General features: G+C 44.0%; 5 protein-coding genes and 1 long non-coding RNA gene across 18 annotated transcripts in view; 4 read left to right on the forward strand and 2 right to left on the reverse strand.

Annotated features, from left to right (window-relative positions):
* Positions 1-6,694: 6,694 nt before the first annotated feature.
* Positions 6,695-31,418, reverse strand: MOGAT1 (monoacylglycerol O-acyltransferase 1). 4 transcript variants are annotated; one of them, XM_082056160.1, is made up of 8 exons: positions 31,117-31,418; positions 21,040-21,144; positions 20,625-20,803; positions 20,013-20,214; positions 17,149-17,323; positions 13,301-13,500; positions 10,059-10,256; positions 6,695-7,495 (listed from the first exon to the last, which is right to left on the reverse strand). In XM_082056160.1, the coding sequence occupies exons 1-7, from the start codon at positions 31,208-31,210 to the stop codon at positions 10,102-10,104; spliced, it is 1,110 nt and encodes a 369-aa protein (XP_081912286.1). In that variant the 5' UTR covers positions 31,211-31,418; the 3' UTR covers positions 6,695-7,495; positions 10,059-10,101. The 4 variants fall into 4 exon arrangements, with proteins under 4 accessions (XP_081912286.1, XP_081912285.1, XP_081912288.1 ...); XM_082056159.1 differs by lacking the exon at positions 6,695-7,495 and having other exon boundaries at positions 9,929-10,256; XM_082056162.1 differs by lacking the exons at positions 6,695-7,495; positions 21,040-21,144 and having other exon boundaries at positions 9,929-10,256; positions 20,625-20,800.
* An 800-nt stretch (positions 31,419-32,218) lies between these two features.
* On the forward strand, positions 32,219-68,718 carry FARSB (phenylalanyl-tRNA synthetase subunit beta). Of its 2 annotated transcripts, XM_082056157.1 has the most exons (17): positions 32,222-32,368; positions 33,463-33,518; positions 34,676-34,830; positions 35,359-35,431; positions 35,916-36,031; positions 36,471-36,621; positions 37,703-37,811; positions 40,155-40,225; positions 41,507-41,568; positions 41,655-41,706; positions 43,216-43,277; positions 43,705-43,912; positions 44,339-44,419; positions 47,356-47,448; positions 49,340-49,457; positions 53,824-53,976; positions 68,440-68,718. In XM_082056157.1, the coding sequence occupies exons 1-17, from the start codon at positions 32,311-32,313 to the stop codon at positions 68,589-68,591; spliced, it is 1,770 nt and encodes a 589-aa protein (XP_081912283.1). In that variant the 5' UTR covers positions 32,222-32,310; the 3' UTR covers positions 68,592-68,718. The 2 variants fall into 2 exon arrangements, with proteins under 2 accessions (XP_081912284.1, XP_081912283.1); XM_082056158.1 differs by lacking the exon at positions 44,339-44,419 and having other exon boundaries at positions 32,219-32,368.
* Positions 68,719-70,215: 1,497 nt separating this feature from the next.
* Positions 70,216-81,001, forward strand: LOC309441477. 5 transcript variants are annotated; one of them, XR_014184387.1, is made up of 4 exons: positions 70,216-70,368; positions 78,284-78,405; positions 78,989-79,086; positions 79,198-80,362. It is a non-coding gene; the product is annotated as an uncharacterized lncRNA (long non-coding RNA). The 5 variants fall into 5 exon arrangements; XR_014184389.1 differs by having other exon boundaries at positions 78,284-78,401; XR_014184386.1 differs by lacking the exons at positions 78,989-79,086; positions 79,198-80,362 and adding an exon at positions 80,408-81,001 and having other exon boundaries at positions 78,284-78,401.
* On the reverse strand, positions 75,653-108,612 carry SGPP2 (sphingosine-1-phosphate phosphatase 2; the record flags this gene model as incomplete). Its single annotated transcript, XM_082056163.1, has 5 exons — positions 75,653-76,198; positions 82,650-82,739; positions 84,811-84,990; positions 96,540-96,698; positions 108,403-108,612. 5 exons carry the CDS (start codon positions 108,610-108,612, stop codon positions 75,653-75,655), a joined length of 1,185 nt encoding a protein of 394 aa, XP_081912289.1.
* Positions 108,613-125,477: 16,865 nt separating this feature from the next.
* On the forward strand, positions 125,478-128,911 carry RNF228 (ring finger protein 228). Its single transcript, XM_082056136.1, has one exon. It carries the CDS (start codon positions 125,662-125,664, stop codon positions 126,499-126,501), a length of 840 nt encoding a protein of 279 aa, XP_081912262.1. The 5' UTR covers positions 125,478-125,661; the 3' UTR covers positions 126,502-128,911.
* Positions 128,912-140,486: 11,575 nt separating this feature from the next.
* The window catches only part of PAX3 (paired box 3), a 76,493-nt gene continuing 73,509 nt past the window's right edge, over positions 140,487-143,470 (forward strand). For 2 of the 5 annotated variants that reach the window (XM_082055898.1, XM_082055900.1), the window contains exons 1-3: positions 140,487-140,818; positions 141,751-141,986; positions 143,361-143,470. The exon at positions 143,361-143,470 is cut by the window's right edge and continues 20 nt beyond it. In XM_082055898.1, coding sequence (XP_081912024.1) covers positions 140,734-140,818; positions 141,751-141,986; positions 143,361-143,470 — 431 coding nt within the window. In that variant the 5' untranslated portion in view covers positions 140,487-140,733. The remainder of the gene's footprint in view (positions 140,819-141,750; positions 141,987-143,360) is intronic. The other 3 variants (XM_082055899.1, XM_082055901.1, XM_082055902.1) reach the window with 2 other exon arrangements.

Here is a 143,470-nt window from a genome sequence, read left to right on the forward strand (position 1 = left end):
TTTTCTCAACAGTTCCTAAAACATCTGGAGCGGTCTGGGACTATCTGGGTGATGAGAAATCTTCAAGTGCTTTGCTCTGAAATGTCCAGTCTCTGAAGACAACACCTCCTGAAAGGCAAAAAGGCCTTGAGAACATGTTCCTGTCGGGCTTGCGAGAGGACCCTGAGTCTGAAAGCCAAACAAACAAGAACCCCACACGAGCCCTGAGGCAGGCGGGATCTGCCCTTTTTCCTCCAGCCCTACAAATTTCAGCCGACGTGCTGGTGACTCCTCGCTTCTGCCTGGCGGAAAACCGAAACGAGTTTCACATGTAAGACCCAGGATAACACACTGTGTACTGGGGGAGCAAAATCTTCTCAAGTTTTCCTGCTGACTTCAAGACCTTTCCCCTGGCACCATGTGTTTTCAAAGAAAGAGAAAATGCTGCAGACAAATGCATCTCAGCCTTTCCTGCTGTTAGTCTGATTCAAAGCAGATCTGAATTAGCTGCAACAGATATATTTAAAAGTTGCCGTACACCAGTAAAAAGACACGTTGCTTTGGACTTATTTCTGTAGCGATTCTCGGGATGGACGCCTTAAAAGCTACAGATGCTTTGCTACTGAGCAGAATCCAGAACCTAAGGAGAGTGGCTGGGAGAAATTATTCACAAATCTGTGTTTTACTCCAGCTTAGGGAAGCAAATGCAAACTGAATCTCCCAAGCATAGCAGTAAGAATTAGTTAAGGTATTACTTTTGATGAGTAAACACAACAAAACTGCAGGAGTAAATTCCTAGGTACGGCCTCACTTCTCACCTGGGAAAAACACGTAACATAGGGCTGGAAACAGAGCCATTTCTTCCGTAGTTGTTTGGATTCAGTGAGAGCTGAGGATACCAGTGCCCATAGTGCCTTCTCAACACACCTGTGAGATACTCAGCATACCCTGACTCCTCAGAAAATGACAACGGTTATTTCGGCTTGGCTGTGTGTGCTTTCTCGTTCCCTCTCACTGTTTGCAGACAAAATTCCAGCTTCATTTTCTTCTCCTCAACTTCCCCCCCGTGCTGTCCCCACCTGTCAGAGCCCCTGCACCACAACACACAGGACACGCTGCAGTTCAAAGGCCAAAAGTTGCTAAAGCGCTTATGCAAGTTAATTACTGTGCCTGTTTAATCCCACGTAATGCAGATTAGCACTGTCAGCCGCCGCTGGGAGAGCGGCTGATGTGACAGGCTGGCCCGCCAGCAGGGAAACCACTCTCCAGGAGCAGCGGAGGGAACAGAAACTGTTCCCCGTTGCTGTCAGGGTGTAGGAGGCGGACACGAAAGGCAGGTATGGCAAACAGGCATGTTTAAAGAAGGTATCACACCCCTTGTTTCAAGAGAAAATTGTCAGCTTTGACCCTGTGCCCCACTTTAGCACGCTTAGATGAAAAACTTCAGCGTTTCAGAGAGTCCCACAAAAGATGTCCTTATGTCAAGACATCAGCCACAGTGCAGTCAAGCCACTAGCCGCTATTTTCATATCAAACTAAAAAACCTAATACACGTTTCCATGAAAATGAACACTGACAGGCCAAAGAAAGCCGTGCAGTTTGAAGGGCCAGCATCGCTCTGGGCAGGAGGAGGTGGAAGCTGCCTGGGAACTGCAGCTTTTCGCAGCGCGAGTCCAATCTAATTGGATTAATTTACAATCGCTCCTTGCGTAAAATGCCCTTTGGCAGCATTGTGTTTTTACATAGCACCTGCTTATTCCCCAAAAGAGTGCACATACAGTGGGTTCAGATGGCTCACTCCAGAAATTAGTGGCATGTAATCTTTCAGGATTTCCAACAATGCTTTTCTTGTTCTGGAGGGGTAAATAACACTGATTATCTTAATTTGTAAGTAGTATCCAGGACTATGGCATTTCATACGACATGATTGGTAACTGAGCTACAGTAATAACACCCATTTCCTCCACCCATGCATTATATGACAGTTAAGAAAATACTTTTCAGCTCAGCAAATTTTATGGTCAAATTATAGACTTTTCTCTCTCTGGTTCACAGCTGACAAAACTTTGTTTGATCAAGGTAATGACAGAATATATGATAAGGCTATCTAATCCTGGCTGAGAGTCAAGGCATGGGACACTACCATGTTTTATAATAAAAGCCTTTCTTATTCCACGTGACTTATAGATGCAGTAAAATTGAATCATTAGTTTTTTAAAAAGAATGATTAAATGTAAATCACATCAATTTTTTTTTACATTAGAAATCTGTATTTTATGTTCTAAAAACCAAGATTTTGCAAGCAAAAGAGACATGAGATTAAAAGATGAGCAAACATTTATAAATGTTTAACTTCACACTCAGCATGCTTCGGCTGTTCACCCCAATGCCTGAGGATGGACCAAAGTTTCTCTTAAACCTGCAGCCAGCTACCTGAAGCTGAAGCTGGTTCCCTGAAAACCCACCTGCCAGCAGCCCCCCGTGCAGCGCTGCAGCGATGCTCTCCCGGATGATGCTCTCCCGGGATGATGCTCTCAGGTGAGCACACACGGGGCAGCAGCCAGCAATATCCCTGCCCACACCTGCCTCTTCCTCCACCTCTGCCCGGTGCTGCCAGCCTGGGTTTCAATGAAGGCTGGAGCCACGATGCCAGGCTGAGATGTGGACACGCATCTTGTCCCAACAGCTCTGCCGAGGGAGTGCTGACCTCCCTCAGGGAGATGGAGCCGGCAGCAGAGGGTGACATCTCAATCAGCACGGCAAGACTTGCAGCAGCTCAGGTACCAGACACGTCAGTTCTCTCTGCTTGTCCCCAAAGACAGCATGAGAGAGGGAGGTTACCTCTGACTTCATGGGAAGAGAAAGAAGACATATGTATTGATCAATCACTAGTCAGGTCCCTCACTTCACACAGCACGGGAACAGAAAGTTGCAAGCGAGGAAGGCAAAAGCATCCCACAGAGGCAACGTAGCAAGTACAGGACAGCAGAGCAGAGCTTAGGAGAGACGCTCAAAAGGATAAACCCTGCTATAACGTAAACAAATTTCCAATTTGAGAATATTGAATTTTTTTTTCACAGGGTCTTTTCGTCCTTTTGCTAAAGACAGAAAAAGTGATGATACATTTCAAATAGCTTCTAGAGCAGCAACAGTTGCGTTACAGCGAAATTTTTCAGGCAAAACAGCGAACCAGAAGGGAAAAATATGAAAGAAGATGAGATACGTGAGAGGGAATGAAGGTGTTTGAGCAGGAGCGCTTTCCTCAGCACAGGAACATAAAAATGCCAAGTCCTGAGCACTCAGGAAGCAAAGAGCAAATGCATTTAACTCTGCAAAGCTTGAGTAAGCATCAGCCCCACAGCTCCCCAAGCAGGAGCAGCAAGACAAAACTGCTGCTTCCACTCACCCCACCTGCCTTGGCTTCCTGCTCTGGAAGTGAGAACAGGGGGTCACCCCACAGCCACACGCACGTGGCGCGTCAGGGAACCCTGCCTGGGCACCGCTCCGTCCCACTGCAGAAGCATGAGCGAGTACCTGCCTAAATTCTGGCACCCAGGGACAGAAGTGCAAGAATATCCCACCCTCTCCTGTCCCTGATTTGTGACTGTAGTGACCAGGTTAAAAACAAAATTCAGCACCATTTGGAAAATTTGTTCACTGATGCTGGAAAAAACACAAAGCTGGGCTCTTGAGAAAAGCCTGACTTGTATGTCTTCATTTTCACAGATTCTGAGGAGCCACAGTTTATATTGGTTTCACGCGGTGCCTTTTGCAGTGAGCGCTTCCGAAAACCTTCCTGGCACACACCCCTAAAAACGGATGCTGGTGAAAGCCCGCAGAGCTCTCTGCAAGGCCGGGTGAGGGCAGCGCCTCCATCCTCCCGCGGAGCCTCAGCCTTGTGTTTCTGCCAAAGCACCCGCCTCCCAGCCACCTCCCGAGCGCCTGAAACGGGACGCGCACCTACAGGGAACTGTCCGGAATGCTCACACGGCTCAGAGCCCCACGGCTCCGGTGCACGCTGCAGGGTGTTCCACGCGTGGGCGTGCGAACCTTCCGCCTTCCCGTGGTGCACCCGGCCGGGAGAGTCGGGACCCCGCGACTGCGGCTCCTCGCTGTCACCTGCCGCCCGCGGAAAGGGCCAGCGCTGCCCGCACCCCCACGGCCCCCGGAGCGGGGAACAAACCGCGCCACCCCCGCCGCTCCCCCGCCCTTGCAACGGGCCGCGGCGCGGCGGCGCCCCCTGGCGGCGCGCCCAGGCGAGGCCCGCGGTGCGCACCGTCCTCCCTCCGGTGCCGCTCCCGCTCCTGCCGCAGCAACCGTGGGCCCACCCGGAGCCCCAGGGCAGCCCCTCCCGCGCTGCCAAGGGTTTCCTGCCTTTATTGGAACTGCTGTAAAAGCCAGTACTACGTGACTTACAAAACAAAAAAAAAAAGGCGCCTTTCAAGCGGTAGAGCCTTCTGCCTCCGTGTGTCAGCACACGCACCGGTTAGCCCGAGCACGCGTGTGCTGCTGTGGCGAGGTGGCCGGGTGCGGTCCGCGGTGTGCGCGCTGGGGCTGAGCCCTCTCCTGCTGCCCGAGCCCGGCCGGCACCCAGCTGCTCTGCTCCGGCCACCGGCTGCCCCTCGGGTCCAGCCCCGGGGGTGAGTAACATCCTCACCTGAAACGTGTTTTTCCAGCGCTGAGCCGAGGTCGCGTGTCAGTAACTACCAGTGGTGAGCGATGCTCTGCGCAATAAAACCGCCGTAGTTCAGCCCAGCCTGGCTCATCTTCCGCATGAGCCAGGTGGTGCAGGCTACACGGGCTGCCCTGTTTTAACTGGACTCTTTATTCAAATCGGTCTCTACCAGGCAGGAGTAATTTGGGGAAAATTGTGAATAAAATGCCTGCCTTAAACACCAAAATTAAGTTTTACTTTGTATGCATGCGGCAAACAAATTTAGAGAAACAGCACAAATTTTAGCAACAAACACCTAGGTTCTGTTTTAATGTGGAATTCAATACATTTTAAAGCACATATATGTCCATATTATTGTCTAAGAATTAGTGCTGAGCAATTTCCCCAGGAAAACACTATGATCCATGCCTCTATAGGACAGTCTCAGCTCTACAAACAGTGAGAATGCCAGTTTTCCAGGCAACAAACCTGTTCTCAATACTTGGATACTGGTTGTTGACTGCAGGAGGAAAAGATGAGAGCGCTGTTGATTCATCTTAGCCAATAAAAGCTCACAGCCAATGTGCTGGGCTCGCTCTTGTTTTATTAAATTTCATTGTAGCCATTCAAAAAGCAATGGGGCTCCCTTCACGTCAGCAGGAAATTAAATATAAACTGCATGAAGAGATGGCGTCGTTTGGCTAACAGTTGTAATGGTTACTACTGACTGAGATGGACAAGAACCCAGGGCAGATGTTGGCCAAAATGAGCGTACAAAGGCAACAAGTACTGCCAGGTCCCAGCAGGCTGTAAGGGACCCTGTCTCTCTGTGCACTGCAAGCTTCACCAAGCTTCTGCTATTTGTGGAACTGGCTGTGAGGGTCTGGAAGGCGACCATAAATTACATGGTTCCTCACCTTCTTTTAGTTACTTTTTTAGAGGGATGTATTTATCCAGCATATGAATACATTGAGTAAACCAATTTCCTCCTGTTTCTCTTATTCTCCTTCCTTTTCTACAGCTCTAAAGGTCTGCAATACAACCAGTGCTCCTGCAACCCTACAACCTGAAATGGATGCCAACATGAAGAAATGTCAGCGGAAAAATCATCTACATCCTTCAGGTCCACCAAGTTCCCTTCAGAGTCAAGTACTTGGGTACATAGGTAACATCACTTACCTATCACGAGCAGTTGTGCCCAGGATTCATGTTGCTGCAGCACTTTGAGAAGCATGAAGATTTAGTTGCTCTCCATTCCTCATTTTTCTCCATTTCTTGCTTTACAGGTATAACTTGCTTCTTTTTAGTGTTTCAGCAAAAACAGGATGTGATGTTGATCCATTCATTGATAAACCATGACACACCTCCCATTTACACACACATGGGTATAATGAGACTACTTCAAAGCAATCTGAGGCCACTTTTCATGCATTTTTTTTCCCTTCATAGCATACTGAGATGCAAAGTGGGATCATTCCATATATAAAGTATTAAAAGAGTAATAAAACACAATTAGCCTTTCCCAGGCTTGGGAATTCATACTTGTCACTGCAGCTGCTATTCTAAATATTGCCATACTTTTAAAAAACCCTAAAATAAATCACTGTTTTAAGGTTGCTGCTTTTCATCTTCCCAACAGGCAAAAGCAATACTTTTTTACCCCAAGTGGCTATTTAGTTCCCTGCTTCCTAGAGTTATGCAGAGCCTCTGCAGGTTTGTTCTCCTTTCTAGGGTACAGATACCAAGACTTGGACTCCCTGATGCAAGTTTCACTTGAAATTCAAATTTATCCTTAAACTCAAGTTGAATTCAGCTCCAAAGGCTGTTAGTTCACCAGTTCCTCAGAGGAGACACCCACTCTCCAGCAGTCCCTGGGTGCTGCTGCAGCCCATCCATCCATCTGTCCATCCATCTGTCCATCTTCACTGTCCCCTGGTTTCTCAGCATTCAATCTGACCTCTTGAGCTCAGTCAGACTCCCACGGTCCACAGGATGGTGCCCTTACCCAATAGCAAGGATGCATATTTGAATTCCAGTCAACACAAGCACACTTTGGTACAAACCTTTATTATCTCACACCTCCCAGCCACAGCTGTCACTGAAACAACTGACATTCGTATTTTACAAGTACCATAAAAAGTTAAAGTGTAAAATATGCTTTGTAGTTCACAAAGCCAAAATTATTGAGGATCAACTTTCTGTAAACAACAGTTGGCAGAGAGATGTTTGCCCACAAGGGAGCAGGCAGGCATCATCAGCTGGAGCGCCCTGGGGAGGCAGTGTTTGCATGGTACACAGGCACAGCGTCTCGCTGACAGATGACCAGCTTCCTTGGGATTACCTGTGATATTAAAAGGCACAAGGAGAAGCACACCACAAAGCAGGCCCAGTAAGTGTGGATGTCCCACCAGAAATCTGAGCACTACCCGATTCTTCTCACTGCAGCTGGGGAAGGAGGTTGTCACCTTTCCTGCGAGCTGCTTGCTCTTGCTTTGTGAAGCATGAACCACAACAGAACACTCTGGTGACACTTCAGCTCCTCGTGGCTGCAGCAGCGGCAGCATTGGTGCAGGCACCAGCCACATCAGCTCTGCAGCTTCCAGGGCTCAGGCCTTTAAGGTCAGTGTTGCAGGGCTGTTTTACAAACCCACATGCTAACACAGAGGTAAATATTCTAGATGACACCAAGCCTATCAGGTTGAGAAACTGATATTCCATTTTAGAATAATCCTTGATACACTAGACAATTTGTTAATAGTAGTAGTTTGGAAGGACCATCAATAAGCAATATGCAGCAGTTACTGAGCAACAATATATATTTAAATAGCTTGGAGATTTTGTTTTCTTTTTTCCTCCATCTTCCTGTGTTACAAAGCAAAGAAAATTTCAGTAGTCAGAGGGACACAATCCCTACTTGTTCTAACTGTGCCAGTTATGGATGGTACTCAGAGCCCATAAGTAATATTCTCATGGAATTCAGAGGTAAGCCTGTTTGTAGGGTACCCTCTGGACCAGATACTGCTCCCAAATCAGTATTCATGTATTCCCTCGAAGTTTTGGCTGGTTTGATCAACAACAAGCCATTGTTACTTCCTATCCTCAGCTGAACGCTAATGCTTGTAAATTTACATCCTGAGCTTCTATATCATTAAGGCAATGGGAAAAGAGCAGACTGAAAATGAGAGGAAATATCTCATTATAGTAAATGATCTAGGACAGAACCATCTGACACAGACACAAATTCTTCCATCATGAATAATCAGCACTACTCATCAAGGCAAGCAGCAAAAACCCAAATCCAAGCAAAATTTCTCACAACTGGCTAAGAAAAAAAAGACTTTTCAGGGCTCATCAGTTACTACAGTCCTTGGGACCCTGGAGACATCTTCCCAGGTATCAAACCTGCCATGTTCGACCTCCCTAGACACTGTCCTTCCAAGAGCTGAAACAATCCTGATCTTAAACTTGTGTGAAACACACAGTCAGTGCTTCCTCTTCTCAAGCCCTGCTCCTCAAACCTGTTTCTGCTGAACAGTAAGGCACCACTCAATATTTTGTATGCATACATAGTCCTTCAGAGATCTAAACACAGATCTAAAACCAGGGATAGATGAGGAAGTAAAACATCCACACGCATGGCACCAAGAAAGCTCGAGTAGAGGTGAACTGTGGGCACACTGATGGCAGTCTCTCAGGGAAGAGGGGGCATCTTGAATTTGAGCCCCGGCTCCCAGAGAGATATCTGTCATCCTAGAGAAGTGAGAGCAGGATTCAGTGGCTCAGTGCTGGTCACACCTGGATGACAGGCACTTGGAGGAACAGCCCTCCTATGGAAACCAGCTTGTTGCTGGAGCACATCAGATCAACATTGATCTACTCTGTATAGCGAATATTTATTCGGCTTTAGTTCATTAGGGGTCCGCTCCATAGGAGTCAAGATATTTCCACTTTTTAAGCATCTTCATCTTGCAAAGATCTTTTTTTTTTCCCAGAGTTTTAATTTTTTTCCCCAAAATTCCATCTGCATGTCTTTCAAGGAGGCTCAAGCCCAGCAAGCACACAATGTGTCCAGTGCCTATGTCCATCCAGTGCTACCATTCCTGGCAGCCCCTGAGGCTGAACTGACCCAGCTGCAGATGCCCCGGGCTGCCTGGCAAGGCTGTTCACCTAACTGATGTAATATTCAAGCACCAAAACTGCTTAAAGCAAATAAAATACTCCAATAAAACCAGATCTGCAAAGTCCATGTGCAGATAAAAAACATTTACTAATGGAAGGATTTATCTTGTAAAAGTTCAATAATATACTATAATTCTCTTCACACACCATCTCCAAGACCTAGGCATTTTAACTGAAAACGAGTTTCGCTAAAATTTTTCTTTTCTTAAATGGATATCCACATTTAGGATAAACCTTCTCTCAAATTTAGGCACCTGGTTTATACAAAAGGCATCCCCTTACCCTGCTGCCCCCTAGAGCTGTGCTCTTGCTGCCCTGGCAGTTCCAGCTGTGTCACACTGCAGCACAGCTTTCCACACACTTCCCCACATCTGTCAGTGGGGAAGGAAAAGGTGTTTATCAAGCACACTTTCCTTGGTGATGTTTCTGAACCAGACTGAACAAACTGTGTTCTCCTTCCTTCTGTGGAAGAGCATATGATCATAATAAATTTGCACAAGGTGTAAAGATCGTGATCGCCTCACTTGCTTCCTCAATACACTTCTCCCGTCCTGTGCCTGACATCTCCTCTGAGGCTGGCACTACCAAACAAAGCTGCATCATCTTCCAAACTGGTGATCCAAAGCACAGCTTGTCAAAAAAAGTCACAATGTTCAGTGTTTCCCACCACCCAGTGTATACATGCACACAGAAAACTCAGCACACTTCTCCAATCACAGGGTTTGTTCTGCTCCATATCTTGAACAACCCCCTTTTGCTGATATCTTGTTCAAGGCAGAAAGCTCCTTTTTATTTTTCAATTCACATGTAAATGGCTTATAACAGCCATCTGCTGAAAACACAGACCTTCATTTCTATGGAAGAGCAGCAAGGTTTTCTGAGTCAGAGAATCATCTGATGTCATGTTTGATACATGCTGGCAAGTCTCTCAACTTCTAATCAAACACTTCTCAGGTTTATACTTTCCTGCTCATAATCTCATGCTGGGGCAATTTCCTCTGCTCAAGCCACGGTTTGGTACCATGGTGGTAAGAACATCTGTGTGGAGTCTCTCACTAGTATTTCTGGTACGGAAGAACCTAAAAGGACAACTCAAAACAGCACTGGCTTCAAGGCTCACACCCTAAGGATTTATTTTTCCCCAAGAGTAAGATAAAAATCAATAAATCATCTAACAATCCCTTCTTAAAGTTATTCCTTACACAAGGATAATTACAGATTGCAAGAAAGACATCTTTCAGCATACACTGTTTTCTTCCACGAGATTTGGAATTCCAAGTGGTAATTTGCTACTCGAAGATGAGGGATTTATGCTCAGGGATCCCATAATTTCTTTTGTGTTCTTCAAATAATTGTCTTAGTTTCTGCAGATACAATGCATGTAGCTGTTCAATCTCTTCAGTGGTGGGGTTCAAGTTCTGTTTCACATGGATGGGGCTTCCCACTGTAAATCAAACACAACAGCAGCATTAACTTAACTGATGCCCCTTTTAAGTAGAACCACACTCCCTCATGTACCAGCTCCACCACAGCTTCCAGCAAGGTGGCAGAATCACAGCACAATTCTCTGGCCTTGAGGCCTGATCCTGCCTCACACAAACCTGAGCTCTGGGTCTGGTTCTCCACTTCTTCTTTGCTCAAGTTCAGATAAAATGAATTTTAAAACCCCATCATTTCAGTCTGGCAACAAAAGAGCAAATGAGAAGGGAGTTGAGCTCTAACTCGAAGGAGTATTTTACACTTCAGAGTACAATCCCAGAGGTCATGTGCTGTCTTGTCATCCCAGTAGCACTCCACAAATTCAAAACTGCATTTAAAAAAATGTACCTTCTCACTGTCTTCTGTTCTGATCCAAATACTAAACATATCCCATGTGAGAGACATGCCTGAGAGGACAATGGTACCTTCAACTGCACAGCCACATGAGCAGGACTGATGGAAATACAGATATCTTCCAATTTATTCAAAATGAATATCGGTGCACCAGCACCAGAAACGTTGTTAGCTACCTCAGCCTAGGGAGTGGTAGCTCATAAAGCCCTCAAAGCCTGTAAGATGCCTCTGAACCATCCACTGCCCGCAAACACCATTCCAACCAAAATGTTCTCCAGGCATTGCACAAAGCCTGCTACCTGCTCTGTCAGACCGAGAGCGAGCACAGGAGGCAATTCCACGGAGGTCCAGGGAGCAGCCTCCTCCTCTGCCAAAAGCTATGGCTAAAAAGCCTGTGATACGCTATGAGAAGCTTTCCATGATCTCAGTCGTCTTTGTGTGGTTCAATCACTACAGACTTTGACAGCTGTTCTTGCACTAGAAGCGCTGAGAGCTTAATAAATTCAACCAAGATTACACGTGAGCTCTGTAGAAATGCAGAAAGTTAAAAGCACCCCCAGGAGCTTTTACAACGGCACCTGAAAATCCCTTTCAACAGATGTTGCCACTTCAAATTGCATGGTGTTGACTAAAGGGAAGTCTAGTCAGAGCCACAAAGAGGCTGATTCTGCATTTTTCCTGCTGCAGCTTCAGCTGCCAACAGCTCCTGCCACTACATGGGGCTGAAATTCAGACTTTATGTGGCAAGGGGTGGGAACCCAGCCCTGGATTAAGCAATATCTTAGGGGGTGTGAAATCAATATACATCAATACAAGATTTCCAGAAGCATGAGTGGGAACACCAAACAACCCTCAAGCCCTTCTGGAGCAGTCTCTTCTAACAGTGGGTATTTCTTGTGGTATTGGAAACTACACTCATCTCTCTGATTTCCTGTGCAACTTTAAGCAACCTGCTCAATTTGGTGGTTTAGAGTTGGTTCTATTTCTGAAAAGCAGTAATAATTTTCAGGATAAACAAAAGTACTTGTCAAGCCCAAGCACTCAGACTTCACAGACATTGGTTTTGCTGAACTGCATCTCCTTAACCACAACTTCTGAACCAGGAGGAAACTCGCTGATACTCACGTTGTCACCACAGCTACCCGGCTCAGCTGGAGCTCAGTGCGACTCTGCAGCTCTCAGCACCTGAGTTAACACCCTCAAAGCCGTGTTGAGCCATACCCAGATCCCCCCTAGAATGCAGGGACATGGTGATAGTTTTCAAACAGGACGAAACAGAGACACCAAAGGTAAGGGGTTTCTGGAGCTCATACAACAAATCCTGTTGCAAGACTCTGGTCTTGCTGATTTGAAGCACTCCCATGCTTTAGCCATGGATCACCTCTGTCTTGCAGTAAATATTACAATGATGAAGATTTGCCTCAAAGTGAAAGACATTTTAAGCTTCAGAACAGTTCGATGTGTTTTCTGCAGTTTTTCTTTGGGCTGATGACATTGCTGTGATTTCAATGCTTAGAAAACATTTTGGCTTCAAAATAAGTGACATTTTTTGCCTGCCTGTGCATAATATGGGCTTTAAAAGTTAAATCTTTTATAAAACATTTATCTACATGCACTGCTAAGATACGGAGCTGCATGAAATTTAACATAAAAAGAGCTGTATTTTTGTCTTAAACATTTTTATTTGATCCATACTAAAATCAAATCATCCCTTCATCAAAGGAAGAGCCTTCTTAAACATCCCCTGTGGAACACCAGAAAAGCTCAATTTATTTATACTTTTCTGTAGAAACAGGCTTCAGTAGTTCACTCAGCTCATAACCTAAAAATTATTTATCCAAAAATATATAGATGGCTAGCTATTCTCTTTGCATGAAGCCCAGCACAACTTTTTTAAAAGGTGTGGTTGTCAAGAGCACTAGTTAAACGCACTAAAAATCAAAAGACATTCAGCCCTACACTCCAGTGAGTATAGGTGACCAGGGCTGAAAGGTCTGGGGGAAAAAACTCTCTTCCAAACTGTCTGTCGACATGGTATGCATGCTCTCGATTAAACACGAACGGATCTTTCCATGGGGACAAAAGCCAAAAGGGAAGCTGCAGTGCCATGTGTGCAGCAACAGTGTGCAGCAGTGCTGCCGCAAGGCTCCCTCTCCCTTCCTCCTCCATCTGTCCCAACAAGCGCGGGGTCGGGACTGGTCCAACTGGAACACCCAACTGCTGCTCCTCTGCAGGGCTGAGAAATGAAGGTGCTGGGCATCTTACAAAGTCACTGCAGCATCCAGAACGTGCAGTCACAGCTGCAAAGCTGTGGCAGCCCTCTGGTACCAACTGCACAACCCCTTGGTTTTGCTTAAGGACTGCTGAGGATAGAAGCCTGTGAATAACTGCAAATGAAGAACAAGATTTGGCCTGGAACAGAAAAGGGAAAAGAAGAAAAGAATCCCCTCCTTTAATTGAAGTTGGACAGGAATTTAAAAAAAAAAAAAATAGAAAAAGAAAAAAAATACATATTTTAAACCTCATATACTTGCTTTAGATGCACAGTGACCAATTGTCTCTGTTAGAACAGATTTATATATTTACAGATATTAGTAGTACACTTATGCATTTTAAACATTTGCAAAAGCGTTAGAGAAGGTGCAGGGAACTTACCAACAGTATGAATAGGTTGCCTGTAAGGTATTAAGCCAAAACTGTATTGAAATATCCCTCTAGCATGAAATAGTGGTAAAGCAAAGCCCATTTTCTTTTGCAGCTTCTCCTGTACATTTCTGAGCCATGAACCTTTGGGGTTTGCAACTTGCTTGAATAGTTCATTTTCACCAAAGGAAAACACTGGGACCAGATGAGCCCTGTAAAACAATGAACACTCAGAATCCCACATCAGCCTGCACTTGCACTGCAGTTCACATCAGCAGCGTGGAAATGGTTTCACAATAACCAGCAGAAAGCTTTGGCAGCTCAAGACCTCATCAGCAACAGGCATTCAACTCTTCGGATCTGCAGCTGCTTTGGTTTTTTTGTTGTTGGTTGGTTTTTGGGGTATTTTTAAGTGCTAGCATATAGCTAGCAACTAGCTTGTGGGCAGTATTTAGCTGGTTGCTACCCATACAACTTTTTATGACTGTTCATAATAATAAAAATGAATAATTGTATATATCATAATTATGACTGTGATCTTGTCCAGCACTATTTCAGCAAGTCCACCCTTGTTCCACTGCATTTTCTCCCTTGGCAACACAGAAGCCTCATTGCTAACCTAATAATGCTCCCAGCTGGGCAGCGTCAAAACCAGACCTTGGCTTTCCTCTGCCTTTTGACCGGAGCAATGCACGCACATGATTTCAGCACAAAAAACGTGATAAAAACCAGACATCCTTACAGACATAAGTGCACTGCCAAATTCCTCTGCTGACCAATTGCGAGTGAAATCCTGCTTCCTACAGACTTCTTCGAAAACAGCCTTAATCCATTATTACCAGAGGTCAAATCCTACCCATAGAAATTATACTCACTCACTTTGGCTCCTCCACAGCCTAATGAATTCTCTTTCAGTCCATGAACTGGCTTGGAAGGAAAGGCACTGATTAGCTCCTGGACAAACTACTTAGGCTGATGGAATCAGTGCAGTTGCCTCCAACAGTCAAAACCACCACTATATTTAAAACCTTGACTGCAGCATGCTTTTTGATGAATGCTTAGTTTCATTAAATAGTATTCTACACAGTTTAAACAAAAAAGAGCACGGTAATCCTAAGCAGCCTCTGAAGGATACAGAGGTGTTTTATTTGCTTTCCTTAAGTCTTAACTTCTATATCCTAGCTCCATTCAGCCCACACTACCTTTGAGAAAAACCTTACAGTAAAATAGCAGCACTGCTATAATATTGTCAGGATAAATTACTGCAGAGCTCTGAATACCTGAGGAGGAGGCACTAAGGACAGAGCTGGCTGGAAAGTACTGTGGACAATCAAAACGCACCTGTATGGAAAAACAACTGCTTCTACAGCTTCTCAAGCCTGAGGACCCCAAAAGACTATAATTCCCACTCACTGACTCGTGTCTGCTCAAATGTTCTTTCTCAAACAGAGCATATATCACCCAGCCACCTGTAAAGGAAATATCGGAAAGCCTGGTACATACTGTGGCTGTGTAAATACTCCACTTTTTACTACAACACTAAGACAAACAGGAACATCTTATGGTGCAACAGTAACCTGAGCCTGTGGGATTTGTTTTAATCTGGTAAAGGCTTTTGCAAGATGCTCTGTAGGAGGTTGAGACAGAGAAATAAGTAATTTACGATTGTGAAACAAATGATAAGTTAGCTGATTCATCATTTGTTTCATTGCTATAGGATTTCTTCACTTCATATCTGATATCTGTACTACCTTGGACCAAAATGTCTTTTCCAGATGTGCAGAAGACTTTTGTTGACATATTCAGAACAGATTTGACAAGTTCCTAGCTGAGCAACCACAGCTTCTCTGGCCAGGGCCAGAAAGCACAGGTCTCCACATTGCCCCTGGTCTCCACATTGCCCCTTCCTCTCTTGGTATTTGATGCTGCAGATCAAAAGCACCAGAAACACATGCAGGCATTGACAGCAGGTGATTCTTCTCATCTGCCTCCCTCAAGCATTCCTCATCCTTTCCACTCGAGTTGGAAACTTGTTTCCCGTTTTGTTAATTGTTAGAAATAAAATGTTAAAACCAGAAGCAATTACTGCATGTCTTTGAACTCAGGACTGCTGACAATACTGCAAGAGCTGTAATGGCGAGAGTCATTCTATCCTACCGTCCCACAGCCCTACTGTAGAGAAATAAAGTCAGGACTCCTGTGCTCCACATAGAAGTGTTTTTTCTCGCTGGTGCTCAGATCCAGCATGACTTGTAGCCTGGTGGTTAAGGTGACCATGTGCAGGATGTAGCTCTCAAGTCCCTCGAGCAGAAACAAGCGTTAAACAAGCCCTCGTGGAGGGCTCTGGACAACTAACCTTCTTTCTTAAAGTAGCAAATCAGCAAATGCTTGAGCAAGCACCAATGCAAGCCTGAGTTTGTAATAAATGTCTCTCTTTGCACCTTAAAGAGAGTCCGTGCCTCATTCGCTACAGTGACTCTAGACGACTAATCCTCTTTCTTAAAGAGGGCCATCATTTCAAACAAAGGACTTCATAAGGAAGGAAGTGCCATTCCTGTGTTTTGTAAGTGTCCCAATCTTGTTGTTGTGTGTTGCGGATGCTTTTGAAATCAGGGCCATGAAAAGCACAGGTGTATCTGGTTTCTCAATCCAAATCAGTTTAGATGGGAGATAAACACCAACCTTTGTGATCTGACAGATCAGATGTTTATGGACATGTTAAAGACAAAAAAAGCCCACCACCTGAATATTCTTCTAAACTTGATGGTAAAAAACCAGAAAAGCTACTGATAGTGTTTAGGATCCCATTGGATTATTCAGCAGTTGAAGAGAAATTGAGTGAAGACTCATTTGGGTATTAATGTCCTAATATACAAGTATTGTTTCTGGGTACAAATTAGACTAAAATGTTACTTTCTATCAGAGAACAGGTCCTTTATCAGACTTCTTGTGATATGTGTAAAAAACCTTCTTGGAACATTTTGACACATAATAGTTTCTAGAAAAGATGGACCTTAGCATCCTGTGTGAAAACAGAGAACTTATCTTTTCAGAGACCACTTTTTTCCAGTTATTAGTTTAAAAAACTGCTAAAGATTTCCCACAACTAATTTTTTTTTTCTCATTGTTTTCCATGTCAATATATAATCTTAGGAGTTGTTCAGAAAGCTAGGCAGGAACAAGTCATTGGTTCCAATATCTCTAATATACAAGATATCTAGTCCAGTCCAGCCCAAACACAACACCTTATACTGTGTTACTCAAAAGATGTTAATACCACCTCTGTTTAGTTACACACTGATGGCTCCTGAGATTTTCAGCCAAAAATTCTCAGAAACTTACTCTTGCAAATAACAATTTTCAAAAGAAAGTCTTTAGAATAAAGGTAAAAACAAATCTTCTTAGACCACAATTTTCAGTGATTTAATAAAACAGGGCCCGACTTTCTAATATTTTTTTTGTTTGCCTAGAATGGTAAGAAAATTCTATCTTAATGTAACTTCAGTTTACACAACAGAAAACAGAATGTCTGCTCCACTCAGCAACAGCAGCCAAGATTTACTAATATTGTTTCATAATTCTTCCTCTTTGCTAGTGCAAAGAACAATTGAAACAAAACACCAAGATATGTTAATGACACCTACTGCTTACAAATTATGAAAGCCAAAGGGAGTTTTCAAAACTCCCAATTGGATCTGGGTTGACAGACTGGCTCCTATGCCAGCCACCTGCACGTTCTTAGAATTTGAAAGAGTCACTTGTCTAACTATATGAGTTTACTATACATAATACGAAAAATATTTAAGAATCAATCTGTATTCAAAGCATGCTTACTACAGCAGCCCAGATGGGAAACTTACCCATGTTTCAATGCCATTTTAATAAAGCCCTTCCTCTTGAGGATGTTCAAAGTTAAACTTCCAGGATGTGCATTCAGGGATTCCTCTGCTCCTCCGATCACAATGACCGATGCATGGCCACCTCCTTCATTATTCAGCACATACGAGACACTCTCCTTGGATGCAGAAACCATTCCTTCAGGAGCAAACATTTTAAGAGTGACTCATTAGATTTTCATGTACAAGTACAGTGTGTACAAGTACAGCGAAATTTAAGAAATATTTTTAAATATATAAACAATGCTTAAAAATGATCACAGCATAGGACAGGGTTCAGAGATTTCGTTTCAACCCCTCACTCTGCAACAGATTTGGTCTTCAGTAAGTCCTTTGATTTCACACTGATGAGCTAAATGCTGTTTCCCTGCCGCAGGGATTATGAGATCTTCAGGGAAGAGTGTGTTCTTCTGTCCGCTGAACCCCCCCTTGGAGAGATCCCGTGCCCAAGGAGAGCAGAGCTGAACAGCAGCAGATACCCTTGAGAGGCAACAGCTAAAGCCACAGAGCAGGTGCACATGAACACAGGCACAGAGGGTTTAAAAGCATGAATAGAGGACTTGTTAACTCAAACACGGATCTGTGGTGCTAAGCTGATCCCCTTCATTCTTTTCAAAGCTATAAAGCAGCAGCTCCATCTAAGGCAATGACCCAACAGCATCAGAAGTAGCAGCAAAGGCTCACTTGTACCATTCCCAATTACTGCATCAGCTCATTCTCTAGTAACCAGGACCTGGCAGTCATCAATCTGTTCAGGCTAAAATAGAAGAGTATGTGAAGCTTTCCTCATCCTAATACTTCTAATCAAAGGCGCACTGCTGTACAAGCCTTTAACATCCACTTAGACCTTGCTCCGAACTTGGTGCTTTGGAAGAATCTCCTTTCTAACATATACACATCTGACCCCTCCAGAGTTCTTTCATGCCCTGAGTTTTACTTCAAAGGCTCATAGTGGTACTACTCACCCAGACGCCATATTCAACTACATTGTATTGAATTAATACAGTATAAATTACAATATAGAGATTAAGCCCAGCTTATATTGTTTTTTGGGAGGGTTTGGGGTTTTCTGGGGGGTTGGGTGTTTTTTGGTTGTTGGTTGTATGGGTTTGGTTTTGTTTTGACAAGGCTAGTATCAAAGTATGCTCTTCTGGATGCCAAGCAAATACTTCATCTCCTGATACCTATTTCCTTTTTTTTTTTCCTACCAGGGACATTACAACATGGATCATAAAAATCTCACTGGAAGGGCAAAATTATTATGATATAGTTTTAAGAGCTGGCCACCAAGACAAACAGCTTGCTCCTGGAGCAAGTTCAGAGACCTCAGTAAAAAGATATTTCCATTTGCCATATATATCTTCACAATCACTGTTGCTCTGTAAAACGCTGCTGATCTGAGACTTGGAAATAATCTGCTCATTCGTCAGTCAGCATGCAGCTTCTCTGGAAGAGAAAGCAAGAGCCACTGTCTTTCCCCAGGTCAGATTTATGTCCCCGCTGCAGTGGAGGTGCCAGCCCGTGTGCAGGGCTCTGCTCCCCGCTCGCTCACAGCAGCTCATGGTGCAGCGACTGCTGCAGCCCGGCAGGTTTGGGGACAGGGAGCAAGCCACTGGGAGATGAAACAATGATTCAGGAGCATGGCTTTCTGTACAAAGAAGATTTTGCAAGTGTTTTATGATTTAACTGATAATCTGCATTATACTGAAAGTTCCCTCTGGTTTATCAGCCACACACCTGTGAAAAGTGAGCTACAATGCTGACCATTCTTTACCATGCTTCTTACTCAAGTTGTTTTTTACTTAAGGTAAATATTTGTTCCTATGGGTCAAAATGCCAAAAACATGTAAAGCTGACTTCCAGGCTAGGCAATGTTTAAAAATGTCACCTGCCACCCCTGCCAACCCCTTAACTTTGCAAGCGTGAAATAATCCCCTCAGAAATAACATTTTTATGGAAGGGCATTCTCTAGTATGTTGAAGTTACATAAATATGCAATTCTGATATTAATTTGAACAATATCCTAGGCGTATTTCTATGAATGGAGCAGTTGCATAGCTCATCTGAAATCACAGCATCTGTGCTGCAGTCAGGAATAAGAGCTGGATCTCTGTCTCTCAAACCCAGTGTTGTGCACCAGAACGTACTTACTCAAATGCTCTAGCTTAACAAATTTAGGTAAAATAACTCCTGTATTAAGTCACTGAGGGGGAACACTAGTCCTGATTTCATTATACATTCTTCTGTTCCCCAGACTTTATTGCTTGTTATTTTTATCTTTTATTACTGCAGTACCAGTCATGAATATCACCCCTTTGTGACAAGTGCTGCTCAGAATAAAGAGGAAAAAAAAAGTTCTTGTCTTTAGAGTTTACATCTCCATTAAAATTACACAGATTTGTGATATGGGACCTCAGTCAGAAGTAGGTAATTAACTTCTGACTAGAAATGTATTTGTAATGGTAGAACTTTAAGCCTTTCAGGTAAGAGATTATCCTCAATTTGTTTTACAAGTGTCTGCGAAATGACTAAATGTTACAAATTAATATGCCCTTCTCTCTTGTAAATAACTGGTACTTAGTACTGCTGTCTCATAGTTCAAGGGAAAAACACTTTTTTCAGAAAGAAAAGTTTAACAAAACTATTAGTAAAACTTTTCAAATTGTTTTGCAGCAACAGTTCATCATAAAACAGAGGTTGAATTTAGCACCAACACTGATCCTTCTGAAGATAAATTACTTACCATTTATGGGTAGAGGAATAGACCCTATATTTGAAGCAGAAGCTATAATACAGAGCAACAGCTGAGACATTTTGCTTTTACCTACCAGCACTCATTACGTATTCTCTGAAGAAGGGACAACTGAACCAGATGGGCATGATATGAAGATACGGAGTAAGCCCAGGAAATAAATTTTTGAAACTTGGACCGGTGCAAAAGTTTCCAAATGCTCCAGCTACCAGGACCCCATGAGGGTGAAAGCCAAGTAAGTAGTTGTAACTTGGATTCAGATCTGAGGTTTTTATAAGCTGAAAAATAGAGACAGTGGAGGACATTATATACTAGCCTCAGAAGGATTCTCAAAACCAGCAAGTATGGAGATTATACATTGACAGGTCACAGAACTGATGACAATTCATCTCCTTCTGAGCACTTTAAATTACTGTCCTGTTTTGCAGCTGAACAAAGTCTAGATGGATGTGTCTGAAGATATGTCTAGCATTTACTGTGCTGATGCACTATCTTGTGACTTAATAGTCCAAGCAGAAAATCAGCCCCTGCCTCTTTTTGTCACTAAATCTCAGATTCCTTATGTTTTAAAAATAAGCTAATCCACCCTGGAGTAAGTATTTGAATTTTATCAAAGAGTCTTAGCTCATGGCTATTCAAGCCATCTCTGTTCCAATATTTACAGTCCTGTAAGAAGCATTTTACTCACGTGAATGGGAAAGTATTCCCTAAAGTACTTCCAAACAGTCCAGCCTCTGACCCACTGGGACCGTCTGCCCCCTGTGCTTGGTGTTTCCCAGTCGAGGTAGAGCCACAGCAGGTACAGAACAGCGAGGAACCAGAACCTGCCCAGGATCAGGATCACGAAGAGTCCACAGCAAAACTCTGCTACACAAGACAAAAAAGGAAACCATAACAACCGTTAATCATGCCTGTCTCCTTTTAAGACCTTGAATTCCCAGCCCTGATAATTTTATTACCAATGCTACTCAAAACGCATAAAATGCAATTAGTTTATTCCACATTGTGTGAACGTTGTTACACTGAGGGTGAAACACCTACAAGGATGTATCACCTTGGTCTATATTTCTTAATCTACCACACAACTGGATGAATAAGCTTACAATGACGCTGGTTTACTGTAAGGCGTAAGCTGAGAAACAACACAAGTGTCTTCTGCCCATGGTGGGGGTGAACACCAATGTTTGGTAAGAGAACATCTGGTTTACCTAAGGCAGAATAAAAGGAGAGAGCAAGAGCTAAGAAAAAGGTGATGATCCAGTGAATGAGAAGGGAGGAGAGCTAAGGAAGGAAAGAGGGGAGATGGGGCCACAGCAAGATCTCTTTTCTAATAATGGGAGTGGTGTCATAATTTTCCCTCTCTATTTCTTCATTTCTCTACCTATAAAATAGGGATGGTGGTTCTATTCCCTGTGAAAAGTGCTCTGTGACTGGCCAAGGAGATGCACTAGACAAGACCTAAACATTAAGACGTTCGATTTCAGCATCTAAACATGCCACTGCTAAGTGGAAACTCACCATTGCTATGGGAACACAACAACAGTTTTAAGTCCTGATACTTTCAGACACAGGTTAATACAGAATGTACCATCCTACCACAATAACGATACGTAGGAAGTGTATCATACACAATTTGAAAAGCCATTAAAATTTGTTTGATTAACAAAACGTGTTACTTTGGGGCTCAAGCCTGAAATAATGATTCAGGGAAACTCCCTGTAGAAACATTACCTTTGTAGCATTTGCAGAACTTTGCGCTCTTGCAGCAATTCAAATGGCTCAGGACGGAGTGTGCTGAAGCGCAGTTCAGCAGTACCTGTAGCAGCCCGCTCGCCCCCCTGGCTTGGGAACATAACGCATCAGCCTCACGGACCGGAGTAACTCAGCAGACACTGAATTCCAGGTTTGCAAGGAAGCTGGGGCTTTAGCTTCATGCATTTATACACTGGCAAGCAAAACAGGACCCAGTCCTCACTGGAAGTCTCAACAAGCAGAGTTGTAGGAAACAGGTATTTTTCTGTGATATTTTACAAAGCAGAAGTAGGACTTGTATGGCCCATAACTGACTGGCTTTCATGAGGGCAATATCCTGTTATGTCCTAAAAGGAGTTGCACCAGTGAAACATATTGAGCTAAATACAAAAGTAAACAGAGAGGAGTTAAAAGATAACAGAACTACATCAGGCAATAATTTGGCCAACACAATGTAAATATTACCAGAATGGGAAACTTTTAAATAAGTAGGTGAACAAACAGTAAAACCCATCCATCCTAGTTAAGATCAGCTTCATTCAAGAAAGAGATTCCTTGGGCATCAAAAACTCATAGCAGATTCCCTATACCAAGCAGGTTTCAAGCTGCTGAAATTCAGAGCTTCACTTGGCCTATGGGCAATGTTATGTTCGCTCCAACCTGAGCACTTATTTTTTCTGAACTTGTGCCAACTTGCCCATGTACCTAGTTTGACTGTGCCCTCAGAGTAGAAATGGATATATTGTCATGGGGTGAGAACTACTGCAGAATCCAGAAGCAGACAGGGCAAACAAAGCTGCTGGTTAGGTTGAGTAGGAAAGGGATGAACATTCCCATTTCTGGCAGGGAATGAACCAAAAAATAAGAGATTGCATTTGCTCCAAGGAAGGGAGAAGGGAACAACCATAAAGAAAACCAGAAACAGGATCAAATCCACTGTTTTGAAGAATACTCCCTGGTCTTGCACGGATAAGCACCTCAGTAAGGGCTGTAGAAAAATACCACAGCTAACTGAGGCCCGCAGACCTCCAAAGCTGATGCGGAAAACTCCCCAAAACTGCAACAACGGCTTCTATGGTACATCACTAATGCAGGAGGAATAACGTAGCTGAAAGATGACACTCAATTCCACAGCTCCAGAGGGAAAACTCAACTGGAATCCCATACCAGCAACAAAAATAGGGCGCAAAAATATTTTGAGGAAAAGTCATTACCTGTTCTTTCAAGAAGAGATCCTGAAACTACAGAAATTTCTAGGAATACTAACATGGACAGGATGCCAAGGTTCACAGCCTAAGTTTGAATAAGTATGAGAAGTTTTTTTTTAATTGCCATAAATCAATTAATTTCAATTTTTTAATGCACAAATTTGTAAGTATTCATATTTCCTACCCTTCCTTTCAGAAGGACTTTTGGCTCAGTGCAGAATCACATGGCTTTTTACTATTGGTTTCCTAGCCAAATAGCTGAAAGGCGCTTTGGGTCAAAGCATCCTTGCTGTGAGCTAATTATATCAGCAGCACTAAGTGCCAGATAGCACTGTTTAATACTATGCAGACAAACATACACGAGAACAACAAGCTCATTGCTTTGCTTTAGGTAGAACACGTTCCTGCGTGCATATAAGGTATGGGGAGATAAGCGTGCTGTCAGCACTTCCTAAGGGGAGCTCAACATCTTGTAGGACAAAGCCTATTTATTATTGCATCCGCAGTGAGACATGCAAAGCAAATTCCTTTTACCATACCTCCTTATTATTTCAATGAATTAACAGCTTGCAAGATGAATTAAACACTGATGACTCAAAACCAATGAGCTTATAGACACAAAACCAGTGTTTTCTCCTTCAGAGAAGACACTGAGTAAATAAATGGCAATCACTTCACCTAAATTCATAAGCAAATTCCAGGCAAAAGGTGAATAACTTGGACTTTGGTGCTTTACTACATCGTCTCCTTGGATGTCATTCCAGTGTACACTGTAAGCAAAATCTTTTGCTTAAAGCTTTGAAAATAACTCTGTGGCATATTGGAACAGTGGGGAAAAAGGAAAATTATATGGATTAAAAGGCAAATCATGGCCATGGGACTCCGAACGTTCAGTTTGCCAGCCAACACTGGTGAGACTTTATATCCCATTTCTTCCATTTCCCCATTTACAACATGTGGATACTCATCAGCTGCAGGAAATGGATGAAAAATACTACACACAGTGTTAGCCAGCAGCACTGGCAACCATCCTGCCCAATGATGTTTGAACACCTGACGCTTCACTCATTAAATAGGCTCCAAGTTTGCAGCTGTGGGCACCAAATTCATAAAATAGTTAAAGACCACAAAGAAAGGAAGTAGGAAACCAACACATTGGGTGGGGAAATACAGGTGATTCCAGCAACTGGAAGCTCCGAATGCACGTGCAGTTACTAAGGAGACAAAAATGCTTGAGTAATACCTGTTCTGAGGGCCACCAAATCCAAGGTTGTCCACTAGAAGACAACCTTCCCATTGCTCTCAGAGCAGTCACAGACCATGTCTGGCCAGTGCAGGTGTATCCTCAGCGGCCACGGTGCTCCTCTCAACCTGACCGGCGCTCCTCTCAACCCGACAAGCACTCCAGGCTCTCTGCAGCCCCCCAGGAAGCCACGCAAAATAGCTCACACCGAGACCTCCGGGTTGCTCGACAGCTCAGACACGTCTGAACTATGAGCCAATTCCTGCTGTTTCCCACATGCCCGTAGCAAAGTTTTCTCAAAACACATTGTCAGTGAGCTGGAGACTGTTTCAGAGTTCAGCAATTTGAACCTCATCCCACAAAGCATATGATAAACAGGACATCTTTATCCCATTGGCAGTCTAGTGAATACACAGATAGAGAAGTGACTTTTGATATTGTACTTCTCTGGGCTTTGGGACTACATGTGCATACCAATACACAAAGCAAGGTGAAAAGCTCATTTCTTACATCTTACAGAAAAACATCTTACATTTCTTACAGAAAAGCAACAACAACAAAAGAAACAGCAACAACAACAAAAACCTACAAACAAACAAAAAACACACAGAAAGATGGCATATTTTGAACAATCACATAGATGTACCTACAACAGATCAGTACTTTCTTCACCTTTAGCCTTCAGAGCAGCAATGCCTCCAAGCTGGGTGCCTGAAGAACAGAACATTGGAAGCAACACACAAGGAGAATTGCACAGTGATGTTTTTGCTCCTAATGAACATTTGCTCCTCTCTATTATCCCTCGAGGTACCACTGACAAGTTGATATTGGCATTAAAAAAAAAGAGATTTCCTGCTTAGTGGATTCTTTCATTCAGGGAAAAGAAAAAAAATAAATCAGCCTTAATTTCTGGAAATACTTTCTAAATTATTCATAAATTGTAAAGAAATGGCTAGAAATCTAACTGAAATAACACATACGGCAAACGGACTCCAACAGTCCCACCAAAGGAAGACCTGAGGCAACAGGCGACACCTGAGAGGAGGCAACCAGCCAAAGCAACAGAAAGCAAGTTCACACCTCTGCAGAGTACTGCTCTGCAGCTCTTACAGAGAAAGTTTCCTTCTAAAAAATGGAGTCATAATGTTAGTACTATCCTGTTTAGGGCCAACTAGTCCATGCAATGCTGTCAATATACAGTTTCCATCAGAAGCACAGGAACTTGCTACCACCTTTTACCCATGGCAGATATGGGCTCCCAAGCAAACAACAAGCTAGGAATTTATTTAAACTAACTGCACTGGAAAATTGTTGGAGTCCACAGGAATTTGGTAGCCATTTCCATGACTGAGGTAGTAAGGAGGTCAGCATATGATGAATACGTTTCAGTGTCCTGTAGCAGAGGTCCTTTGTCAGTTTTGTTGGTCACAACTGGGAGCCCCAGTCACAAGGATATTTGAGCATTCCTACCAAGGGAGCTGTATTTCAACACTACTACGATAACAAATACAAACCCTCAGATGCCAAGCTTTGTAGGCCAGTTTAAAGGCTTGTTTACTCTGGAATTTGGTTCCAGCTCCCAAGCAAGCAGACCTTCCATTGGCAAATACCAATAAACTAGAGATGCAGAGCACTGAGCAGTATTGACTTGTTGATAGCATGGTCTGAATACAGTAAATCCCCAAGTTACTGATTACCAAATCCAGAGACAGCACACCAAATTTAGTCTACATATTTCTTGCTTCTTTAATTTCTCTTTAGGCATCCACTATCAGTTATGTTCACATACAGGTTGCCAAGCCAGGGCCTCTGGCCTGACACAGCACAGCCATTTTTCTCTTCTTATTCTCAAGAGATGCAAAAAAAAAAATACAGAGACATGGTTCAATTCCCTCCTTAAGACGTAGTTAACAGAAGCAGCATTCCTAGAAAAACTAGTCAGTCAGGCACCAGTAAGTACCCTGTTATTCTCCATGATCACACATCAGCACCTGCCCATGGGCTGGCAATAAACTTTGGGGACAGATGAATACAGACTGACATAAACAAGTAGCAATACCTGCCAGCCTGCTGGGAAAGGCTCGTAGAGCTTGGCAGAGTTTTCTTACATATCAAAACACAGGTTTTAAAAGAGGCTTTGAGGAAGAATGAGGTTGTTTTAGTTAGCCAGCTACAGCTGATGAACTAAATCAGTACCAGATAACAAAATATCACTACATGTTTGAGGAACACTACATGTTTTTTGCTTTAGCACATTACACTGACACCTGCTTTCCCAACACTTACAATATCTTACTCTGTGGCAAATGTTTAATCATTTTTTTTTCTTTTAGGGAAGCCAGATCTACAACTCAAAACTGTCTCCAGCCAGCTTCAATTAACAGAGTGCTTCATGCTACATGTACAGAAGTTCAATCAGTAGACATGGGATGTACTTTAATATACACCAGTGTCTTTAGCATATTATTTTGTGGCTTCATGCATATTGAAGCATACCTTTTATTAGGTACTGATTTTGTATTATTAAGTATTTTGCAAATTAACACAGGGGTGCACACACGACAGTCACTTCCTAGGTCCCCAGCAGTGAGAAGATCCAGACAGGGAGCCACAGAAGCACCATTCTCCCCTACCTCTACCTTGCCTCAAAGCAAAACCCCGGTATCCCTGTCATAGGGTTAAACTCTTTCTCATTTCCATCTCTAATTGTCTGGACCAAGACACCACCACTCCTCCCAAGTTACCTAGTTCTGCATTTGATTTTGTACATGCCTAAATTCCACCGTCCCTTTTCACATCAAATGCACAGAAGCTGGCAGGGGAGAAGCTCAGCGACTCAGCCTCTAGCTTTATTTTCTCCAAAATGCTGTTATCTGATTTGTGTACACTATAGAGGAAGAAAAACAAAAGGCTAAAGCACCTGCAAAGCAACACTTATATAAAATCTCATTGATTTTTCTTTAAGTTGTTTTGCCTTTAAATGAAACCTTTGATCTAGCTCCTGCCTAGATACTGATTGCCTCCCAGCACAAGCAGAACTCACTCTCAGATGTGTGGTACTGAGCACACAGCTCAGCCCTGCAGCACACTTACACACAGAGGGCAAATCACTGCCCAGCTGCTGTGCCAGAAACAAAAACCCACACTGGTTCCTAACAGGAGGATACCAGACACACTAACTGCAGCAAAATTAATTCAGTCAAAGTTATTAAGAAAAATTTATCCGAGCTTAAAAACAAAGTTTTCATGCTAAACACCAGAGACATTGTTGCATTCATCAATGGTGACAATTTATTTTGTATATATGTATCATGAAACCTACAGTACACCAATGGGAGTGATGTAACATCTTTGCTCTTGTCCCCAGTTGGTCCAGCAGCACTTAGGGGCTTGGAGATGTCACTTCTCCAGGCAGCTTTCTGCCTGGGGCTGGGCTGGCTAAAGGCACAGAGAGATCAGAAGCAGATATTAGTACAGAGCTTCACAGGTGGACATGATGTGGGTGCTGAATGAGCTTGGAATGGGGCCAAGCCTGCCGCAGGACTGCCAGCCCTTGGCCAAGCTAATTAAACTCTAATAACAGCAGTTACAGACATAAAACTACATCAAAATTGTCTGTTTCAGCTTTTTTTTTTTTTTTCCCCAAAATAGGTACTCCGAAATTGCAAACTTCATATATTTGCTGTTTCTGCAGTGAAACACTAATGACTTGAAATTATGCTTCAGCATGAAGCTGGTTTGGATTTTTGCCCAATACGGCAAGAAACAACATCATTTTAGCGTTTCCTGCTTTGCAGTTTTCATAGTTTTGGTTTTCTAGGCTCTAGGCTGATACCACTCTTCTTTCAAAAGAAGGAAGCCCATTTAAAACACTTTTCTTTTTCATGGAACTTTACCTAAACTATTTTAGCTTGCTGCACTTAAGAGCACAGAAGATGGGAAACCATATGGCAGCCTCAGCTGGCACACAGTGGAAACTGTTAGACAGGCATTTCTCTTGTCAAATCCAGAAGCTCTTAGGAACAGACTACCGTATTTCAGAACTTATTTTTGCTTCTGGTGTCATGCCTCTGGATAACTAACAGAAGAACCTCTGCTACAATGAAAACTTGTCTTTTCTGTTTGAAGGCAAACTTTGGCAGCTTGCAGTATAGAGCAGGGAAGCACAGGAACTTACACCCGGAATTTTAAAGAGGTTCCTTTTGTATGTAATGAAATTCTGTGCACATCTGTACAACTTTTTTGAGGCAGAGACATACTTATTCTGCCTATGCTCTGCAGCAGAAGCAATACATCTATAGTGCAGACCCAGGCCAAACCTGTACGCTGTGTGAAGAAGCAGAACTTTCCTGTTTGTACTGTGCTACTGCAGCTATTTTTTCAGTATTTGTTGACTGATTCACTCTTTCTACAAGTGGTGATGAGATTCACAGTCTTCAACAACTATTGCACTTATGTATTTCATGCCAACTTGTAAGTAGTCACACAAGCAAGAGAGCATTTTCAATCATCAATTCCACAATCTCAGAATACCATGCAGCATTACAACAAAGCAAGCTTGGAGAGCAAAGAACAGCACTGTGTGCTTTTTTACATAAAATTCAGCTGCTCTTAAGGGTCTCAACCAGGAAGATAAAACCAATACTTGATTTTCAGAGTTTTCTATCCAAGTCATATTATGGATTTGAAGTTGTAATAGACTCACGGTCCCCTCACAGCTTACTCTGTATGCCAAATGATGTTTTCACATGTCACTTCCCAGATTTATAGGATACCATAACCTAACTCAGCTTTTGTCTTTCAGGGTACTATTTTTTAGAGTTATCTTACTTTATCTGTTAGTTCTATCAGTCCACTTATGAAGCTATGGTACCTTACTACATACTTTGATAGGCAACTTTAGGAACCATGCCAGTACCCTATTGATTCACTACTCTAAACAGAATCCCTATATCTATGTTATGAATCATTAGTTATCATATGTTATGAATCATTAGTTATCATATGGTGTTATCTATTCATGTTCTCACATGCAGACATTTTTGCATAAGAAAGCCTGAATCTAGAGAAGATGTTGCTTGATATAAACTAGTTCCAGTCATATACCAACCCCCAAACAACACCTACCCCTCCAACCTATCCTGTGATGAACTCACAGTGTTTCATTTGCACTGGGGCAACCTCAGTATGATTTGAAAGTGTCACTTTTGAATTCAACAGGTTACAAACAAACAATGTTTCTATACTTTGTTCAACAGACCAAAAAAAAAAAAAAAAGGCTGAAAAATACACAATGTCAGAAACCAACCCATTTTTCACTTCTTTAAGTCACTTAGGATTCAGCCACCTGAATTTTCCTGGCACTAAGTGAAACATTTTGGCCAGATCACTCTGTCCTATGACTGAAAGCATACACCTACAAAATTACAAGGTCACCTTGGAGAGCTCTAAAGATAAACATCCCAAGGAAAACATAAGCAGAGAATTATTATTAGAATCAATTTGTCCACCAAAATTTGAGCATTCTTGCAAACAGATTTTTTCATGATCACGTGTACTTGCTACATTCCACGTAACCACCCATGAGACCACTTCTTGTCCATTTTTCCTGGCACTAATTCCCAGGCAGCACCAGCTGCAGGAGGCAGCTGCCTACTTGTCCCACTGAACTGCAGCACGAGTGGATTTTCTGCAGCCCAATCACTTCCAGTAAGCGCAGAAGGATGTGATTTTCTGTAGCAGCATTGTTACCAAACAGGCTAGGATAAAAATGGTTTCCTTCCACCACCACTGAACTTCCACTGTATTATCATTGGACCGGAATATGCCAAGACCTAATTAAATCACAGAAATGTAAAAGCACGGACTATTTACAATGTAGCCACAAGCATGAACTGTTCATAGGCCAATCACATATAATTTAGAGGTAACATAAACCAGCCAAGTGCTAAGGTTAAATCTGTGAAGAGGGTTCATATCCTCCATGTTTCCCCTGCATACCCAGATCACTTATGTGTGGGCTAACAACCTAAAACCAACTGTCTGAAAGACATCAGACCAACATCTGAGTGATACTACATTTGCAAGACATACTAAAACGATATTCCTTTTCTCCTAAGTCCTAAAGCATAGACAATCCAAAATGTTCCAACATTTCCAGTAACGCACAGGTAGTCAGTTGCTTTGTACCTCGGAAGAGTTTTGTTCAACACAGACTATTTAATTTACACAATCCATGGATCTGGTCCCAGACTGCTAAGGCTTATCTTGCCTTATCAAGTAACTCATTTTATCAGGTTCAAGATAACTACCCATGAAAGTAAGATTTGCTGCTATGAATTGGTGTTTAGTGATAGGTGTCTATTAAGATATTAGCAAAATTTACTACAGTGGAATAATCAATGGAAAAAAGTTTACCAAGTAAAATCATTAGGAACACTCTCTTAAAGCAAATGAGGACATTTTTCATAAATCTACAGAAGCAGCTGCATTTAAAGCAGTTCACTGTCAATCCTTTTTAATTTTTATCACCTAGTTACACAAAAATTTTATGGGACTACAGTGTACAACAGTATTTTACAAGATCAATGATGAAATCAGCATTAGTCATGTACCGGCCTTTATGCTGACGTTCAGTAAAAAGTTGTTAGTTGTCAGAAATCTAGTGGGCATGCCAATGAGAGGACACAGGCACTAGCTTTTTAAGACCATATTTGAAAAAGAACCTGTAGAAAGAAACAAACGCCGAGAAAAGAGAGAAAGCCATCCAGAGCTTTCAGGGAAGTGAAAGCCCAAGCCCAGAAGTGCGATGCTCTTGCCCGCCCGGGGACAGCCGAGAAGCCACTCGCCACCCAGCCACCTCTGCTCCCACGTGGAACCACAGGGTGACACACACCAATGCCCACGGGTGATGCTGGTTAGGTAAAAAGCCGTTTTTCCCCCTTTTCTCCCTGGGCCAAGGGCAGGAAGGCTGTTACCCAGCAGGAGGAAGGAGAAGATCCACTGCAGCACGGCGACTGTCTGCATCCTCCTCTTTAAGGGGATGTTGATGGGGGCAAACTCGACCTTCATGCTGCCGGCGGGAGAGCAGCGCGGGGACACACGGACCCGCCGACTCCAGCCGCAGCCGCCGCACCTGCCGCTCCGCTCCGCTCTGCCGCCGCGGCCCCGGCTTGTGGCGCGGGGACGCGCCCCCTCCCGCCGCCGGCGCTGCCCACGGCCGCGGGCCCAGCAGGCGGGGTCGGGGAGGGGGCCGGGGCGGCGGCCGCCCCAGCGTAGTCCGCCCCGGGAACCTTGCTCCCCGTGCCCGGCCCGGCCGGAGGAAACCCGATCCTGACCCGCGAGCGGGCAGAGCCCGGGCGGGCGGGGCGCGCCTCGGAACGCAGCCACACCCCGCTTGTCACAGACACCTGCGACGCGGCCCCCGCGAACACCGCTCCTGCCCCCGGCTCAGAGCAGCGGCACAGAGCCGGACACCGGCGCTTTGTCAGTGCGAGCAGCCCGGCCGTGCGGGAGCTCCCCGCACCGGGAAGCACCGGGGACTCGGGCGGTTTGTTTCTCTAACGCCATTCCTGCCTTCTCCCAGCCGTGCCCTCGCGGTTAAGACTCTTAAAGAGCTTATGGAAATAGACCAAGAACTTAAAATTCCTCCAGTATTTGGGTTTAATTCTTTCGTTTCCAATTAAACGAGCACACGCGCAACCTCCTCCCGCGCCCGGCACTTCACCCGGGGTGTCAGCGACTGCTACCGCCAAAAATAAAAAAATCCCAAAACTTGCAGAAGCGCGGTCCCGGGTGCCCCATTCTCCGCCGGGACGGCGGGAGCCCCGCCGCTCGCTCGGCCCCTCGCCCGGCCCCTTATGGCAACGGACGCCGCTCACAGGGCGCTGGGGCTCCCAGCCAACGGGCTGATGTCACCGCCGTAGCTGTCCGCCGCGGTGCCGGTGCTCGGCGCGCTGCCCGTCTCCTCCTTGCGCGAAAGAGACGGGTGGACCCAATCCAAGGGGGCTTGGTTGAGCTGTCTTCGCACCATCGCGCTACGGAGGGAGGGGAAGAGCGGACGCGAGCCGGAGGAATGGCGGGCGGCCTTCAGGCGACGCGGACGAAGGCAGGCGCGATGGGGGCCTGGCGGGCGGTCTCGCAAGCGCGGTGCGGGCGAGCCGGGTGCCGCCATGCCGACTGTCAGCCTGAAGCGGGACCTGCTGTTCCAGGCGCTGGGCCGGACCTACAGTGAGTGCGCGGTGCCCGGGTTCGCCGGTTCGCCTCACGCCGCTCCCCGGCCAGGCCACCAGGCGGGCCGTGCCCGCGCCCCCGGGGTGCCGGGCGGCGCTGAGCCGCATGGTGCGGTGCTCGCAGCGCCTCGTGGCTGGGGCGCCCTGGGCCCCTCGGGCTGTGCCGGCCCCGGCAAACTCCCGAGGGCCGGCGGAGATGGGGCGGTGTGGCCGCCCCCCGGCTCAGTCCTTCGTTCGCTGCCAGTTCGGGTCCGAACGGAGCCCCGGGTGCAGCCCCGGCCTCAGTGAGGTCGCGGTGTTGGTGTCCGGGGCGCTCCCCAGCCCCCAGCGTGCCGGACAAGCCGTGCGTCCTTCTGGGCTCCTCAGCTGTTTGCTCAGAAATGCGCTTTTTGAGCCCAAATCGCTCCTGAAATCAGAACCACGCGCTTCCAAACCGCGGTTTCTGGTTGGGGTTTCAGTGGTTTGGGAACTGGTTAAAGCAAACGGGAGACGGAAGAGAGGGGAGCAGGCAAAGCACACAGTCAGTACCGTGTTCTCAGTCACTCCTTCCCTGTCTCCAGAAACGTGACTCCAGAGCAGTGTCTGGCTGACAGAGCGCTTAGGGACACACGGTGTATCCAGCCCACGCTGGAGCTGGGCTCGTGGGACACGTGGGTGTAAATCTCCATTTTCAGGTCAGGGTTGTGTTCCTCAAGTGTCATAACGCAGCTGATGCAACCTCTGTATGACAAACCGACTGATCAGAAAAGCAGCTGTTGGCAGGAGCTGTGCAATTGTTCCCTTGTGTTTTCATTATCCATCCACGCCACAGCTCCTCTGACAAACTTGGGTGAGGAGCTGGTGATGAAGCCAGGCTCCTGGGCTCAGAAACTCTTGCTGTGACTGTAAGAATAACTTGTCAGTAAATGCAATATGTACTAAAGAAACTGCTACACAGATGCAAATATAAGTAAAATTCTTTCTCTCTTTCTCTTTTTTTTTTTTTAATAACATTTGTTATCTTGTTTTAAAACATTCAAAACAAACACAAAAAAGTTACATTAAAAGTCTGAGGCCTGCTTATCAACCAAAATTCACCCTCTTTCTTCACAGCTGATGAAGAATTTGATGAGCTGTGCTTTGAGTTTGGTTTGGAGCTTGATGAAATTGTAAGTTTTGTTTTTATTTGTTACTTTTGCAGTAGATGTAGTGTACTGACAGCATTCATCTTTGATGAGAGTTCGTACTGCATTATTTCCAGCATGTTCCCTGGTACAGGGTTGGCACTTTAGCATGTACCAAGAAAATGCCTAGGCAAGATTTGGAGGATACCACACCCCAGGTACCCTCAAAAAGTGGTGTGGACAAGACCTTGACCTATACAAGCTTTTAGCAGTACTGCAGCAGGCTTTTCATCCTGAAACATCCTCAGACATCTCCACACCACAGGGCAGAATCTGCAACACATACCTTTAGGTTCTTGTTATAAAATACTGTTGTAATAGACTGTATTAATGCGGGTGTTTTGCATCTGAAAAGAAAAACAGATACAAAAATTGTCATATTGGGAGCAAGAGACCCCAAGATGGTGTATTGCTCTGCTTCGTGGAGGTCGGCAGCCTGTGCCACTTGGTCTTCAATCCCTGGCTCCATTTTATTTAGCAACATAAATATGGCCACAGACTATGTATTGAATGTATTTTACAATATCTGTTTGGCTTTGGTTTGTATGCATTTTGCTATGCAATATCCACAAAAATGTATTTGTCTTGGACATTGTTACCTGAGTTGTAACTAATTTATATTTAAAATTTTGATTTAGATTCTGTACTTCTGAAAATTTGCTGGCTCTGTTATCTGCATCCATGTAAAAAGTAGACCTGTTTTTGTTTTGCTTTTTAATTTTAATTAATAGATCTTTTAATTATTTTTATTAAAAGACATCAGAATGCTATATGTTATGCTTTATTTCAGAATAAACTTGATATGTCCAGTCATTTGACGATCTGTTGCCAAAAATAACGTCCCAGTTCTGTACTGGAATCTGCTAGCCCAGAGACTTGCTTCTATAATTTCTTTTTTAAAAATTCAAATTCTAATAGTGAATTTTTCTTCTGGTATACTGCATCAGAATTGCTGAATATAAGACAGATTTAGATTTTATGTCATTTCTGGTATTTGGTGTGTCCATTTGCTATATAAATCCAAATGGCACCTTTAAACTTTGTTTAGTTAATACAGTTTTTCCTATTATATTATCTCACTGTCATATTCCTGTCAACATTAAGGTATTGCAGGTTAAAACCACATTTTTGCTTTATTTCAGACATCTGAGAAAGACATTATAAGTAAAGAAAAAGGTGAAGAAAAGGCAAAGGGTGCATCTGATATCGTTCTCTATAAAATCGATGTTCCTGCCAACCGTTATGATCTGCTTTGCCTTGAAGGGCTGGTCCGAGGACTCCAGGTCTTTAAAGAACGGTAAAGCAGAGTTGTGAGACTTCTGTGTGGTTTGTTATTTGTTTAAATACGAGTCAGTTTCTGGTCAATAAACAAACTTGCCGCTTGCTTGGATTTTGAGTGTGATCTCATGTGTAGATCAGATTCATATGATGTTCCCCTGGGAAGGATCTATTGTATATTTTTAAAAGACTAGACCAGAATGTTCATGGGTTTTGGTTCTGTTCTAAAAATGTTTAAGCTGCTGTTTCATTTGAAACTTATCCTCTGTGAATACCTCCTGCAGAGGAACTTTCTTGTGCTCCTCTGTAATAAATACCAATACAAATAATTTATTTCACACTTTTGCTGTGACTTGATCTTCTTGAGTCCCTCTGTTCTAGTTCAGTGGTCTGTTTACCATCTGTAGAAAACAGGTTTTAAACAGTTAGCCAAGAAAAGTTATTAATAAAGTTTTCTACATATAATTATTGCTACATTTCTAAAGTTTATTGCATTTTGGGAACTTTCTGTCTTTCAGTTACAGACTTATTTCTGGTTTTATTCTAGGATAAGTCTCCCTAGGTATGAAAAGATAATACCAGCTCAGGGTGAAGGTCAGAAGCTGATTATCACTGAAGAGGTAAAAGTGTTTACTGCATCTCTGTAAATTTATTGAGAGTTTTTGAAGGGGCAAGATGGGTATGAAGCATCAGTATCAATTTTGTAAGAGCAGTGATGGAAATCTCATTTGCAGAAGAAGAGCTAAAGAAATTTAAATATCTTTACTGATTGTGATTTATTCTTAGAGAAGGGGAGGAACAATAGACAACACATTTTTGGGGAATCTTGTATCAGATCAAATCAAACTTTCAGATGCTTACATGGCATTGACCTTCTGGGCCGTTACACAGTATATTGGAAACCTCCTTGCCTCTACCAGACCTGGAGTGGGTCGGTTTGTTTGTTTTTTCCCTTTGGGATTCTGAAGTCTTTCCATGAATTTTCCTTTTGATTACTACTTTACAAAAGAGGATTTTATGAAGAAAAGTGCACATTTGATCAGTTTTAGTTTTGTATATTCTGTGTATTTGAAATATATAATGTGTTGCTGTGTTAAATTGCAGACTGTCCAAGTCCGTCCTCATGCTGTAGCTGCAGTCCTTCGTAATATAACTTTTACCAAGGACCGTTATGATAGTTTCATTGACCTCCAAGAAAAACTACACCAAAATATTTGCAGGTTAGTGCTCAAATTTAAAGTAGCCTATATTGTCTATATATATTATTTCATCACGTTACAGCTGCACATCCCTATTGCAGAGACATGTATATATTCATGCTAAGGAAAATCTTCTATAATAGCTCTCTTGATCCTTCTAATTTCCTTGCCCGTTTCTGACTGCTCTCGATATTTTTCAACATAAATGGCTGTTACAGCTCCTACAGCAGTTAAGAAAGAAGCATTTTGCAGCAGTCCCATTGGATTTGCATTTGACTGTTACGTGTGTTGTCAACATTTGTTAAAATATTATTCATGAAAATAATTTCTAGGCTTTTCAAAATTGCCCTTCTACTTTTTCGGTAAATTCTATGAATGTACCGGCATATAGAGCATCATGAGCTCAAAGGAGCTCAAAATATTCCTAGTAAAATCATTATTTCGCCTTCTTTCTTTCTAGGAAAAGAGCGTTAGTAGCAATAGGTACCCATGACTTGGACACCATCTCTGGTCCATTTACTTATACAGCTAAAGCACCTTCTGAAATTAAATTCAAGCCCTTGAATCAATCCCAGGAGTACACAGCTTCACAAATTATGGATCTGTATAGGGTAAGTGGCATCTTTCAGGCTTCTTGTGCTAAATGCAGGAAGATACACTTCCAAGTAAAAACATTATCTTCTGAAGCTTCATTCAGTGAGCATTCCATATTTTGCTTATTCATAAGAATATTTTTATCATCTATGAAAGATATATCATGGTGTTTTGCGGCTAAGTATAACTCTTAGAATAGTGAGTTTGATATTAACCCTCTGATTTGTCAACAAGCTTGAGATGAATAATATCAGATTTTCTAATGTTATTTTAATTTGGCTTATTACTTAGAGAAGATGCGGAATTATTTACTCAACTATATATTTGGCAAGTGTAGCTGTGTAAAAGGCTCAAGTTAAGTCTGGCACTGCTCTTGGCCCGGCATCCTGATGAAACCAGGTAAATGCCAGGAAAAGACTGTATCAGGTCTAGTTTTGTGATGTTTATGTGGGCCACTTGAAACACCAACATTTGAAAACGGCACTGTTATCACCATCGTTAGAATATACAGCTCTGCTCGAACAGACATACTGGTCACAGAGAAAAATTCTCAAAGCTCTCTGTCTAAAGATGAGTAAGAGAGCTAAGGAAACAAGGTGTATCAGAGAGACTAAAAGTAAATTAGTTTCTGAAACAGCATATACTTATATCATGGGAACAGACGTAAATTTTGAAACAAATTTAAGCATAAATGTGTGAATATTCAGCAATTTATAATGAAAAGTAATGAAGTGTTATTTTTTATCAGTTCTAAGGAAAGTTAATATGAACTAAGGATTTCTGCCCTTGCATTTGGCAGTGAAAGGTCTGCTGTGGTGAACAAGAACATTGTTTGGACAGCATGGCCCACACATTTTTGAGAGAATCCTTGAAGAAATAATTTTTAATGTTTCTGAAGAAAACCAAAAATCCAATTCTCTCGTTTCAAAGGTTTTTTTGCTTCTGAAAGTAAACAACTTTTGCTAGTGAAATACCTTGCTCCAAGCCCAGTCCTTCCCTCTTTCAAAATTCCCCTTGATCTCTCAGCAAGGGATTGTGGCAGTATGGAAGTTCACAAGTGAGCTAATGTGAAATTTAGGTTGTGCTTTGTTTCTCCAGACTGACAGCCACCTTCGGCACTATTTACACCTAATAGAAAACAAGCCACTTTATCCTGTTATTTATGACAGCAATGGTGTTGTTCTGTCCATGCCACCCATCATCAACGGTAAGATTAATCGTGCAAGTTCATACTGTTGCTATTTTGTGTGTGAGTTCAGGTATCTACCAGAAACGTTGATGTATAATATCAATAATTCTGTTTTCTTAAAATTGTTTCATTTATGATTTCATAAATTCTTATTTCAGTTTAAATGTAGCCAAATTTTTTGCTCCCCAAAGTTGCTAGGGTTCCTCTTTTCTCACCAAGAGGATGTTAAAGTCCTAGTGCAAACCTTTCTGTTTAGCTTCTTATATCCTTCTAGATTTGTGGGGTATAAACTCAAAGGTTCCTTGCAATAGGAACCTTTGTTAGGAAGGCATTTTGTTTGCATACATGGACATTGTTTATCAGTCATTTAGCTAAAAGAAAAGGTTTAAGAAATTATTTAGTAAAGGGATTACAAATTAACAGTCTGTTTTGTACTCCATTTTAAGTGGTCACAGTAGGGATCTTTTTACCTAGGTCTTAAGCCCAGTGTATTTAACAGCAGTGTGAACCAGTTCTTGTAAATCCTTTTGCTATCACAGAAGTGATTCCGGGAGACTTTCATGGGTTAAAAAGACTAGGTTTAGACTTTTTTGCATTGTTTCTAAACATGGCTTTCCTCTGAATACAAAAGAAGCTGGGTGATTTTTGAGAACCATGTTGAACTGAAACCAGTTAATGACGTGGCAAGAACTACTCCTTTAAGAAAAGTTTTTTCAGCATACCTATATATTTAGGTCAAGAATCAGTAACTGTTTACCTACAGTGACCAATAAAATCTGCAGTGATAATATATTTGGATGTATTTTTCCTAATTAACCTTACCCATATCTTAAACAACTAACCAAATCTTCTTAAAAGGCAGCTCAAACTCTGTGACAAGGACTGGCAAGAACAACTGTTCTGAATCAAAGGTGCTGTCAGCTACTAATCTTTCCTTGTTAGGCTTATTCCAACTCTGGAGTGTTCCCCATAGAAACATAGTTTGTTAGCATTTTATCAATTTAAAAGGTTGAGCTACATTTAATACCTGCCTCCGTTTTAAAGAACAGTATTTGAGAGAAGTTTCCAGGTTAAAGGTACTTTTTAAACAGATAACGAAATGTAAACATCTCTATTGGTTTTTTGGATTATCCACAAGCACTTAAGTGAAAGGTTATATTTGCTTTGAAGTGAGTCCAGAAGAGCTGAGTACATTCCGTCTGCAAAGAGGTGCAGTACAGCATTGTAGGGAAGGGAATACAAGATCCCTCGGTCTTAAGATCTTTAGTGCACCTGACTTCCAGTCTGGCTGTGACCTGGTTTCTCAGGTAGGAAACTAGAACACAGAAGTTGGTTCACTTGCTCAGGGTCAAATGAAGGAAGCAAGAGTGCCCGTATGTGTCCAGGTGTTTGCTTCCCTTTGCCACCCGTGGGGTGTGTCTGCATTAGTGAGAGGCAAGAAGGAGAGAGGTTGGATTTGGCTCGATCCCATACAATTCTAAGACTATGGGTGTCCTTTCTGCGTGGTTACCGGCAGTGAAATTCGTTCAAGGTATGCACTGCACATACCTAACAGGCAACACAAGGCAGATTTCTGTACAGGCACTCTAAATTGCTTGTGGCTTACTAACAGAACCCCACTTTTAGGAAATCAACTACTGGGGGGATTTTGCAACCAATTTGCAAGAGAGACACCTTAGATAATGCCCCTGAATGTATTTTCTACCTTCCTTCTTTCCAGACAAGAAACAGATTTGAGTGCTTCAGTGCACACTTCATGACTTCCAAGTACACACACAAAGCAAATTCACACCTACAAGTGGCACCTGAATCGCCAATGTAGACAAACCTGTAGTGTATCAGCAGACAGCATCACAAGATCTTGGTTATTCACAGAAGTAGCTATGCCCATTCATCAATTTAAATCATGTTTAAAAAAACATTTCATACATTCCTGTCCAAGGCTGCTTTCTTATGCACGTCACACATGAAATGCAGATGTGTTCCTGAGGGAAGGGAAGCCGGGCTGCTCTGGCACTGCAGGAGCACTTGGCCAACAGCAGATGGCTGCTGCTGCTGAGCTGGTTTGCTTCTTTAGCCTCATCCTGCCGTACCTGTAGGGTGATATTGTTATTTTTCAGTGGACAGCTTAAGCCGGTCAGTAAGTCTGGTCTGCCTTTTTCCTCTTTTTGATTTATAAGTTTAAAAATAAAAAGAACTGCTCTTCTGGTAAGAATTGTGAATGTTGGTGCAGTAGACATAGTGGCTTTTTAGGCAGCGCAAGATAACAGTCTTTCTGAATCATAGAAAGAGTTGATATCAGCATCATTGCAAGAAAAGTAATAACATTTCTTAACGCCTTTTTGTCTTTACATGTTTTAGGAGATCATACAAAAATAAGCGTAAACACCAGAAATGTGTTTATTGAATGTACAGGCACAGATATTACAAAGGTAAGTTAATATTTCCGGCTTTTGATATGCGGTAATATCTTTTGTTTTCCCTCTGGGCTTCAATACAAAGACCTACAATAGCCAGGCGCTTACTTTATGGAACAGAACTCCCATTTCGGAAGGGCAGAATAGGCCATGGGACCATGCAGAATGCTTCAACACAGTTTTAGGCTTGTTGTGTGTTAATTGGATTTTGGTTTTACTGTGTTTTTATATTGACACTAAGTGTTCAGTTTCTACAATAAAGTAATTTAGGTAAATTGAGGGGGGTGGTGTTGCTGAACACTTTCTAAATCTGAAAGGTTTTGAAAAGAGTAAAATCACTAAGACTGCCTATTTTGCTAGAATACTCCTTGTAAAGAATCATTTTGTCTCCTACTTTAAATGTGGGCTGAGGGAAGGAAGACAACACTTTTTCTTCTTAGTTATCTTTTTCAAGCAGGGATGCTGTGCAAATAATTTTCAAATTGAAGTCTTTCCATATGCAAATTCTGTAACTCAAAGCTGAAACATGAAAGCCTAGCAGTTATAATTGCCTGTTCTTGAATATAGGTTGTGTATTCATTGATAGTTTCCCTAAAGTGTGTATTTTGACACTTAAGGGCAAAAATGTTTTTAACGTATGTTACTACACAATATGTTAACAACGCAAACAAATTTGCACATTGAGGAGTGGCTTCTAAGCAAACTAATAAATAACTGCTTATTGCTACTGCTTGCCTTGATAGTAAGAATAAAAATAGTGCTGTTCTGTTTACGCAAAAGAAATTACACTGTGAGGCATGACCCTTGTATATTGAGAAGTTGATCTGAATCTCATTATTATGTTATATTATACTAATCTCTTAAAACATTAACTGTAAAACAGATGAGGTTATTTGGCAATATATTTCTAAAAAATGCACAGTCCTTCAGTCCTTACATTCTCACTTGGAACTTCAGTGGAATGACTACTAAGACTAAAGGCTGGGAAGACCACATTCCAACTAGTAATAAAGACCCTGTGTATTTTCACAACAGAGTTTAGCAAAGGTATACAAATGCTTCAGAACCTTGAAAACCAAAGATTTCAAGATTTCACATAAATGTCTTTGCAACAGAAGAAATTTTTTTTTTCTAAACGCAATCTGGTATTCTAGACCACTAGGATTTTGGTTTTTAAGTTATTAAATAGAATTAAGAGAGTGTAAGACAATATTTTTCCCCCATTTTTTTAAATTTTGTCTACTTCAATACAAGTAGATGACAGATTTCAATGTAATTATTATCTTTATTTTGTAGGCAAAAATTGTTCTTGATATTATAGTCACGATGTTTAGTGAATATTGTGAGAAGCCATTCAGGTGAGTATAAATCTCCTGTCAGAGAGACATTACATTTGGGCCATATGCTAAAACCATTTTTACTTCTGTTTTTCTGTCTCTCTCAGTGTTGAAGCAGTGGAAGTAGTTTATCCTAATGGCAAGACCCACATCTATCCGGTAAGCATGGTGATATGATATCCCAGTAACCTTGGGGAGAGGATTTTATTTGCACAAAGTCTGGTAGGAGTCATGCTGTCGTCTTTTTCTGCAGAGGCAGTATATGCTGGTTCTGAGGGACAGCGTAAAAGCTCAGCTTGGTACTATCTATATATTAATGAGTCAGGGCCTTCTTTGGCACCACAAAAAATAACCCCAGCTTCCCCTTATCTAGGAAACTCGTGCTGAATCTCTACTAATTTACAATAAGGCTAAAAATACAGACTCACTGACGTAGCTTGATAGTCCAAAAAGAAAGGTAAGGTTTAAAGTTACGAGTGGTAACCACTGTTGTGGTTTAGAGTTTGTGTGATATGAACTTTTTCAGGAACAAGTAAAGATTACAATCAAAGGTCATAATCTGCCTCTAAAGCCTTTAAAACCTACATGTTCCAAATCAGGAAAAATGAATGCAGGAAGACGTCCTTCAGTCATAAGCCAGTGGACAACTGAAATCAGCCTCAGCATAACTTGAGTATCAGATCTGGAACCTTTAATGCCCTTCCATTAAAATGCCCTTGTAACACAAGATTTTTCAGTCTTTCCCTTTATATGCTTCAACTGTATAAAGGTCTGTAAGGCAGGATGTTGACTTCAAGTGCAGGTTTGCCTGCATTCAGAGTCCCTGGCAGACTTCTTTGCAGTAATGGACTCTTTTTTGTTTTCTTAATAAGTATAAAGAAAGCAATTCCTCCTGTTTCCTGAAAGTAACTGAAGACAGACATCTGGTTGAGTTCATAAAAATCAGATGGATCAAGCAAGTACAAACTGTTAAGAGAGAAAGAAATTTTTACTGAGAGTTTTTCCAGTGGTATTTTAGCTTTTTTCTTTTAGCTGTGTCAGCTTTAGTCAACAGAGGAAAGACCTAGAATCCTGAAGAGATTTCTGCAGTAACCAAAGTAGTTTCCCTAGAGAAAATAGAGCAAAAAATCACCAAAGTTTTAGTTGCCAAGATTTTTATGGATTTGTATATCTAGACGTTTAGAAACACCTAAGTCAATACATACAAAATAACTTCCTTAAATATGTTGCAAACTCTCTCAGTAAAATACTGGTAGATATTTCTGTGCCAGTACATAGAAAGTTTTCTTTTCTCTTCCTCCTAAAAGTCATTTGATCTGTACTAGACCGTGAGATCTCACGTGTGACCATTCACTGCTTTAGGGCTTTGACTTAGGATGAACTGGCGATTAGAACCTTTCAGAAACTCCATTACTTACATATATCAGAAATTATCAGAAGTTTCAATGACAGGGATTTCACGCTGCATTCAACCTTCTAGCTTAACCAAGCTTATCTAGAATATGTTTTCAAGAATCCTGTTATATTAAACTATTAAGTTTAGCCTAATATTCCGCACTTGTCTTCTGTGGATGTAGTTTTAGTATTGTAATTAGAAGAAGCTAGATTACTAAGGTATCAAAATTGAATCCACTGTGTATGCTTAAGAGCTTTGCCTTTTCTTTTTAGGAACTGGCTTACCGAACAGAGAAGGTGAAACCTGAGCTCATTAACAAGAAAATAGGAATCAGGTGTGTTATTGCAAATGAAAACATAGTTTTTACTTATAAACATTAATCATGAAAAAGGTACTAGAAAACATTGCATTGTTTTAAAAATGTTTACACTGTGTGATATTTTTTTTTTTTTTTTTTTTTAATTTATGAAAAAATTGAGGGGTTATCTTGGGTAATTAGATCAGCTCAGTAAGACTTCTTCCCCTGTTTCCAAGGAAAGTGAATGATTCTTTATGGCCTCACACAACTGTTAGGAAAAATGACCATCTCAAGAGTCAGAGTCTGAGCTGGTTCTGATGGAATTCTAAGTCTATGTACAGTCCATAAAGCACATGGAAATTCTTCAGGGTATAAGACAATGCAGCAGAAACACTGATTACTTTAAAAAGCCAGTCTGTAGGGTGCAAGATCCATAAATTACTACTTTCTTGTTTTGTTTCAGTGAAACTCCATCGAGCCTTGCAAAGCTGCTGACTAGGATGTGTTTGAAGTCACACGTCACAGGGAATGGGAACAGTCTAGAGGTTGAAATCCCTCCTACCAGAGCAGACATTATCCATGCATGTGATATCGTAGAAGATGCAGCAATAGCTTATGGTTATAACAACATTCAGATGACTACTCCGAAAACGTACACCATAGCTAATCAAGTAAGATTGCCCCTTCAAATAAACGCTCTGTTGTCAGCAAATGACTAGTGCATGCCAGAAGGGCTTTGGGGAAAACAGAACCTAGGAATTAAATATTTTGACATGCTTTGCCTTGAGAAGTATTTACCATGGATAGGATACAAAACAGATGCCCCACTGATTTGAATAAGTCCAAGACCAGTTGGTTGCTGGTACTTGAAAAAGGACAGGGGTTTAAGTAGGGAGCCCGTATTAAATCTCTAATTGGGAGATTCATTTCCTCAGGCAAGCCTAAAGGCAGCTGGCTGATGCTTTGAGAAGTTTTAAGCACACAAGCACAGTACCTCCCTAGTGAATTCATTGCTATGTAACAGGCAGAGTCACCTCAAGAAAGAATGGAAAAATGTTTTAAGGTGGAAGTTGAAAACTTTTTTTGTTTCATTTTAGCTCCCCCTCAATAAGCTTACAGAACTTCTGAGACTGGACTTGGCAGCTGCTGGATTCACAGAAGCACTCACTTTTGCCTTGGTATTTTATATGGATTTCATATTTTTCTTAGTTGTGTGTTGGGACAGTGATGCAACCAGAACTGCAGAGGATGGTCTGAGAAAATGTTATTGTATAAATGTACCAGTATTATCTGGTACTGTTTTGGCAGGTGATAGTTTGCTAGTGCTTTGGAATGATAGTATAATATTTGGTGAGTTTGTAGGTCAGAGAAATTGAATGAGTCACTGTTAATGTGGCATGTAGTTCTAAGTATAGAGGCAAAAATAGCTGTTGAAGCAGTGTTTTCAGTTTAACTTCATAGGATGAAATTTGAAGACAGCAAGTCTCTCTTGAGACTTTGATCACCAAATGTGAAATTCATTATAGTTTGATAATCTGGAAAACAAACAAAAATGTAGTACTTTCTGGTAGATGTTACTACAGTTCAAGGATTACCCTGTTTCTATTTGTCTCTTTTCAGTATTGTCACTTGCCCATGATTCCTTGCATTACACACCATGCTAAGTAGTTTTTCAGTCAGCAAAGTGTTTAAGGATACCTGTAAAAAGTTATAATGCACACTCATGTGACACAAATTGCCCTGTAAATTTCATCTCTTTTTTTTTTTTTGCTTGTTTGTTTTATAGAACAACAAATAATGATGTTACCAAGTCATACTATTTGTTATAGCCAAGCAAACAGTCTTTTACAGAGAATTAGGATTCTGCAGCAATGTGTGCCACTCCAGTACTAACAGCTGGCATGATTTCTAATACTGAAATTTTGCAGCAGGGTTGTTTTGTTGAGATAAAGTGTTCAGTAGGAACATCATCTTTGTCATGGCCACTTGTTCATACCCCTTTGCCATAGCTGTGAACTGGAGCGGAGAACCTGATCTACTATTAAAAAAACCCAAAACAACTAGGTAAACCACTGTGCCCTCCAAATGTATATGGTAGCTGTCCATATGTGGACACTGGCATAGTAAACTCTTGAAAATACACTATACATTTTAGAAAATCCTCACTGTTGCAAGATTTGCTCAAAGCCTTTGCTGTAAAGTGCAATTTGTGGACATGTTAGCACACAGGGAGCTACCATCACATATTCTATTAAAAATTCCATGGAATTTCTCAACCTTTCCCTGAACTTAAAACTTACTAGAAGGCCAGAAGTATAGATCCCTGAAAGTATGCAACCTTGTAAGAGGTAGGTATCTGGTCACAGGTTATCTTTTGATAACTTATGCAAAGATTTTAAGATACATTGATGCAGGCTTCTAGAACACTTCCACATGTTCGAAAAGCTCGGGTATTGCAACCAATGTTGGTAATGCAAATGGATTAAATAAAATTTTAACACCTTCAGATTTCATGGAGCTTCAAAGGCGAAACTTGTACTAATTCTAAAATCTGAGAAACATATTCCAGTTTTAGCATTTTGTTAGTAACTCACTTAAGTAACCATGACAATAACTAGTATTACTTCCTGCAGTGCTCGTATTTGACAAGGATACTCAGACTAGCTGGGGTAGTATTGTGTTTGGGAAATAACATGTATAAAACATGGTCAAGTTTTTCTAGATTTTCCTTATTCATTAATAAATATAATTCATTTATTTCAGCACTGAATAGGTATTATGCTTTAAAACGTTGAATACATTACATCACTGCAACTGAGGACCTTCATGAACTGCAACAGCAGAATTTTGTACGATCATGCAGTATATCATGTTATCACATTACATAATGGTATTTCTGCTGTGGCACGATGAACCCCAGTGTATGCTATGTCTCCAACACTTTTATATTAAAACACCAATGTGAGGCCTTTGACTATGATAAATATCATTTACACTACAACATTTTGTAGCCCAGTGTTATATGACAAACACTGATTATGTATTTGTGCATACAATCTGTTTCTTGGTTTGAGCCGCAAATTATACTCATGCACAATAATGTTGCTTTTTGTGGGGAGCTCAAATTTAGCCAAAATGCATTTACTTAAATCACTGTAACATACCATAGTTTAGATACACATCTGAAAACTGTTGAACAGTTTTCTCCTCCTAAGGTCAGCATTCATTTAAGATTTTAGTTTTTTTGGTATTCAATAATCCACTTTTTCAGATGGTATCATCTGCTCATTTTCCTCACATTTGGTCTATCAACACACTTTTCGGAGTGCTGCCAATGCAAAAGGAGCACTTCTGGGAGACTGCAGTATATTGGCAAATCCTCAATTACATGCCTAGTCTGCTATTGGTTTCTTTAATACATTAATAAAGCTATAATTTCTGGAAATCTGTGGTGTGGATCTTATCAGTAGCATCTGTTCTGTACATGCACACACATCATCTGAGCCTGACAAAGTGCATGTGTATTGCTTTACTGACCAGCTTCAAAATACACCTTGAGATTAAGGGCTTTGGAAATACTCCAACTCAAACAAATGAAAACAACAATGAACTACAAGACTCCTGTGCAGCTACGAAAATCGGAGGCTCAGCCACATGACCTGTTTTTCATAGACAGTTTTTCACCTTCTGCAAGTAGCCCCCAAGAGATTGGTGTCTTTGTGAGAAAGCTGGGGTACCATTCCCTTTCCCAGTGCTATTTTCAGAATAAAATACCCTACCCACTGCAAGTCAGGGGGCAGAATCTGAGCCTCTGTTTCCAAAACAGATGACAGCAGTCCATGACAGAAGCCTAAACAAACACTTGCTTCTTTTTTTTTTTTTTAAACTAGTTTTATTTTGGTTAATAATTGACATGTGTAGATAAACTAGTTTTCCTACTTAGTCTTTAGACTAATTTTTATTACAAGTGGATGTTGCACATGAGAGCATATATTATTGGGCCTCAGAGCAAGTGCTACAATTGCGTTGTTCATTCTTGGTATCAAATTTTATCAGTGGCTTACTGTCTATGTTAACTATTTGACCTTGGTGTTGTTTTGTCTCTTCCTCTCAGTGTTCTCAAGAAGACATTGCAGATAAACTTGGCATGGATATCTCTGCAACAAATGCAGTGCGCATTGCAAACCCCAAAACTGCGGAATTTCAGGTGAGATATTTCAGATAACATTTTGAGAACAACATTGTCATGGATTCTATACTTAAAGAGGAAAGAAAGGAACCAATGGGAAAGATAATTTATAAACTATAGAGCTGGTTTTCCTGCATTAAAGAGGATATGCATATTTATGTGCCAAACTTGCTGACAGTCAGTCATTCTCTGTTACTCCTTCACTGAGAAATACCTTATTAGGTGTGAAATACTATTGGTATTTCAGTAATGTAAAATAGCACTATCTGTATGACAGCATGTGGCAAAATTGAGCTGCCTTATTACAGAAAACCCAGATGACTGATAAACTCGCACATTTAGAAAAGCCATTCAATATAAATGGAACTCCTAGACCTGGCAGTCTCTAAACCTCCTGGGTACTGGATAGGAAATGTTTTTTAAAAAATTATTCACCATTATTAGTCTTTTTTTTTTTAATTAAAATTCTGTATTGCTCTTAGGTATTTTAATACTCATTTCTAGATCATTTGGTCTTTGCTGGAGCAGAGAGTGAGAACTCAAGTACAGTATTCTCAGCAATTCTGAAAATATCTGAAAGCACACTTACAGTTTTTGTGTTTCTTAAAAAGATGCTTTCATTAGTTTACAGGCAAGGTAAATTTAGAGGCTTTCCCCCACAAGAAATACAATACAAATACAGTCTTTAGAAATGTTTAGAAAAGTTTCAGCAGTCTGTGGGTATTAAAGTTTTGTGATTTGTGTGTGTTTTTTTCTGCAAGATCTTGTTCAGTCAGTCTGATTTCTTTGAGTGTCTAAAACACCTTTTTAGGTCTTATCTCTAATACTAAGAACAGTCTTCTGCTACTCTGAGATTCAGAAACATAACTTTTGGATACCTTAATGTATTTTGTGTTCTGTTTGGTACCACAAATCAGCAGTGATGCTACATGCTGTTATAACCTGTTTAGACTATTATCACCTCTTCATATTCATCATTTGGCATGGTGATTATAGCTGAGCAATACAGAAAGTACCACAAACAAACAATACACAGTGTGAACAAGAAGTGGCAGCCCCTCTAGCCACGTACAATTTCAGATCCCTGTTGTGCAAGGACTGTAGGCCTTTGCAGCAGCAATGCTGCTAAGCAGTTACATTATATGATTGGCTGAATATTCCTTGTGGCAAAAGTAGCTTCAGTCTTAAAATCTGTAGGCCTCCTTGAAAATTGTAAAGGATTATTCTTTGGGGGGCACTATAACCTTCCAGCTTTAGATGCTGTGATTGGGTTCTCAGGGTGGCTTTTCCCCCCATCCCCTATCCTCTAACAGCACGACAAGGGCAGGATGATGCCAGGGACCCTCTTCCATTTGTGTTAGCACAGTAAGAACAGTAGTAAGATTTGCCTCTTTCCTGGCTCTTTGCACACATTTTCTGTATATTTCAGGTTGTTCACAACTGCCATGTATCAGTTGCTGTTACTTAGGTCCTGTTTACATTATTCATTGGTATCAGGAGGTATCAAGATAATATTTCAGATAGCACTCAATATTTCTAAAATAACAATATTTACCTTTTGCATAAGTGAGATGAAGTTTACAGGATATTTTTGCACTTCGTTCAGTATTACTTGTTTTTCTACCCTGCACTGCAGCTCAAGCACCTATGAAATGATACCTATTCTTAAGCTCACATATAAGCTTTTTCAGAAAATGCAATATAAAGAACATTTAGAGAATTTACATTTTCCATTTTAATAATTGTAAAGCAAAGATGTTTAATTGTAAGAGATAAGTGCAGTATTTGCACCTGACTACTTTTAAACTCTTGTCACACGTGGAAAAAAACAAACAAACAAAAATAAAGAAAACTAACATTAGCTATTTTGGAAGGTATTTGACTTGCAGCATTCATGTTTGTCCTGCAGGTGGCACGTACAACCCTCCTTCCTGGGCTCCTGAAAACTATTGCTGCCAACCGAAAGATGCCCTTGCCGCTCAAACTCTTTGAGATTTCTGACATTGTAGTAAAAGATCCTAATACAGGTAAGAGAAGGTTCCTCAAAATCTTTGGTAATGTAAAAATATTTACATACCAAATGGTAATAGTAAGGAGATTTGTATTTCTTTAATAATGTAATAGTCATTGGATACTACATTGTATTTTTTACGTGCACAGTGCAAGAGATGGGCAAAGGAGGCTAGATTTTTAAGTGGCTACAGATACAGTTCCATTTTAAATGCCTTCTCAAAAGTGCAAGTAGGTGCATTGCAAATATTTTTAGGCATCAAAATATCCCTTAAAATCTGCCAGGAATACTGCAAGACTGCAAGGATAAATGCAAGACAATTTTACACCAAAAAGAACCTGCTCTAAATTGCTTATGTCGGTGCTCCCATGCTCTTAATGTAGTGCTCCTTTGTATTCTTATCAGGCGTAACTCATGAGAGAAGCTGGTCCTGTTTTCAAGTGGCACAAACCTTAGAAAGTAGTAAATATTGAAGGTGTGCTGCTGGTACCATACTGGAGCCTGCGGAAATGCTGCAGTCTCCAAGATGCGCACCGCTGTGCCAACTGAAATCAGCATGTCTCGAGCCTGGGAATAGCAGGTTGTTACAGGCAGACAGATTCTATTCTGGAGAGCTGTAATTCAGAGAAAAATTTTTGGGCCAGTGTGTCTCAACATGAATCCCTTTTCCATCTTTCTGTCATCTTCAAACAGGATTGCTTGTATTTGTTCTCCAAAATTATCTTCTGGAAAATTGACAGCCAGTATGAAGAATTAGATTGGTAGCACAGATACAGTGTAAATAACAGTGCAAGTCTGTGTATAAAAATGTATAAACAAATTTAAAAAAAAGACAGTAGAAAACTTCCCTTCTCATCTATAAAAATATTTTCCTTATCTTTCCATTTCATCCAACTATGCTAAGAAAGCATGGCTGCCTTTGAATTGTTCTGCAACCTTAATTGTTTTACATCCAGCAAACGAAGCAGCTAGTTTACTTTTTAAAAGCTTTAGTGAAATCCCTCCTGTGTTTTGGGGCCTCTTTGCACCAATTTCACTGTACAGGATCAAAAATTCAAATTGATCCATTCTTCCAGATAAAAAAGATAAAGTGAACTGTAAAAATGGATTTTTAAATGTAAAAAAATTGCCTAAAATGTTCTGATTCCTGTCTATATGGTATATTAGTGGAAAAGGAGTGCACAAGCTACAGCTTTTGGGAGGAAGGGCATGTACACTGGGTTACAACTGTGAAGTTTTGCCTCTCAGTGAGAAACGCTGGCATGACTTTAAATTCAGCAGCAGCAACGGTTCTGTTGTTTCATTATCTGGTTTCAGATTTTAGTGCCTGTGTTTAAGGTATCTGGGATCTGCAAAACAAAGGTTTATATAAGGCATAAACAAAATGGCAAGTAAATTGCTTTGGTGATGAATTTAATTTGTAGATTACTATTTTTTTTGTAAAGAAGAAAAAGCCTTGCCAAGCAAAATAAGCAGTTTTAGCAAACCATATAGACTTTTTTTATTAAATACAGACAGTTTAGTGGTGCAGCTCATTCCTTGTTGGGCGTGCAGTTAGCTAGAATGCAAAAAACATGGTACAGATGGCAGAATAACATCTGCATTCTTCAGAACCGAGAGCGGGGCTATTTATCTTGGACTAAAGAGTGTGTTTATTCTGGCTTTATAAAATTTGCAAGTTAAATTGTTACTTTTATTTCATTTGTGTTAATTGTATCTCTTGAAAGTTTTCATTTATGTGGATGGCTGCCTAACAGTTTTGTAAAGACTGATTTGGTAGTGTACTTCATTTTGATGGGAATCATTACAACAGATGACAGATAGAGACTTGAGGCAGCAGCTTTGTCTCTTCTGCTCTTGGGCAGCCCTCCCATGGGCTGAGCTCTCGCAGACTGTGAGCAGTATCTGTGATTTTTTTTAATGTTGTGGGCAGAATAGCCATTGTCTTTCCATAATTTAACTTCCAAAATTAAACTTGCCTAACTCTGCAAACACTGCAGAATGTGGGGTTGTCCTCTCACATATGGAATGAGATTTCCTGTAGAAGGCTTATGTCATCAGACTGACTAATTTAATTTTATTATTTCATGATTTTGGCATGCAATTAATAATTTAAAAAGTATGGGTCAAAAGAGTACTGACATTAACTGTATTTGAAATGGCATCCTGTAGTCATTCATGTGTGAATTGACCTAGCTCTTTTAAACACACTGGTTTTCAATAAAATACCTTCTTACCCCGAACTCATGCTTACCCAGGTGAAATGGACATACTTCTCTTCAGACATATCTGGCAGAAGGGTTTGACGTACTAAATTAGCAAAATGTGTGCCAGATTGAAAATAACTAAATGGAACCAAATCTGGGCAGAAATGTTTCTTCTCAAGGCAGGAGGAAATGTGCTGATTTTGAGTGTGTCACACAGCATTTGCGTGGTTAGCTCGTAACACTAGATAGGCAACTTCTTGTAGGATAGTTATACTAGTTCAGCATAGAAATCATCACTTTACACCATCAGCACTAACAGGGAGTAATTCCTTTTCCCTTGCTGCAACAAAAGAAATGAATCCATTAGAAAATCACCTCTGACCAGGTGGGAATCTTGGGGAATCTGGGAAGCTTAGTGCACGTTTAGCACAATTTACATCATTTGTGACTACAGCCGCTGCCATGTTTTGAAGCATTTTTCCAAACTCTCTGGAAATGTTAGTTACGTGCAGAAGAGAGTTTGGGATTTTTGTGAGGCTGAGAGACAAGTTTAAATGAGCAGGTGCCCCCTTTCAGACCAGCAAGTCATTTTTCTGAAGCATCTCTAATTGGGAGGGGGCAGCGCACAACACTGCTTTGTCTTCCTCTGCACTCTCTTGGCTCACATATTCCTAACCAGCTGCCCATCCTTTGGGTTTTCAGCAGCATCCCCAGGAAGTGCTTTGAAGGCTTAGAAATATATATATATATATATATATATATATATATATATATATATAAAATATAAAATTTAGGTTGACATACTTGGCAGGCTCACTTAAAAACCAGAATTGTTTCGTGGCATGACACAAGAGATCTCTTAAGTGAGTTATGAAGAACTGAAGCACTTTAACATCCGCCAGCTTTTGCCTACAGTTCCTAATTCTTTATGTTTTTTTCTTCCTATTGCCTGTAGTGAGGGAACTTCTTGTGTTGTAATACAACTCTGTAAGGGAGTAAGTTTTATAACACAGCTTTTTGGAATGCTCGAAAGTGCCTCCTTTTCATTACCTAGGATTTCTGCAGTTTAAAACATGAGGTATAGAAACTGTTCTGTATGTTTATGTCTGATGCTTTAGTTAAGAATAGTGATCTGAAGACACCACTGGCTATCTGAATAATAATGAAATTAAAATTAAGATAGTTGTTACAAATTCCACTGGCATGACAACTCAAAAAAAAAAAAAAAAAGGAAATCATTCTCCTGAATGTCTAGCCCAAAGAATGTACTGTCTTAGGGATGGGAAAAACATTTTCTGTTTTTCTGTTGCTCAATACAACACAAAAATAAGTTATCCACCATTCATGACTGTATTACAGATTAGGAAACAGAGATGCATAATGATGGCACTGAACAGACAGCGTGTTCAGACCAGTAATCAGATGTTGCATTTATTGATACTTTCTCTGTGGCCTTTTCTGTGTGGCCATTTTAACTTCAAGATTGGATTCTCCAGTATTATTTAACACTGCAAATTACTACAATGACAGGTAAAAATCCTGAGTGACAAAATGCAGACTTACTGCCACAATAAGTTCAGCTTTCAGTGGCTGTTGAAAGAACTTGCAGCTTTATTGCTGCACTGGAAGTTTTGAATAACTTCTGGCTCAAAAAGGCTGTGCTTTCATCTTGTATAGGCTCTTGCTCCTGTATTTTGAAGTCCTTTTTAATCTGTGTATTTCTTTCTAGCCACTTGGTAAATGTTTTCATGTTTTATTTTTGATAAGATTTTTTTTGTTACTAAATGGTTAGTTGGAGCAAAGGAACAAGATGTAAATTTAGTTTAAAAAGAAATCTCTAATTTCTTATGTGGCAGATATTAACATTTCAGGGAACACTCACTGAGTACCTGTCACTGTGTAGAAGATTCTTGTATTTAACAACCTTGTTTCCTGCCCAAGGCATAGGATGCTTTAAATCTTTCTCTACATTTCTGACTGTGAGAGTCCAGTGGGTTAAAGAAATCCCATTATTTCCTCAGATTGTGACAGGTGTGTCAGCGAAGCCATTTTACATACTCATTTCTCCTGTCAGCCGCAGATGCCTCACTGTACTGCAGAAGAAAACTGATGCAAAAGGCAAGGTTGAAAGTGGGATAGTTTCCCACATAACATAATTGTTTCCTTCTTCTTCAGATGTAGGTGCAAGAAACTACAGGCATTTCTGTGCAGTTTATTACAACAAGAGCCCTGGGTTTGAGATTATCCATGGTTTGCTGGACAGGGTCATGCAGCTTCTGGAAGTACCACCAAATGAAGAGAATGGCTACACGATCAAGGCAGCTGAAGGTAAGACAGAGCTGCAGTGTACAGCTCAAATGTTCCCCTACAACCTGAGGCAATTTTCTGGTTGTTCTCAGCAACACGCATTAAGAATTAATACTATTTATGTGCTATCATACTGTGGTGTAAGTGAAAAGGCATTAACTGCATTCACTGATGGAAAATGGGATTGCTGTCTTTCTGTGAGCTATTCTGAGTATTTTTATATAAATTACAAGTTGGCAGCTTTTTAGGGAGACTTATAGTAAAGTGTATGTCATGAGCTTCATGGATTGTTTATAATTAATTAATCCCCTGATTGTTAGTGTAGGTAGGAATTCACTGAATTGATGAATATGCCAGATACCCACTGTATTATCTTTGGCTAACAATGCCTGGAAAAGACAACTTCTTACGCCTCATCTTTTAGTTTAAAGCTTTATCTACAGCTTTTATTTATACGTATGTTCATATGAAGATATATGCCTTATATATCTTTTCTTCAAGGAGCTGCTGTCTTTAAGTCTGAACCTGCTGCTTAGACAAGTAGTTGTATAACAGCCCTGTTCCTCCTCCATACAGGGCAAGCTGCACATGAATTAAAAACACCATCCTTAAGTGCAAAATCTCCTCTGTGTATGTGCATACGCATGAAAGAGAGAAAGCAAGTGGGTTGACCCCATTACTTCATGGAGAGAGCGTAGGTTGATGCAAGAGAGCAGCATCAGCAACTAATCTGTACTGCTACCTCAAATAGAAGTGTAGTAAATACAGTATAGAATAGCAAGACTGCAGGGGTAGCAGCTATGATTCTACTTTTATGTCATGCATTGGCGTTCAGAGATACGAGACATTGACTCAAATTGTCTCAGCTTGAAGAAGCACCTCCATTCTGCACATACTGGAACAAGCATCACTGACAGAGTCCCTGACCGAGCTTGCCTATTCATAGAACTTTAATGCACAATCATTAGATGTCTCCCTGTTGCACAGAGTGCTGCCAAGATGCCAAACATAACCCTCTGACTAAGCAGCCTCCTGGCACTTTAATGCACATGTGTCACTTTGTCAAAAAACAAGAGAGAAAGTGTCAAAGTAGTATTTTGCTCAGTATTGTTTAGGCCGACTTTGAAAGGGTTTATTAGAATATTGTTAACAGGATTCCCAGTTTGACCAGAGAAATGTTTAAACGATTGTACCTCCTGCTCTAGTTCTACGAAGCACAGAAGAGGTAATCACAAAGCTCCTGATTTGGAATGGGGAGAGAGGCTGGTTAAAAGATCTAGGGGCTGCATACTCAGCTCTCATTGAAGTCACACCAAAGTGTTAGTTCCCTTTTCAAAACCCTTCTGTTGCTTGTTTTTGAATGGATAAAGTGTTTGCTTTAGTACTGAAAATATTTGCAAGTGTTTTATATTTTGTACAGTAGTATTTCAATGATTGGCTGGCTCCAAGAAACTGTAAAAAAGAACAATAAATAATCCTAACACAGTGGAGAAGTTATTTCTATATACTAATGCTGTTGAGTATTCCTGATGCCGTGGGATTTGTAATGCCCATTCAAAATCCCCGCATTCCCATGACATTACTCCACAATGCATTTAGTGTAAAGGATGGATTATGCCTTGTCATATGCAATATATTTCAAGCAGTTTGTGGGTTTTGGCTATAGAAAAAAAAACAAAAACAAAAACAAGTGCATGCTACTTCCTGTTTCATCAGTGATTCAGAAACTCTCCTGAAGTGGCGCATAGATTCCTTGCAGTTCTCCTGACATTGGAATTTAACCTTGGTGACACTGCAGGCGGCTGATACTCGAGTGCTGCAGCAAATGCAGTGTCACTGCACCAGCTTGCTTAAAAGACCTTGACTGCAGAGATGGTTGGAAAATCAAAGTAGCTTGGGGGATTTTTTTTTAACACTTGCTTTGCAATCTGTCAGTTAAGCATGTGTGAGCAAGAAATGATAGAGTAAGGTCAATTGCTGAATGAAAAAAATACATACATCTTGTAACATCTTGAGAGACTGCAGCTTAATGAAATAATCCAGAAGAACAGTGTAAGTTACTTCAGAAGCCTTAAACCAGGCTGTTACATACAGCATGGATTTTTAGATGCATCTTGATGGAGCACTCTCTTTTATTGCCTGTGCCAAATTAAAATTTGTACAGTGAGAAGTGGGTTTATCCTCTGATTTGGAAGGATCCTGGATACTTCTGAATGTGATGTTAAGCAAAACTCAAGACTAGTAAGTAACACGGTGCAAAGGTGGGGTTTTAGTCCAGTCTTCTTTTTATTCCTTGTGTAACTGATTGAAATAGTTCTAGTGATTACTGGAAAACAATACAGGAAGAAAAAAAAAACAACCAAACAAACCCCCCCACCCCCTCAAAAAAAACCACAGATGAAAGAAACTCACATTTTAAATGAGCAACAAAGAATTAGAAAGGGATGTATTGGGCACCTATTTGGCTCTTCCAAATTCACTTGGAAAAACAAAATGCCTGTAGTATAGCCCTGTTTGGTCCATATGTGCAAATCACGGTTATTTAAGCTCCTTCTGTTCTACCAACACCCAAGTACTCTGTGATTTGACCTTAAGGTCAGAGCCTTTCTGCCTTTATAGCAACACCTGTGAAAAAAAGTACATATGAGAGAAAATACGGGTGAAATTGTGATGTTCCCCTGGCCTTTGCACTACGCTTTGGTGTAATCTGAGCTAGGTAATAAATGGAGAAGAGCTATTCAGAGCAGCCCTGAGGAAGAGTGGGTGCTGAGTGACTGAATTCAAGGACTTCAGCGTACATTTAGCACTCAAGGCTTTTCAGTTTCATAAAGTTACTAATGGAACCTTTTTTTTTTTCATATTATTACCACTAAATATAGAAAATTAGAAAGTTTTAAAGACAGAATTCCAAAACACTACCCATTGTTTTCAAATACACAGAATGGACCTTTTGAGATGTTAATAAATTCTGCAGTTACTGGCCTAGAAAAGCATTTTGATTTTTTCTTTGTTTTATAGCATAGGCATCTATAATCCAATGTAAATTGAAAAGAATACAATTATTGCATTAATCCTCAAATTTCTGCATGCTCCATAATAAAGATTTTTGCAAAAAATTATTGAAGTTTTAGCCGGCTCCATACCATTAATCAGATCTAAAGATCAGTATGGATGTGTATGATTAGAAGGTAAACAAAATAAAATCAGACTTTTTAAACAATAAGAATATGGCCAGAAAGAGCCCACATATTTGATCATATGTTGTTGGGTAATAAAATTATTTTTTAGTGCACTTTCATTAGTTTTAGTTCCCTTGAACTGAAAACTAGAGGCATTCTGATAAGTATCCTGGAAGGTATTAAAGTGTTAATCTCTGCAGGAATGGGTACAGCTTCTGCAACATTTTGGTCACCTCGTGCCTCTGGCTGGCCATCCAAAATGACTTTCTTCCAGAACTCAGGACCATGATCACAGGAAGCGATGTTAATCATGGGATTTGGGTACACAGTAAAGTCTGTCTTAGGCTTAAAAGAGTGAAAAAAGGCTTAGTAGATACTGACATTATTGATTCTTGTGAATTTCACCTAACTCTTGGATTCTTATATATTTTTTTGCTGTAAGTAAATATTTGTGCCATTCATTCTTTTAGGGTAATCAACAACTTAGTGAGGCTGAGAAAGTCAGCTTGTTTGTGTTCAACGTAAACGTGTACCTAATAAAAGGTACCAAGTCTGGCTTCCTTCAGTAATTGACAGTTGTCTTTCAAAACAAAAGAAGACAATTTGCACTCCCTTCTTTTTACTGCCCTTATTTAATTAAATGAAAGGTGTGGTAAAGTGTAGAAAATGTTAATTCCACAGTAAATCATAGTAATAGCTTCTCATTTAGTAAGGTTTAGCTGTGAAATTAGGGGTGTAATAGTTATCTCCATAACTAAGAACATCAATAAACATTTGCTTATAATAATAATTATACAACAAGCCACAGTCTAAATCTTCTTTTAAAGTTAACCTCAGTCCACAAGAGGAGGGAAGTCTGGGACTAATTCCGAGTTACATGGATAGAGCTGAACCGCAGCATCTACCTCTGGAGATCAGTTTAAACTGGGAGACTAATACACACAGACGTTTAGTACCCAGGTTGAACTTGGCATTATTAATACCTGTTTTATTTTAATGAACTGTAGCCCGATTGCTCCTAATGGCAATCCTGGCCTTTCAGTTGCCTGTCTTGGCAGCCATTGCGTTGTTCATGGATGTCGAGAATTGTGTATTTACTCATAGATAGCTAAAGGAAATGTGCCAATTTTACGATGAAGCCTCCAAATATAATTTGTGACATACCAGAAGATAACAGTCAATTCTTAATGCATTTAATTGGCATTTGCAAATACATACTTTATAGAGGATATTGCACCCTTGTAATTGTATTTATCTACCAAGCTTGTAACTTGAAAGACTATAGTAAGATTTGTTTGATAATATCTATTTTCAATAAAAACATATCAGCTGGTAATTGACTGTATTCAGGTCCTCTGAATTTCACATTTGCCAATTCCCAAATATTTTTTTTCTCACCCAGAGTCAATTTAGATCATCCACCTTGGAACGCTGTCACCACACGGACATTTTTCTAGCATTGCAGAACTGCCAGGGTTGTTACTATAAGTTAACAGCAGCAGGTGGGATATTTGCTTTGAGAATTGCACCATAATTCTGGTGCCTAAGACTCCCAGCATGTCGGAAGCAGCCTCATCCCAGTGGATGTAACCACATTGTTAATTCTGAATTTTTTTTTCCAATGCACTGGAAGGCACCTTATTATACTCAAGAATACCCTTTTTTCCATTATGAAAATAAATATTTATTAAAAACTTATACATTTGTCTCACATAGGGAGTTGAACGAGTCTTCTTAAAGTGTCTCTACCTACAATTTGTTTCCAATATTCTTAAAAATTTTTCTAGTGCTGTTTTTGTTATGCGTCATTAATCTTTCTTAAGTTATTCAGTTCCTTCATGAATTTTCAGGCACTGTTATTAATCACACAAAGTGAAATTTATTTCTCTGTACATAGCTTTTCTGATTTTTCAGAATTTTTCACTTTCACTGCAGTATGGATAGGGTTTGAGCCAAAAATCTTCCCAGTTTCGTTGTGAAACTAGTACTACTCGTTTATAAAATAAATTGTTCTTGAAGACCTTCCACTCCTATTTTTCTGTTTAGTTCCTCCCAGTCAGTTTCATTAATTAACAACACTAAAAGGTAAGGACAGTTTTATTAAATCTGACTGATTTTAGTACTTTTAAATGTATTACCGTAATTCTGCAAGGAATTCCAGTAGTTCCAGCACTATCATTACAACAGCTTAGTTACAAGTCATTTTGCAAAATCAGATGTTTGTCACTAGTTCTTGTGGCTTTCCCAGTGTTGGCCACTACTTTGAGATCTAATGAATTTCTAATTAATTTCTCATCCTTTTCTCTTCAGCAATTTTCCCTGCAGCATCAGGGGAGCTTAGTTTGAGTGAAGAACTACAGTTCTAACAACTCAAAATGAAATTAAATTATCTAATAAAATGGATGTGGCTGCTCAATGTCCCTTTAATCATTTATTATCTCTCCTCTTTATTTACTTCCTACAAATACAGAACTTCAGATTTATAGGAACTAAATCCCTACAAACTTAGACCAAGTTTATTTCTGTCATATCAGGTATCTTCCCACACCAGTGTTGATGCATCAAATTTGGTTGTAACCATTTTAACACCCAGGAAAGTACCTGACAAGACATGAACCAAGCAAGTTGCTTATACTACTTGATTAGCCAAAGTGGGAGTCTACAGTGTCTGGAGTTTCCCCAGATAAACCTGATTTATCAAGATTTGACAGCATGCTGTAGGGCAGGACACCTCAGAGCTGTCGTGCTGTTGCACGTGATGCAGTTATGACGAGTGACACTGACACCCCGTAGTTTGTTTCTGGAAATCAGTCTCATTTCATTAGTTCTGTGTTATACAGTTGATTCTACTATGAAAAAAGAGCCTATCAGAAGTGAGTTTGAGGAGGGCTTTTTCTATTCCTGTGGTTATTTCAGCTCTTCATCTGAAAGTTTCTTCCCAATACCCTTCAAATATAATATGTTTGCACAAACCTTATCCCCCCTGCCCAAAAAAAGGTGTCTCAGGTAGAGGAAAAGCACATTACTTTAGCACCGCACAAGACAATAGAAAGTTGGACAAGCTTAGACTTCTGAGCCTTTTAAACCTTCATCACCAAATTATGTTTGACATGTTTTTTCCCCATATATGAAATGGAGAAGTTCAAAGGGAGAACAAGGATTATATTTGTTTCTCAAATTCAGAATATTATTCCAGATGAGAAACTCTTCTGAATTGGCTGTGGTAACTGCAAAAGTGTCTGGGGAAGGGTGTCAAGTCAACTTGTAAAGAGACACAGGCCACCTTCTCTTTTTGCAAGCACTAACTAATCAAGATTTTGATGTTTTTCTTCCCATCACATTTTATTCTGACAGATTAGGGATGCTCCAAGAACTAGCAGCATTTCTCCTGACAGACTTTTCATTTTCTACTACCAGAACCATCTAAAACATCAGCATTTGTGTTCCTAAGCTCAGGGCATTCATTTCTTCTCCGTGACATTAAATCTTTGCTCTTCTGCTGTTCCTTTGCTGGGGAGGCCTCTTCAGAGTTTAATTCTTTTCCCACTCCAAAGGCAACTATCTTTTTTAATCATACATCATAAATCTAACAGATAAAAATCTTCCTTGCATCAACAGTTTTAAGCGTCTGGCACAGCTGACATTACGTAACATAGAATTAGGTAATTTCCATTTTTTCTATCTCCTTACATTTTAAAATAGAAAACTATTTCTTAATCACAAATTATATTTTCAATGTCGCAAAGGCTTCTTTAGCAAAGAGATGATTTGTCCAAGCCAGCAGCAAATTGCATATGTTGTATGGCATATATGGGCAGGGGCAGCGATGGGAGTGGTGAGGGCCAGGGTGTTCGTCTGGCTGCTCTACTCAAGTGCTACATTTCATCCTTTGGCTCTGTTTTCACCTCTGCACACTCGCTATGGCCAGAGACCAACTAAGCATCTTTATGCTTTCATTTGCACTACCATATTAATGCTATCAGTTGTGATTGTGTTGAATATATAGCTCATGGTTCAGCAGTTCTCTGATGTGTTTTAATTCTTGAACTGTGATATGGAGGCAGAGAGGTGGTCCTTCAAATTTAATCTTACATACATTTTCTAATATTTATTTATGCAATTGAATTTTGAACAGGAATTTACAAGATTTTGGCTCAAACATTTAGATCAAGATGAATGCAGGATCCTAAGATTAGTATTTCTGTTGCCTGTGGTGGAAGGCATGAGTTTACCTTTTACTTTTCTTTGTTGTGTATGTATTAGAAGGCCATAGATAAAAAAGAAAAGGTGCAGACTCAACCTAGTACATGCGCTGGCAGAGAACCATGTTGTTTGGGTCCAGAAGCAGAGCAGCATATTGGTTTTAGACCCACTATTGCTTCTGGTCCGGGCTGGCTCCCACTTGGCCAGTTGGGGCATTTCTGTTCCCAGTGCTGCAGAACCAGCCACGAGGCACCAGTTTGCAACAGGAATCAGAGCTGCTAACAGTGTGTGATTAACAGTTGCAGTGGCTGCTGAGACTCATCGTTTACTTATGTATTATTCTGTGCTAGTTTGTCAGGTATTTTTCTAAAAGGCATGAAATGCGGTAGCTGGGAAAGCGCAACATCAGGTGTGTGTTATCTGTCCTGGCAAGTAACGTCAAGTCACTGGGAGGGGAGGATGCCTTGGTATGGGACATGGAGTGAGTAAACAACATGCAAACTAAGCGTGACATACTAAGGTAGACTTGCAGATTGATTTAGTGTGGGTTCTTGTTATTCTCTAATGCTTGTATGAAAGCAGAGCCTGAAAGCTAAAGTCTGCTGCCTTACTGTGCGTACAGAGTATGTTATATCCCCTACCATAAAGAATATGGTCTGTTTTTTCCTAGTTTCTGACAAATTCTGATGTTTGCAAGGATGAATTAAGTTCCTTTAGCTCTTTAAAGAGGGATAAAAACAGTAATGGAACAGAAAGACATTAAGTGTTTTAGTATTCAAAACTTTGTGTTCTCTAACTCAAATGAACTAGCAAGGTATCTTAAAAAGAAAAAAGCTTTATTTGGGATTAGGAATTCTCTAATTTTATAAATAGCTGTGACACAATATCAGCTTAGTTTTGTGACTTCTAGACAGGACAGAGTATAACATTTCAGATAAGTCTGATAAATCAGATAAGACTGGCCTAAAAAAAGATTAGCTGTGTAATAGTAACTCCGCAGTGCAGCTAAACTCTAGTGTAGAGTTGCTGTTTCTCACACCTGCCACACAAATGCAAATTTATTGAGCTTTAGACACAAATACTGATTTCCAGAAAAATACATGAAATGTGATAATTTTTTTCCTAAGTTTCCCACTCAAGACAAGTTTTTCTGTACACATTATTTAAGCACCCACCCCGATACTCCAGCACTGAATACATGAAATCCTGTTATCCAAATCAGTGACCCCGAATGTCTGCCCTCCCTAGCCTCAGCATCCTCCCAAGTATTACCTTCCATTAGGGAAGGCAGGAACACAGCCATTTTACCCAAATAATCTTAAGTATCTGACACTACTGTAATCCTGAGAATAACACAGGTGAATGAAGAGGAACTCCAAACCTGTTACATTCATGAATCACTTCCTGACATCCAGCAACACCAAACGTCTGTTAAAGCTCCCGGGACATTCTACAGCAAGACTAAAAAAATAAATCTAGCCTAAAAGGCCATGTTGGTCTCTGTCCTCAAGGGAAACGAAGGAAAGGATTGCTAGTTACACCAGTCCCCAGCTCATCACTGCAACTTGAACATGACTAACAACAGTTCCGTCTGGACTCAAGCAGTATTATGATTATTTCCACACTGTTTATAGTAAGTTTGTATTTGTAAAACGGTATCATTGATCCCTAAATAGTCTTAAATATAGTCAAATACAGAATAGTATATATTCAGCTGTAGAGTGGCATGTGAGGGTTCTTAAAATGGACAACTTAGTTTTTCCTCACACCCTCCCCAAGATACAAGTCAATAAAACTGCAGCCATTGACTTAGTTGTAACACGAGAAGATGATTAATTGACTGACCAATGCAAATCTGTGGATGATTCTCCACATCCCCCAGCCTCACTGTCTGCACAAGGACGCTTACATTCAACTCTGGTTTTGAATATCCATTGTACCAGTGCAGGTAAATAACTGATTGTCCCTTTACCCTCTGCTGCTATGCCCTGTATGTGGAGGCTTTTGAAAAAACATAGGAAGAAATCAGAATTAAATATGACAGAAATTTAGACAGAAGAAGGAGGATATTGGGGATAAATCTTAAGGAGCTTACCTTAAATTTGATTGTACTGATTTCAATTTCCTGACATGTCATTACAGTTGGGTGTGGTCTGGGGAGTGGAGATTGTTCTGGCACAGCTTTATTGAGGAGTTACAAACCAGGAAACTAATGTCAATAAATATCCCACTGATCCCCAAGTGTGGGTTTTCTGGACATAACAGTGTACGGGCAAAGAACTGCTGACAACGTCCAATTCAAATAAGCAATTGGTCTGCCCATATGTTCCAAAAATCATGCAAAATTTGAGATGTCTGTGATTTTAAAAGATAGCTGAAGGTGAAACATCTCATAACAAGATACGATTTTGAGGTTGCTGTTGCTTTGCATAAGGTTGTGGGAGCCTGACTGCGCTGCGTGCATGGGCAAGAAAAGGCAGCTGCCTTTTAAAATACTGACTGGTCTGACAGTGTCCTGTAACTTTGCATTTGAGCCCATCTGCCAAAAGAAGGAATTAGTGAGAAGTGTGAAGAACCTGATCCTAAAAAGAAAAACAGCATCCAGCCCCACAACACTAAATTCCATCCAATGTAGCACCGGTAAAATACTTGCCCAGGTGAGTCAGGGGGGGGTAGTGAAAGGGCAGCTGGAGTGACTGAGGGGATGGAGAATTAAGATGAAAGACTTCGGAGGCCAGCTGAGCTCTGCTCTATTACCTTCTTAAGCTTCAGCTTCCGATGTTCCTTCAAATTATAGGAACAAACAAGTGGGTTTGAAGGCTTAGTGCAACTGTATGGCTATAATACTGCTTTAATCTATTTCTCTTTGAAAAGGAGGGAGAGTAAGGCAGAGGAAAGAAACTGTGCAAGGTGTTTGACAACAAAGAGTGCAGGGACCTTTGAGCTCTTTGAGGGTCAATTAGCCAGAAAACGTGCTAAAGACTACATGCTCTATTGGATTATTGGCCAAAGAATTAGCCCAAAGCAATCAAAGTGGCCCCATTGCCTGACTACAGAGAGGCAATTACAGATTTTGAAGACATGCTACAGAAGCTTTAATTAGAGATATTATTTCTACATCACTGAACACTGGAAATTAAATTCTTACTTGCAGCCATGAGAAGTAGCTTTTGTCTTTCACTCGCCTGTAGTATATCAGCACAGGACATAGCTGGTTTCGGCGTCTCCTTCACAAACGCATATTGTATTTCACCCCACCCCTTCTCATAACTACCAGTTATAACATTGACACGTTGGGAGGTGGATTTCCATCGCTAGACATTCTGGCTTCCTCTGGCATTATGTAGGTCTCTATCAGCAAGGACAACACAATCTCTGACTACATTTCGAGGTGAAGTTTATGAGATACTATTTGTGTGCACAGCAGAAAGGATTAAATATATCAGCAGCGATAAATATCCTTAAAATGGATGGTATAGTAAACTACAATTCTGAAATGAATTTTGGCTCTCACTGTAGCTGATAGTACAACCAACCAGACCTAGAAAAGCAGCCTTTCAGTATAATTACACCAGCAGCAAATGCAGGCCCTTCCTAGCACACCTGCTGCTAATGGTGCCTCCAGGGATGGGTTGGTGGCTCCCTGACTAGCACAGGCTCTCTCCAGGAAGACCATGCTCTTCACCACCATACCCTTCTTGAGGATATTACATACACAGGCAGGACAAACTCCACTGTCAACTTTTAACTCCTGCTCAAAAGCTGAGGTCACAGCTGCTGACTTTTCAGTGAAGGTGCCCTTTGCACTTCTTTTGGCATCAAGACTTCATTGAAGCTTAAGAGTGCAGGGCTTCGGTTTATGGTGCAATTCATTCAAACGAGATAACAGTGTTTGTATTTTTTACTGATTCCCCACACATGCAAGTAGCATAAGCACATGTCTTTCATACAGCCTCAATTCTCAGTCTGGAGTTTTATAATTTACTTCAAGAATTTACATGATAGTCCAGTCCATAACACATGCACTGCTAGAAATGTATAAGACCATTGCTATTTGCTTGATAATACAAGAAACATGCAAATCAGGGAAAAAAAAATCCTTACCTTTGTTTCCCGGTAATTTTGGCAAATCCTCCGTTTGCTGTCCTTCTCTGTGGGTTGCTCAGGTCCTCCTACAACCCATGGTTGTCCTCAACACACTGAGCTTCTTCCAGCTCAGGTCTCCTTTTGTAGTCATGGTTTGTCCCTCAGTCAAAGCGCTCCCCCCAGCTACAAAATCCACATTTCTTCCCCCCACCCCCCTTCTCCGATTTTTCATGTTTCTTCTGAGTTTTGTCTGTCTTTATGTGCTTCCCTTCCCATGTCTGATTTTTTTTTAATCTGAAGTTTGTATTTACATCGAATTCTGGTGCCCTGACAGAGACACACAGACCAACGCCACCCAGTCTCAGGCATGAGCCAACCTCCTTCCCTTACTGTGTGAGGTCAAAGGGAGGGTCACCTGTGGGGTGCAGTCTGGGGGCCCTTTTCCAGGCAGAAATACACTTTGAAGCATTTCATAGTGCAGCCAATTATCATAATAATAGTTTCCTTATTAACCAGAGTTCATAAACTCTCTGTAAACCTATTCTTCAGCTCATGTTTCTTTGGTGCAATAGCTAAGTGTTGGCTGAATGGATGGGACCCCTAAAGCTTTTAACAGGTTATTTCATTTTTATTTGCTTATTATCTGATCTCTTCCAGTCATGGAATAACACCTGCCAGTGCCGTGCCTGCACAGCACCATGCATGCTAGTGAGTGCACTGGGCAATAACCGGCATTTCATGGTTAGTCTAACTAGAAATGGGGATGTGATTTGAGGGCCCTGCTTCCTGCACTGTGGGGAGCCAACTGTTGCCCCTTGGTATTCATCATGTATTTGCCTCTTCACCTGCAAGGAAGCGCAAAGTAAAATAAAGAACATCATGGTCCAGCACTGGTTGCTGCATATGAGATGAAAAATGCGGCTGAGTGCCTAATGCGCAGCCTGGAGCGGTATATCCAGCGGTATATCCAGCGCCACAGGGAATGTATGGTCTCATGGTCAGGGCTTCAGCCAAAGCAGCAGCATGTCCCCCTGTCCCCCCGTCCAGGTGACGGCCACCACCTCCCTGCCGCTGTGACTCGCTGCTTCGGTTCACTTGTTATGTGAAGCTGTGCTGTCAGCTCATGGAAAGAGGGGATAAATTTTATTGGTGTTAAGATTCTAGCTAACATAACACTTTATGCCATAAGCATTAAGCCATTTCATACTTTCCAATATAATGTGTCATGCGTTCCCATCAGTTCTCAGAATTTATCACAAATGCATCTTATTTAGTTACGTGTCAGGCAACATCTGCTGAAGTTAGCCTTCTAGGGTAGACCAGTAGTGGTGGATGTGAGGGTCAGGTAAGGCTTTGAGACCCCCATCACCTGTCCACTTGCTGCCCAACTTCTCACTGGGAGACCGACCGCTGGTGATGCCCCGATAGCCGAGCATTTCGTGTGCCTGGAAACATAATGTGGTTTCACACATCAGGAAGCGCCACAGACCTTGGAAACAGCCTTTGATAGACTGACTGGGTGCAGTATTATTTTAGACCCCATCCAGATGTCCAAAACAAGTTTGAAAACAGTTAAGTCTCATGATATAATTGAGTCTAGATGTGCAAGAAGATAAAGTAACTTTCCCAAGGCTACACACAAGGCAACTCAGAAGAACAGACAAATCAGACTCACAGCTTTTTAACTAACCATATTGTCAAAGCTCTTTTTTCCTATAATTTTATAACGGGGTATCATGCCAGCATTATTAACTTCTGCTTGGTTCTTGCTCTTGTGCCAATTTAAGCTCACAGTCAAGTTTCTAAAAGAGTCTCATTGTGTTCTGCTCACATCCGTGGTACAATACCAGCTTTATTCAGAAATAGGAAAGCCTTTACCACTAACTACAAGGGTACTTTATTTTTAGATTATGTTTTCACCCACAATCTGCAGAGTGATCTGTATGTGTGGCATTTGTTTGTTTTCTAAATTTGTTTCATCAAGTTTTATTTTAACACTTGTTTTGGATAGTGCATCTTGGCAGTGGCAAGTGTCTGTATGGCTGGAGTCACGTGCCAGAAACAGCCAGGGGCTGCATAATGTCACTTTTGTGTGCCCAGCGTACGTAGGTGGTTTGCGCTTGTAGCTAAAACTGGAACTGGGTGATTTAAAAGATACTGATTCCGAATGCTTTTTGAAACCGCCTTTACATAATGTTACTGTGATCATTTACTACTGCCGTCAGATTTCACAAGGCAGCCAAAATTGAGGTACACATTTAAGTTAATTTGCCCTTGCAGCGAGTTGGACAAGAAAAAGATCTAATTACTGATCTTATTCTTGTAGCTGCAAGTCCTGACTGCAAACCTCACAGGAGACACTTGTGAAATGAACTATTTCCACTGGGGAGATAACAAAGAATGTATCTCTGGGCCTGACCACCAGTGATCAGTGTCATGAAGACGTTCCTGAGGTTTGAGGTTAATCTGGCCCTTTATTGCCTTTATTAATAGCACCTTGTAAACACAGTAAGACATCCTGGGCTGGTCCTGAACCTTGAGTAGGATTTGAAGCAACCAGAGAGTAAGTTGCCATTAGGAAATAGTTGCAGTTCTTTAGCAGGAGGCAGAGGATGCCAAAGGGCTTACTTACCCCTTAGATGACAGCAAGCTTTATTTTCTAAATGGGTTAAGGTAAGAAACATTCAGGTGTTAAATAACCAAAGCCTGCAAAAGTTCTTCATTTCAGTATTCCTCTGACTTACCTGTGCTAATTTCTGTTACAGGACTAACTTAGTCAAAACAACTGGAGTGTGAAAAATGCCAGCTCTTTGGGTTTCACATTTTATTTTTAACTCAAAGTGTGTCCTCATTCCCTATCAATCATGACAACTGTTAATGTGAGAAAGTGAGAGCCGCTTCTTAGCATCTCAGCACAGAAAAGGGTTTAATACTGAGAGCTTTGTTCTCCAAGTTAAATGCCTATTGACTTCTTTAGCCCAGAGAAATATTGATTTTTCTCTCACTTTCTTTACAGGCTCTGCTTTCTTTCCTGGTCGCTGTGCTGAGATCTTTGCCAAAGGTCAAAGCATTGGGAAACTTGGAGTCCTACACCCCGATGTTATCACCAAGTTTGAGCTCACCATGCCGTGCTCTGCCCTAGAGATCAATATCGAGCCCTTCGTGTGAAGACGGGACATTTATCCTCCTGCAGCCATTCGCTGTCACATGCAGCACCCTCTGCTCCTCCGTCTTTCTCTGCAGGGGATGTCCGCTTATGCTTTTATTTTCCAATAAACTAGAAAAACAGCCTGGCTCCCTGGATAAATATGTTCCTTACAGCACAATTTGGCTACCTAGTAAGAATGTGGCATCTCAGACTAGACTGTGCCCTCAGTATTTTTAAAGGGCAGGGGGAGGAAAGAAACAAGCTGGGTAAAAGCCCGGTGTTCTACAAGAGAAATGTAATGGCAGAGCACGTGATTAGTTTTCAAAATCAGAAATGTTCCACAGACACAGCTTCATACTGTAACTGATTATGGCTGCATAACAGGAATCTCATTCTTTTCTTATTGCATGAAATAAGATAATTGATTAGAGCAAATGTTGAGTGAATGTGAGCAGAACTAAGGAGTTGAGCTTTTATTCTGTACGGTTGTCATGTGCTCATCAGTGGCTGGGGGAGGAAAATAAACTTGTTTCATGAAAACCAGAGCTATTTAGTAAGCAAGATGTGTGTAATATCTGCTTCCCTACTCCAGACATAACTGTTGATCCTTTATCATTCTAAATTCAGAAAGGGGAGGGGGTGGAATTAAATTTTGTCATGGTTGATGTAAGCCTAGTGGTTTTTGAAGCTCCAAACCAAATTGGGGAAATTCATTTAAGAGCATATGCCAGTGGTCTTTTGCATGAGGAACTGAAAAATATCAAAGCCTTTGTCCGACTGAGGCTGGCATGTGTGTCTGCAGAAGTCAGCATGGTCCTTGTGCTCACCCAGCCCCACCACTGGCTTTCTGAACCCAGCTGCACAGCAGGGAACATGCGGCTTTTGGGCTGTTTTTACCTTCTTGCAGTCCTGCCACTGACAACACATGAGAGCCTCTCGTGTGTCAGCCTGCTCGCCTGGGTGGCTTCTCTGGCAGCAGGTACGTCACAGCCCGGGGCGTTGTGCCTCTGCTTCTGGGAACCGAGACCCCCCATCCCGCGTGGCGATGCCTGACACATCCCTCCTGCTGTCACGTCACCGAGTGGGTGGCCAGCTCAGTGCTCCTCAGCAGGCCCTTCGCCAGCTCGCTAACAAAGCTGTCTGTCCCTCATTTGCAATATTATAGCCATCGCTAATGCTGCAGGCTGGCAACAGCGAGTATTTTGCGTTGGGCCAATGCGCTGTGGTTCGTTTCTGTTGGGAGAGCCAGACAGGCCCTGATCCCAGGCCGGGGCCATCCAGGGGTGGACACCTGTGTGATGCTGGAGAAGGGTGATACAATGATGAGCTCACAGGTGAGAGAGATGTGCAACGGTGTCCATGAGGTCAGCTCATAGTTACAGGAGCTGCACGTCTGCACAGACCCTATCGCTGGGCCCACGGTGGCTTCTCAATAGTAGCCCTGTCCATAATCTCAACAGGTGGGAAGGCAACAGGCAAGGCTTTTTGGTGCAACTGCTAATCCAGTATGAAAAATGCACTACAGTTACCCATCTGGAAACCCTACAGTTCCCCTCAGATGGACGTGTAGATTTTAATTATCTCTGCATGACAGACATGAAATGAGAATATAGCTGTTGCCATACGTTGCACGACTGACTCCAGTGCCCACAGAGAGTGAGAAAACTGCAGCTCACATTTTAAAGTCTTCCCAAGGGATTAGCCATCTTGTCATTTGCAGGATATATCTCTCCATGATGCCTACATAACTGTAACCAAGCAAGCTCGCAGTGTGGGAAGCAATCTGTAACACAGATGGTAAGTATTAAACCCCCCTGTTTATTAGTGTGTCATGCATGGGGATTAGGACGACAATAAGGCAGATTTGCATTTCAGCTGAGTACAGCCATATTTGCATGCACTAAATATATTTCTCTACACAAGATTTTCTGACTCTTTGGGTGTCCTAGTCTTCTTGTGAATTTACTGTCCTTTGAGTGTAAACAGTAGATTAGACTGGGACTAATGGCTTGAGCTGCAGTGGTGTATGTTGCAAGCCTTTTTGGGATCACTTCTCCTTTTTCATACCATTTGCCCGTGTGCCGGTAGCTAAGTGCTCCACAAGCGGGACGTCAGCTCTGTCCTGGGAAAGTAGCATTACTTGCTATAAGTCGAGGATGAGAATCGAGAGAAAGGTTAAAAAGCCTCTTCAGAGCCACCGACCCCTCTTGCAGCCAGACACGGTGCCAGCAGCCTTGCAGAGGCTGCTGTAGCTCTGAAATTCAAGCTTTGCTGTAGTGCTGTGCTCAGGATTAGCTGTGAATCCTGACGAGTGGGATACTTCATACTAATCTAGCAGATTTATTGCAGAGTGTTGTCTTTCATAGCCCCAAACCAATTGTCTGATATTTACAGCTTGCTCATAGCTGTATTCAATAATCAAGGTATCTAACACACATCTTTGTGCTAGAGAGAGCCACCAGCAGCATTGCTCTTTTGCTTTACTCTTTGCTGTAGCAATGGTCTCTGGCAAAGAAAATATTGCCTGCTGATGGTGCTGACCTTTGAGCAATTTTTGAACATCTCTTTAACCCTGAGTATTTAAGGAAGAGTTGGAAGTTGGATTTTTCACTAGTGGTCCCGAATTATGAATTACTTTTGGCCTGCTCCTGCTGGCTGTGGGTGCTGGGTCATCACTCGGGATCTCAGCATGAGCCCAAAAGGCAGGAGAGCTGGTGACAGAGAGGTCAAAGCCCATTTTAACATGCTGTCTTGTGCGTCTGCTGGGTTCATTTCAGCTGGACACAAGGACTGACTTCTGGGTTTGTCCTTCGATGTTGCAAAGGTGCTTTTCAGAACAGCTCAATCACCGAGAGCCTGGCTGCAGCTCCAGCCGCGGGTCCCCGTGCCTGCAGGTCACTGTCGCTGTTGCCTGCAGGTGTTTATGTGAAGGTGACACTTGGGACTGTTTCTATCTCCGGCTGGTAGCATCCTTGCTTGCAATTTAAATCAATGTGGGTTTGGCAGGTGAGCATGGAACAGGCGGAGCAAAGCCCGGGGTGCATCCAGGAGGCTGCGGGGGGATCTGGGCCCCAGGCACATGTGACACCTCTGACCGCCCAGTGACCCTGAAACCGAGCCCTGCGCGAGGGTGAGCGAGCGGGTGGCAGCAGGGACAGCAGCAGGTCATGGTCACGGCCACGGGCACAGCAGGAGCACGGTCCCGCCGTGCTGGGGCGGGAACAGGAGCTGTGTGGCTGCAGACCCGGGTCACGTTTCAGTGGGTTTTGGCAAATGTGCCAGATCCCACCTGCTGCCAAGCTGCACTTCCATCCTGGTGAGAGGTGTACCCACATTTCCTAACTTCTGCTTGCAGCAGGCACTAGAAGGGTTAAAACTGAAACCGAGAACATTTTCTTCCATCCCCTAAACTAAACCACCAGCACCCAGAAAAGCAGCCTGTATGCTTACTTGCAGTTTTACATAGAAACCTGGATGGATTAGGAGAGTGGGGTCATGACAAAATTACTGCTGGAAAATGAAAACAGGCAAATTCAGATGCCCTGTGACAGGAGGAAGCCTGGTTGGGCACCACGTGCCCAGAACACGGTTTGCAGACCCAGCACCTCAGGATGAGGCAGCCTGAAGGCAGAGCAGGCTAAGCTAAGAGTGAGATGCCTGCTGCATCCCTCTTGGCAGCATAACAAAGGAAATTTAGAAAAAGATTGTCTCAGCACCACTCCTCTGGCTGAAGAAGGCCACAGGATGGAGAGCTGGAGTGCTGGACCAGGTTCTACAGGGCAGGACTGAGAAGTCAACAGCCCAGGCTTCAAAGCTGATGCATCCATAGCTGGAAATTATCTCTCCTACCCCGTTCACATCAAAAGCAGTGTTTTACTTCAAAAAATGAGCACACATTCTCAAGAGGATTCAGCTGATGCCTTTGTGTTACTGAGTACAGAACATGACCAGCAAGCAGGCCACAAAACCTCATTTTCTACCATCACACTGGAGACGTGGAAGCACCCAAACCATGGGGATGAAGAGGTGGGGAGCATTTCCAAAGACAGCAAAGACAGACACAGGTTTACAGGACAACCTTGTGCTTCAGGTTAATGAAACACTGAAAGGGTGGCTTGTCTTACCTAATCAGAGGTGTTGCCTCCTCAAGCCTGGCCCTGCAGGAACAGTTGTGGTCCTGAGAACATCCCACAGCACAGCCCCAACAGGAAGCCCAGCTGAAAGCCTTGCCTGGTCCTGGTGGCCCAGAGATGCTGCAGCAATTGGGGCTCACACCGATCAGCTGTGGGCACTTAGGGGTCCATGGGCACGCCACTTCCAGGTGGGATGTGATGCTGAAGGGAGGTTTCAAGCATGCATCCTTGAAAACAAAACCTTGTTAGGCTCCTTAATGAACACAAAATATTCTGTGGTTTATGGGATGTCATGCTATAATTGTATATATTAATTTAAAATCAGATTAAGCTTCCAGTTATAATAACTGTTTAGTCTATTAGAGGTAGATGTTGCAGGTGAAGGAGATTGCGGGTGCCCAAGTGTGCCCCATCGCTAATGACATGGCACTTCACACATTTCCATTTGCAAGGGACATAAGAAATAGTTTTGAGTAGATCAGTAGGGTTTTTTATGTTTTAAGAAGAGCAGCATGTTGCTGCTGAGCCCAGAGGAGCCAAAGCTCACAGCTGGACTGAGCAGGAGCCAGCTCAGGAAGAGAGGTGGGTGGTTGCATTTGGGAAGCTTTTTAAGCTATGACTCATTTCCCTTATATCTATCATTTACAAGTACCAACAGAGGATGCAAAATGAACAGAGAAGCACCAAATTTTGCAAAATACATATATTTTAAAATTTGACCCAAGTACAGTTTGCATGTATTGCATGAATCACATGCAGGTGAATACTATAAAAATACTTGTGCACATCCTTTATAAATCCAGGCATTCGTATGTCATTTATAAAATCTTCATAGCATAAAATAGGTGTGATTCAGAACAGAAATTTTACACATAAAACTGCATGAATGTCCCTGTCAAACCGTGCCTTTCTTGGGACTGATTCCACCCCACAGCTTAAACACTCAGATGGTGGTCAAGTTTCTTTCCCAATTTTGGTCCCGTCCGCTGTGATGTGGCACCTCCAGAGGGCTCCAGCTCTGCTGTGCAGCTGTGAATCGGGAAACACTCTTAACAGAAGGAGCTTTAAAGGTGTTTGAAAGCCTGATGGCAGCGCTTCGCTGGCGTGTGGGAAGGAGGAAGTGCGAGGACAGGACCCTGTGGCTTTGGTGGCCAAGTCCAGCGCTCACCTGTTCCCTGACAGACACCTTGGAGCTGTCTGCATGCATGTGTAATGTCCACACAGCCTCACGTAAAACAGCTGATCCACAGCCTGGCCACATCTAGAAATGGTGACCAGTTCTGCCTGCACTTCTTCTGGAGACAACTCACCTGGTTTTAAAGTCTCACGGCTGTTTCAGGTGCACGCCTCCCGCTCCTCAGACAAAACTCCCTGCTACGTTTCTGGAACTTGATTATATTTATCCAAGTGGCCAACTGATAGCAAAGCACTTCCTTTACACTCTGCAGGTTAATGTCTCTTGCAGCCAAGACACCAAGCGTACATGGTTAAAAAACTGGCTTTCACTATACATTCTGCCAGGGAAAGGCACAGGGGCCATGCTTGAAGCTCCGAGGTCATATTGCATTACATTTCTCTAGCCCAGCAGACCACATTCACCGCTGTATTTCTCAACAGCTCAGAGGTCCAACTGCTTATACATATATATATATATTTAAAGAAGCAGTCTGAGTTATAGCGACAGCCCTCCTATGAACACTCCTCAACTGCTATTCTACAAGTGTAATACACAGTATTGCAAGGTGTGTGGAAGACCAACCATAATGCTGTGCAGCACCAGAAAACGATGGCGTTTTATCATCGCCACACATTGCAGTCACCAGAGTCACGCCTCAGCTCCTTCCACAATGTGGTTTAAGGACACTACTTTTCACCCCTGCATGATAGGAATGACTTTGTCCTGTCCCCTAGACAGGGAAGCTAAAACAGAGTTAAACAGTTTGAACACAAGCCTCAACATTGCGGTAACAACTCTGCTTGGTCATATGTCAGTAAAGGACCTTCTAGTGTAGACTTTCCTATTAACAGGCAAGATAAATTTCTTACAAATCACTTAAAATATGTTTTTTCATTGGATTTTTCTTTCTTCTATTTTACTTTTTTGTGTGTTTAGGAGGGGGGGTGTGTTTGCTTTAGTTTGGGGTTGGGTTGGTTTGGTTTGTTTTGAGGGACTGTAGTGGGTGAAACCATACATACAGAACCAGCCAGGACTGGCAGTGCCGTCAGAGACACTATGACAAGTGACGAGTACAACAGTCATCAGGTTTCTTTAAGGAAACGCTCAGCTGTACTCAAGTGCGGCTGTCTCTGATCTCTGCCGATGCTGTTGCTGAAGAAACTGGCCGTCTTGGCCAGCAGGACGCTCCCACCAAAGCACGACAGCAGGAAGCTGCCAGCACTTGAAAAGCCTCCACCTCCACATAACCTTCCCATCTTCAGCTGCTCTTCTTCACCTCCGGTCCCCAGGGGACAGTGGGGCGCAGACAGAGCTCTGTCTCATGGCCTCTTCCCGCTCCGCAGCAGCCTCTGGCTCTCCGTGGCCAGGGGCCAGCCCTTTCTGGCCCTGTAGCCGGAGCAGGCCCTGGGCAGCAGCGGCTTCACAGCCTGCAGAGCCCTGGGGCCAACATCCCCCAGGCACAGCCAGGCTGCCCAGCGCCCCTGCCTCTGGCAAACCAGCCACTGCCACTGGGATTTTGGCTTTGTACTCTGTACTTGTCATCTATAGTCATCTGGGCCAGGAGTCACTAATTATGGGACACAGTGGGGTCAGTGATTTCTAACCCAAAGTTATTTATGTACAGCGATTCCTGTGACTCTTTCGAATCGTGTGTTTTAGGCCAGTGCAGAAAGGCACAAAACACTTTTTGGTCAAGTTGCCAGCCTTGATTGACTCGTGGCATCTCTGAAATGGTGGTGCCATACAGCACTTTGTGAGGAAGGCGTTGTGCTCACATCAGCCCTAACAGCTCGTGCAGCAGCGGCACAAGCACGGTAGCGCTGAAGCCCACTGAGGAGTACGTTATAAACTTATACGGCACTTCCACTTCCAGTTGTCTTCGTGCTTCCAGGTCACCAATAGAAAAGTTGTACCGATAGCCCAGCATGCCAAGGACCACACTCTTCATGAGCTGGCGTGTCAGGAGAACAACACAGATACCTACAAAGAACCTGGCTAGCACGAGCACCACTGTTCTACTGGTGATCAGATGAAATCCAAACTGAAAATTGTCACTGGTGTAGGCTGGTACGGCATACTGGTTATTTAACCAAAATCCCACGGTGGCTCCAGCTCCTGCTCCTAAGATAGTAGTGGTGTCTCCTCTGGTAGGGCTGTAATAGTCTAGTTTGGGGTAGTTGTAACACAAGACAAGAGGCAGAACTATGGAAATCAGTGGGCAGAAGGGACTGGTTAACAGCAAGTGGTCTATCACGTCCCACGCAGGATACAAGAGCACAAGTAGCACAGCCGAAATCAGCGCTCCGCCGATCACGTCCTGCAAAGAGATCAGGTTTAAAGGCTTTGTGAGACCTGGAAGGCAAAACAGAAATTCTCAGGTGATGGTAAAAGACCAGTGTCTGCATTTGTGAGTGCACAGCGGCAGAGAAACACCCTGAATTCACGGCGGTGGCACCGTCCAGGCACAGTGACAACCCAAAGCCTGCGCTAAACAAAATGTGACAATCTGTGAACCCAGCCTTGTCCATGTGAATGCATATATTGACTCACATTTTCTCCTGAACAAGAGAGATTCTTCCCCTCACCTGCATTCATGTTTTAAAGGCATTATCTACCTACGACCTCAGTGGCAAAGGCACGTGCACAGCCCCATCTCGGGGAGAGTATCACAGTAAGCTGCCTTCATACAAACCCTTCCTCTGCCTTAACCCTACAAGTAATTTCATCCTGTCAGTAGGATTATCACTTCCTTGCTTTGCACAAATGGGAAGATGCTGTCTTTTGTCAGAGACAAGCATCCAGTTGAGGATCACAGGCTCTGGGGGGAACAAGCGCAGACCTGCGGGATGTGGTGTGTGCAGGGACCCCTGCGAGAGGTCGATGCTGCTGGGCACAGGCACATCAAGGAGAAATTTGTTGCTCAAGCCTCTGAAATGTGGCTTGTAGTTAAGTGCCCGAGGCAAGCACATAGTTAAAATCTAATTTATTAACAGAGGTAAATAAGGTGTTTTGAGAACTTGACTGTTGTCAGCCACAAAGCTCTGTCTAAAAGAGGAGACAAGAGATAACCCCTAACAAAAGCCGTCTGTATGAGAGCAGCCAGACAAAAAGCAATATATCAAGTTTCCCCGTGGTGCTCTCCCAGTGTCGCTCAGCAGGCAGCAGAATTTGTATTCTGACCATGAAAAGCCCTGCAAAAGCCAGAGTTAATCACAGACAGAAATGTCCTCAAGATTGTATCTTTTTCACGAAGTTATGACACTTGACTACTACCATGCTTGGTCACAGTCTAAAATGAATTATTTATCAGAATGCAGGGACTTTTTAACAACAGAAATATTTAATGACTTTTTGGTAAATGCATCATCATTCCAGTATGGCTGAACTTTAGCTGTTCACAACTGCCAGGCAATAGATTCACAGCACATTTGGTTGTAAGCAGCTCCCATAACCATTTTGCATATTTCTAATACAAATTCCCACTTATATTTATTCCCTTACCCATGACAAAAAGATAGCCACGGAAATACACAGTTGTTAACAGAAGTCTAAAATGTAAAATACCATTAGGTGTCAATATTTCATAACATCAAAATAATTCATCTTTTGATACCAACTTTTTAATGATAACTTTACACACAAAGGCATGCTTTGGCCCAACACTAAGGAGCTGGGAGTCGCTCCCAGCACTGATGTTCAGAAATCCCATCAGCACTGCATATCTCCACTCCCATCCCACTATTCGTCCGCCTCACATTAGAAGAAGAAATCCCAACATCTCAACACTCCGTCCACGTGTAACTAAGGAGTGAAACTCAAAAGCTGTTCACATGCTTTTCTGTCCCAACTAAAGACATTTAACCAATCATTAACATTCTCCTAACAAATGCTTTGCTCAGATTGATCCAGCTGACTCCAGCAGTTCCCAGTCAGATCATATACAGCCCTTATTTATAGACCAAATTAAAGTTTTCTAAATGTTATTACCCCCTCATTCAGTCCCAGTACAGTGACATGGCTCCTGTAGCTGTCAGGCAGGACACAGATAGCCAGCTCTGCTCCTGACCAGTGCTTTATGCCAGTGGTCTCCAAAGCGGGTGTGCAAGGCAACCCACCAGGCTGTGGGAAGAAAATGCTTTTTGCACCACTAATAAGTAAAATAATATACATATTAAAAGTAGTGCTTATTTAATCATCTCATCCTTTATTAATTTTTATTTTTGTGTATGTTTTATAAGGTACATATCAGTAAAGGAATATATGTATATAATTCATAAGTAAATATACATATATTGGGGGTGCATGCTCAAAAAATGACAGGGGTGCACAATCAAATTTGGAGACCAGTGTTTTATTCTGTTTTTCCCTCTATCCACCAATATATGGGCTTCCTGTTTTGCAGATTCCTTGCTAGACGCTGCTGGAGAGCGTAGGACATACCCAGCCACGGCTGTCAGTAGTGACTTCTTTGGTTCTGGTACACATGAGCAGAGGGCTGACTTTCTGAACACCCGGATGAGGTGGGTGAGTTCAAGACCAACATTTTACAATGCCATTTAGCAGTGCAGAATTAGTGATTTCCCCCCCTCACCTGTTAAACTAAGGAGAAGATGGGAAAAGGGATTGCTCTGGTATTTGAGAAAAACTGCTTCTCTGGCCTTTTCCTCCTGCACCTCAGCGTTCCCAGTGGCAGAGATGCTGTTAGCGCTCCAAGGAAGCACATTCTTGCCCAGCTGCCTGTGCAAACAGCTCGGCCTCCTGTCAAACCCGCAATTACAAAGGAATTTTTAAGTGAGGGCAGTATGAGTTTTACTCAAGGTCCAGCACTACCAGCAAAGCTTAAAACCTCCCGTTTCCTCGCTGGGATGCTCCAGCTCCCTCAGCACACACAAGTCCTCCTGAGGCTCCATCCCTCCAAAAAAGCACCCCTCACTGCCATGCAGTCCCTGACACTGCCCCCTCATGTTTGCCGGGATTCGACGCAAAGGAGGACTCGCTCCTATTGATTTTAGCTAGAGAGCTGTCATTTTGCTTTGCTACCTAAAGAATGGGCCAGTATCAGGTTTCTAATGCTGCAAACCCTTTGAGTTATTTCCCTGTGCTGCAGGTACTGAAAGAAAAACAATTGACGTAGAAATCTGTTTGCACACGATGCTGTGGATGCAAGACCAGGGAGCTCCAAAGCGCATTCTGCCTGTCACCGAGGTGGGACAGTGGTGGCACAGTCCATGGGGACCGACACTGCTGCTGTTCTCACACTGGGCTGGTTTCTTTGTTTCACAAGGTCTTGTAGCACGATTTATTTATTTTTTTTAGGATTGCAAAAATACGTTGTCTGGCTCTCTGAAGGCAAGACCCTTCTGTGCTCTTCCCATTGAAATTATGGCTGGAGATGCAAACAGTCACAAAATGCTCCCAGAACACTGAACCAACACCCCAAACACAGTGGCACTCAAACATCTTCCCTGATGTTCCAATCAAAGCAAAAATAACAGTTTTTCTATTCTGTCTTGTATATGGTCACTTACTGCCTGAATTCCCTTCACTGTTCCATTTACAGTGTGACACTGTTCACCCTCCTGAAAAGAAATCTCTTACTTGCTTGCCACTCCTATAGGTTACTCAGTTTCATCACATAAGGACTATATTGCCACAGTTTGTAAACTGATGTCAATACAGTGTTTGTTTACCAGCTTTAAAATATGTAAGGTAATTTCAGGATTAATGGTGGCGTCAAAGAACCCGAGATAGAGCACAGCAAAGGAGCAGGGTGGGGGCTACAGAGGACCCTCTCCTGAGGGTGCTGTAATCAGCAATAAATGCATCAGTACTGAATATCTCAGGGAGAAAAAAAAAATAAATGACTTTGTTTACAGAAACTGGTTTCAGTTTTCTTTTTGGTCATAATAGGAGACCTTTTGACTTCTCCCTGTATCCTACCCCTGACTCTGCCTGGCACAGGGCATTATTGCTTTTAACTCAGGGCAGCGCAGGTGGGAAGCCGCAGTCCCAGTAAGCCTGTCCCCAGTTCAGCTGTAGCGCTGGGGTGACTGCTGCTGCCCCTAAAGGGTTAAAAGAAGGATAAAAGCCTCCCCTCCTCGCCCTGCTTTAGGGGCTGCCCTTGGCTGATGAGGTTCTTCCCAATAGGATTTAAAATTATCTTGCTCACACGTTTTTGGAATACTGTGTACGCACATGAACACCATCGCTCATCATTTCAAATATGAGAAGACTCAGATGTGCTCCAGCAACGCTGAGACAGAAAAACATGTTAATCTTACCAAGACAGGGATCAAAAATGGGACCAGATTTTAAGATGGGGAGTAAAGTGATATTTTTAAAAATACAGTTGTCTGGGGGGTGGGAAAACAGAAAAAAAATAAAAGAAAAACAAGACCTCCCCCACCACAACAAAGCCCAGTCCTAGTGTCTTCAGTTGCTTTTTCTTCCTTAAAAAACAAACTCCTAAAATGTTACACGTTCCCTGCTTCAAAATGCATCCACATTGTTACTTTGCTCTTTCCAGGAAACTCCAGATTCCCTCAGTCCCTCTTCGCCAGCTCTTCAGACTTAATCATTTAAGACCTAGAAGGAAGGACCCTCCTTTCCCCTGCTTCTTCATGGACATGGGATATTCTCCTGTTACAGTGGCAAAGGTGGCTTGTTGTAATTAAATTATTACCCAGCAGTGCAAGTGTATTGCTTCCATCCCTTTCTCTGCCTGGGTGACCGTCTCCTGGTAACAGCCCAGGCAATGGGTGTTTATTATCTTTTCCCTAAGTGTACTATTAATTCTGATATGCCTATAATGATGCAGAGAGCTCTCATACCGGCTCCCTGCATCTCCAGGAGGTCTTTAATTGTAATATCTCTTTTACTGACATGACTGTGCTCTTGATCCAAAAGCAACGCCAGCAATGCTGAAATACAGACTGATTTGTCGAGCTAAGACCAGAGAAGACGAGCCCCCATGCGGAGCTTCAGCAGTGGCTGTAGCAGAGCGTGGTGCAACCACCTTGCTGCTCCTTCTCTGGTTCCTCAAACAGGCAAAATTCAGTTACACTAAGGTGGTGGGTGTAGGTAACCCGTTCATTTGCTTTACTAAAACATTATGATTGTTTGATCCATTATTATATCCTGTTGGTATTCATTTTCTATTAAGAGCTCAGTTAAAAATCCTTTAGATAGAGGGTGCATCAGCTCGTTGCTGTCTGAGCGGCTGCTGCACCGTGACCCCATGGTGTCTCTGGCAGGTCAGGGTGGGAGCCACCCCTAAAGCACGGCAAATGGCTCTGAACCACGTCTTCCCTGAAAGAGCCTGTCACTGCAGGTGGGACGGCAGAACCCATCACTGCAGGTGGGACAGATGGCACCGCAGAGCTCGGGGCTGCATTTGTGCACCTGTGATCATCAGATGTTTCCCCAGCTCCATCCCCACCATGGCACACACAGGATGAAGACCCCGACGAAGCACATTTGCCCTTCTGAAAGGCAGCATTGCTCACTAGTTCAGACTAAGGAGCTTTTTCTATTTTAAAGACCTTTTTTATCATGTCAAAGGCAGAAATGACTTTTTCTTCTTTACCCTAAAATGCATCTAAATTTAGAGGAGTCTTTCATTATGATGGACCAGCAAGGGAAGTATGCAAAGAATTTTTACTGACCAACTTCAGGTCTCTAGCCAAGAAAGTGTGTCTCCAGCTTCGATTTAAGATATTGTTTTGATCCACCAGGCCTCGAACGTCAGGTCAAGCTATATTTTATAGAGAACCTTAATCTCTGTTTTATAGATAACCTTAATCTCATAAAGGCTCCCTTTCTTACAGTCATCAATTGTCTTTATTACAAACATAATTATTACTTAGTAAAAAAATGCTATTATTTATGGATATGCAATAATGCATATCAAACAACTGCAAGGAAGTACCTGGGGAGTTGGAAAGCTGGACCACCCCTCTGACTGCTGTATGTAACAACTCAATAACATTTCCTCCCATCAGGAGGAACCAGCTACTGCCTAAGCAAAGTCACACTGAAATCTGTACTTAAAACAGGGCTGACATCTCTAAACAGCTGTGCCCAACAAGTCTGTCTTATAAAGTCACCGATACATTATGATTATTTTAGGATGAAGTATTTGTGCATCTCAGTTCTTTGAGAATGAGCTTCCTACCAGCTGAAAACGAGAAGCTTGTGATAATATTTTTTTTAAGTGCCACATCCCCGTATGGTAACACGAGACTTGCTGTCCCCCCGTTCCCCAAGGGCAGCTCATTTGTCATGTTTTATCCTCTCCACTGCTCTCCCCTGGTCCCTGGTGTGACTCACCGACCTACTATTCCTTCCCTGACACTCCCAGGCTCAACCAGCCCAGAATATTTCTTGCTAACAACAGTGATACTATTGCACAAAAGGCTTAGCTAAGGAGCAGCCTCAGTTGCCCAAGTGCATTCCTCGCAATTAAAATTTCAAAATAGGGAACTACAATTTGAGTGCCACACAGACCTCACCCGGCTCCTCACCCCACACGCACTCCTGCTTCCCTAATTGTGTGAATAATTCCCTTGCGGACTCAAATAGCAATAGCCTGAGGGTTTCCTCATGGCTGCCTTTGAATGTACAGCCTGAAATCTAGTGGCACGACTCCTGTACCCCTGCAGCGGCACAGCCGAGGCAAGAGGTACAGCGCTTGACGAGGAGATGGGGAGGGCTGTAGGCAAGCAGAGCTAGGGGCAGGACTGGCATGGGACCTTGCAGTGCACCCTTACCAGGACTGTGTGCATCCCTGTGTAGAGCCTGCTCAGACACACCAGCGTGGAAAACACAAGCGCTGCTGCCAGGCCTAGTTCGAACGGATACTGTGAAAAGGGGAAGAAAACAAAACAAAACACATTATACTCTTACCCACTTCAACATCAGTATATATCTGAAATAAAACCTCCAGGTACCTAGGCTGACATAAGGATCTTGTGCTGTGTTCCTGAGCTGTGCTTTCCCAAAGAGGTTAATGTGACCCAAGACAAGATCTCACATCAGCCAAGGTGCAACCCTGCTGGAAGGTCTTTTCTTTATCTGTGGTGTCCACTTTTGCAAAGGTCTAGTCTTAGTGTGGGGAAACTTGGGAAATAAAGGGTATCTGCACAATTTTTCCCCACAACATCCACCTGCAAAATCCATGTTAAAAAAGGCAGAGCACATTGTACAGGCGATGCCCGAGGTTGAACTGCAGCCTCAGCCCACCCGAGGGGAAGGCGATCATGCAGAGCCTGACCAGAAGTGTGGTCAATAGTCCTCGAGCAGCGGGCTGGGAGGGGAAAATCAATGTCTGGGCTGAAACCACAGTCCAGCTATTAGAGCAGTCAGAACCACTCTTCCCTATGACACTTGAGGTTTAATTGTCTTCTTGTGAAGCTGGTTTTGCTTAATTCCCTCTCTGGGTTGCCTATGAACATGGAAAGAAGTGTTGAAAGAAAACAACATTTAAAAAGGAAAAAAAATAAAATAAAACACCCCACACATTTGGTAAAGAATAAGCTTAACATATCAACCCTTAATGCACTCATTGAAATTCTAAAATCAAGTGGGCTGGTAGGCTCCTTTCTGGCCATAAAGGAGGTTTTTCAGAAAAAAAAATAAGCCAACCCAAAATATAAATAAATGAAATTAGTTCACCCTATTTGGCACAAAGTCTCCATCTGCTGCCGAGAGGCTGATGAGTGACTAGGGTGGCCACAGGTCAGCGCAAAAATGCTTCTGTGGAGATTTAAAGCATAACAACTTGTATCTGACCCTTTCCCCTGACGTACCCTAGCTTCCAAAACAGAGAGCTCAGACCCACTGCAGATGTCACTCCCAGCCCATAAAATGCTGTTTCTTCTACACTTCTCTAAGCCTTTGGAGGATTTACGCCCACTTGCTTCCCTCCTCAGCAGGCAGCCTGGGACCCAGTCCAGATAAGTAATTGATGACTAGGGCAGTTTTAGAAGACAACAGCATAATGTACTGGTAGATTTTCCCTTTGTAGAGGCAATTAAATCATTTAATTATTTTATAGCAGCTTTATTGTTTCACAGCAGTTTCCAAGAAGAATGAGACAGCCCGTGAAGAGCTGTGTGTCCCACTGGTGGCTTATTGATGGAGAAGGAGGAGAAAGTGCTGCTGAGCAGGTCTTTTGGGCCGATCTGACACATGGGATGGATCTGGCCTTCCAGACCTGACAAACATCCCATCTTATGGCTCCTCTTGCCCGTCCCCATCTCACTGCCAAGCTGCTTCCACCAGTTACTGCACAATTACCAGGCTGGGACCAGATGAGTCTGGCTGTTAAATTAATTCAGAGATTTTGGTGTAATTCAGAGATTTCCATTACCATGAGTTACAGCCCCAGGACACAGCACCTTTCATCAAACGGGTGGCCACCTTTTGTCCCTGCACACAGGCTGGCACCGCGGGTAGGACACCCAGGGACACTGCAGCAGCGAGACTCCAATGCTATATTGCGAGGCCTCTTGGTTACATGGGTTTCTTTTGGAAATAAACTTGAGAGGGCTGAGAAATACACTTAAACACAATGCAGCCGGGAAGTTATTATTGCTAGAGTACAGGAAACACACATTTGGATTCATAAAACAAAATGCAAATAATCATCATGGAGAAATGAATTTCCAGTAAATAAACCTTTTAGAAAGATAAAAGGCTGAAGGTTTGGGGAAAATAATTATGAGATCTCCCCAAGCAGCCTAAAGTTTCAGTGCAGCGAAACTGCTGTTACTTGTCTGACAAACAGGCTCTCAAAACAGGGAAGAATACACACATGTGAAAATAAATACAGAGTTCCTCTGGAAGTGGCAACAGATTTAGATTCGTTGGTTTTCTGGAGGTCGCTGGAAGCAAAAACATGTGCCTTTTTTTTTTCTTTGTACCCCCTACCTTGTACTGGTTCACAGTTGCAATGAAGAAGGAGAAGGAGATGGCCGTAGCTGCCATGGCATGGGTGGAAGGCATCCCATACTCTGCATCCGTCCTCATTTCCAGCTTGACGACAGGTGGTGAGAGGGGCCGAGGCCACTTCAGGATGTCCTTAGAGACCTGGCCTATGTACATCACGATCTGGGGAAAGGAAAGGCCACAGGGCTGTCCGTCAGCACGGGTAATCCCCACTCAGCCCACCCGAGAACAACCTCTATTTCTGTACTTCTTCCTGCAAAATCCACCACCCTAAGTGCAGAATTTATCCCCTGAATTATTAAAGGGTTTTCCATTATCCCAGACAGTGAAAGAAGTGGTGGTTTTACTGCACCATGTCGTAACCTGATCAGAAGTGGGGCCAAAAGGAGGGTTCACTGACAAGATGCATCAATACAGGATGGCGTGAGAGGGACAGCTGGCTCCCACCCTATGCTAGAGAAGTTTAAGTTTCCTCCCCATCCCTTACAACCCCTCTCCTGCAGAGCGAACACGTATAAGAGAAATTTTTCCATCACCACCTTCAAATGACTGCCTTGCCTAGCCATGTCCCTCCCAGCTCCGGGCAGCAGCTCTCCGAGGGCAGCACCAGCACCCCCATTCCCAGCAGCTCCCACTCCAACCACCGCACAAAGTGCTGCAGGAACCCCAGAGAGACAGACCATCCGTGTGGCTGTTAGATAACAACCCTGGCATCCTCAGGGAGGCAGCAAGGAGAAAACTGGGGTGACATAAAGTACCAGTTCTCTTGCCTTGTTCCCTAACAACGAAGAGCTTTTGCACACTGCTTGGGACACCAGAGGTTTAAGCAAGGGCTCCGTTCATTAGCTACTGAGCACTACAATGTGGTGATTTTGGGGGGAATTGTTGCATTCTCAGGTCACTGAAAGCAGTAGTAATGGGAAACAGGCAAGAGGCGAAGCCAGCCAGCATCCCCAAGAGGTGCAGCCTGTTCAGCAGCACCCAGGGCAGCCGCTGTGCTGCCATGCTCTGCTCCCCAGCACCCTCTTCACAAAGACAACGGTCTCTCAGCATCCACAGTGAGAAGGATGTGAACAACAATCACTCAGACTGTTCCTGAAGGATGTATTTGCTTCCTATCACCTCCCTTTGGATAGTGCAGCCAGACATAAGCAAAGCAAGCTCTACAAAACAAAGCAAGCAAACCTTCTTTCTTTTCTTTCTTAAATACAGAAATCAGGTTAACTGACATCTGCCATGAAAGCTCAGTTGCTGTGCGAGACGGCTCACTGTTCTGCTTCTCACACTTCCACCACAAAGCAGGGTCTTAAAATAACATCCTTCCCATGCTGGTGTTAGCCATATGCCAGAACAGCAACATGATAATCTGCTGCCACATTTGTCACCAGCCACATTGCATCCCTCTGTCTCCCACCAGCCATTTAAAAAATGGTTTCATATTAAAAGAAAGATGCCAGGGTTCAGGATTCACAAATCAGGACCAGGTAAAAGCCAAAACATCACATTTCTTCATCCCCCCTCTCTACAGCAAAGCACATGCTGTGGGGAGTGCTGGGCTTCCAGCCAGCACCAGAGCCTGGAAAAGCAACTGCTGCTGCCTTTGCATCCTTTATCCCCTGTCACATGAATCACATTACCACCTTATTATGGGCACCACCTGTGGCACGCCTGGCTGCTCCCAGTTCCCCCTGATAGCCAGGGCATAGGGCAGCCAGCACATACCCTGCCCTGTGCACAGCAAACAAAAGCTCAGGGAACAAGTGTCTTAAAGAAACCACCGCATGGGTTTATTCGGTTAATGCCACCAGTTTCCAAGCGGATGTAGGCACATCTTTGGAAGTTAATTAAATTCCAGGATTGAAAGCAAAGTTACTCTCTCTGACAGAACATAAACCATAGAGGCTACTATTTGTGATAGCATCAGAGAAGCAAGGTAGGATGAGCCAGTATATCAGCAGTCCTCTATAATAACGACTTCCACTTGTAGAAGTATTATTAGCACTCATACGTAAGAGTATTACAGAACAGGAAATGAGTCATCTTTGAAATGAAGGCTCTGCTAGGACTTCTCTGATGGTAAAAAACAGGTTGAGTGCTGGAGGTGGTCTGGGTAAGCAAAAACACCAGGCATCCTCACACCACCTTCCTTCCTTGCATTCCAGATTAAATCCTGACCTTTCTATTTTTAAAAAACACATATTGTATGGCCTTGTACAGCAATGAGAGGCGAGACAACCTCCATAACATATGAAGATGAGTACAGAATATGTTCAGCCTAAGCATGGATCTCTGAAGCACCAGACCTTTGCCTTTAGCTTATCTGGGTAGCATACACGGGGTTTTGCACACAATGTCCTGCATTATGTGGCAGAAACAGCAGTTGTGGGAGCAGTTAAAACGTACCCGATCACCTGAATGGCAGGCTTCCCCTACAAGGTGAAAGATGACAAGTGCACCATTGCTAAAAGCTGCCCAGCAAAGGTGTTGCTCTGATTTGATGCCTCCCCATATGCTGCTGACAGCGGCTGGAGGAGCACAGGACTCCCAGCACGGCCAAGCAGGCAGCCCAGAGCTCCTGCCAGACCTGCCTGTGGCTGGCAGAGGGGTCCCCTCCCCGGGGACATGGCCCTGCGGCACGGAGCAGGGCAGGCAGAGCTCCAGCTGGGAGCTGTGCATCCCTCCCCAGCCTGGAGCATCAGCCAGTGCTGCTGAGGACCGTCACACAGCAGGTGACTGAGGGCCATACCCCTGCCAGCATGCCAGGCACAGACTTGCAGAGCTCAGCCACAAATAGTAATAAAACACCAAACCAACCCAACCAACAACAATACATGCAGGAGACCACCGTGGATGCAGTCACAACATGACAAGTGTTACACAGAAACACACTTAGAGAATTATATTTAATTGCAGGATATATCTGAACTGCACTCGACTGAGGCTCTTGTCCTCTGAGGATAGTAGGTATCTGCCTTGGTTAAGTGGCATACTCTCTCTTAAGCCACATTTCATTATTTCCTGACCTTATTTCCCTGTCATGTTGCATTTACTCTCTATCGGTTCTGGGAAAGAAAGCAAGTAGTCTGAAAGTCTTGGCCTGCTATTAGCTTTTTTCAGTCCATCAAATGAGAAAACCACTGTAACAAACATTGTGAACGATAAGAGCACTAGAAAGAAGGGAGACAAAGAGATGAGCTTGGGGCTAAAGATCAACACTGAGCTAAGCCTCACCTACAGTTGAATTACCTCTTTGTGCAGTGCCAAAAATCTTTGATGGCCCTGGAACTAAATTTAGAATGGGCAGAAATTATCCCCAGTCCAGACCAACAAACGAAGTAGGATTGCTTAGGTTGCAAAGCCGAGATCACAGGACTAGGTGATTTTGCTGTGATTTTCAGCCTGTCCTGGGTAAGCCAAACAGCACATTCACAATGACTTTGGACAAACAAGGAAGGGTAGTTTAAGGCTTGACCCAGGAGTGCATCAGCCTATAGCCCCCGATTGGCAGCAAGTTGATGCATTTCAAGTTTAAGGAAGGGTGATCCCCTGGGCTGCACACAGCTCCCCTTTCTGCATGAGGACTGGGAAGATTTCGTGAGGAAGGAGAGGCTAGGCTCAAGCCATACTAATGGAAGGTTTGAATAAAACCCATTCCAAAAGTCCTTATATGTTTCTGGACTTTTCCACCTGATGGGTGTCCAGGGCCAGAGCTGAATGTTGGAAAGAAAAGGGACCAACAGACCCTTGAACACTGACTGAGCAGACACTGTTTGCAGTCATGTAGGAATGACAATGAAGAGAAACCTTGAAGCAAATAATTTCTTCATGCTTTATTGTTCTGTTTGCTTCTTCCCCAGATTAAGTGCTATGTTATGGCTCTCAATGCTATTCTTCTGTGTTTATCTCTAGGACAGGCTCTCTTCCACTCCATCTGAGTGATGCAGATCAACCAAATTTTCCGCAGTTCTGGTGGAAAACAGTTTGCAGATATCTTCAGCATAAATAATTTAAATTTGAACATTAATAAATACCTCTGCATGAGGAATTTATTTTAACCTGGAGACTCAGCTCCCTAATATTTGCAGCATTACTTGACAGTGACATGGCAGCACCAGCTAGAGAGATGGGAAGTAAAACACATAGCCCAAACCCCTTCTTCCAAAGCCACAGAGACACGGCCCATCACTGCAGGGCTGCCCCTGCCAGCCCCAGCAGCTCCTGGCTGTGTTGCTGTGTGCTGCACAGCTCCCGTGTCCCTGCCACAGTTCTGCCTCTGTGAAACACAAACCAGGAGCTTCATTTATGCAGCTGAACCTGTGAGATGCATTTGCAGGCAGAGGAGAGCTCAGGGCTAGGTGAGGCAGGCTTGTCTTCCCAAGGGCTTCTGCCCTGCAAGGGAATATATCACCCATGTCTTGTTCTGCTCCATGGTGAAGCAGTAAGCAGCTGGGCTTACTGATCCATGAATGAAATCCAGCGTGTGGCTCCTCTGATCCATTCAGAGTTGATCCAGCCTCTCCTGTGCCTGCGCTGCTGGGTGCTGCTGCACCAGCTGGGAACGCCACGCAGCACAGACTGCACCGGAGCTGCATTCATAACCTGAACACGTGGGCCAAGGCAGCCACCCTGACACACAGTTCTAACCCCCGGTTCACAACACCATTATTCCGTTTGTGAATTTCTGAATTTCCAGTGCTATGTAGATGAATCTGAGGTCTTCAGAATTAAATCCTTACAACAAATGCAAGAAGCTTCTAAGCATTACTTCTGTAAAGACTTCTTCTCTGTTGTACAGTTGTACACACTTGTTCCCTTCTCAAAGGGTTTTTCTGTACTGCTGCAAGCAACTTAAAAACAAGACTTCCCTCAAACTCTGGTGCACACGAGTACTACTGGGGCAGCCTGGGCTGTGTGAGGGCAATAGCAATTCTTCACGGCCTTTTCTTCAGGTGAAGGCAAAGCTTTATTGCCACTATGGGTCAACAGCATTACATTTTACTACATGAATACAATTAGCAGTTGCTATAGCAGCACAATAGCCTTTTTCAGAGTGTTTCCTCTGAGTCATACATACGATCCATCTCCAAAAATACATCCTCACCTGAGGCACTGGGGTAAACAAGACTAATCTGTCTTTGTGTTTTAATAGGTCTTGCTTTAGTGAACACTGATGAATCAAACTCAAAGCAGTGGAATCCACATAGGTCCAGGTACCAACACTTTTGTCCCAATATCTGCAGTGGTTCCCTCTGAGGTGAGGAGCTGTTTCCATCCCTGTGGGCATCAGAGTCCCATAAAGTGATGTGGCTCCCTGGCATTTGCAGAACTCCAGTATTGCTTCAATAATATAAGAAGTGGTTTTGTTCACCTGCAGGTGTTGCCTGGCATTTCAGTGGTTTTCCCTCACTACTTTTGCAGTCATTGTGAGCAGCACTTCCACGGCAGGAAACAAAAGAGCTGCACACAGGTTTACCACCACGGTGCAGATACATATGAAGGCACATGGAAAAACATAGCTGAGCCAGCTCCGTATGCAGAGGCACGGGACCGGTGCCTCAAGGCACAGTTTACCCTTTGGAACATTTACACGGCAGCTGCACAGACCTTGGACCTGGCAGGTTTTAGGAAACAGGCCCTGTGCTGCAGATGTGCTGTGTGTGACATGTCCTCCTCGCAGCCAGTCACCTGTCCCCTGCCACAGCCTCTGCACGGGCACAGATACCCCACCAACCCACAGGCCTGTGGAGCTTGGGAGGAACAATTCTTTTTGCACTCTGTAATATTTCAGCTAACAAAGGTGAACCAGACCATATTGATTTTCAACTTCTGATTTTGGAGCTCTCCCATCAGTACTATTGATCTATTAAAAGGACAAGATGAAATTCTAGAGAAGACGTGGGGCCAAATAGCATTGCCAGCTTCTTCCCTGAGACTTGTGCTGTGGCAGCCTGACTTTGAATCTTCTGTTTTGGCTCCAAAACAGAAACTCTATAACCTGTCTCCAGAAACGTTTCCCTGCAATAGTATGTGTCATCTTCCCAGAAAATAAATTTACAGCTCGAAAATGGTGTTACTTTGTTTTTTATCATAACCACTGTGTGCTGATAGGAGTGACAGAGCACATCAGGAACACTGGAATGAGGGAAGAAAAAAAAAGACAAACAAAAAGAATGCACTATTAATAAACTGGCATTTGCAGAAGATTAGTCAAGCAGAAGCAAAGGCTGTATCCTGAAAGTGCCAGCTATTTTTCTTGGTTGTCAAGGCAGGTGTGACTTTGATTAACCATAAAGAAATTGAACCAAGCACGCAGTCTGCACTGTTTACAGCTTCTATTCTAAGCATCCCTCAGCCAAGGCTTAAGTGAATAGATAAACACTGCAACAGTGCCCCTCAAGCACCACTTGGTTCACAGTGAAAGAGGAACAGAGTGAGGAAGAGTATGTTCTTCTAGAGATGCTTCTCCTACCCGCAAGGCGGTGCCAAGAACTAAGGTTTATCATCAGGGAAATAACCATGAAGTCACAGAGCAGCACTGCTGGCCTTTCTATCATGAGGGCAGCCCAGGTGGAGGAAGTCCCGCAGAAACCCAGGCACCTCCACCCACCCTCCAATCACATCCTGCTCTCCATCACCACCCCAAGTAACACAACTGCTCTCCGCATACAGAGATGACAATGGTGACCATGAGGCTGGACACCTCCTCAATGCACATGCACCTTAGCAAGAGGGCAGCTGGCTCAGGGAGCTCAAGGATCTGCCATCTCCAACATGGTTATTGTTTTCCAGAAAATACACCAATCTTGTGTTAGCTGCACCAGAACTTCACAACATGTTTGCCAAGGATTTGGTCAGGTGCAAGGGGACATTCAAGCTTGCGTGGAGCTGGTGGGATGCTCAATCACTCATTCAAGTTGTCTTGGCCACAATGTGGGCAGCACATCCAAGAGGCACAGGTCTGCAGCACATCCAGGAGGCAGGTCTGCAGCCCACCACAAGCAGTGCCACGTGTGTGTCAATGCAAGGGCAGCAGGGCATGGGAGGAGGGAAGAGACAGCATAGACAGCTTCTTAAAACATGCATCTATACGTACAGGGCGGAGGCCTTTGGCTTTCTCAAGACAGACTTCAGAAAAACAAAACCAGAACAAGAAGATCAAGAAAACCTTGTGCCTTCAGAAATACAACCAACCAACATCCTAGGACTTTCACCCTGTTTTTAGAAGAAGTCTTCAGCCAAATCTATAAGATATCTTACTATCTTGCGAGATGTTTAAATAAGAGAAATTGGGGGCCACAATGTCCTGGTAGCAGGAAAAACTGTCATATTGATCTGGTTTATCATCTAATACCTAAAATTGGGAAGCCATTACCTGTTGTATTTCTAGTGATATACAAAAGGCTTCCAATTTAAACTTCACTTTAAATTATTCTAACTGAAATTTAGCAGTCTTGAACTGACATCAGATACACGGTGTTTACCTTTATACAGTGTCTCAGTTATGAAAGCTTCACTGACACTTTTTCTTCAAGAGTAGAGCATAGCTACCAGCACATACAAAATTCTCTTTCAGTAAACACTTCATCATCTTGCACATGTCTTTTTTTTTATGGACAATTTATTTTTGTATTCTGACATTTTGTAGTTACTTACATATCTGAATACAGTCTTATATGTTCGGATGCATTGTAATATATGGCACTTTGAAGAGTTTGACTTTCCACTGACAATGTTTATCAGCTGTTCCAAGCTTGTTTTGGCGAAATGTTGCAAGAGCACAAAAATGTTTTGGTGAAATGTTGCAAAAGCACAAAAACTACCAAACACAAAAGAAACAATAAACCCACACTTTGCTGCAGCATATGTTTTCAAAGCAGCAGCCAGGGATTCAATTGCCACAAGTAACATCAGCAGCATCATGGCTGTGGGTAAATTCCTGCTGGTTATTAAACTCCTGGTTACTCAGAGTTCACCATTCCCGAGTAACAGCCTTTGGAAAACTGTTCCTCTGAAAGACAAGGAGGGAAACTAAATGGCCATGGATTTAGACCCAGGACTTTCTCAGAGTCAAAGACACCTGTGCCCAGTGCTGCCCGAGGAGCCCGGAGGGGCACAGCCCCCCTGGTATCCCCAGCACTCCCACTCTGCCGGCCCCCAGCAATGCCGCCTTCACCCAGTCACCAGCTCACCGCTCTCACACACCAGCAGCTTCCACACCTACCCCGACAAAGTCCACGCTGGTCAGCTCTTATTTATATTGTATAAACTGAAGCTTTATAGGCTCAAAAGAGGTGTGGATATATTTTACATCCATGCACCCTGAAAAAAATAACAAGAAAAAAAGAATTCCAACCATGCTGGATAGCAAGCAGAAACTGTAACTGTTTTTTTTCCCAGGTCTCTACCTTACTACTGAAATTGCACACCAAAATAAAGCTTTCAACCCTGAAGGGGTACATAGGTTAAAAAACAAACAAAACAAAACAAAAAAAAACCAACCAAACTGAGCTTTAACCTCTCAAGCCGAGATGTGCAGTAAATTTAAAGTACATTTGGGAGCTGGTTCATGTGAAGTTATTTTTCATCTCGGTACTTCCTGGTTGAAGTAGCAAGAGTCACAGGCATCAAAGCCTTGTCTCTGTAGACTCAGGAATGTTTACTTCAAAGAGCTGAAGAAAGGAAGTGAAGACACTAAGGTACTCTTGACACTGAGCCACAGCATCATGCTTGGGGGTTTCAGGCAGTTATTTCCCTTGTCTAGCTGAAAGGAAAAGATAAAGCCTACATGCAAATCCACAGGGGAAAGGCACCACGGAAGCACAATGTGCTGTTTTAAGCTCCCAAAGCACCTGGATGTGACCAGAGCCAGCATTTCCCAGAGCCATCCAGCTAAATAGAAAACCACGTGCCGCTGGTTTTGGAGACTCAGAGCTGGAAAAGACCTCCCAGGGCACGAAGCCCACTCCTCTGCTGCTGCTGAAATAAACTCTCTGTAATTTTTCTTACTGCTCCTTCTAGAGCTATTTCACAACCTTTGGCTTTAACCTAGCTTATTTACAAATGTCTTATGCATGTTTCTTCTTGTGAGTGTATTTTTATTTTAAGTGCCTTCCTTCCCCTGGTGTTTACAGCAGCCTCGTTTTCATTCAGACTTCATTTTGTTAGGTACTTATCTAAGCTTTCAGTCTCTGCTAAGAAAAGAGCCTGGTCCCTAATCATCCCTGGCCTTGCTCCAGTTTGAATTTATCTTTCCCAAATGCGGGTGACTGGCTCCACATAAACTCTTACAGATAAGATGGCAGGAGGACCTTGTAAATAGCACTAATACTGCTTTAATTTTTAAGGGAAGAAGTTCCCCTGATTCATTCTAGAACCTCAACTCTGTCATTTCCAGTTTGCAGCAGAAACTCACAGGTTTAAGTCCCCAGTAGCACGAGGCATGAAATCCCACACTCAGTATCACTTCTGCCTCTCCACCACCCAAGGGGAAGCCCACACATCCCTCACAGGGGTCTCAGTCCCTCATCACACCATGCCTGACGACGCTTCACCTGCGCCTGTTCCCATCGGAGCCCTGTGCTCTGCACTGGGCTCAGGAAAAGGTCATTGCTGATCCCCGGCTCTCTCCCTGCTGAAGAGCTTCACTGAAAACCTTCCCTCATCCCAAATAGTGTCAGAGAGAACCACTACCACCTTCTCCTTCGGGCTCACTGTTTGATACCAGCTCCCCTCCGCAGCTGCATAAGAGCCTCTGTAGACAGACTGTGCTGAACTTGCTCCTCCATGCTCTCTTCCCAGCCTCTCCTGCTGGCAGATGTTGTCAGACACTCGTGGGCTGCCTGGATTTTTACTTTCATCTAACACAGCTGTTCTCAGCCCCACATCACCATTCGTGCAGAAACAGAACTTCTTTAGAACTCTGAATTGCAGATAGCCCACAGATCTGCACTCCTCCTCATCCCCTTGTCACCAGACAGGGGTCCCTCCAGTGTTATCACCCAAAACCTTCCAGTAAGTTAAAATCAGAGCTTTATCACATTGAACACCCTGCCATTTCCCATGCAGCTAAGACTATTCTGCTGTTGCATACATGACCAAGGTGTCTTAAGACAACAACACTTACAGCACCATAAATGCTTATTCCTGTTCACAGTCTCATCATCAGCAAATAAGCCACCCAGCTGAGCTTGCCATAACATTAACACAGAGCCTGCACAGACGTTTTTAGCTATTTCGAAATTACATGCAATTAAAATGCTTTTAAAACTACAGATTGTCACAGGCCTGTGTATTTAAAACAGATTCTCCTTTTCCCCTTTTCAGTAAAAAAGGCAACTCCACAACTCCCTCAGTAACTGGAAAATAATATTAATAAAATATTAATAATCCTAATATCACATGATTGAATACTCTCATTAAACTAGCCTAAATCTGGCCAGTACTCAGATGGACACCTTGCAAGGTAAAGGCCAGTCTGCAGAAAGGCATATAAGGAGCTCTAAAGAGCCATTTTTTTGAGCAATATGCAAACCCAGAAGGCAGCGACTACCAATTATCATCTTCTGTGGCACATCTCCAGAAGCAGCACTTCTACTCCTGGACAAAACCCAACTCCAATTATACAGTGTCCACCTACTTTTAAATTTCATCTACAAGTTACTTTTCATGTTCTCCCTCTAAAATTTATTGACTAGGGTTACTGGCACAGAACAACTGATGCCTTCTGTCCAAGAACGGGTGCATTTGAAATGTATGACCCAATTCAAGTTGTTTTTATTATTTCTCATCATATTATTTGGACAAAAGACAGAATATTATTAACCAGAACTGACTAAGTCAAGGAGACTGACTTAGCTTCCAAGCTTCACTGGAAAGAAACAAAGCTAATAGATATCACATCCAAGTTTTTACCAAGCTTCGATTTCTTAAATCAATGTAGACTGACAGCTAAACCTCTAGGTTCTGTCATCTGCCAGAGATGCTTCCTGACTCCTTTCTTTGTTCTAAAATGGTCTTATTTGGGCAGCAAAGATCTGATCAATACCAAGATGAGCAATGGCAGTGACAATACAACAGCCACCCTGGATTAAAGTGCCTGGTTATCTACGGGTTTTCCGTGCCAGAACAGAAGTATGTTATTCTGGATGCCTCAAGCCACATCTGTGAAGGCTGTAATGCTGAAGTCTATTAATTTGAGAATGCTCCTGTAGTAACAAAAACCATTGCTTTTCCCTAATGTTTTTTCCCCCCTCACGTGACTGCATAAGCACCCTGTGCATCCCCTTCCTGCTAGGTTTATACTAATTTCAACCAAACCAAAACTATATGACCAGGTTATGCAGAAGAAATCAGGGCAAGAGAAAGATTTCCTAAAGCAATGAAAAATTATCCTTAAAATACCGTGACATATTGGGAAGGAAGTGTTTTCCCAGCTGTTCTGTGCAAACCCCACAAAAGCAGCTCAATTAGTTATTGGGCTAAAAAAAATTAGTCAGTCCAAGATGTAACAGATGAATAGATGTGCTGTGTCAGCTAATGCATCTCACCTCCTCCCTCCGTGTCGCAATGCCTCTGCTGCCTGACATGAGCTGCACATACAAATAACTTTGGCTTTGTAATGTTCAAAAGGATTGTTTCTTTGAAGAGCTATTCTTAAATATTGTCTACAGTTACAGAATGTACACATTTAAATAAGTCATGGAAATACTTACAGACCAAACAATTATCATCCTTCTAGACACAGAGTGATCGATGTTCCAGTAGATAAAGGGAAGGAAAGTGATATAAAAAATTTCTTCACCCAAAGCAGCTGAAAACTTGAACAAGTAGTAGTAGAAGTAGTTCTTCACAATATATTTCTGTGACCAAGCCTGGAAATGAGAGGGTTTTAGAAAGTTTCAGTGAATCAACAAACCATATCAAACATTTAAAATATTTTAACTGTTACGGTTCCCAGCCCTTAAACCAGATAATTTCTTGGAACAGGTGTCAAGAAAAGAAGTTCAATTTTTATACTGAAATGAAGACTACAGTGACAGCTCAACTACATTTCGTGCAGATCAGGAATCTATTCTAGCTAATTAAGGGTAGCAGTCACAGTGGCAAAGTTTTGCAAGATATCAGATCAATCTTTCGTCCAGGGAAATAAAGTATATTTCATAAAAGGCTACTGATGCATTAATTCTGAAGTTTCTACATCTGTGTATAAAGAGAGTCACCATTGCTTTTTCTGGAAATGTGTTTTGAAATGAAAAAAGTAAACTGCAATTACTGAACCATGCCATTTAAAATTCACCTCCTTATAGCAGGCTAAGTTTACTCTGCTAGTCCCTGAAATTTGCTGTCAGGTGCCACTGGACACAGCATCTCCTGTGTCCCCTGGTGGGATGCCCCTGGGTGGGAGAGGGCTCAGGAACCGCAGCAGCAGGAGCTGGTCTGGGGAAACAAGGCTGCGAGCAGGCAGGGAGAAGAGCTGCCCCTGTCACCACCAAATTGTCACTTCGGCGTCTTTAAGTAACAACAACCAGGCTATTCCTTTGAACATCGCCAGCAGATATATTGCAAACAGCATCAGGTGACACTGCTTGAGACTTACTTTATACCTTTTATTAGATGATAGATTTCACATTTCTCTGTATTTGGCAGCTAGATCTTCTAAAAGGTTGCACGCAGCCTGCCCAAGCTGGTAAGCCACACAACAGCGTATATATTAAGGCCATGACTTTGGTCACTGGTGGCTAGGTTTGCTGTTGTTGCTGTTTTGGACTAGTACTCCACTAAGAAGCCTTTCACCCCATTAGCAGGAGCAATAAACATGCAAGTCATTCACATTTTATATAAATGCCTGTACCCTTCTGAAAAAAAAGAGATACACATGAAGAGGATTTTTGATTTGGGGACAGGAGCAAGGGAGCCAATCTAGACTCTCTCCAACTTTTCAAAAAGAAAATAAACAAAAATGGAAATTGGTGGTGTAAATATGAGATGAAAGAACTTCCTAAAGATGAGAGCTGAGAAGGGATCATGAAGGCTTCAGTAGAGACACATTAAGATACAGCTTTGACATAAGCTCCTAAAACTCTTCTAAGAGGAAAACTACTATGCTTCAAGTTGACTGTACACCTCATCTACCAGTGAGAAATTGTCATCCTACATCCTAGTGAGAAAGGAGTCTAGACATGCAATTGTGACTCATTGTAAAAGCAATTAGAATTTACAGACCCTTAATCTGCTTTCAATATGGAGATGAGGCAAACTGCATGAAGACAACAAAAGCAAGATGGAAAGAAGTTGCTTCCATTCACATATCATGGAAAAAAAACACAAAACAAAAAATCCCCCAACTTATTTACACTGATTTTTTGCATCAATAAACAAAAAAGATAAGTCAATGGTTTTGAAATGCTTGGGTCACAGGAGTGTCCCCCATGTATTAGTAACAGAGGTCTCAGATGAGGCACTGGTGTCCCTCTAAAATAATCCAGCAGGATGCTATGGCTGGCTGAACGACAGAGCAATCAGCCCAAGTGTCTCATACACCCATTAGGAAACACCCCCCATGCAATTAACAGCTCTGATGCTTCTCTCTGAGCTCCTGAAACGGTATTTGGCCACACTTACATGGCCCCAGAGAAACCTCTCTTCTGGCATTGCTAGCTCCTCAATTAAGCATCAATCTCCAATGTATTAGTAATTATGTATTCATGTGCTTTAGAGCATTGTGGGATGAGGGATAAAACTTTCTAATTCCAGTAAGCTGTTTTGTAGGAAAAAAAAAAGAAAAAAAAACAGTTTCTAAAAGAAATCTCGAGTTAAAGAATATTTCCAGGCAGAACACAAGGCCAAGTCCTTACGCATGATTTTTAAAACCTTTTTCTTTCTTCTTTTCCTTTCTGTCAGAAATCACCCCTCACTTGTTTAAGTTTGTTTGTTTTAACAATTTTTTTTAAACACTACAGCAGCAGTCGTGGACAGCCCAATGTGTGAGGCAGGGGACAAACATCACACCTGTGACACACAACAGTAACAACCACCTGTTAGGCATGTAAGGCATCACAGAATCGCTCTGCTTGATTTCACATACTGTACATTAATTAAAAAAGAGATGTTTTCAATCACTGTGATCCTAAAGCTTTGTGAGTACAGAAAGCCCACTCCGTGCACCTTCAGCCCCTGGCCCATGAGAGGTCCATGTTCGGCTATCCATGGTGATGCTGGAGCCCAGCAGTTAGCTCATGTTTACTATTTCTATCTATTATTTCTGCAGAAACAAAAGCTACTGTGCTTTGTGAGTGCCTTCCCTTTCTCTTCTCGTTCTAACCCCAGTGCAGGAAAAAGCTGTTATAATTGTTTGTGCAAACATTTAGCATGTTTTAACACTCTCAGAAGTTTATTCAATCTCTACTTTTAAACAAGTCCAATCTTTAGCCTCGTTTATATTTAATGTACTGGATTGACCTGGTGCTTTCCACAACTTCTGAAGCACTTTCAGTGAGTCAGCCCCTCCGTCACTATTTGGTCTGGATCAGAGGGCTTTTAATGGGCAGTTATTAAGGCTGTAGAAAAAGTCAGAAGTTTAAGAACATTTCAGATGCAAGGTGTAATAAGACATCACTTTCGCAAACAGAGAAGACATGTAATATCACACAAATTACTCTTCTCACAAAGTATAAAATATCTATTGTGAAAAAATTTAACTGGTTAAGTTACAAGACACAGATTCATGTGAGTCTCCATAAGTTAAATACTCACCTGAAGTACTGGCACAGAAGATAGCTGTTGTAGGTCAGCCTAGTCTCTCAATCTCTGCTCACTGGCGGGTCACCCACAGCAGGTGCTGTCCCACACATGCCCAGGGGTCTGAGTGCAGCCCCAGCGCTGCTGCAGCACCCACCCAACCTGCCCCCGAGCACAGGAGCATCCCCAAATCCTCTCTATGGAGCATTAATGGCAGGACCAGCAGAGCAGACCACATCACCATCATGGTGACTCTTGGGAGACACTAACACACAATGACACAGTAGAGCAGGAATCCATAATGTTATACAGTACATATGTAAGAATATATGTCCTTTATAGCTGCAGTAATGGAATAGCAGCTGAACCACAACTGTAATGGTTTTAAAATGTATTTTAAGGCAGAGATATAGCCCACAAAAGAGGAAAAACACAAGCCATATAAAGATACAACTCTCCTTCCAATTTCAGTAGGACGTCTCTCATCAGGGCACTAGAGACAGCAGCTTTCCCCACCCTGTCTCTGGAGAGCAGCTTTGCAGCATCAGGCGTCTAAGGCTCAGTGCCTGACCCAGAGATACCATTAACCAACATTCTGTTCTCAGCTCTCAATTACTTTGAATCCTTCAGGAGACATGCACATTTAATTAAAGTTCCCAAAGTAATTACATTGCTTCCCTTCCACCAGAACTGCCTTTCAGAAGTTCAGAATTTCCCTCCCAAAGCCCCTAGTCGATACTTTACAATACTTCTCATTTAAGGGTACTTTTTTTTAATGCTGCAAAAAGGCAGAAAAATTAGAGAAGCCAAAGACCAGGTGTCTGTGTCTGCTGTACACAGAGACAACATAAATCCAACAATTCAGTCTGCAGTGCAGTACTGTGTGCAGTATAACCGGTGGGATGAACATGCTTCAGTTTTGCAGTACTCTGTATAGGCAATCAGTTTTATATCACTTCTATGTTTATTAACTGCACCTGATTAAAAAAACAACCTATCAGGTCACCGCCAAAAATTAGGTATCAATGATCAGATTTTGGAAAATAAAAGAAAGCAAAACCCATTATATTGAAGACTTCAGCTCTTTGATCCACCTGCATAGCTAAGTGACAAACAATTTCAGAGTGTTTGAAGATCCAACAAGCAGCTGGGAGCAGCTGGTAACATCTCCAGCAGCTAAATGTTCACTTCCCCTGATAGCACCAACACTGGAAACTCATCGCTATGAGGTGGAAGAACAGTGTGGGCAGGAAAAGGGGGCTGTGCCACAGGGAGAGATCCTGGTGTGGCCCCTCGCAGGAAGGGCTGGGGGCACAGGACCGGTGGGAAGGGGAGGGAGGAGGCAGAGAAGGAGGGATGCAGACATAAGGAAGAAATTTCCCAGATGTCAGACAGCAGAGAGGAGGGCAGTGGCACACAAAGCCCACAAAATGCACACAAGGAATGCCAAGGCATGAAAAACTCAACTAACCAAACTCATGTCTGTGAAGATCTTGCTCTGTTCGAGTGCTTTTAATCGAGTCATTCTTTCTTACCCTCTACAGAATGTGATGCAGCCAGTTAACAAGAATTGTCGAGGTTTCCATAGTCTCCTTGTTGTTGGAGAGACACCTAAAGCTAACTGAAACCTGAGCGATTTGGGGATGGAGGCAAACAGAAATCATGGGAAAACCCTCCTTCAATGCCCTCAAGTTCTGACCAGCTCTGCTATTGGTAGAAAGGTCTTGCTAACTAGTACACAAACAGGCAACATTCAACTCGCAGCTGTTGTGCAAGTGTTTACAGTGGCATGCACTAATGGCATCATGAGGAGGGACATGGCCTTGAATCATCATTTGATGCAGAAGCAAGTCACTCACTGCAGGAGAAGTTACAACATGCAAGCTTCAGGTCAAGCAATCACAGTACTTTCAGTGGTGTCAGGCAAAGAACAAGCAGCACGTCTAAAAGTCAGGCAGACTTCTGGTAGCTTTTTGTAGTTTCTTAATTCATTCAAAGCACCAGAAAAGGCCATTAAGTAAAGCTCTCAGCAAGGTACCATAGCAGAATGGTGTCACACAACCAGAAGCACCAGGGATGGCTCGAAGCTGTTGGGCTGAAAGGCGTTGAGATTTGCAGGACCACAGGTTGAGACCAGTCAAGTGGGAAAGAGGAAAAGGGGAAAGGTCCAGCACTCCCAGCAGTGCTCACCCAGCCGATGCCTCATACATTCATCACATCTTACATCAGTGCATCTTCATCCAAATTTTCCCCTTCAGACTGCAAAGGAAGTTCAGCTGAGACAGACACACACATCTGCATGACCAAAACACGCCCAGCACGCCACAGCTAGGACAGTTAAGAGACCTCAGTTATCCCTGAAGATTTCATTTTTCAATCTTCAGATTATTGTCCCTTCCACTCTGACTAATAATCTGGAGGTAGACTGAATTATAGGTTAGATTTCTGTATATTGCTCTTGAAGTAACATAATTAGCCCTCCTTCCTTCTGTTGAAGGAGCACAAGTAGATATAACAGAATCTGCCAAGTCATTTAAATATAAAGTGGAATAAAATAAGACTAGAGTTGACAGAGCACTTCTTTAGGCAATTAATAGCAAGAATCAATGAAAGAAAAATGTACTATGTTGGCTTCCTAAAAGAAAGCCTCCTTAATTAAGAAAAAAGAAAAGCCCATAAGTCTCTCCCAGAAACACAGAGGAACTGCTGCTAACGAGACTGAAATTGCTGGTGAAGGACCATACCTGTAGTCAGCTGAAAGGACAGCCTTGTGTTTCACAAAAGGCAGTCTAACCGAAGGCTAGTCCAGCTTGTCCACCAAGGATGGGTGGCTCACGCTCCCATCGCTCTGACAGACATTTGTTTAACCTGTCCTTACCGATGCCGGTGGTGGAGGCTCCACTGCTTGCTCCAGGTGACCTCCGAGTGCTTTGCTCTCCTGACACCTAGCCTGAAACTTTCTTACTGGAATTTAAACCTGTGACTATTTTCTTACCTACTGCAGACAAGGAACAAACAGTTTCCTTCCTCTGAAGGCTGACATGGGAGAAGCTTGTTACAAGCATTCAAAAAGGACATAACTGTCTGCTCCTCCACTGCTTAATCACCTGATGTTTCTTGTAGAAGGTATTTGGCATTTTCCAGACACAGCACTTAAATGTCTGTCTTGAATTACATGCCTGAAGATCAGACATGGCACAGTAATGCTGAAGGAATAGTACTGTACAATTCCATTCACTTTGCAGGTCGTTTACAGAATAGCATGACACCACTGAACCATGCCCAGCCCATGATCTCCTCTAACCAATTTTCCCGTCCATGAAAGTGCTACCAAGCTCATAATTTCCCATTCTGTAGTTGATTAGTTTATTACACCTGGTTGTTCAATAGCTATCTGCACCTATTGGATAGAAGTCAGTTTAACCATAACTTCGACTTGACTATTCAATTTCTGTTCTTGTCCTCCGACCTACTTGCAGCTCATCCTACATTCATCTCACAGGCAGTATGCCTCTCTCACATTTCCAGATAGTTATTTCCATGTGGCTATGAAACCTATTCTGAAGAGCCTTCGTACCCATCACTTTCCATCAAAAGGTGTTGTTCTTGGCACAGGCCATCAAAATTCATGTGTTCCTTCCTTAGCAGATGCCTGAAGAGTTGACATCCATGATTCCTACATTAATCCCTTCGGAGTTTGTGCTAGTTGCTAATAAAAAGGCAAAATCTTCACACAGTGGTCTCATGGTATTAGAATGATGTTTCAGCCCATGCACTTCAGCGTCTTCCTACATGCCAGGAAGAATGGACTGGTTTGTGCAATAAGGAAATAACAAGGCAGGAGAGGGAAGGGCAGAAGGAAAAGGCTTCCTTCCTCCCTGTTTTACAGTGGGGAAAGAGGTTTATTTAATTGCATTTTAATTCTTGAGAATTAGATTGCAATTTTGTAAGGTGCACCACAGAACCTATGTCTAAAAGTGTTTGAGGAAGTTATTTTAAGGGTTAGGTAGCTATGGACAGAGAAGGGTGAAACATGAGTTAAGAACCAGAGAAAGAATTAAATTAGAGACAACTCAGAAGAACAGGGACTCCAGCTTCAAAATTAAGATTAAAAAAAAAAAAAATAAACCCTCTGAAATTCAATCGTATTTCACATCTCCAAAGGATGAGTGTTACTAAAAGTGTTTTTGGATAGGAGGATGCATCACACAACAACGGTTTTCAAATTGCACAGCATTAGATGGCCACCCTGCCCACACACCAGCTCCCTGCAAGCACCACCACCTCTTATTTTTGTCTTCCTGCCAAAACACATGAATCAGAGCGTTACTAGGGCCTGTATGGCTGCTAGATATCCAGGCTGCTCTCCAGAGATCTGGAGAAGTGGGAAGCCCCTCAACTCACTTTCCCCCAGAACACCAGGTTTGAGGAGCTCCCAGCTGATGGTTATTCATCAACAGAAGCCTCACCAAACCAAACAGAAGCATGCAGGAATGGCCAAATGACCATGGAGAACCAGGACTTCACTGTTATGTTTCTTTTCAGAGCAAAAAGCTTGTTCTCATCTTAACACTTGGCTTTAGAAATCGACTATAGCCTGGAAATTTAACTTCATAGATTAGTCACACATTTCTACCCAGCAGCATCATGAATCCAGTCAGCCTGCTACTGCACAAAGGTTGGTTCCACAGCAGAGGTCTATTTTGAGAGGCACAGAGCAGCAAGGCTTCTGTAAGATAAATGAGCAGAGTAACACCATACTATTTTTGGACAACTAAATTGTTATTTTTTTAATGTTACAATCAGACACCAGCACAGGGAGAAGTGACTCCCCAGCAGATAGTTCCAAGATTCAAGTCAAAGAGCACTTTTCTATGGTAGTGCCAAATAAGGCTTTGGGTTAAGTATTGTGGCAAATATGCAAGTCCTAGGTAGATGTGCTCCTGGAAAGCAGAGACCACTGGAGATTGTATGGCACATGGTGCTCAAATTGCAGCCATGGCTATAGAGAGGCAAGTTGGAGGACACCTCAGAAGCCACCCAGCCCCTGGGGATGCAAGCCATAGATACAATGTTGTCAATTCACTTGCTGCCTCATTATTAGCTGCAATTAGTGCAGGCCATACCAATGTCAGCTGTTTCTGATGGGGAAACACACAAGTAGACCAACAGACAACCCAATGTTGCCAACAAGCGCTACTTCAAGGATCTGTGCTGCTGCTGCTTCAAGGCCAGGATCTCTGACACCACTGAAGGAGTGACTCTGTGGCTGAAACCCCTGTGGCATCACAGCAGCCTCCACACACCAGCACTGCTCAGCGTAGCGCTGCTGGCATGGTTTGGGAGATGCTCGCAAGATTTAAAGCTGCAATCTGTGCCACTTCACTATTCACCTCACAGGTAGGGGTGGCGTTGGCATCACAGCCACCCTGCTGTACATACCCCCTTCTCCTCCCTAGACACCTCTTATACTTCTTTGCTTATTCTGTCTTCTGCTTCCTGCCACATACCCTGGCTTACAGGCACTATGTTTGTCAGGGAACAGGTTCCTCGCTGCTAATGCCTCTGAGCCCTTTCCCACGCAAATATTCGGTCTTCGCTCTCCTGTGGTGTGACGGAGGTGTCTGACAACATCTTCTCCTGTAAAATACAGTGCCTCAACACTCTCCCTTCAGACAGAGAATTGTCAATAGGGAACACTGAAGGCAATGCACCTAGTTAAACTGATTAGCATAACTACATGCTAGCTGCACAAGGGATAACAACCTGGTCTACTGTGACAGAATGACCACACAGCTTTGTACATACCAGAACTATCAGGCTCAGGGAACTCTGGTAGTGATAGTTGGCAACAGCCAGTTGTCTTCAGAAGGAAGGATTAAACTTACTTTTTTGTATATATAGTAATAAATGTTCAGAAATTTAGTAATACAATAGAATAGTAAAAAATTAGCAATGTAACCCTATATTAAACCATTTGTGTACCTCTAAATTTAGACCAACAGCAGTTTGCCTTGGAAAAATAAGCTGCTGCTGCTAACTATACTAGACTGACATGAAGCCCTATAAAGCAGGAACTTGAATAGCCATTTTAAAAACAAATCTTGTGGTTTAGACAACACTACCTGTACATTCTAGACCTCGGATTTACTTGCCATAGCAGTCAACAGCCACCATCCTTTGCCCAGATGATCCATAAATATTCTGTGCAGAGCATATACATGAGGTATATGAAGAAGTAGAAGAACTGTAGAAGAACTGTAGAAGTAGAAGAACTGACTGTCCAAAGGAGTCTTCCAGGGAGAAGAGATTTTCTCTGGCTCCTTGCCCATTAAATCTACCCCTGTTCTCCATAGACTCAAAGGAGAAAAATGGCAGCAGCTGAGCTTTTATTCTTCTGGTTGATATCTGAACTAATGGCTAAGACATTCAGCAGAATTATAAAACAGTAGGTGGCTCACCTCCAAGTACTGGAATTAATCCTAAGATCCTGACATCTCCTCATTATGAAGTCCAGCAGCCTCCAAAAAGATGACTCAGGCTGTGAGCCGGGAAGCACCGAATCATGAAGTATCTGATCATCAGCATAACAACACAGGCTCCCAGTGGGGCCCCTGCTTCAATCTTGGATGCGACTGCACTGTCATCTTCTAAAAGACCATCACTCATAGACCTGGCCAAAAATTATCTGATGGAACAGTCTTGTCCATATAGCCCAATGACATCCCTTAAAATTGGACACATGCAAGACAAGAAAGCTCCCTCGGCCACTAGACTGGGTAGGGTAGCTGAACACTCAGCACCAGAGCAGCAGGAGTGGTGTTGAGGAACATGAGCCTTGTTCAATGAACCCATTGAAATAAGAAACTGGATCTCATGTTTCTCCAGCTGCAGCTCCAAACTGAGGAAGTTCCAAAAGTTCAGCTATGTTCTCTAGAAGGACAAAGCATCAGCAGTTGAGGCAGAAATGCCTTGTTGCCAGCTCTCCTAGTGGTGCTCACGGGCCCACAAGGGTTTGTCTCACCTGCTGAACCTGCCTCAGCTACTGTCAACTTACTGCTGCGTGGAAAGGGAAATATGAAACCAAGTAAGCCAGTAATATTATTTAAAAAGGAAAAGTAAGACTCTGAGGCTGATGCAAAAATCAATTGCAAAGAAACGCCACAGAAGGGAGACCTTGACTCAAGCTCTAGAGCAAGTCTACTTCAAATTACCAGAGAGCCCATCACACACTGTCATCTCTGTCTTACCAGTAATTAGCTACATTTTGGGGGACTGCAATACATCCAAGATGAACATGCAGTTTTTACCCACCTTTTCCACTTCTGTTACCATCACCTTGCTGTTATCCTGGTTATTCACCTCCTCACCTAAGGCACGAACAAGAACTGTACAATCACTGAACATGATCAGGCAGTTTGTAAACATCACACCAGTCCGGAGCAGTTCTGACAGTTAAGGTATAACTACAGAGTAAATATGAACTGTACTCTTTCAAAGGCAGAAAGGTAGATCTCAAGAAATGATAAAGCATCTAGGAAAAGGAGAAAAACCAACAAACCTGCTGATTGTCCAAGAATTTACACAGCAGAACCTGAAATCCTTTAAGACGACTGGACTGTGGCAGTAAAGACAAAGTTATGTAAAAGTTATTACCTTATAGAAACCTTCTGTCCCAATAATACAGACTTTGAAAGCCCCGAGCTCCAGGAATGGATACTCAACCTGAACACAGAGCCACCCAAAGTCACCAGGAGTGCCATGCAGGGGTAGTGCTGAAGCACCTTTCTGCAAATGCCTGAAGCTAAGAGCAAGAAAACACCACTATCCATAGAAAGTTTATGGCCAAGGACTTTGCCTTGCATATTAGACTCTTAAATCCACTTCTTTGCAGATACATCATGGCCACCCCAGTTCGTTTAGCAACAGTGCAATGAGTATGTATTTTGGTATAAGGAAGATCTACATTTGTTTTTTTGCATCTCTTGGCAGGTTGCAGAAGTCTTGGTGTTCACAGGTGGCCCACGTTTATCGTGCAGCTGGAGCGTGGAAAACCATTATCACACCTCCTTTTCCAAAAGGCACCATAAAGTGATGTGCTAATGAATTCAAGTCATTGCAGTAAGAGAAAAAGCAGGTCATCCAACCTGTACGCATGGGATGCGTTATGCCCTTCCTATTCCCTTCAGATACACAAGTGAATTACAGACACTGTGACCTGCTTGGCCACAGGGAAGCACAGAGAGTGCAGCCCATCCCCATCGGAGTCCCGGCTGCCATGAACAGCGAGGGACAGCCCGGGCCTGGGCAGCAGCAGAGCACAGCTCCGGGCAGAGCTCCCGCTGCGCCCTCAGCCCAGACGAGACCAGCGCGAAGCCCCGGATCAGCAAAGCACCACAACAGGTGCACCCCGAGTGGAGAGAGATCCACGGCAAACAGAATTGCCTTCCCATTCACTGCGCACGGGAAACCGTGCAACCCGGGAGAGGCAGCGCTGCTGCAGGGCTCCTCTGGGCACCGCTGCGGGCAGACCCCCACTCACACCGGTTACCGCATTCCGGGGGAGCCAGCGACGGGGAGTAAGCAGAGAACCATAGAAACGCCTCCCCGGCGGGACCGATGATGCCGGGCTGCGGCCCCGCCAGCGCTCCCCGGCACCCGCACCCCCGCAGCCCGGCCCCTCCATCCCTCCTCCCGCCCACCCCCGCAGCCCAGCCCCTCCATCCCTCCCCCAGCTCCCCGGCCCGGGCAGGCGACAGGATGCGCGGGGACCCTCCGCCGGCGGGGGGCGGCTCTGCTGAGTCACGGCCGGGCTCGGCCACCCCCCACGGCACTCACCTGCGGGCCGCTCCGCACGCCGTTGGGGAGGCCGCGGTCGGCGGCTGTCGGGCTGCGCAGCGCGCCCGCGCCGTTGCAGATGCCGTGGGCCCGGGCCCCCTCCGCGGGGTCGCAGCCGCCGCTCTCCTCGCCGGCGGGGAAGAGCCCGCAGCAGCGCTGGAAGCGCGCCACGGGCTGGGAGCCGCGCAGGGTGCGCAGCAGGCGGGCCATGCTGCCAGCAGCCTCCGCGCAGCCCCAACCCGCGCAGCGCAGCGCCCCGGGGCCGCGGGCAGGTGCGTCCCGCCCCGCCCACCAGGTGCCTCTGCCCCGCCCGCCAGGTGCCTCCGCCCCCCGCACAGGTGCGGTGCCCCGTCCGGGAGCGCCCCCTGCCGGACAGGCCGTGCGCCACCCCCGCCACCCCGAGAAAACTCAGCAAGTTCCGCTTTTTTTTTTTTTTGCCACTTTTCCTCCCATGACTACCCTGATGAAACAACGAACACGATCTGCCTTGAGATAAACGCAGCGCGCTTGTTAACCTAAAGATAAGTGCCCCAAATCTCAACATGACCCTGGAAAACACTGAAACAGGGATGCTATGAAAAGGCAGGCGAGGAGGACTGCAGGGAAGAGCTTTTCCCCTCCCCACGCCATCCCAGACACCACTGCTCCTCTGCATGGAAGTGCCACCTGGGCTCATCAATTCCCCTCTAGGGCGTAAAACACACCCCGGACTGGCCCAGGTTTATTTTTGTCCTGTCTTGGAGATAGCATTTATTTGTTTTTCTCCTGAATATGTACACATATATACTGTATACATAGCCATGTACATATGCACATGTAAGCATACAGCTCTGAGTATTTATGCCCTTAAACACAGCAATGGAGTTTCCCATCGAAAAGAGAGAAGTTATCACTTGAAAAATACCCCTCAAACTCTGGGGCTACAAAACTTGCTGTGGATGATACTGATTATTTCTGCTCTTGAAACTTTAAGGACCTTAGTTTGATTGCCATATTTGATTTTTTAGAACAGCCTATTTCTATCCCCTTATTTCTGCTCTTGAAACTTTAAGGACCTTAGTTTGATTGCCATATTTGATTTTTTAGAACAGCCTATTTCTATCCCCAGAAATATATTTTGTACAAAGACTGCAAGATCATTGTTCAGTCAGTGTAAGTTTATTGCAAATTTGTTACTTTTTTTTTCCCCGCCTCTGAAACACCCCAAATTTTCTGGGATTGCATTAAGGCACTTTTTTTTCTACAGTCCTTGAAAACCAAAACCATGCTCCTTTGCTTTTTAGGAAGCCGGTTTGTCTTGTGCCATTGCTTGTGCTGCCTGTGGGAGATGCTCATCCAGCCCCCAGTGCCACCGCTCTGGAGGTGTCAGGGCCATCTCCTCACCCAGCCCCAGGTCAGCTCCACGAGGAGCTACAGGGACAGGTCTCCCTCATCCCACCCAGACTCTGGGGCAGACTCTATAGATCCCATATAATTGTCTTGTGTCATTCATTTTCTTTTATCTTTACCTTCTTATTTCTTTTTTTTTTTTTTTTCCTTATTTCTTTTATCTTCTGTCATTCGAAGCTGGCCCAACCCTAGCTCCAGGTGACATCATGTTTCAAGCACTTTGCTCATGGCGTGTGCGCACATGCACTCAGCAGTGGCTGTGTGACAGGGCTGCCACTCGCTTGTTGGCAGAACCAGTTCACACAGGCTGAGGAGGAGGCTGCCTGTTCCAGCTTGGTTATGTGTTTATATTGTTTGCTTGCAGGCGTTATTCATTGCTCACTTCTGGTTTTGTTTTTTAATGGCTGTTTAGTTTATTAGGTGCAGTCATGAGTATCTGAGAAACTTTTCTGTTCTTTTTCCTGTTTCTTGGATATATGAAACATCCCCAAGTGTGGAATTTCAATTAAAAAATGCATTTATATTGTTTAATTACTTCTACATAGACTGACTTCAGTAGAGCTGGATGAGATTAATTCAGTCCATAGTTCCTTCATGGTTATTTTCCTTGTATTACAGAAAGAGTCTTCAAAACAACTTCATTCTTATTTTATCCACCTATATGACAACATGTACAAGAGTTTTTAACATCTTAATTTCAAGAGTAAAATTACAGCTCTGCCACTGTGGCTGGGAGCTTTGCTGCTGACATGGGTGAGATAGGATCTTGTCCAGAGACACAGCGTAAAGCAGGGAAGTGGGAATGAAAGTGCACGGCGGCAACAGCACTTTATAGGTGTTTTAAAACATCTCTTTGTCAACCACAAGCCAATACTTACCTGATCTGCCTACATACTTGTGTCTCTCCATTGTCATTATAATACTTCCCAAATATTAAATGAGAACTAACAATTCATAGCCAGCTTCTATCTAATTCTTCTTCAAGCAAACACTTAGGTTAAGTGGGAATGTGCCTCAGGGAGGACATCAGGATCCAGCTGGTGCGAATTCAGGATGACTGAGATTTTTTTTCCAAACTTACTCTAAACCTAATAGAGCGCCCCTCCACCCTTCATGCCCTGCCCCCCCCCCAAAAAAAGGAGGAGGGATTTCTACTTATTGCCAATTCTAATCTGCCTTGTCCATGTCTTTGAGCACTCCGGCTCTTGGTTTGTCATTATTCACTAAGGCTTCCAGAAACCCAAAGAGGGTGTGGGGACAATCTGCTTTTAAGAGTTTACCATTTTCTTGGCATGAGTTTAATACAGCTGTGACTTCAGATTGGGTTAGCAGATTATTTTAAGAGGCATTTGTACACAACAACTGCATGCAGTTTTCCCACCATATTTCCTTCTGCTAGCTTGAGTAGAAAAGCATTAGACAAAGCCAAGCCTAAGAGACCTTCCTACTGCTATGTGGAACAGGGAACACCAGACTGAGCAAGGCCTCTCACCTTACAGGGGCGTCAGCATGCAGGTTCAAGCCACTGGGGAACGGCAGAAAAAGCAAGGCCAGAACTGCAGTGGCACTGAAAAAAAAATGCAAACTGGGTTTGAAGCATGCCAGATCTGGAGGAACTTGAAGAATTCTGTAAGTCAAGACTGCAGTGACCCTTTGTCTCTGCAAAATAAGGCTGTGTGTGGAAAAGATACTGCCAGTCATTTCTAGCTTAGAAATGAGCTGAGCCTAATGAGGTTGGAGGCATGGGAGCGCTTTACAAAGGTGCTTGGGGACACAAGGGTGAAGTAGGTGTATTTCCAGGATCGAACAGAGAATCATAGGAAGGACCGTAGCACATCAGTGGGAGGTGTTTGGGCCACAAAGAGGATGGAGGTTTTGAGGAGAGAACTGAGGGCAGAAGACTGACTATTGCAATGGAAAGTGCCTAGTAATGGGGAATAAAAGTCTATAGGAAGCTTGTTTTATCATTTGTGTTGCTCATGGGACAACTTGCTTATTCTTGCTCAAAGCAAGAGTATGAATCATTCCTCTTTATACTTCTCTTATAGAACAATGCTCTAGTCACCTTTTCCTGAGACCTACCTCACATTACCTATGATGGCCAGGAAAAATACTCAGGATTTGGTTCCTTGGAAGATTTGCTTTAGAAAAAAAAAGAAAGAAAAAAAGAAAAAAGTTCCAGAACTGTCCCACACTTTGTATGCCTCGTGCAGATTGCCTGACATTTTTTATAGAAAGGCAATTATCTGTAAAACCAGTGGAAGCAACATCACTGCAAAGGACTAGATGATTATCATCCTGAGAGTGTTTAAAAGAAGCTATTTATGAACTGTCCAGCTGCAAAGGACATTTTTAAAGATTCAACTGGTGAAACTTCCTAATCTAGAGCCAAAATATCTCACTAATAGCTGGTCAGCATCCAGCTACATTTTCACAGGGGAAGAAAATCACCTCTAGGCTGAGGATAAGCGTGAAAGATGAGAATACAAAGGATAACTTTTGAGAAAGCTGAAAATAGTGCCTTGCACTGAAAGCATTTCCTTAACAACAAGTGTCACTGTCATGAGGGTGAATAATTTTGCCTCCAGCATCAACAAAGCTAAGAGCAAAGTACAAATTCCACGACCGGGGGTGGATAACGATGCTAGAACACAGCTCAGTTTTCAGATGCCAGTGTGAGTTTGCAATCCTGACAGCCAGACAAGTCTTGTTTTGACTCGTAAGCTGAGGGAATGGGTCTGAAGGAGCAAATATGGGCATAACTTTTACAGTCGCTCTACAGACAGCAACCATGTTTCACTGCGGAGGATTAAACTTGGAGTTACTTCAGCTGAGAGCCCTTCCAGGTGGTGGTGTGTTATTAGTTATACAAACAAATGTCAGAACTGCAGTTTTCCAAACAAAAAAACACTGAGATGACATGAACGTGGACAAACTGACGCCTCTGCTGAAACTGCTGTAGAGGAGGCACAGAGCCACTGCATTATGAGATGTCTCTGGTACTAGTGGAAAGGACTAATATCTTTAATTCCTGGAGGGGCGATGAAGATTTAAGAAGGCAGAGCTGTAAACACCAGCATGCTGTGACCTGGGACCACAGAGCGTGACAGTGGGATATGGGATGTGGGCTGAGCCAGAGGGAGAGGGACACCCAACTTACCGTTTGGTGCGATCCCTCTTCTTCACCATTTGAAGATGCTTAGGGCTAGACACAGGAACGCTTTGGCCATGCAATGAAGAAAGAAATCCCACCAACTCATCAGTATCACAGCACATTGCAATTCAACAGGTTTTGAAAAAACTTTCTTTGTCCTCGTTTCCTCCCATATGTTTTCATTATCCTAAGTAATTTTTCAACATATTTAGAACTAAAATCTTACTTTTATCTTCCATCACCATTTTTTGGCAATTTGCATTTTCCACTGTTCATATTGCAAAAGAAACTATTAAAATGTGTATGTTTCCAGTACCAAAAGTCCTGACTACTGTTTTTATATGATTCTTGAATTTTCGTTTTATTTAGTTGACACGTTACTGAACACATTATTTTGGATTTGAGACTTTTGTACTGAGTGTCAGACCCAACCATGAACTAACCTCACAGAGGAAAAAGTGGAAGAACTGAAGATTTTGAAGGTGAAGAGATGACAAAGTTCTGTGGATAGTGCCCTTAGAAACCAATGCACTAGAAATTGTTTTTCACAGCACTTGAATATTTTGCTTTTGATGTAATACATATCAAATTTCAAATAAAATTAATTTTGAGTACATTTTCCGAGAAAAAGTCTTTTGCAACATAGGTCAATGAAGACAGAATCACAAAGTTTCACCAGGCTTTGCTCTGCAGCATTTGGAATGGTCTTGTGTCTGCAATGTAAAGCCATGGATAGGTACAGTTCTCACTGATGTTCTCCCAGATTTGATCTCCATTTGAGTTGTAACAACAAGAAACCAGTTTGATTTGGCACAACGGGAGTCCACACAGCTGTAATGGGTCTCAAGCCTGCATGTTTTGTATGCCTTTTCTGACTATGAGAAAATTATTCCTATGCAAATACCTTTGTTAGTTTAACCAAGCAGTATAGCAAGACTGGAACATATTTCTGTAATACCTCCACAGCCTTCAATATGCTGAACACATAGCTGACTGTCTTTGCACAGATGGCCTTAAAAATGTAAAGCTTCGGCACACAGCATATCCTTCAGAGTCCAAACCGCTCATCAAGTTCCATACCCTTAAACATGGGAAAAAATGGAGTTGTAGAGCCATGTTTTTATAAATTGCACAGAATTTTATTACAAAATTATAATAAAAATATATTATATACATGGTCATGCTTTCAATTTTAGAGAATGTAAGCACAAAAGCAAAGTGGATTTTAGAATTTGGAAAGATGAAAGCATCCCCAAAAACTGTGAGAATGTGCTGAAGCTGCAGCTGCTGTCTTGGGTAGGAATAATTAACTTTTCTGTTTGCAGTGTAAGTAACCAGATAATGCTATGTAATTGCTTATGATTTGCATTGCTTGAAATGGTATTGCTAATTTCCAGCGATGATTAGCATGTCATTTAAATAATTATTCTGCACCATATCATTTGGACACTTCAATTGCATGCACATCTACTGTGAAATTCCTAGGTGTTCTCAACATTTCGAGTTATTTGTAGGCTCTACCATACCTTGGCTGTTTCAGTGTTTGGGAAAATAATGGCAGAAGAGAAATAAATAATGCCGCATTTAAATATCAAATTTACCCCTGAAGGATTTTTAAAAGTTGACTATCATAAGAGTTGACCTGTCTGACTTTATGTTCAATACTGTATCTTAGCCCTCTGGAAAAAAAATGTCTGATTGTCTCAACAGCACTCTAGGCTTAAAATGGTGAAAGCTTCTCTCTCTCTGGGTTGAGTTTTGCCTTGATGCTCTTGAAGCCACAAAGTGTTTCCATCATTTGTTACAGTGGCTCCCAAGCTGCTGCCTGGCGTGTCACTGCGCACAGCAATCAGCAAAGGGATGACACAAAGACAAGGGAATTCGTCCGCCTCTGTAAATCACCCCTGTAAAAGTGTCTGCGAGGGTCTTTGCCCATGGTGACCAGTTCCTGGAGGGTTGTAACCAGCTCTCCTGGACACGGCCAGTCTGAGAGCTCACCTCTGTGGTGGAGACATGGGCAGAGCTGGAAGAGCTCAGCTGAACACACGTCCTTTCTCTTCGCTTGTTTGCTTCTGACATCTCTTGGTATGCTCTCTTCAATAAACCCTCACTCAGCACATGAAAAAATGGTGACAACATGGCAGTTCTTGGGTAATTATTATCAAATGCAGCATAATACTCTGCTTTTTACAACTTTCTTGTCTTTCAGTCACACAGCTATTCTAGGAAAGGCTGGTTTTGCTCTGAGCCCATGTGCACAGAAGGAAGCCTGAGCACAGCGTGTTGTCTTTAAGCACTCAGCTGCTAACGGGCATCCTCACACCCTACATGTACAAAACAGAGCAATGACCATGGGAAAGGAGCTGTTCATTTCAACCTCGTACCTTTCCTGGGGGAAAAATTAAATATACTCACTAGTGGTGGGGAGCAGTGGTTTATCCTGCCCTGGCAGAGACCCTTTCCTAATGCCCTCTGTTCTCTGCATGATTGCCCATGGTTCTTCATCCTGCTCAAAGCAGAGGCTGGATGGAAGCCGGCTACTTCTTCATCCTGCCCCGTGAGAGCTTCTCCTTAGGGACACCTCACATGCAGGAAACTTCCTGCCATCCTTTTTTGAAGCTGCAGCATTATGTTTTCTAAATGTTTATCGCTGCAGTATGAGTCACGGCTGCTGTGAAACACTTGTTAGGAATGCAACAGACTGAGGGTATTCTTCTTTCCTCTAAACTCTGTTTATTCGCAGTATGAAGCTGAGCATTGCCAGTGCAGGTTAACCTGGCCATCAGAAATGGTTCAGTCCCTGCAGAGACTCAGCCAGCAAAAAACATCCCGAAAAGGGCTACAGTGGTTTTTGTTGGGAGCTGCTGACTTGTTATGTTTTTTCACGTAATTTATGAATTTCAGCAAAAACTCTGTTTGGAAGTTAACAGTCCAGAGAAAGAAGAAGGGTGGAAATGGAAAATGAGGAATGAAATGGATTGAGGGTAGTGCAGCCACTTCATAGATTTATGTTTAGTTCACAGAGTTTTTAGTTTGTATGCATGAATTTGGGGTAACTAATGCTTTTTAAACCATGAAAAAATATATGCTCAGTCAATTCATCCAACTGTGAAGAGCTTTGAAATTCTCTACTTTTCATTCTACTGCCACCCACGTTACAGATGTCACCCTAAAACCATAAATAGCTCTTGGGTTTTTTGCTTTATTTCTACTATTTACATGAAAAACCTTAATGTCATTGATCCTATTTTAAAGACAGAAAAAAAATCCCACACCCATATGTCAACGTTTTGACATTGATTGACTGGCAGGAAACCAAAAAGGATACATACGCACATTTTTTATGTTACAGTAGATAGAAACAATCATTAGGAGGTCTGACAGCATTCACCTTGAATCATTAGAAATACTTTAAGTCATGCACTTCAAACACTCGGAGCCATTAGACTAACTGTACAGGACAGTAAGGAAAAAACGTTTATATTCTGGGAATTTGGCCTGATTCTAGCAATTAATACTCAGCTAGTATTATGAAGTATGTTAGTATATTAGTATATTAGTAGTATGAAGGAAGGGTACTGAGATTACCATTTGTTCCAGGCGTGACCAGCGTATTTGCAGATCCTCAGGCTGTCCTGCCCTTGCTTTTGGAAACAGTTTGCAACCCTTTAAAAATGTCATCATTTCCAGAGTGAGGAAGGGGAAGGGGAAGGGGAAGGGGAAGGGGAAGGGGAAGGGGAAGGGAAGGGAAGGGAAGGGAAGGGAAGGGAAGGGAAGGGAAGGGAAGGGGAAAGGGATCCATAAGGAAGACAAAAATGTAAGGCTAGCCTGCACTTACGGACCTCTTTGTGGAGACATCACTGAATTCCAGCGCAGACAGACTGAGGCAATGACTTGCCTGGGCAGCTCATCCCTCTTCAGAATGGAGTCATCATTGATCCTTCACTGCTAATAACTCATAGTAGGAGTGATTTTCTGCCTTGTCTCACTCTCAGAGCAAACATTTTGCTGTTGAAATGTATTTAAATATCACCAAATGGCAGGCATTTTCAGTATTTTTTGCAGGAGAGAAATATGGCCATATACTGTCATCTCCCTTTAATGCAAACTCTATTAACTGCCTGTATGGCTATTCTAATAATCCTTATTTGTAACTCTTCTAGCAAATATATTTCCTCTGCATCAAACTGTTGAATATGAGATGTCATCCAAGCAGAATTAACTACAGAAACTTTGAATGAGCTTCTGAAATCTTATTTGAAGCCTCAGACAGTCAAAGAGACAAGACCATGGAAATAAATAAAACAAAAATATTGATCTAAATACATTGGGTAAAAATATTTATCTGAGATTATGGGATGAGCTTTATGGGGGCAGAAGTGCTTCCAGAGACCTGAAGTGGCCCTAAGAAATTTTCTCCCAAATATGGTATTTTTCTCTCTACACAAAAAAGAGTCAGTATAGATTACATCTCCCAGAATGAGATATCTGATGATTTTTAGCATGAAGGCTGAATTGCCTCTTCTGCTGTTGATAAAATCATCTAGAGGTCTCTTTTAAAGTAACTGCCAAACCAAGCTTGTTTCCCACTGATTTTATAACCTGCATATGAAAGACTTGATCTGGAATGGGACCTCAGCCTGGCTCCTGATCATATTCCCTCAGGTCTAAAAGTGGAAAAATAGTGCTCTCAGGGCCTGATTCTGTACTCACTGAGGAAGGTGCAAGTAGGGCAACTGCGATGAATCCGGTGGAATTCTTCCAAACTGTCATTTACCAGTGGGAGTACAAATTTAGTCCACATTTTTGTGGGGAAAACAATTGTGAACAAAAAAAAAAAATGGAAATTGAATCAATTTTCAATTATTCTTACTCATAAAACTCAGGAAGCATTTATTCTTCAATTAAAGTAATTTAGATTTCAAATTAGGATGAAGGAATCTCTTTCTTGACTCAGCGAGAATGGCATTTTTAGCTACTTAGAAAGTTTTCTCTCCAAATGTAACATCCTGAGTTCTCACCCCTCTCAGAAGGACATCCCAGTTGTTAGTTGTTTTTGTTCCAAAATATTTAATCAACCCATTAGAAACAAGCTTCTCATCTTCCTTTCCAATATTATGAAAATGAGTGGGCCAGCAGAACAGACTATACAGCAGGAGTCTGCCAAGTAACAAATCAGATATCCCTTTCCTTCTAGAGTCCCAGTCACCCTTGGCAGGGTGAGTTCAGCAGTTGGCAGGATCCCTTTTGGCCGTCTCCATCCCCTTGTGATGCTGGAGATCCCTTTGCTGGGGCTGAGTCACTTGGCTTGTTTGGCAGAGACAATCAGACGGCTGTTGTATCCCCTCTGAGCTGCCTCTTCTGGAGGTCGTGGAGTCCTGGTCTGTTGGGTTTCCTTTGTAAGGAAGCTCTTCCCAGTCCCTCATCCTTCTTGTTCTGCCCTGAACACTTTCCTTCCTAGTTTGCCTTCTTGGAGAAGACGCACCAGAAGCACACACAGTGCTCAGTACGTCACTGATACATTGGCAAAACAATGTTTTGTTTAGTTTATTCTGTTTGGTTGTTCTGTTTATAGTTGTTCTTCATTTACCTCTAACACTTGTTTTGCTTCTCTGACTGACACCTCTTTTAAAAGCAAAGGCTGGGCTCCTCCGTGGTTGCAGAAATCCAGGTAGGGAACGCAGAGGCTCCCAAAAGGTGGGGAGAGCAGGGCGTGGGGAGGGTGGCACTCTGGAGGCAACCCAATTTTGCTACCTGAGCTCAGATGAACCTCATGAAGTTTCTTTGTACTTATGTAGGCACCTCTTCAGCACAAAGCTGAAGTACATCTGCAATAGAAAATGATGCTATTTGAAAACTCAAGACTATAGAAATCGATAGAAATGGTCCCTTAGGTGTCAGCTAGCTGTAGATCAGGGTTTAGGGTCACATCAAGTGATTTTTAAATTTGTTATTTCATGTGAGAAAATGTTAAAATTTGTCTTAAAAAAAGAAACTCCCATGTGTTCACTTCAGCTCAAAACAAAACAAAACAAATTTTAATGTCTGAATATATGCAATAGTATGAATGCAAAAAGCCCCAAACCCTTCATCTGTTTCTCATTCTGAAAAAAAAATGTATTTAAGCACATATACATAATATTGTTATCTGAGCAACAGTAGTTGTTTCCAAGATGTCTTAAAAAATATGTTCCTGTCATTATCAGAGATAAAAATTTGTCCCCTTTGAAACTGATGAAAAAATTCTTACCAGCTTCACTAGATTACGGGATTTTACTTCAGAGATAATCATCCCTGTTTTAATTCAACATTACCAATGATATGCTGCAATAAAAGTAGTAACTGGAACATGTACTGTGTACTTCAAACAGAGCTCCCCAAGCAATAAATCATCTTTTAAAGTAATTCCATGTAGGAACAGCTTTCCTTTCTCAGTATAATCCAAGGACATTTTGGGTAGCAGAAAGTAGCTGCCCAAGAGAAAACAGCCATGCTGGCATTTATTAATTAGACTAATCACCATTATAAGTAATTATTAATTTTGGCTACATTTTCCTGCAGAGGTGCTTTAATGTGGGCAGGACAACCATAACGCTCAGCTAATGTTAAGCCTCGTGGTGTCACAGGAGGCACGGCAGCCCTGCACCCCAAACCGCCCTGCTCTGCCCAGGCTGCACCCAGCAAGCCCAGACAGGCTCTGCCAGCCCCACGCTGCCACCAAAATCAGCAGCCACTGTCAGATTCCATTTTCACTATTACTGTGATGTGCAGAAAACACAGTGCTGGCCAGAACAAAGGACTTCTCTGAGCTTGTCTCTCTTATTCTCTCTTTAGCTTGGTCCTTCTTGAAAAAACAATGGTTAAACCAATGCAATTCCTGGATTCTTTTATCAATTATATCACCAACAAAAGATCTGAAGAAGTGCAGTTTGCTCAGTAGAAGGTAAACTTTATAAAAATACTGTTGTGCCTAAAGCTGCAACCAACCTAGAAGACTGCACCAATTTAAATACTGTTTTCTGTGAGATTAATTAAGCTCCTGCAAACACACACGGCAGATCTGTCCTAACACAGAAACACAGTTCCTGCTTCAGGGAGCTGTGAACAAATGCGGTATAGGAAGAGATGCGCTTGGCCCTACTGCAGGGCCCGAGGGACCCACGGGGCACACGGCTCCGGAGCCTGAGCTATTGATCTTGATAGTCCCATCAGCTAAATTAAACATGGGTCTGCACGGGTAATACTGGAGTCACCTCTGCCTCGACTGTAGGGTTAGCTCATGTCTGCCACCGTCTTGAATAACATTTCTGAGATGGGTTTGCTCTGCACAGCAAGTCTGTGGTGATGCCCCTCATTGCTGTTAAACCTCGACTCACAATGCAGTTACCTGTTTGGGATGTGCCAAAAGCATAGGATGGTGGAAAATAAATGTATGGGAATAATCAGAAATTATTCCCATCAGAAATTATGTAGACATCCCCAGCTTTAATGCCACGTCTCTCACCCTTTTATTGTCAATAAACCTGTTGCACAATTTGGCATCAGACGGATGCCAATGAGGGTGTATCTGTGCTTGGGGCTTCAGGTCAACATTGGGTGAGGAAGAGAAGCTTAAAGCTTAACCCAGAAGAGAAAGCAGAGACCTGACCAGCAGAGGTGTTCACCTCTGCTCTTGTCTTTCACACATTCCTCGTGGCCTGAGGCAACTGAAGTAGGACCGTATTTAGCAGTTACAATACAATAAAGTGTATTTTTGGGCCAGTGGGGTGTCAAATACAGTACCTCTGCATCTTTCTTATTACATGCATTGAGAGAACAACACGTTTTGTATCCGGCTGTGACTGACATGGAACAGCTCATAATTGTAATCCTTCCTTCTCCTTTTTCAGTTCCCTGACATGGCATGCAAATATTATCGAAAATTAGCATTCCTTTCTGTACTGAATGCAATAGACTGCACATGCAATAACTTTCAGAGCAGTTCCAAGATAGAAAAGGTAAAAAAGCACTTTAATTATAAATTATTCAGAAATACATTATATGAAATAAGATGTTAATGTGAGGAAAGCAGAAGGTGATGTTGCAGCATACTCCAACAAAATGATAGGGCATACAAATAATACCCAGCTTTTACCACCCCTGAAAATGGAGTGGACATAGGGTTGGAGGAGGAAATTCATGTATATGAGTTTGAGTGGAAGGATGAAAAGCAAGAAAGCCCTCTTTTTCTAAATATTTACCAAATGAGCACTAAGCTTAGTTACTTAATGCACTCTAGAAAGTAATACAATAAGCCGACTTTTTACAAGTAAAAAACACCCAATATTAAAATATACTCAAAAAGCTTCTAATGTCAACCATAATAGCATATTAAACCACAAAGACTTATCCAAAGAGCTGTCTAACTTCAATGACCTGTGTATCAGTGCTAAACAAGCTAGTTAATTATTGAAAAGTATAGAAAATTTAAGCATAAAAAAAAGAGGTTTAACTTTCTTACCATGAATAGGCTGGCATCTGATCCATTCCTGTCCTGTGCATCCATCAGAGAGAACATTCTTCCTACCTGTATATAAAAAGCCAGATGTTGAATTTCATTAAACACACCAATTGTACAACAACATGGGAATTTTGAAGAATTAATCCAGCTAAACAAGACATTATTGCTGCAGAGATGTATTGCCAGCACACCCTTTGTGAAAAACGGGAGTATTCTTTGATGGGGTTTTGGGTTTCTCTTATCAGAGTTCATTTTACACTGTTATACCTCTTCTTAGATCAAGTCTTACACCTGCATAAAACTGGCATGCTGCACTGGGCTAACCAGGCCAAATATTTTAAACACTAGAAATCGATTCTTACCAGCCACAGGACAATTATTTTAAGTGGAAAAAAGTGTATTTTGTAAGGGTTGTTTGCCACATTTTTACCACAGAATTCATAACACAACTTCCGGATGACATCCAAAGTCAAAGTCTCTGATAGTGGTTCAGACAAAAGTCAGCCCTCAGAATTGGCTCAGTTGCATTCCAGGGCTTGGGGTTTTTTTTTTGCAATACACCTTTCCCACTAAAGAACTGTCCCTACAAGTTGATAATCCAAAGAAAAGATGCTCACTGTAATTAAAGTGACTAAAAGAGAGAATACTTCTGGATCTTCAAAAATACTGTACTGCTTCCAAAATCTGAAGAAATTTCTTTTCTCTTAAATCCCAGTCCAGGAAGTCTTTAAATTCAACATGCTTTCCAGTACTCATGGCCCAGCTCCTTCACTAGTGCAGAATCATGGATTCAGTCACCACAGGAATCCGGCCAAGAAGCAGCTCCAGGGGACTGAGGAGCCGGGGCAGCCCCTCGGCGCAGGGAGCTGTGGAGTTGGGAGGGTGCAACACGCACCCTGTCCCGTCAGTCTGCGCACCCTCGGAGAGCTGCAGCGGAACACTGTCCTGCATGGGTCAGGTTGACGGGATACACGAACACAGCTTGGTCTTCAGGCTGGCAGTGCAGGCTCTCAAGCTGGACTATGACAAAAGGGCTGAAGTCATTAATGGCTTTGCTCCACGGTAAGCGTACATCAGTCACCGTCGCTGTGGTCCCAGCCTTATTTCCTCTCCTAACCACACAGGCACCAGCAGTTTTCATTGCACTGGCTGCAGACCTCATGCGTCCAGGCAGCGACCTGCTTCACTGAGCTGTTCCAGCAGGAAAACTAATAAAAAAGTGAACAGTGTTCTGTTGGATCACCTCTGTGAACTGACACGCTGTGCCGCCACATGCGTTCCTGTGCTGGCAAAGGGCTAAGGACAGAACCCACAAGTGTCACCAGACACACAAAGAGGTAAATAGGAGTCGCACCTTCCATAGAAAAAAGCAGCATCTCACCAGGTGTGAGGACAAGGCCATTCACATGGCTTACAGGTTCTATTAAATAATGTTCTCCAGGGGCTGCACCGCACACGATAACCTTCCTTGTGCAGGAGGTAGCTACACAGTATTGTGTTCACAGGGGGAACGAGGAGCAAAGAAGTTTCTGTGACTATACGCTACTTTTTCTTATTAAGTTTTATAAAAAAATGTAAACTTCATCCTAATTTTGCATTTAGCATGTTTATTTTTTTATTATTGTTATTTAGTTATGCTAAAGTTTACCATCTATTCTGTGCAGTTTTCATGCCAGGATTACAGGAGGCTTTCCCAATGCCGACTTTCATATACTTAGGTGGAGTTTCAGTTGACCTCAAGGCAGATACACATCAGATAAGAAAACTCAGAACACAAAAGACAGAGGCCAAGCAGTTTGAACCAGAAATGCAGTTGATGAATCTGGACTTTATTAAAGCATTTGATACAGTGCCTCAAAAAATTCCACTTGAAAAATTAATTCAGGTTTTCCTGGATCTAAGAACTTCCATGTGTTTTGAAAACTAACTGGAAGTTGTCAGGTTACGAAAGTGGCAATAATATTACATGAAAGGGTGGTGCCTGGGATAATTTGAGATACGTCTTTTAACAATGAACTAATTAAAGGGGAAGATGATGCTGAACTGGGCAACAATAGCAAGAAAGAAAACAAAATGGTAAAACAAACACCAGAAACATACTTTTAAACATACTTTTAAGAACTTAAGAAGACCTGAGTAAATAAGATGAGATTTAGCATAAAAAATGGAAGATAGGATAGTTAGACGAAAACAGTCGAAGTTCATCAGGGATGATATACAGCACCAGGAAAATGGTAACACAGAAAAAGCTTTCAGGTGACAGGGGTAGATTAGCCCTAAGGCTGCAAACCAGTGTGGGCTTTTAAAAAGGGGTGATTTTTGTTTCCACATGCCAAAGCAGCTCTGCACTATGGACAGTGACAGCAAAAGTCTGTCTTTCTTTCTCTTTCTTTCTTTCTGAGACTAAGCCTTTTTAACAGACTTAAGTCATCTCCTAGGATAAATTACAAAAAGGATCTGGCTTCCTATATAGTGAATGTTCCTATGTTTCTCTGCTCAAATTTATCACATTAAGGAAGTTCTCTCTTTTGCCAGTTTTATTGTTCAAGGACTCGTGGACAACCTCCAGATCTGTCACTACAATTTAGCAGTATGTGCCTTTGCATCTTTCCAACAGGTCAGTCTTTCTGAACAAGTTTCCCCATTTTGTTTAGCTCTTCAAGAACACTCAGGGTTCAAAAACAAAGTCCTAGAGCAGACAGACAGAAGAAGGGTGCACTACAGAGGAAGAGAGGGAGCTTCCCCTAACATTTGCAGTGAAACACACCTGATACCATGTCGCGGTTGAGACGGACAAACGACATGGACCAAATTCTTTCAAGATGAAAGTAATAGGTGCCATTTATTGCTACAAGTGCATTTTTATACAATTCTAGCAGTTCATGTGTCTTTTCACTATTGGTTACAAGTTACAGCACTAACATCTCATTGGTTAATTTTGCTATCATCCATGTTATTCTTCTATCCCCTTCTCTCTCACAGGTACATCTCTCCTCTCTCACGGGCACAACTCCATACCTCCGGATACTCCTTTACTCCCATCCTTCTCAAGGGTAAATCTTAATATCTTCAAGGCTGATCTCTACTCCCATATTTTCTGTCAAGGATTCCACAGACCCGCTGCAGTTTCCCACATACCACATGGCAGAGGGGAAGATGCCCAAGTTGGGACAGCTCCCAGTCCAGAGCTGAATTTCCCAAGATGCAGCTGTAGCAACAGAGAAATAATTACTTTCATGGCCTGAAGATAATGGAGTTACTCCAGACTTCTCTGATGTGACAGAGCAGAATTTGATTTAGTGACATCTATCAGGCTACTGAACAGTATGACATTGGAGGCTATGAATGCTTTATTGTTTGGATTGTTTTTAATTACACTGGGCAAAGTCTCTCAATCTTGTAACACAACATCATGGTGCAAATAAAAACATCAGTAGCTCCTTCGGCCTCTGGTTTACAGAATAAACCAGCTTTTATTTTCACTGTGCATCACAAAGGCAAATCAGGTGCACAAAAGTTTCTTCCCACGGAGAAGCAAAATACATGTCAGCCTGCAGCTCTATGTTATCCTGCCACTGTACGGGCCTTCTCGTGTTAACGCCTGCTTGGCAGCGCTCGCTACCCAGCAAATGTTATGTTAATCATACCTGCTGGTCCTAACGCTTAATCGCATTGTAGAATCATCATAAACTATTTAAATCAATACAACGGTTAAAAAAAATGCCATTCAGGACTAAAAAGCTACGGGCACTTCCCACCTGTGAGTGCCTCCTAGAAGCCGGGCAGCCCCGGGGGCTGCAGTGCGATGGGGCTGCTCGGGAACCCCGGCCCACAGCCCCGCTGGCGGGGACAGCGGCGGGCAGGGCGCCGGTCCTTGCCCACGCCGCAGGGCCGGGAGGGGCCCGGGAGAACAGCCCCGCCGCCGCCGCCCCGGCCGGGACGCGCTCCCCGCCACCGCGCGCCGGCGGCCGCTCCCGGGGGCGGGCGGCGCCGATCCCGCCCCCCGCCCGCAGCAGCCGCCAGCGAGGCGGGCGGGCGGTGCACGCAGGCGGCCGGCAGCCCTCCCGCCGTCCGTCCCTCCCTCCCGCCGGGCCGCAGCCCGCGGGCGCGGCCAGGAGGCGGCGGGGCCGCGGCTCCCCGCCCGCCTCCCAGGCACGGCGCGGCCCGGGACTCTCCGCCTTTCCGCGGCGCTCCGTCCGCCCTCCGGCGAGATGTTATGGCCGAGCCGGCGCAGAAGGGCGGCGTAGGGCAGGGCGGGCGGCGGGAGGATGAGGCGGCTGCGGCCGCCCCCAGCTACGAGGACTACGAGTGCAAAATCTGCTACAACTACTTCGACCTGGAGCGGCGGGCGCCCAAGCTGCTGGAGTGCCTGCACACCTTCTGCCAGGAGTGCCTGAGCCAGCTGCACCTGCGGGCCGCCCAGCAGCCGCCCGCCGCCTCCGCCGCCGATTCGGGGCCCGGCCGCTCGGCCGGCGGCTCCCTGGCCTGCCCGCTCTGCCGCCACCGCACGGCGCTGCCCGACCACCGCGTCCACGGCCTGCCGGTCAACACCAAGCTGGCCGCCGCCTGCCCGCCGCAGCTGCGGGCCCGCGACCCGCTGCCCCAGGACAGCCTCCCGCCGCTGCCGCCGCGCCGCCCGCCCCGCGCCCGGGAGGCGGCGGCTGCGCTCGCCCCGCCGTCCCCCGCCCCCGCCGGCCGCGCCGGGCCGCGCTCCTCGGGCGGCGGCTACGAGAGCTGCCAGAGCTGCAAGCGGGCGGCGCTGAGCGCGGGCTGCGTGTGCGTCGTCGTCTCCTTCCTCTCCATGGTGGTGCTGCTCTTCACCGGCCTCATCTTCGTCAACCAGTACAGCGGCGACGCGGGGCCCGGCGCCTCGGCCTCGCCGTCGCCGGTGGGGCCCATCTGCCTGTCGGTGGCCAGCATCCTCGCCCTCTTCTCCGTAGTCGTCACATGGCTCATCTGCTGGCTCAAGTACCGGCCCGAGGCGGCGACCGGCGGGGCGACGGCCAACGGCACCCCGCGGGGCCGGGCTGCGGCTGCCCGCCGGAGCGACTCGTAGCGCCGGCGGAGCGGAGCGGGGCCGGGCGGCGAAGGGCGCTGCGGGGCTGAGCGAGCGGGGCGAGAGCGCGGAGCGGGCTGGGAGGGACCCAGGCGCCGCTGTGAGGGGACAGCGCGGCCGGGTGGCCCTGCCGGCGCGGGGAGCGGTTCGGCCGCGTTTGGGCGGTGTGAGCCCCGAACGGGCGAGGCCGCGGCTCTCCCGGGTGTAACGGGCCCGCCAGCGGTGCGTCTGGGCCTGCTGTGGCGGCGGGGGCAGCAGGGCCCGGGCCCGCCGCGGTCACAAGTCCAGGACCTTGCCCGGCCATGGTGACGCCCCAGGCCCGCCACGGTGGCACGATAGGCCGTGCAGCCAGGCCAGCCCCCGGCTCTGGCGGGGCCCGAGGTAGCGGGGATGGTCCGCAGGATGACCGGGCGAGGGGCTGCGAAGGGACCGTCCGCTCTGGAGGGAGAGCAGGGCGCGTGTCTGTAGCAAGGATGTGTGGAAGGGCGTCCCTGAGGAGCCGGGGCTCTGACTGAGGCTGGGAAGCGCGCTCCTCCCCGCCTCTCGACAGAGCGTACCCTGATTTCTGTGCTCCCTGATGCAGAAGGACACAATCTCGATTAAAGAAATCTGGCTTACTGTTGCCCCCACCTGGAAGATAATTGGAGAGATTCACTGTGGTTAGGAGCAGAAGAGGATCACGATGTTAAATGCGTTTTGTGTTTTCCCTTTTGTGAAGTTAATAAGTACATATAGAAGAAGCTGTAACAGAAATGTATTATCTTAAAGAAACTGAGCCAAAGTTTCCCTACAATGTATTGAGAACGGTTTTGTTATAATTTTATTAGAAGGCCATTGGGCCCTCTGTTGGTTGCTTAAAATAAGCTCTGTTATTTAATTCTTTGAAATTCTCATTTAATGTGGGAGACTGAAACACTACATTGCACACTTAAAACAATTTATGGAGGATGATTTAATTAATGGAGCTCTAAAATAGAGCTAATAGACTACATTAGGGAGTAATGTTTCACTGACCATTGATCTCAATTTTTACACAGTGAGAGAAGCCCACATTAAAATACAGACTTTCAGCGTCACTGTAAAAGTGGCATGTGCAGTAGCGTAATTTCTGTACTGAACGTTTACCTTTGATCGAGGTAGCTATGATGAGACGATGATTTTCCCCTCTTGGTAAGTTTCTCTTCTGTGTTATGAGTTTCTGTAAAGGCCAGTAGAAAATGTTTCTGTTTTGCAAGGTTGGAACATCAAGGTTATCTCTGAAATGTGATGACATGCTCATAGTATGAAATGGAAAAACATTGCCATACAGCTGGTTTTGTAGTATATTAAGGAGAGCACTCTATATAGATACTGTTCTATGTTGCAGGATAATTCATTTGGTGCCTGAATTTTTTTAACTTAATTAGTTGTTACAATCTATTCTATTGGGAATAAGATAATGCTGCTTATTCCATGTTTCTACACAGTACTGTAATGGAATGAGGTAATTATTTTCGTGCTTAACAATTCAAGAATTTTAAAAGTGATCTTTTAGTATGTGTGTTTTGCAAGCTGTCTGCATGATATTCTGACAAGTATCCTCTTAATAGACCTCTTTACTTGACCACTTCTATTTATCACAAGTGCAAAGGAATTTATTATGTAGAAACGTAAAGACAGCAGGTGAAGGTGTGTGATGTGTTTTATGACTGCACAAGTGATGTGTGCTGTGCATTGTCTTGATTATCACAAATCTGTGAAAAGCAACCCCCTGCCCCCAAAAACCCCACAAACCCAAGTAGTATTTATACAGACTCTGTTATGATGGACACAGTTTGTGGAAACAGTATATGATTTTTGTGTCACTTATGTCTATTTAAAAAGATCTGCACCAGCCTTTTAAATCATATACCATAGTATAAAGACCCCGAGGAGATAAATTACTGGGATCAACTGTGGCTCTGACCGTGGTTGGTGTGTTTAGACCAGTGATTTCTAACTTGGAGTTGCTCATTAGCCACATAAAAGGTGTGTGCCTCCTAAAATCAGGCCTGACTATCAGCCCTTGTTGATTTCAGCAGTAGTTGTGGATGTTCTGCACCAAAGAAAATCACGAGACTTTTATTTAAGCATCTAAATGAGAATTTAGATGGTTGACTTCAGGTAAAAATATTAGAAAATGTTGGCCTTAACCTCTTTGTTCTTCAGTTAATGCATCTGTAAAGTTTGATAATAGTGTTGACCTACCTCACAGGCAAGATGTGAGGCTTTATTTATTAAAGTTTTTAAGCAATTGGAGATCCTTGAAGAGAAGGTGCTATAGAAGTGAAAGTAGTATTATAAATGATACTGTAGTAAGAATAAATATATGTAAATTAATGGACATAAACAGCAGCAATGTTTTCTAAGAAAAATAAATATATGAGATATGTACATGTGTACATCATATGCACCAATATATGATTTACCTGTTTGTGCTTCTAGTGCAAATGCAGCATGCGTTTCAGCATTTCTGTTAAATCAGGTAAGCTCCGGTACCTTGCAGTTTAGATGAGCGCGCCCAGCAGTCGCTGCTGTAACTCTGTCTCGTGCAGCTGTGCCGAAGCTGTGAGCACTCGTGAGGCTGCGCTGGAGCTCACTGCCGAGCTCTTGCTCCACTCCTGCGAGCTTTCTGACTGCAGTGAGCAGCGTGGATGTGGCAGACACAGTGCCAGCGCTGTCTGGGCGAGCGAGCTCGCACCATCTTGGGCATGTTTACAGGAGCTGCAGTCGCAACAGAAGCTATTACGTAGCTATGCCCTGAAATACTGATTACAGTAAGAAATGTATACTCCATCTTTTTCTTTCCACATCATAGTTTTATTCTTGCCTTTTCTCTGTAAACAGTATTTGCCATTTTGACTAAGCCAATGGTTTCAACTGGGATCTGTGGACTACTTCTAAAGGATCTGCGGAAGGTAAGTAAGAAGAGCAAATAGATCATCAGAAGCTTAAATTTGTTCCATGAGGGTCAACTTTAAAATGTTCAGAGGTTGGCACAGTACAGACAGTTGAAGATCACAGGCCTAAACAGGATTTTCAGGTTTATTCACAACTGAACAATCACATATCAGGTTCCTATCCATATGTTTGAAAATATTTCAGAGCCAAATTAAAATGGACAGTGTGACCGTCTGCCAAATCCCTCTCTCTGCTTATGCAGATTTTGGGAAATTCCACTGGTTTCAGGAGCGTTAGTCTTGATCCACATCACATTACCAGTCAGAAAAAGTCATGCATTGTATGCATCTCTGGCTGCTGTAGATTCCCAGTATTATATTTGTGTTTTGTGTTCCTTTGAGTGTACAAATCGCTTGTCCAAAGCCAAACTTCGCTCAAGTTTCAGTAAAAAAAGTTTAGTAAAATACAAAAAAGAGAAAATCCGTATGACTGGTGGTCTTTTATTATTGTAACTAACACTTGTGTTTTCTAGTTGTTTAAAAAATAAGAAGTATGCAACAGTTACCATATCCACACATCTTACAGAGGAAAAAAAAAAGTGCTTTGGGTGCTCTGTGGGAAAGCAGAGAAGGCAGGGTATGCCACAGCACCAGGGGGGAAATCATGGGAAATACAAGCTGCTGGGATTTTTTACTTGCACTCTTTTTTTTTTTTCCTCTGCATTACACAGTCTGTAGTACAAGCAGCTACAGCCAAGAAATGGAAGCACCAGGAAAGCAAGCAAAGGCCTGAAGTTTTCTCAGGAATTTTGAGATCGCTGTGAGATCACAGGCTGTGTGAACTCTGAAAGATCTGTAGCTTGCAGTCGTGCGAGAAGATCTGAAATGTTGTGTGGCAACATATTGCTCTACCTGAGTGGAGCATACTGGACTCCAAACTGGAATATTAGATTGAATGTTAAGTTCATTATTTGGAATAGGCTGACAGACTTCAGTGGTATTAGTCCAAGAGAGGGAGAAAAAAGCAGGTGGGAGGGCAGAGCCCAGCTTACCAGCACAGAACCTGGGTGTGTAGTCATGTACTGTAAACTTCTTGTCCATCTCACCTGGGACAGGTGACTCCCATCTCTGCTTGAGGGAAGTTCTCACTGGAGCAGCCACAGGAGAAAGCTCAGTATATGCCATTTGCGGGGAGCTTCTGCCCTTTGCGATGTGTGGAGATGTGTTAGGGCAATCACTACCACATTACAACTCTGTTCTTTCATGTTACCCCTCTTAATCACTTCTGAAGAATTCATATTTTTAAAGCACACTATTCTATTTTTAACACATACCATGTACCTTCAGTGCAACGCTAGTAATTTTTATTTCTGCTCTCTCCTTTGAGAGTGTCTCTGTAAATACTGTGGCTCCAAGGAAGGAATGATTCTACACCACTAGCCCACAAGTACTAATTAATCATACAATGTTAATTTACATAGTAGCAGGTATTCATCTTTTGAAATGCAGGTTTGACAGGAAAACACTTCAGTATTTCACAAATGCATGGAAGGAATAAAAGCCTCAATTATCCAGTTGGATTGGTTAAAAGGTCTGCATGCAGAGATATTTTTGTATTCCTTTATCATGCAAAAGGCAACATAGCAGTTACTCTTGTATTTATGATCATTGGAAATGCACCACAAAGCCAAATAATAAAGAAGTAACTAACACCAATTGGTACTGAGTTAGTACATCCCTACAAGTTAGAGCAATGACCTGAATTTCCAGAAGTGACTGCTGGTTTGGGTCCAATCTATTTTTGTCTGGGTGGAGACAGCATTTTAGAAGCACATTTTGAAAATCAAACTTAATATTATGAGCTGAGAACCCAAAAGGCCATCTTACACTGAAAATTGAATTTCTGTCTGCATTTATACTTTACAGAACAGGAAAGAATAAACATCAGGTATTTTTAACTTGCACTGGAAAGATACATTATTAAAATATGGTGGATTACAGGTGTCCATGGAAATACTGTTGCTTCTTACCTTAGTGTTCTTATTTTGTAGCTCAAATTACCGTTCACAGGGATTCAGGTTTGCTTTCAAGGCTTACATCCTGAAGTAGCTTATTGTGTATAACACTTTATATAAAATGTCTTTTGCAAATGATGGAAGAGTGAGTTGCCTTCATGCAGGCAGTTACCACAGACTGAAGAATACAGGTGTAGTTATAGGGTTAATGTGAATTTTCAGTTGAAGTCCTACTTCAGTGAGCAATTTTGCTGCAGTGGGGGAACTATTCCAACAGGCCAGGGCTGCTGGTTGTGCAAAGTCCCACTGAATGGGAATTTTGGGTGCGTGTGAATGACAAGCTTAGCAATTGTGTAATCACACCTGGTGCTGAAAACCTTTCCTTAGCGGAATAGTTGTGAATCCCAAGTGCTGCTGTTGCAGCTTCCTTGCTTGTGTTCATGCCTGGCACAGACCAGTCTCTTTCCTGTATCAGTGTGTTCTGTGTATCAGTGAAAATTTAACAGCTGCTGAAGATTATTTAAATATGAATGTGCACATCATTCAGAGGAATGGTTTTTAATCATCTCCAACCTGCAGGCTTGAACATAAACAATGCATTTGATATTAATGTGGTGTGAGATATGTTTATGGACATGATATTGAGTGTCTAATATTCATTGGGAATACAGGCAAGTTGGAAGTATAGGCAAATTGTGTGCCTAACTTTGTCAGAGCTTGTAGTGTGCACTTAAATCCTCTTGAGCAAAATGGTCCTTTTCTCTGTGTTATGGATATTTTGTAGGTATAATGTCCCTGTCTGTTCTGCTGGTTTGGAGAACATGCTTCATCTCACCACAAGTTAGTTAATTTTGTTAGCATATTAGGTTGCCAAAGAAAACTTACATCTTTCTTTGTATTAACCTCTACTTATTTAAACCAGATCAGAGGTGGCCTCTTGTCAGTTGCCTGTTGGTGCAACATCTTCACACAAACATTACAAATCTTCCCTTCGTGTTACAAATGGGTGATGGATCTTTCATAGCTATGATTTCTAATGTTTCTGAAGGGTGTTTACATTGAGCGAATCACTTTAATTAAAGCTAGAAAACCCTGAAACTTGTCCTTCTACATTTTATTCAGGTTGGTGTAGAAATGGAGATATTGGGAAGCAATGCCACAAGAGTGTTAACAAAACGCAGTTTCCATCATGGGGGATATGTATATTCATACTAGATGTATTCAACTACGCTGATCTTCAGTCAGTGCAGCATAGAATACTTTCGCTTGTGTCACGGGGAAGGAGCGATGCTGGCCCTCCATTTGGTGTGTGTCTCCTCTTACTAAAAACACCCAGGTCTGAAACTGGCCTCACAGCCCTGGCTCTGAGCTGGTCTCAGGTGTGTTTTTCACATCTCAGGCAGATTGGGAGATTTTGGTGAATGTAATCTCTTACAAATCACTTCAGCTGCAAAATATCTCAGCTGTTTTAAGGCAATTATTACAGTAAACAAATATTGTGAGGTTGATTTGTCTCATTGGATTATGAAATTTGGGAGGACTTTTTTTTTTTTTTTTCATGTTATTATAATTTGTCCCCTAATCCTACTCCTGATTTGTCAAGGCATCTAAGTCTTAACACTTCAGCTCATTGCAGGTCCAGATGTAAGCAACGTTTCACCATCCTGTTTCTAGGTTATTTAACCATTTAGCAAAATCTAACAAATCCTTTTTGGTTTTTATTTTGTTGTATTTTGATTAACAGTGAATAGCAATAACAGCATTTGTTTTGGCTTTGGTTTTTTTAATGACTGAAATTTGAGAAATATGCTTGGCATATAAATCAAAATTTGTTTTCCTTTAAAAATGGGAAGAATGAAACTTTGTATGACTTAGAGAATGTGGTGACAGGCAATAATGCTGGCTTGATTTCCACATTGTATAAAAGGACTTGTTAGTCAGATGATTAATATTAGGGGACAGAAAAAAATTTATTCTATAGAAAAAAGCTGTAACTATTGAAAACTTTGAAGAAAATGGAAGCTTAAATATAAAATATACACCAGGCTTTCTTCTAGTCAGATAGCAAACGTTTCTCTGTGAGAATAAATGTAGACGTCTCTGTATTTTTTAATCGTCAAAATCGCATGAAAAAAGGTGACATTCTGGTTGGTCTAGAAGTTACTTCTGCTTTCTTTCTGAAAGCGAGAGAAGAGTCTCTCTTTGGTAACGACCACGGAAAGTGCCCTCCGGGGAGGGGCAGGGTCTGACCAGCCTTGGGGAGCGGGGCCCCCCTGAAGGGCACAGCCGCGGACCCGTGGTGATGGAGCCCGAAATGCCCCAAGTCTTCCACTGTGTTTGTTCCCATTATGTTTTACTTAACCCAGCAACGCTCTGGCGTTGAATATAAGCGCCCGGCACTGACAAAGGCGGTGCTGGGCGGCGTGGGGGCAGGAGCCTTTCGTTTGAGCGGGATGGCGGAGAAGGAGCGGCCGGGGAGCAGCGGCACCAGCCCGGCCTGGGCGGCGCGGGGGACCCGCTGCGGGCGGACGAGGATGGAGCCGGAGCCCTCCCGCCCTGCTCCTGCTGCACTGGCCCGGGGCGTTGGAGGGCGGTCCCCGCACGGCCCCTGGCCGCCGGCACCGGCGGGTCACCGCTCCCGCACTGCGAGGAGACCCCGACCCGGGCCAGGGCACCGCTGCACCGGGCACACACCGAGCGGGCCGCCGGTCCTCCTCGGCCGGCTTTCTCCTCGCCTTTCATGCACTTTTTTCTCCTCCGTTTTGTTTTCTAGTCTGATGTCCTTTGCTTTCTTGCTGTCCTTCATTCTTTCCTTCTTTCCCTCTCGCTCTTTCATTATTTCTTTTTCTCCTCTTTTTCTCTTTTTATCCGTTTCTTTCTTCCCAGTTCTAATCCAGTTCTTCTTTAAAAGAATAAGTGGTGAAATCATACAGCTGCGGGCGAAATACCTATTAATGAATTCAATGTCTGTGCCAGTACGGCTGCTTTCCTCTTAATATCGTTAATTCCTGGCTCCATCACGTTTAGATGGAGAGCGGGAGGGAAGAAAGGAGGAATGTCCCGAGTGACGCTGGAGAACCGAGGGCTGGGTGCTTGCCGGTGCTCCGATACCTGTTGGCAGACCCGGAGCGGGACACGCAGGTCTACGAGTGTTCATCGTTCCCCTCCGCTGCTGTGCAAATCCCTTGTTCCGAAGGCAAATGGACTTGATCAGTCCGTAAAAACCCTGACGGTCTCTTGACTGCAGTAAAACTCCCGGTGGAAATCTATTGTGATACTGGTGGAATTAATAATCACTGGTGTTTTTACAAGTAATTAACGAGGATTAGACACTTCGTTTTGAAATGTGGCTGTTAACTACGGGAGAGACGGGGAAGGGAGAGGCGAATTTCCCCTCCCCTGGGTGAGACTTGCAGGTGGGAGCTGGGTAGCCGGCCCAGCCCGATGGGGTATTTCCTTCCCTCTCTGAGCTCAATCCGAAATTCGATTGGAAGCTTTTAAATTATAGATATATGTGTCTCTTTGCACGGGAGGACCAGACCGTCCCTGCCACCGTGGCCCGCAGGAACGAACCCACCCCGCCGCTCCCTTCTGCCATTGAGACCGCAGACGCATTTCTGTCCTCGTTCCGTCAGGCATGTGTTAGCGTGGAGTGGCAGCTGTAGTATCGCTTACTGGAGGATCTGGTAGTAATCAGAAAGGTGAGGAGTTAGTGAAATACATGTTGTATTTATTGCCAGTTTACAGGGAGAGAGGGCCGGCGGTACCGCAAAGAGAGTCATTTGTAGGGTTAAATGTTATAAGCCTTGTCCCACTGGCAGCCTCGCCGGCCTGCGAGGAATTTCATTTCGTCCTTCCCGTGGATCACCGCCCAGCCCGGGGCACAGCCGGTCCCTGGGCCAGGGCCAGGTGTCCCCGAAGACCAGACCCGTTGGGCAGCGGGCGACGGGTGGGGGCTCCCCTGGGTGTTTACTCCCTCCCATGGCTCCCTCTGGGCCCCGGTGGCGGGATCTACCTCGGATCTACCCACCCACTGAAGTGCTTTGCCTTCGCCCTCCCGGTTTCCCTTTCCTCCGTGGTCCTGGCAAAGGCGATCCCCACGGACCTATCCTCGGAAGAAAACTCCTACCTACGCGGGGCAGCGGCAGAGACCCTCCTTTCCCCTCGACCCGGACAGCAAAGCTCCAGAGTGGGTCGTCTCAGGGGTGCGGGGGTGCTTAGGGGGTTCTGGAGTCCCCTTTGTCTGTCCTTACACAGAGCTTCCTCCGGCACCGAGCCGCCCCGCCAGCTCCGCGCCCCGCACCGAACCCTTTTCGGGCTGCCAAGCGCGCTGTGGCTCTAAATTAATGAAAACATAACAATTAAAAAAAAAAAAAAAATAAAAAGACGGTGCTGAGGCGTGCGGATGGGATATAAAAGCGGTGGAAAAAGGTTCAAAGCTTTCCGTGATGACTTTTCAACCTTTATTTATGTGCCTATTAATGCAATATCCATCATGGAGATATATATCTTTATCCTTTCAACTGATATGCTGGGAATCAATTGGATATGCAGATTACATTTCATAAGTTTCCAAATGTTAATCTCCCCGGCCCTTTGCTGGTAATTTCTTTTTTCGCCAAATAGTATTATGTTTCTGAAAAAGAAAAAAAAGCCCTTAAAACGATTAATCTTAAGGCTACTTGTCTAGAAATATTTTCTAAAGCTCGGGCCCAGGAGCCGGCGGAAAGCGACGCTCCCTTCCCGCTCCACCGCCGGCCCGGGGCTTTCCCGGGACACCGGCCCCCGGTCCGGCTTCCGCCGGGGCGGAGGCGTCTGTGGGCTCGGCGCGGGTCCAGGGCAGCCCCTGCACACGTAGTGCGGAGCTCGGTGGAGCCGGGGGAGGGGTCCGAGCAGGTATCTTTCCTTCTAAACCTGAAGGTGGGGTCTGGCTTACTCCCCGGCGCTGGAACTAGGCCTACCCGGCGGCTGGGGAAGGGACCTGAACGGGAACCGGGCGAGAGCTCACGTCCCACCGCCGGGGCCGTGTTTCCCGGCCGGCTGCCCCGGGGCGCGGCGGCGGGGCTCCCTCACACGCTCCGGCTCGGCAGGTATTGTCGCTGGACACCTCCGGGACCGCAAACGGGAAGGAATTGATTTGCAGAAGAATGGCCTGGAGTGGCTTCGCTTGGTAGGGCTTCATTCGCGGAGCTTATTTCTAAGAGAGAAACTGGACTGTACGGGGCTGTTTGTCGCTGTAACTGGTCGCTTCTCTAGTGTCGCCGCCCGCGGGATGCCGCAGGGTGCCATCACCGACCGCCTCCCTCCCTGCCCCACTCTTGCTCCCCGCCGCCCCCCTACCATCGCGTCCCCTGCTCCAAGCAGAGGGTTTATTAACCGTTCGTATCACTATAACTCCCAAATTACTAGAACAGTATTAAGTTTGTCTTTTTTTTCTATGTTACAACTCGCCGTCGTAGTCAGACCACTCTCTTCCGAAACAGTCGATCTCGGTTTGATTTAACACGCCTCTGGTCCTTGGCAAGACTCGCATCACCCCATGACTCGCTTGCAGCGGGAATGTTTCTTAACGCGGAGCACACGGTGGCGATGGGCCAGCGATTGCTGGGACCCCGCAGCGCCCAGCACTGCAGCCCCCGGCTCTCCATCCCGCCGGGAGGGCCCCGCCGGGGACGCGCTGCTCCGGGGGCTCGCTCCGCCGCAGCATCCTCTGTCCCGCTCTGTTCTCGGGCGGTACGAGTTCCCCCAAAGTCACGAATCCACCCGCTTTGTAGGAGGTGAAGAAAGAGGGAAACCTGTATAAAGAGAGATACATCGGGTGAAACCGAACCCGGCCAACCCCGGGTCAGCCTGCGCTCAGAGACCCCAAACCCAGAAGTTTCTTGCGAGGTGTTTATTGCGGGGACAGCGTGGAGCACAAAACAGAGAAGCCCATATACATTATTTATATATTTCTTTCCTTCTTTCTCTGTCTCTTCCTCTCCCCTTTCCTTTCCTCCCCTTTCCTTTCCCTCTCAAATAAACGTTTATATTTAGGAAGCTGTACGCTCCTCTCCGTCTCCCTTGGAAATAGTTGGGCGGAGAATCCCCTCTGAAATCCTTATGAGAAATTAATGTACTCGCACAAACCCGGAAACGGCATAATTGATTTATTTCTAATAGAGGAGAAACCAGTGATGTTACCGTTCAGAAATGATTGCCTGTGTTCTTAATAGCTCTAATTTTCACTGTCCATTTGATGTGCTGCAGGTTTAATATAGAGCTCTTACTAATCCAATTAAAAGTGCACCTGGCCTGGAAGAACTCTGTAATTAGCAGGAGCATTTTTAGCTATTTCCACTGGAAAACCGTGAAATCATCTCTGCTGGCCTAAAGGACTGTAATGCGGGGGTGGGGGCGAGGAGGGAGGAGCGGGGCCGGGCATTCGTGCCTAATCTTTTTCCCTTGAATTTTTAACAGTTCCCGTGCGGGAGGATGCGGCTGTTTCATCTTGGAGCACTCGGTGTCTGGTAGCGCAGGACTAGACTAGGTGGGTTTCTCACGGCTTTCCCCTCCAGACCACGCGAGTCCGTTCCCGAAGCCTGTCCCGGTGGAGTGGGGTAACAGACGTGGGAATCTGGGGGAATTCTTGCGTTCCTTGCGACCCCCACGGGGCCGGTTACACGGGGGTGCTGCGGGAGCCGCGGCCGCAGAGCGTAGCCGCCAGCCCCGTCGGGTGTGTGCGCCCCGGCCGGTGCGCCCCGCTCCGGTGCGACCGGCCCTTGGCCCCTGCGGGAGCGGTGGCAGCTCCAGGAAGCCCGAAACGTCTCCTGACACCGGAGGGCACGGGGCCTGCCGGGATGTCCCCGGAGTCGCACGCTGGCCCACACAAGTACACGCGCGCACACGCCACGCACACGGACGCACGGCGTTGAAGGGGGAAAGATAACGGACAATAACGGACGGGGCCGGCTCGCTGCCGGGGGCGAGGGGCTCTGCTCCTCCCCTGCTCGGGTGAGGGGTCGAGTCAGTCCCCGTTCGCGGCCCCTCCTCGTCTGTACGTGGGTTACGGCCCGAGGCTCGCCGTGGCAGCCCCCGCCGCAGACGCGAGTGGGAAGCGGTTCTCCCACGCTCGGGGCCGCGGCGATATCGGCTCTGAGGGGGCGGGCCGGGGGGGTGCTGTTTGTGCTCTGTGCGCTCCCGCGCGTCCCTGCTTCCCGGGGAGCGCTTCCCAAGCAAGAATTAAATCTTAAATAACTTCGCCCTTTTTTCCTAATAGCAATTCTCCCGCCTTCCTTCCTCTAGTAAAACACGCGTGGAAAGTAACGCGGTGTGACCAGTGCCATTGGAATATCTCCCGAGAGCGGTGTGCCCGGCGGGGCGGCCGCCGCAGGCGCTCCCTCGGCTGGCGGCCGCGCTCCGCTGCCCCGCTACGGCCGGGACTTCACGGCACTGGGGTTTCACAGGGCTCGCTACAGGGTTTCTCAAAGCTTCGCTCATTGGAATGCTTTGTAACACAACCGCTGTGTAAAATACACGGGGGCTTCTCCTGCCGTGTGAACTTTTCTTGCCAACCTGTTTCTTGGGCGTGTGGAAAGCTTTCTCGAGCAGAGCCGGCGGCCGCCGAGCACACAGGATTTTAGGTTTATTTTTATGCATTTAAAAAGTGGTGGAAACCACTCGGTTTGATCGCCGGGGCGCGGAGGTTGGAAAGAGCAGGACCACGGTTCAGAGCCTCTAGGGCGGCGGGACACACGTCGCGGTGGGTGCCGCGAGTGACCGGGTGCGCCGGTTCCGTCTGCGGGCTCCGCCGCCCCGAGCACTCCGGTGCGGAGCGCGCCGGCAAAGTCCGCGCCTCCTGCCCCGGGCCGCTGCCTCCTTTCCCTCCGCGGCCCGATTCGTTTGTCATTCCGGCCCCGGATTTCTGCTCAAATAACGCGAATCCTCGCCCGCCCCGGGGCCGGTACCGGCCCCGAAACGATGTCCCGGCCCGTAAAGAAGAAGCGGACTGGGAGCCCCGCAAACATTGTTTCCCTAATTTCAAAGGGGGAAACCTGAACGATTCTCATCCTTGTGATTGATTAAGGTCTTGAATAACTTGAAGCTCTGGAGTGACAGTTACTGAATAGACTATTGCAAATAAAGAGCACTGTGGAAAGCTGGGCTGGCACTTCAGAGTGTAAAGGAGGCGAGTTTGCTGGCACTTACCAAGTTATAAATAAAAGGCCATGCACAATAGTACCTTCTTTAAGGACAGACAGTCTTTACAACACTCCTGGCGTCATATCCTGCTGTGGTCACTTCAGCTCCTAGGCAGACTTTACCTCTTTTATTTTTCCAGCAGTTTAGTTTGAATACTACAATAAATTCCTGGGAACAAACGCTTGCTAGTAAGACTTGAACACGCACCACCTCGCACCCGTACACACCCGCATATACACGCATACGCGTGTAATGCAGGGACACACTCGTGCCATCGATTTTTAAAAGCAGAAATCCCCGCGGAGATTTCAATGGCAGGTCTCGCTTTCACAGCTGTTAGCACCGTTTGGTCCAGATATTTCTCTTCTGGACGGCGAGAGATTTCGGTGGAAGGAAGAAGCTTTTTTCTTTAATTAAAAAAGAAAAAATATATAAAAAAAAGAGGTTGTTCCCCCTCGTCCCCGCTACTCGTGCTCGGAGGAGCAGAACCAGGAGACAAAGCACTTTACGGGCAGCGAGGAACTGTCCCTTCTTGCCTGGCGGGGCAAGGCTATGGCTCCGCGGAGCCCCGGAGGGACATGGGTCCCCACGGGTGCGAGGCCCGGGCCGCTCCGGCTGGTGCACCGCTCCTCGGGGCGGCCGTCGGGGCATGACCTGCTCCCGGCCATGCCGTGTCGTACCGGGCCGTGTCGTACCGGCCGCGCCGGCCGGGGCGATGCGGGAGAGCCGCCTCTCTCGCCCAATCAGCGGGGGCGGCGCGGCCGGGCCGGGCGCTGCCGGCCAATCGCGGCGGTGCCGCTGCGGAGCCGCGCCGGGGACGGAGACGATAAATGTTCCCGGCCCCGCGGCTGCCGCTCCCCGCCGCACCGGGGACAGCGCCGCCGCCTACCCCACCCCCGGCTTCGCCCGGCCGGGCCCCGGCCCCTGCCCTCCCGGTGCGGGGCAGCGCGGGTCACTGACAAAGGGGCAGCGGCGGAGCTGCCTCCTCCCCGCCCCCCAGTGGCATCCCCCACCCCCTCCCGGGACCGCTGCTGATTCGGTGGGACTCGCTGACAGCGCGGATTTCTCCTAGATCAGCCTTCACCTGGATATAACACTGCCGGGCCGTCGCCGCCGCGATGACAACTTTGGCTGGAGCTGTCCCCAGGATGATGCGACCCGGGGCTGGCCAGAACTACCCCCGCAGCGGGTTCCCGCTGGAAGGTAAGGCCGCTCCCGGTCTGCTCCCACTCGGAACCGTGAGAATTGCTCCGTGCCGGCAGGCAGGAACAAAGAGACTCCCCCGGCCCGCCGAGGGCCGGCACACGGAAAGCTCACCGGATAGCCGGCACGGCTCACACCCCCGGGCTGCCAGGCCGCCGTCCCGCGCCGGGGCTGGAGCTGGGCCCTGTCCTGGGACGGGCATGGCTGGGGCCGTGCGGGGAATGCCAGACTGCGGGCTGGTGGCTCTGGCCTCGCACCGCAGGAATGGTCGCTCCACTCCGGCAACGGGAGCGGAGGGAACCGGACGGGAGGTTCCACTGTTCAGCAGAGTGCCAGGGCAGTGATTTGGGGACCCCAAAGTTAGAAAAAGAGGTGGGGGAAAAGTTAGAAAAAAAAATAAACGAAATCGAAAGGGATTTTAGAAACGAGCGCTTGCCTCGGCCGTACCGGGCTGCTGCAACTGGTGATTCTTCCTTCAGACTGTGGCGGTGCGAGAGCCTCGCAGCTCCGGGGAGCCCCGCAGCCCCCTGCCCGGCGGGAGGACGGGCGTCTGCGGCGTCTCCCACCGTCGCATCCCGGGGCTTCGCCCGGGGAAACCGCAGGCTTCCCGCACCGCTTCCCCGCTTCTCTGCTAGAGTCAGGCAAGCCCTGACACCCGGCTCCGGTGCCAGTGCAACAGGTGAAGCCGCCCCGCCGCCTTTTCTTGCCCACTAAAGCGGCGGCGCGGAGCTCCGCGGGGGCCGGTGGGCCCCGGGCGCGCTGCGGGGCGGGCGGGGCGGGTGGCAGCGAGTTGCTTTACAGAAAAGCAAAGAAAAAGAAAAAAACAAACAAACAAAAAACAATAACAACAACAACAAAAAAAGACCCAGCAGGATCCGAAGGAGACGTTAACGCCATTTCCCCCTCCTGCCTCCCCTCCCCTCCTTTTCTAGTCTCTACTCCTCTAGGCCAGGGCAGAGTCAATCAACTCGGAGGAGTGTTTATCAATGGCAGGCCTTTACCAAACCATATCCGACACAAGATAGTGGAGATGGCCCACCATGGCATAAGGCCCTGTGTCATCTCTCGCCAGCTGCGAGTGTCCCACGGCTGCGTCTCCAAAATTCTCTGCAGGTACCAGGAGACGGGCTCCATCCGGCCGGGGGCCATCGGCGGCAGCAAGCCCAAGGTGAGCCCCTCTGCGCCCGCTTGGAGCCGGGCAAACCCCGGACGCGGCGGCGGGGAGCGAAACCCAGCCGGGATTCAGCCCAGGGTGGCTCCGGGGTTTGCAGGCGGGGAGGCAGCACCCCGGGAGGGCCGGGGAGACCGTGCGGGGGCCGCGGGTGGGCGCAGACAACAACCGGTCCCAGCACCGCCTGCCTGTTGCTCCAAAAGTTACCGAGGCTTTAAAAAATATTGTTGGAGTTAATGGCATTTTTTTAATTAAGAAAATGCTCTTTAAAAACCAAAAAATACAAACCAAAAGCTTCGCAAGCGAAACTAGGGAGAAAGGAGTCGTTTTGTGAACATTTCGTTGTCCAAAGCCCTGAGCGCCCCACGCTCAGCCTCGCGGTCGGATAGCAGGGCTTGCACCGAGAAGCGGGATCGGGCCCTCGCTTCTTTCGTTGCAAAGCAAAAACAAACAAACAAAAAAAAGAAATTACCTGTATTTCTGTCTGCCCACTCCTTCTTCTCCTGCTCTGTTTGTTTTTCTGTCTGCTCCAAAGCTGCGTGTATTTATAGCTACACCGCTAAAAACTTTGTGCTCACAATAATGCATACAAATATGGATCGTTTTCTCAAGATTAGCCTCCTCGTCCTACTCCGGCTTTTGTTTCCCACAAAAACGAAGTAACGACTTGCGTTTTTATTGAAAGTTACCTGCTAGTTTTTTTTTTCTCTTTGTTGCCTCTGAAGTGGCAATGCCTGAGCTTTCTCTTTCGGTATTATGACTAGAGATATTTTTTATATGTGTTACCGGACCGAAAAGCTGTTTCCAAAGAGGAGACTTTCGTTTTGTTTGAATTCGGCTTTATTTTAAATCACGAAGCCATCGAAGAAACCTCTTGGTACTCGGAGCTCTCGGCGTTTTTACTACACGACTTTTATTTGGGGTTGCAAACTTTGTTCAACCGAAACTTTACTGACTGGGAGCTTCGCTCACACGGCGTCCTCCTCTACTCCCGACACAGAATTTTCCCGGGATTTTTCCTGGCCGCTCGGCAGCCGGTGCTGCCTAATTCGGGATTTTACTTGCCGAGAGCTCGATCCCACCTTCCGTGTAACCCCGGCGGGTTTCAGCGGAGTTACCCCTGGGAAGTTTCGTTTAACGCGGGGAGTATTTGTCTGATGAGAGCCCGTTGCTACCGATTATATCCCCTCTGATTTTAACCTGACCGTCCTGGGGGTGCTTCAAATGGAGTTTCTAAGCGGGGATGGTGTCGGCTCTCGCTGGCAGCGGTGCGGGTCGGCTCGGCGGGGAGGCTCCGGCCGCACCGGGGATCCCGGTGGCAGTCGCTCGGGGTCTTGCAGACTGTGCCCGGTCGCCTTGTCTTTACTGAAGCAGGTGACGACGCCGGATGTTGAGAAGAAAATCGAGGAATACAAGCGGGAAAACGCGGGCATGTTCAGCTGGGAGATCCGGGACAAGCTGCTGAAGGACGGGGTGTGTGA

Source organism: Streptopelia decaocto (assembly GCF_964273445.1).
Source record: "Streptopelia decaocto genome assembly, chromosome: 6".
Taxonomy (NCBI): domain Eukaryota; kingdom Metazoa; phylum Chordata; class Aves; order Columbiformes; family Columbidae; genus Streptopelia; species Streptopelia decaocto.

What these genes read in the sequence shown, in the direction of transcription:
- MOGAT1 (XM_082056160.1), bottom strand. Translation starts at nt 31,210, where the DNA reads ATGAAGGTCGAGTTTGCCCCCATCAACATCCCCTTAAAGAGGAGGATG. An exon ending in AGAATACGTAATGAGTGCTG is followed by an intron (nt 17,324 to 20,012) that starts GTAGGTAAAAGC and finishes TTGCTCCTGAAG; the next exon opens with GAATGGTTTCTGCATCCAAG. An exon ending in AAAATGGCATTGAAACATGG is followed by an intron (nt 13,501 to 17,148) that starts GTAAGTTTCCCA and finishes ATTGTTTTACAG; the next exon opens with GGCTCATCTGGTCCCAGTGT.
- FARSB (XM_082056157.1), top strand. Translation starts at nt 32,311, where the DNA reads ATGCCGACTGTCAGCCTGAAGCGGGACCTGCTGTTCCAGGCGCTGGGC. An exon ending in AAGCACTCACTTTTGCCTTG is followed by an intron (nt 44,420 to 47,355) that starts GTATTTTATATG and finishes TCTTCCTCTCAG; the next exon opens with TGTTCTCAAGAAGACATTGC. An exon ending in CCAAAACTGCGGAATTTCAG is followed by an intron (nt 47,449 to 49,339) that starts GTGAGATATTTC and finishes TTTGTCCTGCAG; the next exon opens with GTGGCACGTACAACCCTCCT.
- RNF228 (XM_082056136.1), top strand. Translation starts at nt 125,662, where the DNA reads ATGGCCGAGCCGGCGCAGAAGGGCGGCGTAGGGCAGGGCGGGCGGCGG.